Genomic DNA, 144,179 nt, shown 5'->3' on the forward strand with positions numbered 1-144,179 from the left:
ATAAGGCATAACAATTGATCAAATTTTTTAAAGTTGCAGGTTTGTCGTAAAAAATTTAAAGAAAGTATTGACCCATAAAATGGAGTCCTAACATGGTACTTTAAAAAGAAGGGGTTGATTTGGACAAAATTTAATAATTTGAATTACCTTTTTAGAGATGAAATTATATTGGGTTTTAAATTTTTTTTGGAGATAACTGTATTTCATCCTAATTTCTAATCTTCCTTAAATAAATTGGTTGAAATATTGTTTTTGTCCTTCGGGAATATTAAAAAGCACAAACATTTAAAATTTTAGAGATGAAATAACATTGTATTTTTAAAAAAAATTGAAGTTAACTGGATTTAATTCTAATTTCTAATTTCTAATCTTCCTTGTATAAATTTGGTTGAAATATTATTTTTTGAGGACAAAATTTGTCAACGAACTTGATTATAGACAATAAATGATACAATTTTCACTAAAAAAATTAACATGACTTACATATTTTGAAAATTTAACATTTAACTTGACTTATAAGTCTCGTGGTCCAAACCAATTTGGTATAGGCGAGCCAACATAGAGCCCACTAACCCACCGATCGACTGACCGACTGAGCTCGGCTGGACACTTTCACATTATAATTTTTCTTGTTTGTGAGCGGTGTGGGACAAACAAACTCATGTCTTTGTTGTTAACTGTTAAAGTAGTTTGTAATTTTGTATGGGATCTATTATCTATATTAGATGATTTAGTCCTTCCCATCATTTATAATGTTACTTGGGCTCTTTCTGAACTTAAAACGTGAGAATTTCTGAAGTGCTGCTAATTAAAAAGTGAACTCATAAAATAAGTCTTAGGATACAACTTTTAATACATTTTTGACAATTGCTTATGTGGCCTGTTTCAATTAATGTGCACAATAAATTTGGTGTCGATGGGAGGTGTGACAATGATGATATGAATTTTTTTTTTATTGGTTGAGATGGATTACATTAGGTTGCGTTAAACTAACATAAAAGAGTTAAAGGAATAATCTCTCATAATACAGTCCACTGAATCATAATACATCAATAAAATGATATCTGTAGGTGGATTAGTAAAAACCATAAAAGCCTACTGTTAATTTGTTCCATTTTTTGCTAGTCTGTCTGCACATTGATTTGCTTTTCGAAAATTGTGCTTATTCTTCATTCTTGGGGCATGTCTCATAAGTTGCCTGCAATTCGAAATGAGAGTATAATGAGCAGAGTTACTATAAGAACTACCTGACACCCACTCCATCACTACTTTAGCATCGAGATCAATTTCAACTACTTGAAAAAGAACGACGGATTTTTAAACCATCACGCAAGGCCTAGAGTTCCACTTCAACACTTGTAGGTGTACCAATTGCCCCAACAAGTACTGAAGCCAGACACCCATATTCCATTAGATCTCGAATGATGGCTCAGGTTTCCCAATGCTGATATATTCATATTTAACTTATATTAATCATCTCCAGTTTGTTCCATCTGACATTCATCCGGTGATATGAAAAAAGTTGCACTCCTTGTATTCGGGATCTCATACTTGTATTTACCTTAAAATGGTGTTTGTATTTAGACATGAAAATCAATAATTATAATACTCTATTAATTTATATATACAAATTGCAAAGGATTGCTTAAGAATTAAAAATTTACTTTAATAAGTTGATAAGGTAAAAGTGATATTTGATTTTCCATAACTTTTTCTTAACTCATATATTTTGAATTACATTTGTTGATGCCCACTTTGGCAAAAGGGCCCAATAACAAGAAGAAGTCCAATAATATAAAAAGGAGTGAAGGAAGAAGAATTAGTAAAATAAGAAAAAAACCGGAGTGAAGGAAGAAGAATTAACAAAATAAGAAAAAAAAACTATTAAGCCTGAATGGTAGGTTTAATAGTCCACAAGCCTATAAAGCAGTAAAAAAAGCCCTAAAGAAAGCAAACAGGTCCAAGAGAGCCTAGAGAATGAAGCAGTAAACCTATGGGGATCATAAGAAGTAGAAAGTGAGCAAAGATGGGCCGGAGGAGCCCAAAGAAAGAAATTAGTAAAGGGGGTTGGTGCAAAGGCCAACAAACCCCAAAAGCAAATGATATAGTAATTGGGCCGGGGAAACCCGAAAGATTTAGCAAAAGTCCATGGGAATGAAAGAATGGAATGGGTCAAGGATGCCCAAAGGAATGAAGCAGGTTGAGGATGCCCAAAGAAATAAAATGGGCCAAGGAAGCCTAGGATAATATGAAAACTAACCTAGCAGAAATCCTGGGCAACGCAAACCAAGTGAAGAAAAAATACACGGCAGGCCCAAAGGAGGCCCAGCAAGCACAGTTAAGCGATATCATGGCAGAAGCAGTGTAGTGGTGTGACAAAAGTATTAGTTGACCCACAAACCAGAAGTAAAAGAAGACCGGGCTGAATTGAAGAAGAAAAGGCCATACCCAAGCAAGACCTAACCCAAAGAAGAAATGAGATGCAAAGAATGAAGACCCAATGACTCATTCACACCATAAAGGGTTAAAAATAAGCACCAGAACACGCAACAAGACCAGACAAACCCCAGGCAATGGCAAACGCATGAACAACAGGTAAGTCATGGACTCACATGGGAATGGAGCACGCACAAGGCTTAGGTACTACCTACTTGTACCCAGTCAATACAGTCGTGGTGGACCATGGGTCAGAGGTAAGAGAGGGTATGGTCTGACGGTGGAGAGAAGGGGGAAGCCTATTTTAGGATTCCTGCTCAACCTCTTTTGGGAGAAATGTCCTACTAGGATGACATACCACCTGAAAGAGTAAAAGATGAGCTAGAATAACTAAGTGCATGTCATAGGAGTTAGTAAGAGAGAACACTCAATCCTTATCTGAATGGAATGCCACGGAAAGCAAGAAAATAAAACAAAACTCATTTTGTCTGGGAATGGAACATGGCACAGCCAACGCAGGATAGTGGTGCTGGCTGAGTAGCCAGCAAACTAGTGGGTGGCCTAGGAAGGACACCCACACCAAGCCAAAAGTAGTTAAGGGGTAAAATGGTAAATATCATCACGGTAGGTAGTATAAAAGGGCCTCAGTTGTGCACAGTAAACAAAAACGGAAAAACAAGGAAGAACATCAAGAAATATAGAAATAAGGGAGAAATAGAATGCAGAAGAAGAATAGAGAGGATAAATAGAAAAAGAAAGAAAATCAAGAGAGTAGGGAATGAAGTGAGAAAAGTAAGAGTGTAATAAGGCATGTACCAATAGGCTACTCCCTTCTCTCATTCTTAATAGCCTACTCTCTAGCACGTTAAATGATTTGAGAACAAGCTACTTAGGCCCATTCTTTCAAAGTAGACAATTTATATTGCAGGATTTTTCTGTGAGATTGCCCATATTGGAGATTGGTTCATTTCTTGGACTTAAAGCTGCTAAGGAGCCAAGTTCAGCAGACTAATCTCCTCCCCCTCTTTTATCATGATTGTTTAAGCATTAACATTATTCTTTTCATTATTGCTAACTTATTTTTGCCGTACTCATACTATTTCATTCTCATCTTGCTAAGTTGTTTAAATATTATTTTTGGTTGGCAGTATATTCTCGTTTATTATCATGTTATATTGTGTGTCTTATGCCGTAACATGTTTATGACAGCATCTCCTGCCGTGAGCACTTGACCAAGATCTCTGCAAAGGGGTCCTTGCTTGTGCAAAAGTTGGTTAAGGTGAGTTTCAATTAAGTTAGTTCCGACTCTCCTACCTCAGAACTATTGGGCCTTAGTACAGTAGGAATAGTCCAGCTCAGGATTCAAAAAACCACAACATTATAAAAGAAAATGGGGGAAATAAGATTTGAGACATAACAATTTATCAAAATTGCAATTTTGTCCAAAAAAATTCAAAGAAGTTGGGAGTGATTTGAAACAAATTTATTAGCACGAAAATAACACTGTTTTTAAAAATTTGGGAATAATTGTATTTCAGCCTTGTGACGGGCAAAAAGTAAGGATTATTTTAGGTACTAACTTGCTACTTTTGCATACACAATTAATTTTTAAGAGGTAGGATGCTCAATCAGCCTTAAATGCTCTTAACAGGATGAAAATATATAAATAGGTGTGTTAGAATTAATTCCAAGTGTAGACAAGTGACATTTGATTAGGAACAATCTTGAAATGCTTACATCGGGGTCCTCGAGTTTAGTCTGAGATAGAGGTTATAAGTAGTTTATAAGTCTCAAGAAATCCATCCCCCAATCCAGGGGCTTCTTGGCTTTATATAATCAGCTAAGATGTATAGGAATGACAATGGGTTGGGTTCGGGCTGGGTTTCTTTATGCCTGAACCAGACCCGCATGTTTATACCCGTTACCCGAACTCGGCCCGTTTAATAAACGGGTTTTTTTATTTGCACCAAGACTCTCCCCGCCGGGTCCTGTGGGCCTCGTCGGCCCCGTCCCTTAATGCTTGGCCCAGAATCACAATTCACAAACATAGAAAATCACAAACATAGCCTCATCACGACTCACAAACCCAAACTCACAAACACAAAAATCACAAACACAAATCATAAAAATCATTGAATATACATGTAATGAACCCAAAAATTAAATACAAATAATTACAACATTTTCTTGACTATTTTCTTGCCATCCAAACGGATGCCAAGGTCTAAATCATCTAACAAACCAATCCATACCCAAAATACAACAAATCCCAAAATTTTTGTAAACTCGGAAGGAAAAGTAACAAATCTAAAAAACCCACCCAAAAAAAAAACCTAACAAATTGTCAGATCGGCGATTGCTGCTGGCAGAGTGGTGTGGGATTGGCGATAGTGAGAATTTTGACTTGTCAGTGGCGAGGACTTTAGATGATTCGTCGGTGAAGAATGTTTTTTCTTGTATCTTGTTTTCTGGGCTTGGTTGGGGTTGTGGTGGTGAGAAGCGCGGAGAGTGAGTGAGGCTTGGTTGTGACTATGGTGGTTAGAGGAGAGGAGAGTGAGTGAGAGTGAGAGTGGGAGAGGAGAGAGTGGGAAAGGAGAGTGAGAGAGAGGGAGAGGAAAGTGGGCGGCTGGGCTGGATGAGATGAAATGAAATGTTAGGGTATATATATAGTAGGGTTCTTTGCTAGCCCATCCTGATTCGGCAGTAACCACTTGATCACCGCTACTTGCCACGGCTGAATCTTGAAGCTTTCCCTGTTGCTGAGAACCACCTTGCTTTGCATCTTGTGGCTCTCCCTGATGCTGAGAACCAGACAAAATTTGGGAAATAGTACAATAAGGGAAAAATTTTAGGATGAAAGCATGTGTTCAAACTTAATTTGTTAGTTGGACTCTTTTTGGAAGTCGATTTTACTAAACTCGACTTCCGGGTAACTTCAGTCCACGCCACCACATATTTCTGTCTAACGTGGATTAAAAAAAAGGAAAAAAAAAACACCCTGTAGAAGTCGAGTTCAACAAACTCGACTTTCATAAGTCGACTACAGTGAACTCGACTTCAAGGTCGCTGACATAAAATCGAGTATAGTATACTCGACTTTCACTAAAAGTCGAGTATAGCATACTCGACTTCTGGGCTATTCAACCCCACCCAAGTCACTTATGCGAGCATAGTAAAAAAAAAATTTAAATGGAAATCGAGTTTAGTATACTCGATTTCCAATTAATACTACAACCACCTTAACTGTCTCAGATTAGTACTCTGATGACTCTTAATCCCTTACTCTCACAACTCTCACTTCTCCCAGCTCTCTCCCATGCCCAAATTCTCTCCCTTTCACCACACATCACATTCTACAAATTAAAAAATGTTTTTTCTTCTTCTTCAATAAGGGAGGTAAATTATTCAAACATTTTAAATATATATATATATATATATATATATATATATATATATATTTTTGTTATACCTGGTTATTCAACCTTCTTCAATTTTTTTTTTTAATAATAAATTACTAACTTTTTCAGTTGATGATGTGCTGTTTGTAATGGTAGTTTATTATCATTATTATGATGGGCTGTTATATTATTATGATGTGCTGTTTTTTTTTTTTTTTTTGATCCCAGCAAAGAAAAGTTTCAGCTCTCTTAATAAAACATTGTAAATTATAGTGGCAGGATTCAAGAAACATGAACTTGATGGGCTGTTATATTATTATGATGTGCTGTTTTTTTTTTTTTTGATCCCAGCAAAGAAAAGTTTCAGCTCTCTTAATAAACATTGTAAATTATAGTGGCAGGATTCAAGAAACATGAACTTGATGGGCTGTTATATTATTATGATGTGCTGTTTTTTTTTTTTTTTTGATCCCAGCAAAGAAAAGTTTCAGCTCTCTTAATAAACATTGTAAATTATAGTGGTAGGATTCAAGAAACATGAACTTGATGGGCTGTTATATTATTATGATGTACTGTTTTTTTTTGTTTTTTTGTTTTGATCCCAGCAAAGAAAAGTTTCAGCTCTCTTAATAAACATTGTAAATTATAGTGGCAGGATTCAAGAAACATGAACTTCTCTTGTTAGTTTTAAGGTGTAATGTATTAATTTTTTAAGGTTAGCGATCATGTACAAATTTGTTTGAGTTTAAAAATTTGTTTATAGTTGTTTAAAATTTTTTTTAAGGTTAGCGACCATGTTATCTTTATATTTTCCTTGAGGCAATATTTGTAGTTCATATCGAATAAAGGTGTTATATTTGTCACTAACTTTCAATAAACTTATTTGACTTGTAGGCTTGTAATGAGTTCGATTGATTTATATCTATATTATGGTGGAGAGCTCTGCAATGATGTGACTTACGGAGTGACATATGAAGGGCCTGGTACAAAGTTAGAAATTATTCAGCTAAAAAAACGGCAAGAGATCAATTTGAAGAAGTTGAAAAAGAAAATTATGAAAGAGCTGAATTTGGACCGTCGGTTGCAGGACATAAAAATTACATATCGTGCTCCTCTTGTAGTGTTCAGTGACCGTATTGTCTTCACACCTATTGAAATAAAAGGAGACAAGCATGTTAAGATTATATGTGACAGGATAAACTCTACGCTCCAATTAAAAGTTGCTGAGTTGTATATAAGTGTGGAGCCTCGTATAGAAGTTGGCGGTGAAGATGTGCAACAAACAACTTTGGAGGGTGGTGGTGGCGGGGAAGAATTCCAATCATTACATGCAAATAGTCATCCGACTCTTACCCCATCCACTATAGTTGGGGGTTATACACTACCATGTCAAGAGACACCAACTTCAATGGAGGCTTGCGGATCTAGTTATCAACAAGAATATATTCAATCTCTAGGGGGGGAAGGCGAAGATGAAGATGATGTTGATCATGGTAGAGATGAGTATAAAGAGATGATTGGGAGAGATGACTTTCACAAGAATACTATAAACTATGAAAATGTTGACAATGTCTGTGATGATGTCGTGGATGATCATGATGATGATGCTATAGAGTTTTAAGATGATATAGGCGATGGTGATCATGCTACAGTCCCTACATATGAAGCTCATGGCCTGTCATTCCATGCAAACACTTGGGATAATATAGTTGATCCTTCAAGTGTTGAGATACCATTTTCATCAAGTTGGGGGTGGGGAATGAATTTTAGCAAAGGGTTGATTTTCCCTAATAAAGAGGCTGTGAAACAGGCATTAATAGTTTACTCTCTAGATAACAACAAGAATTATATAACTGAATGGTCCAACCAGAAAAGATTGTGTGTGAAATGCGCAAATGAGTCATGTGCATGGAAAGTTCGAGCATTCTTGCAACCGAAGCTTAACGGATTATGGGCTGTTAAAGTATTCGGCGGTCCTCACACTTGTCCATCAGTTGGGGTGAACAAAGATGGCAGAATGATGGATTCGAATTTTCTTGCCAAAGAACTGTATAAATATGTACTTGAAGATCACACCAGCAAAATAAAGGATCTCCAAAATCTGATGAAGGAAAGGTTTAACCACTATATATCATACTAAAAGATATGGGATGCGAAACAAAAGGCTATTGCAAACATACACGGGAATTGGAAAAAGTCGTACCAAAAGTTGCAGAAGTTGTTGTTGGCATATAAGGATAGCGATCCAGGTACACAAGTAAAGTTTCGGTCAATCAACGGGGACATACCGGGTACTATTATATTCAAGTATATGTTCTGGGCTTTTGCTCCTTCCATTGCTGGATTCGCACATTGTAGGCCAGTGATTAGTATTGATGGAACTCATCTTTATGGAAAATATAAAGGAAAGTTGTTGATTGCAATGGCTACTGATGCTAATAATGAGATTTTTCCGCTTGCCTTTGCGGTTGTGGATGATGAGACGGGGGCCAGTTGGGGATGGTTTTTAGAATGCTTGCGGACTGCAATACGGGATGTGGTACCCAATTCTGGCATTTGCATAATATCAGATCGACATAAAGGTATAATATCATCCATTGCCCAGTGGCCTAATAATTATGTTCCGGTATATCATAGATATTGCATTAGACATGTGGCTAGCAACTTCAACACCCAATTTAATGACAATTCTTAAAGTCTTTGGCCTTGAAAGCAGGATACGAGCATCAAGATCGCAAACTTGAAAAAATATTGGATTGCCTTAAGGAAGTTGAACTCAAATTCAGTAAGGATCCCAATCCCAATATAGCAAAAAAGAAGCCGTACTCCTATCTAACGAAGGAGGGTCTGGATAAGTGGACACTGTCACATGATGGTGGACACCGCTACGGGGCAATGACTACCAATATGTCTGAGTGTTTCAATGGAGTTCTAAAAGGTGCACGTGGACTACCCATATCTGCATTGGTTGACTACATTTGGTGCAAACTTGTCGCCTATTTCAATGATCGGCGCACTAAAATATTGGGTGATATTGAACATGGTCAGAAGTTCAGCAAGCATGCCATGGAGAAATATGAAGCAAATTATGAAAAAGGGACAAGACACTATGTGAGGCCATTTAACCAGCAGAATGGTGTATATCAGGTTTGCACAACACATAATCCACACAGCTTTAATAGGGGAGACCATAGTCATGAAGTAAGATTGCTGGAGAACACATGTACTTGTGGCAAATGGGAAATCTATAAGATCCCTTGTTCACATGTGATTGCAGTTTGTATCAGGGAACATGTCAATGCAATGAGGTATATTGACCCATGTTATACTTTACAACAGCGACTTGCCACCTATTCACATGAGTTTTGTGTGCCCAAGGATAAGTCATTATGGCGGGAGGTTGCTGGCCCAAAGTTGTACCTTGACCTTGAAATGTTACGAGACAAAGGTCGACCTATGTCAACAAGAATAAGAAATGAGATGGATTGGAGGGAGAGTCAACCCAAGCCGAAATGTGGAGTGTGTCATGAAGAGGGCCATAACCGCAGGAGATGTCCGAATGTGATTTGTGCATCAACAAGCAGCCATGTTCCAAACTAGGTAAGCAACGCATGCAATTTTTCTTTTTTTGGGATATACTTATTAGCAGTCAGCAGTTCTGTCCCATGTACTAGGAGTGCCAAAAGCTCTTGATAATAGAAGCTATAGAAGTGATAGAAACATTTAGCGTTGAACAATTTCTAACCTATTTTATATGTGCTTTCATAAGTCTCCAGGTATTTTCAATCTATGTATTGACAAGTATTTTTTTTTTTTTTGGGTAGGGCTTATATTGACATTTATTTCATTTTGGGTAGGGGCGTGGGTTTCACATATCTTAAACATCATTCTACGCCATTAGTTGGTGTTGGTTACACATGGCTGTTTAATGTTGTTGAGAATATTCATATTTTTAAGGTATTTAATTGGTGCTCGGTATAAATCACCGTGATGTTAGTACTAGTCTAGATTTTCTTCTATATTGGAAGATATCTAAGTACTTTTCCTACTTATCTTTTTATGATTCTGGCATGACAATTAAATAAATAGTGTCTAATATCCTCGGCTTATATTGCTTCACATGGAAAGCCATCATTGCATATGCACCTTATTTGGTGTGGTTGTGAAAGAAAAAAAAAAAAACCTACCACTTGGCTCAACTTAAGCTTTAACCATCAAGCTACTTGAAACTAAATTAATTAATAGTGGGTTTGAGCTTTCTAATAAGATGAATAAATCAAGCTTGAGTAGCTTATTACTAGGATTGTTTCTAGTCCTACTTACGGGTGTCCAGTATCTTGCAACCTTTCCCTTCCTTTATTCCCAATTATAAATGTCTATCTAAAATTTGGCAGCCTTTGCTCTATATGCTTGTAGAAATCTGATTTGTTAGAAATCACCCATCATATGAGCAATTTTCTCCTATTTCTTCTTCAATTACATTGCCATTTTTTAAAATATAATCATGACTTATAAATGCACATCTCTGGTAAATCTTTTACTATGAACCCTAAGTAATTGAAGGTTGACGCCTGGTTTGTGTTTGCACTGTTTAATAAAGAAACATGGGTACATCATAATCATGTTTGTTATAGGACAGATCAGCTTTGTGGCACCATGTGGGCTGTTATAGCCTGTTTCTTTCCATAGCTAGAAATGCACTCTAAATTAGATTGTTGGCTTTGCAAGATCAAAATATTCTTGGTTCTTTTTCATATCCTATTACCTTTGAAGCTTATGTGACTTGTCTTTATCTGATTTCTTTTCATTGATTTATAAAGGTGCGGCAATGGAGGTAAACATTTCTCACCGAAGCCGACAAGAAATTTTGACTACTGCTGATCTTGCACACCCTAGACTCTTTAACAATGCACTAAATGAGTTGAGGGTTGAAAGTTTCATTGCAATGCATAATTTACAAAAATCAAATCTTAGCATGATCAAGTGTAGATATAACATGAGTCCTAATCTTTTATCCCAAAAAAAGAAAAGAAAAAAAGCCGTGGATATATTATATAATGTTGCTTACACTGCTTTTTCTTCTTTGGTTCTAGGCGCATCACCACATCCGGTGGAAGGAGAGTCAATATTTATTAATGGAGAGTCAATATTTACTAGTCCAGAAAAATCAAGACTACAAGAGCACTGAATTAGCATGGCCAGCAAAAAAAATGGATGACCAACAAGAGCACTGTTATTAAGTGTTTTGTTTGTTTAAATTCTGGAATTAGACTGTCAGTAACCTCTGGACTGAATTTCAAATACAATATTTAATTTTTAATTTTTGATTATGAAGTTGTTCCAAAAATGGATGTTTAGGATAGAGATATTAGAGGGTCTTTGTCATCTTAAATGACTGATTATTAAGTGGCAGCAGCTTTTTAATGGAAAAAGGCACTCTTTCTTGATTTTATAGGAAACAATAGATAAATAACTTAGGCTCAGACCCTTTGTTTTTTTAAAAGCAAGCAATACTTTATTAGAAACATAAGTTTGGCTCAGACCTGTGTGATGATGAAGAAACCTATTTGTAATGCAAGAACTAAGAAGCCTGCTGCATTAGTCTGATCACTTTTAGTTGGGTGGAACTGGTTTGTTGGAAGCTTATTTTTCCCTTATTTACTTAGCTGCATGTATCCTTGTTTAGATGATTACACAGTGCCACCATGATCTTTTCGACTCAATTCAAAAGAAAACAAGTTCAGAGAATTTTAGAAAAGTAGAAACTTGTAACTGGAAAGGCACAAGAACTAATAAATCAAAAGACTAAATTACAAGGATGTGAATTTAAATTCAACATTCTTCACTAAAACAGAGTAACTACAATACCATGAAATAGACAAGAACATGCTATTTTTTGATAGGCACAGAAGGTTGCTGCTTGAACAGTAGAGTTTTACAAAAGAAGATGCCCATTTGGTCAACCAAGCCCACCCCAGTCAAGCTATCATCAACAATATAAGCCATGAAGAAGCCTATCATTGCAGTGCGGCCTGCATAAAACACAATATACAGCATAGACAGATTAGTACGATATAGCATCTTATATATATACACACACAAACTAGGTAAGAGAAAACAAATGCACTGAACAAACCACCATTGGGAATATTTGAGTTAGTGCCTATAGCTGAAAAGCTGCTAATGTAGTAAAGGTGTTAGCTTTGAGATTGAAATTAGTATTGAAGTTCATAGTTTCAATCTTCCAGGACATGGAATTGGAGAGCATCCCATCAACCTGACCAGAAAGCTTGTTCTGCTAAACATAAAGCCCCACGAGGTTCAGCATTTGTGACAAAGATGCAGGAAGTTCACCATTGAGCTCATTAGAGCTCAAATCTAAGTGGGTCAGCTCTTTTAAATTCCCAAAACTTAATGGAACCAAACTAGATAGCTTATTACCAGTAAAATTCAGCTTCACCAAACTACTCAACTGGCCTGTGAGCTGGGATTGTGCCTGTGAGCTGGGAATAATCGGTTAGAGGGCTCTCTCCCTAAGGAGATTGGCAATGCAGCTTCTTTGCAAAGGCTTGTTCTCAATAACAATCTCTTGGGAGGCACTATACCAAAGGAGATTAGAAATCTCACAAATCTTTTATCTCACACAACCACAACACTGCTCATATTATAAAATTATTTTTCATAAACTACATAATAAAAAGACTTAAAGGTAATAGGAACATGAATTTCACAGGAAATTCAGCTCCACAGGTAAAATTAGAGACACAATCTACTGTTTAAAATGGTTTGAACACATGATATTAAGCAGTGGTCCATATATATATTTTTTTAAAATGATAACATCAGTCCTCTGCACAAGATCAGTGGGGAAATCTAACATATAATTTGATGAATAAAAAATGCATATCAACAATCTCCATCAGGTGGAATCAATTATTCACTAATCTCCATTTTCCTCATTTGTTTTATTAATACATGTAAAGATAAAATTAAAACATAATCACTTGCAAAAATGCATATTAACAAGTATATCCTAGTCTTAGAAACCAAATGATGTCTAACCATCCACTTGGCCATCATTGGCTAAAGAAAGATAAACCTTAATTCCTCAACCAGATAGAGAGACAGAGAGATTGCCACTTTTTTAATAATCTTAATGGTTAAGGTAAGGAGTCATATCTTAGGGCAGCAAATGACATCCCAGGCTATTTTTTCCCCTTTCACTAGGCCATATGAACCCTTCCATAGAAAACTAGCAAGTTTCTTTCTATAGCCTTTAGTCTTCTTAGGCCGGATAAACAGATTGGACCAAAAGGCTTGGATTCTAGCATGTGATCTTTTCCAACAGGAACAAACAATCTTGGTATCTCAATTTACCAGAAATGAGATGAACACCCAAATACCTCACAGAAAATCTCTTTCAACCTGTTCAGTACTCCCCCAAAGAAAATCTCACTCTTAAAAGGATTAGCACAAAGGCCAGAAAATCTTCTAAACTCCTCAATACGTAGCTCAATAACTTTGATAGAGTTCACCTTAGTTGCACTAAGTATTAGAAGGTCATTTGGATGGAATTTAAAGTGCTCAGCCTGGACTTTAAAGTCCAGGATTGGGTGAACTCTAACCTGAAACTCTTAATATCTAACCTGAAACTCTTAATATCCAACCTCTGTTGTGCTGTTCTGCTTGTCACTTTGTTGTTCTTCTGAGTTCACAGTTTACTGGCTGCATCTGCATGTTTGTACCTGTTTCTTAGTTTAGGCAGAACAGATACATAAATGTGGAGTTACATTTCCATATTCAGTCAGAAGGGTTTAAAGAAAAAGGAATTTCTTAACACCTCTCCTCTCCTTGTCCCGCCACATATATATCTCTTAAATATTTAAATCAATGACTCATTTGTCTTCTTGTCAACCAAAATTATCTTCTATTGTCAATGACCTTCTAGATTCAGAAAATCTCCTCTCATTGGATCAGAAAAATTATGGAAGTGTTACATTTTGTCTCCTTACAAGTGACAATATTTATACATGCTAGTTTTAGTCGACACATTGCCTAATCACACTCTTCTTGGGCAGTCTATATTGCCATTCTGCACCAATGTACGACTTGAAAGTATAATACGCTTAATATATCATTGTTTAAGCTGAGCATGAGCCCAAACATCAACCCACATCTGGAGATGCAAATGCAGAAGTCAAATTGAACATGTATAAACTATCAATGGCTATTTGTTTTACCTAAACATGAAAGGGTCCATTTGAATTTCATGTGTCATTATCATAAGAAATTATGAAACAAGTAATTTTTTTTCAAATCCAAGAAATTATTCATGTACCACGATGAGAACTTCCTACTTAAATAGATTCCTTTCCAAATAATGAATTTGCTCAGTAGATTCTATAAAAACAATTGATGGAACAGTTAAACTGCTGTAGGACTATCATCTAGGCTCTCTATTCATACAAAATACTAATGCTACACTGTGTTTTATAATAAAATTTTATCTTGTAAACTGTTTAGATGGGGTGATTATATTTTTGTCCTATCCTGATGTGAATAGAGCTGTATATTGAAGCATAGGATTGGATTTGTAGGCAGTGCAACATTTTAGAGTTGTGAGTTTGATAGATTAGTCACATAGTAATGAATGGCTTCTTATTAATTTGAGAATTTCATTGATTAGTCAACCTCTCATTAGTTTAGCTTGATACTTTTAATATGTCCAGTCACATACGTGATAGATTGTTCAATATTGGGCACACGAATAAAGTATTAACATTATTTTGTTCTAATTATGATTTGATATGTAAAGACTTACTATTATTGATCAGCTTGGTACTGGTGGGGTTGGATATGTTTGGCCAATATGTGATGGAAGTCATGAAGCCAATCCCTGTAGATGACTCTGCTGAGGCAAGGTAAACTACAGATGATGATCAGAAGTTATTAACTCAAGATCATCATATGCTGATTTGGTTAACTGAATTGGAGCTATGTTCATATGCTACCAAGTTTTGTTTTATATACACTTCATTCCTTTGACTTAAACTCAATAGCTGAGCATCACCAGAAGAGCCTTTGCATCAGTCCCCACAGCTTTAATTTATCAGGCTTTGTGTATGGTGATGTAGATGGCCAGTTAATCAACTTTCTCCTTTTTGATTAAAGGGTAACATTTTATTAACAGAGCAAATGAATTTAATGAAGGGTTCCAAAACAAACTAGAAACAAGCAGCAAAAGAAAGCTACAACCAAATAATAACAATTAACTGCTAAGCCGATTTAACCATGCTGTAGGACTCCCATTAATTAGCTAGCTATCAGCTAAACAACCAAAAGAACCCCCTAAGAAAAAGGAAATTTACTCAGATCAAAGAGAGGAAAGGGGATATATCATCTATTACACAGAATTCAATTGAGGAGAGAGCACTTCACTTCCTTGCAAACCATAGCTTACCATTATGAACACAAACATCCTTTGAGCCAAAACAAGGCACAGAACAGCTGCCAAAGCTAGTTTGCAGAGAGTAATCTTAGGTATAGAAAATCTAACTGCACGGTTTTTTAGGAAAAATATGGTTATTTTATCAAAATAATTTACTATTAAAAAACCAAATTGTTCAAATAAAATCTTACAATTCGGAATTTCCTAAATAAATGGTTGATTTTTTGTAGTTTGATTTGTTTTCTTGCAAATATGATACTATTTTTAGAGTTACTATAATAAGAATAATAATTCATTCGTTCATTATATTAAGAGTTTCAGGTCATTATATTAAGAGTTTCAGGTTAGAGTTCACCCAATCCTGGACTTTGCAATGCATAATTCTAGTGAAGACCTCCACTTTGTTTGCACATACAACACCAGTCTATGAATCAGCATCAGCAAAAGAAGAAAATTAGAAGATAAACACTAAGAATTGGTACCTAGGGGTCGCTTAGAATCAGCACCTAGCAAAAAAAACTTAGGCATTAGCACCTAAGGTGTTAGGAATTAGCACCCAATGGATTGGAAAATCTCCAATCTGAAACTCATTAATCAATATTCTCTTCTCAAATACAAATAAATCAGGAGCTTTTATAGAGCTAGACCTTCTAGGAAATAAAGAGAAAGATAGTGACTAATGAAACTAATCCTAACTGAACTCAAATACTAATCCCTATCTAATATCAAATCTAATACTTATCCGAATAAAAGTCTACAAACTATCCAATTTCCTATGAGATAAATAAAAAAAATTAAATCTGAAAATATAAATTTTAAAATAATTTTGGTTTTGCTCCTGCATCACGAGGTCACGAAGTCTCAATTTATTAGCAAGGATATTGGTAATACATTTGTATATAAAGTTGCAGCAAAATATAGGCCTAAATTCTCCCATCTTTGGTGGGTTTGGGACTTTTGGGCAAGATTTATGTTGGTAGGATTAACTTCACCAAGCAACTTGCCATTATTGAAAAAGCTCTTTACTGCACTAATAACATCCTCCTCAATATAGGCCAAGACTTTTTATAAAGGAAAGAAGAAAAACCATTAGGGCCAGGGGCTTTATCATCTTTCATTGAGGAAAAAATGCTCTGGATTTCCTGTGGAGTTACAGGCTTCGTAAAATATCTATATTGGACAGGAAACAAGTCAATTTTTCCAATGTCAACATCATTAAGCTTGCTTGAAGGAGGGCCAAGAAGCTTCTTAAAGAGACTCACATCAAGCTCTTTAATAGCTTTAGTATCCTTTATCCTCACTCCATCATTCACCAAGCATCTAATGAAATTCCTTGCTGTCCTAATGCTTAAAGCTCTGTGGAAGAAGCTAGTATTTTGATCCCCATGATTGAGCCAAGAATTTCTAGATTTCTGCTTCATAAATGATTCCTCTGCATTACTTAATGAAAGATAATGATGCAAACATTCCTTCCCTCTGCTAATCAACTCAACACTAGGGGAGGAAAGAAGCTGACTTTGCACCTGCTCCAACTCCAGGGGCGTTGAAAGGTAACCAATGAAAGGTAATGATGCAAACAATCCCTCTCTTTGCTAACCAACTCAACACTAGGGAAGGAAAGAAGCTGACTTTCCACCTGCTCCAATTCTAGCATAGCTTTAACAACCCTTTGAGACAAGCAATTGCACTGATTACCATTTATCTTCTTCAAAGTAGCTTTTACTGCTTTTAGCTTATTACAAAGAATGAACATTGTTGAACCATGATACACACCATTGCAAGCTTCTCTAACCCAGTCAAGAAAATTTTCATTATCAGCCCAAAACCTAAAGAAATTGAAAGGCTTTGGACCAAAATTTGGTTTATCCTTAAAAGTAATCATGGAATAACAATGATTAGATACTCCACCTCCAAACTCTACTACCAACTGTCTAAATTGATTAAACTAAGCTAAATTAGCAAGAACTCTGCCCAACAGAAAGTTTAATAGTCTCCAAGTCTGTTCACAAAGCCCTTCTGTCCATACCATCATTTTGGGCATAAACAAAGGTACCCATTTAACTAATTGTAGCAGAGGAGATAGAGGTTCTGTTCACAGAACTCTACCCCTATAGAAGACTGCACCACTATGTGGATGCGCACCCTCACCACCCAACAAAAGTCCAAACTTTGTAAAGCAAAAAATCAATAAAAACTCAGACTTATATCCATAAGAAGTCTAGCTAAGAAGAAAAAACAAATTAGCTATAAAATCAGAACTCACAAAGGGTTAGCTGCATATAAATTTCCAAAAAAGAAAAAGGAAATTAGTTCATACTTACAATAACAATCTCAAGACTGCAGCAGCCCTTATAGGATTCCAATAATTAGGATGCACCCTCCCCGCGTTTACTTCTTTTTTGGTTGCGTTTAGTGTATTGTTTGGTCGGAACATGCTCTGTTACTTGCTCATAATGTTATATTTTAAGCTTTTACAAACAAACAAATTCATGCACAAAGAAACCCAAAAAATATATGGAATTAAAATCAAAGTAAAGCACTTGGAATACCAGGTGGGAACCTGTGCCGCATCTCCTTGGTTGGATGGCGTGAGTCGATTTCCGTGTGGGTGGAGCGTTAGCGTTTGCATCCTGTGGCTGCTCAGCTTGGTCACCTTGCCCCTGCTCAACGTCACTTTCGTGTGGATGCGTGGCTTGTGGAACATGTATCAAGGTAGAGGAGGTAGGAGGTGATTGCGTCTGACTTGGGCTGGTAGACATGAGCTCAACATGGGGTGTTTGAAGGCTAGGGGTCGGTATAACTATCTGGGGGGAGCTATAGGACGGGGCCGTGGGTGAGTTGTGGTCAACGGTGGTGGTGTGTAGGGAGGACTCAAATTCAACATGGGTAAATAGCGAGTGAGATCCAGTGTCAATGGGAGGGATGGGTGGCATGGAACAGCTGGTTGTGTCCCTAGGGGTGGACACAGGTGGAACAGGGGTCACAGTGGCCAGAGGAGGGCTAGGGGCAAGTCGATGACGTGTCATTGGAGCAGTTGAGCTCGTACTGGGCCCTAAATTTGGTATTTCAGTCTGGTTTGCTCATTCATCATTGGTTGGCACATCGATACGATCAACCTCATCCACATCCTCAAGGGCCTTCTTAATGACCTTATATTCATAAGATTCTTCATTGAACCAGTTGAGGATAGCCAGTTGGGTTGCAAGCTGTCATTAAATCATGGGCATATATTAAGTACAACACATACATAACATCAAACACAACATATAAGTGAAAAATTAATTAATGCACATTACCAAAATGTCCATCTTAGCACTAGCGCGGTCGATATACAGTCGAGTGATTCTACGATACCACACCATATATGGATGATGACGTGACATCACCTCCTCCATCCTGGGTGCATTACAAACGTACTCGTCACGATCATTCCACTTTTGAATATGGACTGCATGTTCCTCCGACTAATTTTTCTCTACCTTGCCTCTCGCATCTATTTTGTGCAAAGCATGATTGGTATTAGCATCTGTGGGTTGTTCCTGCTTTAGCCCAAACTGTCGCAGGACACGATCAGGTAGGTGGAACTCTACAAGCCAAAAACATATAAGTGGAATGGTTGACCTCCACATGTTACTTCCCTCAATGCTAAAACTAGGAGGAAGGTGGCTCAAGTCATTTTCGTATGGCTCCCACTTAACCTACAAAAGCCACCAAGTAAAGTAACCACATTCAGCTAATTTCCCATAATTTGCATAACAAGTACCACAATAGTTGGCAATGAAAAACTTTTTGAAGGGTTATGGACGTATAAATATTATACCTGGTCGGGCCGTGTTGTGGCAATTTGATTGCGATATGCGGAAAGCATGTGCGTGGGAGCATTCTTTGTACACATCGCCCCTGCCCACCTACAAGCAAGTAACATCGCATGGTCATTAGCATTAGCCGTTTACGTATAAAAATGTGGCATAATACATGGGTTTTACTAATTATGCAATAGATACTTACTGCATAGCAAGAGGAATTGGTGGTAGTGGTGGACCATAAACACCCTCGGGTTGGGGCACCATTTGTGGGGACATATGTGGGAACCTGACATATATCCACAATTGGACTAAAATCAGTGGTCCGCCAATCTGCTTTGCCTTCTTGTCGGTTGCATTACACAACTATCTATTCAACCATGATAAGGCTGCACTACCCCAACTATACTTGAGTGGATTACGAAGGTTCTGCATGAACTCTAACCACATGAGATGGACCCTATCTCTGGACTTGTCAAGAAATACCATATCCCCTAGTAGGGCTAGTATATAACAGCGAGCATACTAATGAATTTGAATCTCATTGGCATTCAGAGGCAGTGGTTGTCTGATTCTTTCAACAAGTGCGGGTATTAGAATCCTTTGACCTTTTAGCATAGTTTGAGGGCCATTTGGAATTTGAATTCCAAGCATTTCAGCACACACGTCTTCCCAAATTCTTTTAGAAGGCCCAACCATTGCCTCACCCTCGATGGGCAACCCCATGATAACTTCCACATCTTGCAATGTGATCGTCATCTCACCATGTGATAGGTGGAATGTATGGGTCTCTGGGCGCCATCGCTCTACAAATGCAGTGATCAGTGCATGGTCTAGTTGTATGGATGGGACCAAGTGCAGACCCTCTAGACCAAGCAACCTCACAATGGCAAGGACACGATCATCTACCATAGGATCTCGAAGTCTCAATTCTTCATGGCGACTTCGACAATCCAATGTGCCAGGAGGATCCTACAAATATTATAACAATAGATGAAAATCTTATGCAAATATTTAGTATTTATGGCTGATTAGTATTTATGGCTAATCTTATGCAAAAAACTCATGCAATTACCTGTCCCCCAGGGTTCCACAGTAACTCAGATCGATGTTTAACTTGTTCCGTCAATACACTACGATCAATGGGTCCAGGATCTATTGTCATGCTGCAAAAAGTTTATGTGTCATATCAGCTATAAATAATAGGGAGAAAGAAATAATTAGAAGACTTAAGGCATAACAAGAAAAGGAGATCAAAAAGTCAAGCTCAAGCATAAGATGGATAAAGAGGAGCTATGCTCTACTAGAACAATATTAATCAAGGGAAACAATACAAATGACTTGGCTTGAACTACCACATTCGTGTGCCCACCAACACAAAAATTGAAGCATTCCTCTGTAGATATTGAAAAAATTGAATAAACGGTCAACAAACAACTGAATCATTCCTTTTCCCACCATTGAATAAAAGTTAGCACATCAGAAAAAAAAATCATTCCTAACATATTTCAGTCAACCATTAATACATAAGAAACTTGTAAACTTCCTGTGTCCACCATCTCAAAAATTGAATCATTCCTAACATATTTCAGTCAAGCATTAGCAATCTACACAAATTAACTAAGATACTATTAAACTCATAGAAAAGCAATCATGATTTGGGCAGATTATATAGGTTTGAGGGAGAAAGAAATAATTAGAAGATTCAGATGCATAACAAGAACAAATAAAAACTAAACCCAAATCTCCAAATCACTAAACCTAAAAACCAAATCAAAACCCATTTCAACCAATAATTAAAGAGAAACAAATCACATGAGAGAGAGAGAGAGAGAGAGAGAGAGAGAGAGAGAGAGAGAGAGAGAGAGAGAGAGAGAGAGAGAACGAACCTGCTGGTTGATGATGGACGGAGAAAACGGCGTAGGAAGAGAGAGACACCGGAGAGAGAGAGAGAAAGAAGAACGACGTAGAAAGAGAGAGACGCCAGAGAGAGAGAGAGAGAAGAACGATGTAGAAAGAGGGCAAAATTTGGGAAGCAGTACAGTAAGGGAAAAATTTCAGAAACGCCGGAGAGAGACGCCAGTGTAGAAAGAGAGAGACACCGGAGAGAGAGAGAGAGAAGAACGGCGTAGAGAGAGAAGACTGAAGGGCTGTAAATCGATTATAGGATACTCGGATTGCAGTTGTAAAATTTTTTTTTAACTGCAATGGAAGTCGAGTACAGTATACTCGACTTTTAATGGAAGTTGAGTATCCTATACTCAATTTTATGGTTTTAGTTTTTTTAACTGGAATAGAAGTCGAGTATATTATACTCGACTTTTAATGGAAGTCGAGTATCCTATACTCGATTTTAGTGGTTTCTACCTGGCTTTTTCCTCTCTTTTTTAATCCACGTCAGAACTATTTTTAGTAGGAAGTTGAGTTTAGTAAAATCGACTTTCAAAAAGAGTCCAACTAACAAATTAAATTTGAACGCATGCTTTCGTCCTAAAATTTTTCCCTTATTGTACTGTTTCCCAAATTTTGCGCTGAGAACCACCTTGCTTCTTGTTTTCAACAAATGTGCTGCAAAGTTATGGGATGGATTTATGTATATTGTTTTATTTTTCACTTTCTTGAATTTGAAATACATAGACAACCTTTTAGTTAATGAAGGTTGATTTTTAAAGTACCAGTCGGGGACTATGCTTTATGTGTACAAATTTGTAAAGGGCCAGCCTTATATATAGGAATTCAACTAGGTATTTGTCTTCACCCGCTAGTGATTTTTCATATTGTCTTCACAGCCCGCTATTAGTAGCGGCTCCAGAAATTTTGTTCAGGGTGTTCCTTAGGAAGTATAAATTACACAATCTTTTTTTTTTTTAGCCTTTAGGTAATTAGGTTTGATTCAATATTATTAATTCTATTCCGTTCCGGCCGTAATGGCCGGAAAATACCGTGCCAGTAAACAAATCGGAACAGTAACCCACCCTATTCCACTTCGGAAAAAATTTCGGGTCATTCTGGCCTATTTTGGGTTTTTCGATAAATATTAGCCGAAATTCAAGATTTGGCTGGCATGAAGTTTGTGCTTAAAAAAAAAAAAATTGTTCTTAAAACCAAAACAAATTTGCATTGTATAAACCAAAAGGTACCTGTACCTGTACAGCTAAAAAAAACCATATTAAAAAATTTGAGACTCAAAATTTGAGAAGAGGCACTGCCATGCTAGTACTGGTAGAAGGCACAGAAGTTACGAATACGTGTAGATGAAGATGTGATAAAATTTAAAAGTATGAAGTGTGAAAATTGGAGACAGAAGACGTGTGTGGTTAAGAATAAACAAGAAAAAATAATTAAAAATGAGAAGTAAGTAATATATGTCTGGTGAGGAAAAATAATATTGTAATGAAAAATAATAAAAGATTGAAAATTGTGTTGTATTGAGCAGTATGCTTAGTCAAAAGAATCAAGCTACTACCCCGCCTGTAGTAGTTTTATTATAATTTTTTTTTTAGTTTTTAATTTTTGCTTGAATAACCCTAATATATTGTTAAGTTGCTCAAATTATGGACCAAAATTTAATTTTATTGACATAAAAAAAATTCAGGGTGGTCCCAAATTTTTTTTAAAGGTAAGTAAATGTAAAATTTTAAATTATTATATAATCTTTTTAAAAAACATTTAGTGTACTATACCTTATATGAAAATGAATTTTATATAAGACTCAAATTTATGTGAAATAATTATGTGGTACACCTTTATCAAAAAAAATTTAGCACACGATATACACAATAAATTTCAGCTTTGCTAGAACCATTTCAACTCATATATTAATATTATTGACATGTGAAAGCTCTACTTATTTTTTTGAGAATATGAATATGAAAGCTCTATTTGATTATTTCCCCTCTGTGGTTTGGAAATCGAGCGTGTAAAAGCGCGTTAGTCATGAAACTAGTCATTCCATTTCTTTGCCTAATGTATGTACATCGAAGTTGTCAAATTTGACTTTACAACCAACCTCACCTACCTCTTAAAAATTTCTAAAACAATACAATTCAATTATTCACATTCATGCTGCTTGAGCCGCCATTGATTTGATTGAGCACCGCTCTCTCTCTCTCTCTGTGAGGTTTGAGAGAAGCCAGAGAGAGACCATGAGTGAGTTGATCAATGTGAATCACCAAAGGGTCAAAACCAACGGGATATGGATACATGTAGCAGAGCAAGGGACAGGACCACTAGTTCTTCTTCTTCATGGCTTCCCTGAAACTTGGTATTCATGGCGCCACCAAATCAGCTTCTTGGCCAATAACGGTTATCATGTGGTTGCACCTGACTTAAGAGGCTATGGTGACTCTGACTCACCTCTCAATCCCGACTCATACTCTGTAATACATCTTGTGGGTGACCTCATAGGCCTACTTGACCATTTTGGTGAACAACAGGTATGATTGATATGCATGCATATAGATTTGTATATCAGTATAAGTGTTTAACTATAGAGGGATTTATCTCTGTCTTAATAATTTTGTAATTTGGGAAGGCATTTGTGGTGGGAACTGACTGGGGAGCAGTTGCTGGATGGCATTTGAGCCTATTTAGGCCTGATAGAGTGAAGGGACTAGTCACTTTAAATGTTCCATACTTTCCAAGATCTCCAAATGCTAAACCTATTGAATCTGTCAAACAAATGATTGGAGAAGGAAGTCATGTCTTTCAATTCCAGGTACTCCTACTTCCCCTTATGCCAACATTCATATGTGCTTGCCTTTTTGATTTTTTCATGTATTCGTGTACCACTACAATAGAGGGACATGTATAGGATTGTATATAATTGGAGCTTTCTGTGGGGTTATTTGAGAAGGAACCCGGAAGAGCAGAGTGGTCATTTGCAAGGTATGATTATTTGACAGTGATGAAGAAGTTCTTGCTTTTAAACAGAACAGATAATCTGGTAGCTCCTCCAGGCATGGAGATCATTGATTATCTGGAGACTCCATCATTGTTGCCATCATGGATTACTGAAGAGGACCTCCAAGTCTATGCAGACAAATTTCTGGAATCTGGTTTTACTGGTCCTTTCAACTATTACCGTGCCATGGATTTGTAAGTATAATCACTAGTCTTCAAATTTTTTTTCCCTTTAATCTAAGATTGATTTCTGAAATAAAACTTTGTTTGTTTAATTCAAAATACAAGAAAAATGATAAGGATGGAAACAAATCTCTTGGCACGTCTGCTGTGAAAGCTTCCACACACCTTATTATCTAATTTACATCTTAATTTGTTTGCATATAAGTTTCTCTATCACTAGAGCATATTCCATCTGATGAGCACAACTGATTCGTTTTAAGATGTGTTGACTGTTGACCCCCCCCCCCCCCCCAATTGCATTCCCCGGAATGTATAAGCTCTAATTCATCTTTGAAATGATTATTTCTGTCAAGATTCAACTTAAGTAGTTGATCAATCACTATCAATAAACAACAACAACTATCAATCCATATCCCCCATAAACTTCTCACATGAAACAATAGATACTTCTTGAGAGAAATATTTGTAGACTAGCATAGGACCAATATAACTTTTTCATAAATTATCATTTGAGAAATATTTGTAAATTATTGTCCAAGACAATTTCATTGGAACAACAGAAATAAAATTTTATACTTTGAAGTGGCAAGGAAGAATGGCAATGTTTGGGCTAGTATAAAGATGAGGCGTGTAAATATTTGTCTTCTTTAATAACATCATAAGAAGGTCCTCCATGATTTTTCTGAATAAGGTCCATCAGCCTAAGCCTTTGATTTACCTATATTGTTGCCCATGCCTTAGTTATGTTACCATTGAAATGATGACAGGAATTGGGAGTATCTTGCACCATGGCAAGGATCAAAAATAACTGTTCCAACGAAGTTCATTGCTGGTGACAAAGATATTGGTTTTGAAACTCTTGGCACAAAGGAATATGTGGAAGGAGATGTTTTCAAGAGCCTTGTCCCCAACCTCGAAGTTGTTATTCTAGATGGTCACCATTTTATCCATCAAGAGAAAGCTCAAGAAGTCTCACACGAAATTCTTTCCTTTCTTTCCAAAATTTCTGTGGACTAATGGATTTGTCTTTAGTTTAATTGTATTTGTAACCTGCATCTTTGATAATTATATCATGTAAGCAATCTTGATTAAAAAATTCAACTTCTTAATTCTTGTACACAGCACAAACAATTTCTGATGGCTGCCTATTAATAAGTTACATTAGCTTTATCTTGAGGCAAAAATTTAGTGTAATTGATCTTCTTCTCTCTTGGCTCCAAAAATGTAGTAAAATTCCAGAACTCTCTCTCTCTAAATAGAAAACTGAATTTTATTGATCAGAGAAAATGAATACAATCCAATGAATATGATTAACTACCACTACTCCTATGTATACATGATCTAAGCAAGCTAAACAAAATAACCAACTCCCAAAATGGAGGGAAAAGCAGTTACAACAAATCCTATCTAAATGGTACATGTGTGTCTTAGATAATCAATCCTACAACTACTTTATAACTCCCTAATCCATGTGGCATCATCTCCTCGAATGAATGGATGAATTGATCATGGTAAGGTACTGCTTCAATCAGGTCCATTAATTCTTTGCTAGCCCATCCTGATTCGACAGTAACCACTGGATCATCGCTACTTGCCACAGCTGCATCTTGAAGCTTTCCCTGTTCTGAGATCCACCTTGCTTTGCATCTTGTACCTCTCCCTGATGCTGAGAACCACCTTGCTTCTTGTTTTCAACAAATGTGCTGCAAAAATATGGAATGGGTTTATGTATATTGTTTTATTTTTCACTTTCTTGAATTTGAAATACATAGACAACCTTTAGCTAATGAAGGTTGATTTTTAAAGTACCAGTCGGGGACTATGCTTTATGTGTACAAATTTGTAAAGGGCCAGCCTCATATATAGGAATTCAACTAGGTATTTGTCTTCACCAGCTAGTGATTTTTCATACAGTTTTCTACATATTCCCGTCATAGCCCGCTATCAGTGGCGGCTTCAGGAATTTTGTTCAGAGTGTTCCTTAGGAAGCATAAATTACACAATCTTATTTCTTTTTAGCCTTTAGGTAATTAAGTTTGATTCAATATTATTAATTCCATTCCGTTCCGGCCGTAACGACTGAAAAATATCGTATCGGTAAACAAACCAGAACAGTAACCCACCCTATTCCCCTTTGGAAAAAATTTTGGGTCATTCTGGTCTATTTCGGGTGTTTTGGTAAATATCGGCCGAAATTCAAGATTCGGCCGGCATGAAGTTTGTGCTTAAAAAAAAAAATTGTTCTTAAAACCAAAACAAATTTGCATTCTGTAAACCAAAAAACCTTAAAAGGAAAAAAAAATGGAAAGAAATGAAATGAACAAAGGTACTTGTACAGCTAAAAAAAATCGTATTAAGAAATTTTAGACTCAAAACTTGAGAAGAAGCACTGCCACACTGGTACTGGTAGAAGGCACAGAAGTTACGAATACGTGTAGATGAAGATGTGATAAAATTTAAAAGTATGAAGTGTGAAAATTGAGGAGACAGAAGACGTGTGTGGTTAAGAATAAACAAGAAAAAATAATTAAAAATGAGAAGTAAGTAATATATGTTTGGCGAGGAAAAATAATACTGTAATGAAAAATAATAAAAGGTTGAAAATTGTGTTGTTTTGAGCAGTGTGCTTAGTCGAAGGAATCAAGCTACTACCCAGCTTGTGGTAATTTTATTATAATTTTTTTTTTAGTTTTTTCCTTTTTGCTTGAATAACCCTAATATATTGTTAAGTTGCTCAAATTATGGACCAAAATTTAATTTTATTGGTATAAAAAAATTCAAAATTTTTTTAAAGGTAGGTTAAGAATAAACAAGAAAAAATAATTAAAAATGAGAAGTAAGTAATATATGTTTGGCGAGGAAAAATAATACTGTAATGAAAAATAATAAAAGGTTGAAAATTGTGTTGTATTGAGCAGTATGCTTAGTCAAAAGAATCAAGCTACTACCCCGCCTGTAGTAGTTTTATTATAATTTTTTTTTTTAGTTTTTTCCTTTTTGCTTGAATAACCCTAATATATTGTTAAGTTGCTCAAATTATGGACCAAAATTTAATTTTATTGGTATAAAAAAATTCAAAATTTTTTTAAAGGTAAATAAATATAAAATTTTAAATTATTATATATAATCTTTTTAAAAACATTTAGTGTACTATACCTTACATGAAAATGAATTTTATATAAGACTCAAATTTATGTGAAATAATTATGTGGTACACCTTTATCAAAAAAAATTTAGCACACCGGATATACACAATAAATTTCAGCTTTGCTAGAACCATTTTAACTCATATATTAATGTTATTGACATGTGAAAGCTCTACTTATTTTTTTGAGAATATGAATATGAAAGCTCTATTTGATTATTTCCCCTTTGTGGTTTGAAAATCGAGCATGTAAAAGCGCGTTAGTCATGAAACTAGTCATTCCATTTCTTTGCCTAATGTACGTACGTCAAAGTTATCAAATTTGACTTTACAACCAAACTCACCAACCTCCTAAAAATTTCTAAAACAATACAATTCAATTATTCACAATCATGCTGCTTGAGCCGCCATTGATTTGATTGAGCACCGCTCTCTCTCTCTCTCTCTCTCTCTCTCTCTCTCTGTGTGAGGTTTGAGAGAAGCCAGAGAGAGACCATGAGTGAGTTGATCAATGTGAATCACCAAAGGGTCAAAACCAACGGGATATGGATACATGTAGCAGAGCAAGGGACAGGACCACTAGTTCTTCTTCTTCATGGCTTCCCTGAAACTTGGTATTCATGGCGCCACCAAATCAGCTTCTTGGCCAATAATGGTTATCATGTGATTGCACCTGACTTAAGAGGCTATGGTGACTCTGACTCACCTCTCAATCCCGACTCATACTCTGTAATACATCTTGTGGGTGACCTCATAGGCCTACTTGACCATTTTGGTGAACAACAGGTATGATTTATATGCATGCATATAGATTTGTATATCAGTCTAACTATATAGGCATGTATCTCTGTCTTAATAATTTTGTTAACTGAAAAGGTGTTTGTGGTGGGTCATGATTGGGGAGCGATTGCTGGGTGGTATCTGACCTTGTTCAGGCCAGATAGAGTTAAGGCGCTAGTTAATCTATCTGCTCCATACTTTCAAAGATCTCGAACTTCTGGAGTTGATTATTTCAGAGAACTTTTTGGTGATGGTTGCTACGTCTATCAGTTCCAGGTATATGCCTATATTTGTATATGTATGCGAATTACAAATCATCTATCCCACTCTTATATTTCAATTTATGCTTCACTAACAAGAGTATGTCATCTGTCTTTTTATATATACATGTATTCATTTTAAATTTGTGGTTTATTTATAACATGAAAAAAAAAATGTATAAGAGACTATGATTGGTGAAGTATAAAATGTAACATTTAGAGTGAGACATAAGATTTTTATTTCACTGTGTTACATAACACAGAGATGCACATACGTATATAAGGTGACGTGTTTTTATTGGCTTGGACTTGGAATAGCACATTAGCTATACTTCAGAAATACATGTTCATGTGTAATGTGTAATGTATGTACATATGTTGCATACTTGTATTGTATGCGACTATAATTAGTTGGTAAATGTCTAAATGATGTGTTTGGTTGAGTAGGAACCGGGAAGAGCAGAGAGGGCTTTTGCAAGGTATGATTATTTGACGGTGATGAAGAAGTTCTTGCTCTTAACCAAGACAGATTATCTGGTAGCTCCTCCGGAGATGGAGATCATTGATTATCTAGAGACACCATCAGTGTTGCCAAAATGGATTACTGAGGAGGAACTCCAGGTCTATGCTGACAAGTTCCAAGAGTCTGGCTTCACAGGTCCTCTCAATTATTATCGAGCCATGAACCTGTAAGTCCATACACACCTTGGGACTTCCTAATTTTAACATTCAAAAGAGATGCAATCAAGCAAATTACTTTCAATAATTCAATCTATGAGCTTGAGTTAGGATTTAGCATCTAATAAAAATATTGGATTGCAGCATAACTAAAAGGTGTAGCAATATGAAATAACAAATTCTACGCACATTTAGCAAAATGCCAAAAAAAAAAAAAAAAAAATCCAAGTACATTTCTCTGCTAAGTTAATGATTATTTTTCTAGATTGAGGTGGATTTGGAACTTAAACCTATTACTTGGCTGGAGATATGTCCTCATTGACTCCTAATGTTCATTTGGGTATAATTAAGCAGATATTATTGACCAAGTCATCTAAAACTGAATTCTAATGCTCAAAAGTCAAAACTCACAAGCCTCCTAGAAATGAATCATCTTATATTGACTGAAGTTTGGACTGGTCAATCCCACATAAACTTAAATCTCCCAAATTTTTATGAACATTGGAGGCCCATACCATTACTATGTTTAATCAGCTACTTCCAAAATGTGACAGGAATTGGGAACTTCTGGCACCATGGCAAGGATCAAAAATTACTGTCCCAACAAAGTTCATAATTGGTGACAAAGATATTGGTTTTGAATCCATTGGTACAAGGGAATATGTGACGGGAGATGTTTTTAAGAGATTTGTCCCCAACCTCGAAGTTGTAATTATAGATGGGCACCATTTTATCCAACAGGAGAAAGCTCAAGAAGTCTCGGATGAAATACTTTCCTTCCTTCGCAAATTTACCATGGATTAATGGATTTCCTGGTGTTTGAAGCAGAGTTGTGCCTTAATTTCTTCTTCAATAATTATTATACATGTAGGCAATCTTTGATTATTAGATATTCTCCATCGTTCATGTTTAATCTATACTAGAAATTAATAATTCATACTATGTAAACTTCCAAATTTTTTTTCCTAGTTATGAATAATCCTATCTATCCAAAACAATTCTATCTATAGCCTAATTTCCATGCAAAAGAAACAATCCTATCTATGCAAAAAAATAAAAACCCTTTGATAGCTTAATCTCCATTCAAACAAATCCTATCTAAAAAAAAAAAGCCTTGGTAAGCAATTTCCATGCAAGCAAATGCTTTCATCAGTACGTATTGTGCATAATGCATCTCATAGTCATCATTAGGAAAGTTCATTATCATCAACGAATAAAAGGGATGCACGATATTAATTACTACTAGAAATTAATATTTCATGACTATGAAAACTTCCCAGTTTTCAAAAGAAATTCGTACTTGTTATGAATAATAATCCTATCTAAAAAAAAAGGTATGATATGATAGCACAATTTCCATGCAAGCAATCCTATCTATTAAAAATAACATATCTTGATAGTCAATTTCCATGCAGCAATCCTATCTATCCTCCAAAAAAAAAAAAAAAAAAACTGAATTGATTGGAAATTATGTCCATGCAATCAAATGCTTTCATCAGTAATGGTTCGGGAGGTTCATTATCTTCAACGAGTAAAAGGGTCTCCCATAATATTAATTATTACTAGAAAGTAATAATGATGAGAAACAAAGATAATTTTTCACACTAATGAAAACGTCAACAAAGGAGTTTATGGATTTACAGGTGCACAAGGAGGTAGTGTTTTCTTATTGCCCTCGACGTTATAAATAGACTGTAATACTGTTCATAGTTTTGCACACTCAACATTAGAATTTAGAAGTTCAAATTCAGTCTCTCTGATTACTTGTTTTCCCCATGGCACTATATACTAATATGTTAGTATTTGCATTCACAATATTTTCACTGTTTGGTAGCCTTCTCTCTTGCCCTCCTAATGTCATGGTTGCCACTTATGGCACTCCCAATGTCACAGTTGCCACTGATGGCAGTGGTAACTTTGGTACAATCAGTGAAGCCATCTCACAGATACCAGTTAATAGAAATGATCCATATGTGGTTTTAATAAAAGCAGGAACATACAATGAAGCCATTTATATAGGACAAAATAAGTCAAATTTAGTCCTCATTGGAGAAGGTATGGACAAAACAATTATTCAATTCAACAACAGCGCAAAAACTGTTCGCTCTACTTCAGATTCGGCTACAGTGGGTAATGTCTTATTCACTTATTAATTTTCAGCTATTGTTTTTTTAGGTACATCTTTATATTTACATACAACCTTATTAATTTCTACAACAATTCTTCTACGGCTATACCATTGATCACAATTTTAGCTTTAATTTATTGAAATGGTTGATCATGAGTGGTGAACAATTACTTTCATATGGACCTACCACTCACAATCGGCTACATAAGAGTTATGGTACAAACATTTGATTGTTAGAATTTTTCATTCTGTTTAGTAAAAAGGATATTCCCCCTCCCCACTTATTGATTATTTTTACTCATGTTTCCTCGTTCAGATATTAGTGCCAATGATGTGCTGGTCAAAGGCATCAGATTTGTGAATTATGTCGGACCGATGGTGGCCAAGCTGTGGCACTTAGATTAGCCGGTGACAGAATTGCACTTTATCAATGTTCTATACAAGGATACCAAGATACATTGTTGACTGCATATGGCATTCACTTCTTCCGCGAATGTGATATCTATGGCACAGTAGATTTCAAATTTGGATTCGCGCATGTTGTCTTCCAAAACTGTAACATTTATCTGAGAAAACGCTCAAACTCAGGCAACTTACTTGTGATTACAGCCCAAGGTCGTGGAAAGGTCAATGACACAAATGGAATAGTTCTACACAATTGTACTGTTAAGGCTGACAAAGATCTTGAACCCTACCTAAACCAAACCAAAGCATTCTTAGGGAGGCCATGGTATAACTGTTCTCAAACCATTGTAATGGAAAGTTTTCTTGATAAGTTGATAGACCCTAAAGGGTGGCTTGAGAGTGATGATAAGAAAGCATTGTCCACACTAAATTACATAGAATACGCCAACCGAGGCCCAGGAGCTAATACTAAAGGAAGGGTTCAATGGCCTGGGTATCATATTGCCAAAAACTCTGAAGAAGTGAAACCCTATACTGTTGAAAACTTTATCAATGGAACCATCTGGCTACCAAGTTCGGGAATTCCTTTTGTTCCCGGTCTAATAGGATAGTGAATATTGTATATATTAAAATAAAAATCAACAATTGTCCAATAAAATAATTTACAATGTGTTGAATAAGTTATGATAATTGTTCCCTGAATATCTTAAGTTTTTTTTATTGTTTTTGTTTAATATCATTATTTTTCTTTTATTTTATACTAGCTTATAACTCGTGCTATGCATAAGTATTACTCTCTCTCTCTCTCTCTCTCTCAAGTTGGCAAAAATTTGGTTGAATTTAATTGGTTTTCATTCTAATAAATATTTATATAAAACTTAAATGACAATATGAATTAAAAAGGTGATATGTAGCTCTATGTGAATACGTATGAATTAAATTTTTTTTTAAGTAGCACTTAATGTGAATTAAAATTTATAAATTATTGAATGATACAATGATAGTAGTACATTTTATGTACTTTATTGATATCAGATAAGTTCAATAATAAAAATGATAACTAGTGCATTGAAAAAACTAATTAAAATCTTGGGTGCATAATCTAGAAAAATTTAATAGAACTTTAATGAGGTTAATTATGAGAAAATAATCTTTATTATTATTATTATACAAAACCTTTGATTTTTTATGACTTTTTTTCTAATTTTGCTACATAAACTTAATTTTGAAAGCCCATATTTTTCCATGTTAACGTTTTAATTTGATTCTTAGAGTTACAAATAGTGTTGAATGGAATTATGTTAGTTTTAAAAAATATCAAACCTAATACGAAATCAAATCTGATTAAATTGGATTGATTATGAAGAAGGACCTACATGGCTACATCTAATAACCTACATCTGATAACCGACTGATTCTATAAACAATAGTGACCTTAAAAGCCAAGCTAAACCAAAATATCATCATAATTAAGAAGAAATTACAGTAAAAGTAGGGCTTGTTATTTCCTTCATCAGCTCCATGGCCCGTTAGAGTTGTAGTTTTCAGTTTTTGAGGGTTTTAGAGAGAGAAAGAAAGAGATGGGAATGAATTATACAGTGTGTTATAGTTTTCAGTTGAATACACCAAAAAGATGAAAATGACTACAAAAATGTAAAGGGTACAGAAAAGAAGTAAATTCATCTTGTTATGTAAAAGATCAATTCTAGAGAATCCCAGTAACATATATTGTCATTGATTCATTGAAATATTGTCATCGCTCAAAATTTATTGAGGCTGCTATGTTAGATCTAAACCTCTCAGCACCCCTAAACATAGACACTATATTATCCACAAAACGAATTGACCTCAATGTTGAACATGACTTTGTTGTTTACTTAAGCATTTGGGTACGTAAGACTAAAGCCTCTCATAGATTAATCGATCCTCATTAGACTTGTCAAACATAAACAACTCTTTTATATATATAAAGCAAAAACTTCATATTGAAAAGTGTAAGGTAGACCATTTTGTAAGTGCTAGTATTATAAGTCTTGTCTTTCCACTCCCTCCTTCTCCGTTCCCTATGTCTTCTGTCTATATTATCTCAAAAAAAAAAAAAAAAAAGCGTAAGGTTATGCCATGTTACGCTTTTCATGATATTCTCTCTATTTAGGTTTTTAGTTCAATAACATTTGTATTTACATCAAAGTATTAGTTTATTAAATTAGTCAATAGAGTATATGTATAGATTAATTATCAATAGTTGTGCATTAATTATTTATATTAAATAAATTATATGATTTTTTTTATAAACTCTATATAAGAAATAATTTTTAGTTTGAATAATAATAATAGATTTAGAATATGACATTCTTCCTCATGTTTATTTTCTTTGACAACAATTGATACAAAAGACATAAAAATTAAATATTTGTAAATTCACTAAAACTAATCTTAACCTTCTAAATTTTCTAACCCCTTTCAGTGATATGTAATATATATATATGTGTATGTGTGTGTGTGTGTGTGTGTGTGTGTGTGTGTGGATCTAACATTGTAGTATTTATTCTATGTAATTAAAAAGATTACTAATAGATTAAGAGATTAAATTTTATAAGGATGGGGTGTAAAACATGAGTTTTACATCATCCAATAAGTGATTGCCACATCAATATTTTACTTAAAATTCAATATATCTTACCACACCTAATGACATCTCGATAGATTCTCAATTTGGTTGGATTTATATATGGGTATTAGAATTGATTGAGTGTGATTGTGTTTATTCTTAAATATGTGATAAGATGATGTGACATGTTGGGATTGGAGAGGTAAAACATAAGTTTTACACCACGTCCTTATAGAATTTAATTTCATAGATTAATTATGTTTATTTTGTTATAATAATTATTTTAAGCATAATGAAATTTTAATATCATTTTTCTAAAATTTATATGAGAAATAATTTATTTGAAATATGGTTTCCTTACTCCAATTTAGTTGTTTTTACAACAATTGAAACAATGTCCAACAAAAAGGAAAAATAAAATAAATTTAGGAACACACAATCTAGAATGCAAATAATAATAATAATAATTGAAGGATATTTACATTTTTTTTTTTTGTAGACGTGAAACATGCCTATCAATATTAGTCATTATATCATGTAATTTTGAATTTTTAAAAACACACACACACATACACACATATAGTATGATCAAATTACTAGGAAAATTATTGAAATGTTTTTTATATTTTATATATCAATAGTTGGGGGTGGGCATTTAAACCTTGAGTGTTTATGTAGGAAATATTATGAGGTGATAACCAGTTAAACTACAATATTTTTGGCAAAAATTATTAAAATATTAAAAAAAACTAATAATATATTGTACCGCACAACATACGATATCTCAGCTAGTATAATTAAGTTGCAAACCCTTATACTTATGGTTTGACATAGGCGTGCACATAAGCGAAGAGCAGCTCTTGTAGAACATCCATGTAATTGCAAGGATATTCTATTATTATCTAGATTGTTAAACTTTTGTACTAACATGCTTGACATTTTCTTGTCATACCTTTATTTGAATTCATGAATCATGCAGGTATACAATTGAAGGAAGAGAATGAGCGATTAAGACAAGAAGTATGAAGTCTCTCTTTTTCTTCTTCTTCTCCTTCTCTGATTGCTAATTGAAAGTTTGGCTAAGGTGGTAGATATATCTAATGATCGAAGACACATTGACACTGGGTCAGAGAATCTAATTGCTGAGGAAGGCCAGTCATCAGAGTCTGTCACTAATGTCTGCAACTCCATTGGTGCCCCTCATGACTATGACAGCTCAGATACATCCCTCAAGTTGGGGTGAGTTCAGCATGCTTATAAGCACATAGAGTCATAGACAGCTGATCAATCTTTGCACTCACAACCCAAATTAAATCGAGTTCAAGCCTGACTACCCTTCCTAAATGGAAAAATTTGATTAGTTTCCATTTTCTTTAATCCTGTTTGGGCCAAAAATTTCACCATGCATTCTTATTTGGGTTTAGATACATGTAAATGAAAGAGTCAGAATTGGGTTGTAAACGCTACTCAGTGAATATCTTTTGAGTGAAAAAACCTCGTTTAGTAGGTATTTCTGCATGCATAAGCTTCAGGATTGCAAATTTTCTTATTTTTATTTTATATCCTGCCTTGAGCTTTGTCATATAATGAGCAAATGGGCACAAGCCTTAGGCAAGGTTTACTTAGAAGAGACAGCGGTTAATTTTCTTAGAGATGTCCTCTCTTGGAGATGGTCAAGAAAATAATTGTACTGATATTTATAATATAGCTTGATGAAGCTTGCTAAATTTTGTAAATTATTTTTTTAGTTTTAAACAAACTTTCTCATACTTTTTTTTTTTGGCCCTAAAATCCAAAATGCCAAAAGATGTAACTAAAAATTTATTAAAACTTAACAATGATTTATTGGACCAATTAGGAAAACAATTTTTTATTGATAATCTATTAGGGTTATTTTCTTTGCAAAAATTGCAATTTCGTCTTAAGAATAGGAAGAAAATCAACGAACACTTTCCCTTTACGAGTTAAAATGCTACTTATAGAAATGATACAATCTTAACATTCATCATTACTGAACAATTTTTCAACTCATACACAATTTTTTTTTTTTTTTGAGAAACACTCATACACAAATTTTAACTAACCTGAGACCAGACTCATTGCCTAGCTAAATCTTTAGTCCTCACAATTTATTAAACGTGATTAATACTGGTAGCACTATACATATAGAACTGCATGTTAGTGTATAATTGTGATGGATGTTCACACCATATTTTATACATCCTCATACGTGCAATAACTTCTCACTTGGTGGATGGTATTGCTTCACATATGTGAGATTTGTTTATGTAGAGAATTATTAATTACATGGTATTTGTGTTAGGGTATAAGTGTATAACTCTTGGAATTGATATACCTATTCACAACAAATGTCTCTTTTCCAGGGAATATGTGCTTGCCTATAAATAGCCTTAGGCATTCATTTAGACAATATACTTGAAAAACAAAATATATTCTCTCTACAAACTCAAATCCTTATGTATGTGATTCTCACCCTAACAGGGCAGAATGTGAGCTTCAGCATTGAAGAATATCAATTACCTAGGTTCAAAATCACCCTAGTATCAGTGAGTTCTGATTTCTGAAATTAAAACAGCTAAGGAAATACAAATTAAAAGTAACAACAGACAGGAAATTTGTCTTCCAAGTTCCAAGTGATTAACTCTAACCGTACAAGGATGGGCAGAATGTGAGCTTACCCTTTGAATTTGACTTACAAAATGAGAGGCAGAGAAGGCAAAATAGGAAGAAATTTTTTTTTGGACCATCTCTCGTTTTATGCATGTCATCCTTGCCCAAGGGCAATGTTAATCTTCTCTATATCATTCCAATTTTATTGGATGTCCTTGAAAGGATACTCTTACCTCCCTTGTTTTCTCTTATAAAGAGAGTTTTTTGGTTGAAATATTATTTTTTGTTCTTGAAATTTGTTTTGGGTCCAATCAAACATTAGTCTTAAACAAAGTCTTCCGTCCCTTGTTTTTTCTTATAAAGAAAGGCAAAAAAGTAATAAGTTCTTCACCTCTTCTTGTTCTTCTAGAGTATCACAAATAAATTCGCAACTTTTTTCATAACACTAACATGTGGCTAGCTACTCGTCACTTTCATATAGAATCAACTTTTTCTATCATTCACAATTTGTCATGTAAAGAGTTGTGACAAAAGTCATTTATTCGTGGTATTAGATTTTTTAAAAAGTCAAATTTAAATGGTTCTAAACCAAACTTGCAGATAGTACAGTCATGTGTAAGCATATATCACTATTCTACCGAATAACAGCGAGTCCGTCAGTAGTGTCCATATAATGCATCCATTAAGCAATCAAGATGTCTCTAGCAAATTCAACATTCAATGCGAGGGAAAAAAAAATTACTGAGACTACTGTATATACCGAAACTTTTTATTAACTCATTTTCACCCTCACAGATCAAAGTAGGAAGTAAGCCTGTAACAAAGAATCTAAAAGAAACCTAGAACAAAAAGAAATTTCAGTCCTTCCTTCTAGCCATTTTTAGCAACTTTAGGACATTTTCATACACAATAAATGTTATTGAAGCTGCAGGAACATTCTTCAGGAGGTTTGGTGTAATGCCCTTGTAAAAACCTCGAACACCCTCGAACCTGCAAGCCCCAACAGAATAGATTAGCCTTATAGATGAGGAAATGTCTCAGGTTTATAATGAAAGTAAGAACGTCTAAAAACATTGTCTAAGTTTGTTCCTCACTGGGGTGAGCCAAAACCTCTCACGTTGACAACTTGAGATCAATAGCTCTTTATTCTCTTACAGCATTTGTGAGAAAATGCACAGATTTAGTATTTTGCTTATAGAAAAATCAGCTCATCTGATCTTTCAGTCGTTGGAGCAACAAATGCTCAGTGGAGGGTTTCTCTTTGGCATTGTCGAGTTTTCTTGTAAAGAATATGGACTACTAAAATTCATGTTAACAGTCCCAAATGGGGAAGGAGGGGGGGGGGGGGGGCATGGTGGTTTTAAGGAAGGAAAAATATCACCCATCTATATGGTGACTATGGGATTCCAACATGGATCCACTATAGACCAAAGAAGAAAGCAGTAATTTATTCACCAAGATTATATAACCTCAATCGCCAAGCTGTTAAGCATGACCAATCAATTACAATTTACAAAAAGAGCAATGTGTTTGTACTCCAGTTAGAGCTTTCCTTCTTTGGCTATGAAAATTAAATCTGGGCTGAATTACTTACCGTGCAGTTTCCTTCACCACATGCCAGCTATCCATGTATCTTGGAATTCCATCACTACTAGGTCGTTGCTGCAGAGGGAAACAGATATGACCAAATTCCAGCCATTAATAAGAAAGACAAATGAAACTAAAGGCTATGCAGTATTTCAAGGGGCAACTTTAATAGTTATGATGAATGGATCAGTCATCTTCCTTCAATATGTTTGATAATTACACAACATATACAGAGACAAAAAGAAATTAAAGGGTCACATTGTCACACCTGCAATCGAGCTCGTACAACCTGGAAAATCAAGTCACCCAACCATATAAGAAGCAATGATCAACTAACAAATGAAATCACCAATTCATGGTCTAACACCATCCAAGTCAAATGCCTACCTGGAATGGGTATGTCAGAAGAACGGCAGCAATTTTTGAGGATGCCCCAAGAACAGCATAATCCACTGAATTCTGGGAAAAAAAATATGTAGACTGTAAGAATTAATATACCATCAAACATTCATATCAGAGATACAAACAAACACCAGTTAATAATATCACAAAGCAAGCAATTATACTTCTGGAACTATGCATAACTTACAAAGTTTTAAAAGCAGTGCAAAAGCCTACACTTAACTCCAATGTGTCTTTCTTAACTTAAAATACTCCTTGTATACAATACTCAGAATGCCCCATGTTCCAAATGCTTTAGATAAATTATAGTGGACATTAAAACTTATTGTGCCTTATTTCTTTAAGTGGTGTAATATTACAAATAATTAATGATGAAGTAATGATATAGATTCCTGCGCAAGAGAACATACTTGTAATACTCCTATACACTTAAGATGGCACTAGCCATAGCACCAAAATCCTACCTTTTAATACTCCTATACACTTATTTTTCTTTAAAAAAAAAAAGATGGAATCTCAGTCATGGACAGGAGATCCATTCAGACAGATTTGTGACATGGGCAAGAAGATATGTCCAAGTTATCATGCATCTCACCCTGGTAGATTTTGTTAGATTATATCCACCCACATCAAGGCCAAATGACCATTGGGATGGCAAATACCAGCAGAAACAAACTAAAATCCACTAAACAATCCTGCATGTACACACCCTATCCGGTCCACTAATAGACCCACAGATTCAACATACAGATTTCTGTTAGTGACATCTCTCCATTAAATTAGGACTTGAATTTTCAAGAACATGACAGGACAGGAAATTTCCAGATTTGCCAAAAGGGAGTAAGGGACCCAATTGTCACTGCAGAAGAGTACATTGATACTTCTAGAATATGCACATTATACAGTTATGCAGACCCAAATTCCAAAGAGCATTGATTGTAGAGACTTACCAACAGTTTATCATCACTTTCAGAATCCTTATTTCTGTCTTTAGACTTGAAGTCAATAATACCCTTACGAAGTTCCTCATATGCAGTAAACTGAATAGCACCATGAGAAACCTGCTGAAGCAGCACAAACACCTCTAAGTGGGGAAAATCTAAAGCAATAAAAAGCATAAAAATTTATCGTAGCATTACTAATGCCGACAACGTGTAGTTCTTTAATATTCACATGCATCCATATTTATATACATAAGCATCATTCTAGAATAATTTTTTTATTCTCTCTGCCCTGCAGTATTAAAATTGTTAATTTCATTTCTGCTTGAGCACAATGACAACATTGAAAGAGAATAATACAAGCTAAAAAAAGCATAAGGCAATAGATAAGAGACAACAAAATACCAGAAAAAGACCAGGAATGATCCCTCTATAAAGTGCACTCCAGCCTTCCTCTCTCATTATGGTTCTTAAGGCATCTGAAAGTAGATAAAAGATATAAGCATATCAGTTGGTTTCCAAGAGAAGACCAAAATAAATAAAAAAAACTAATAAAATCAACAAAAAGAGTGCAAACTAGTTCAGCATACAATTAATATCCTTAATTGGCACTTCATTTAAAAAAGTTCTTGTCATCTAAACAAAGCGATCATGATGGAAACTTTGATACTATAAATTATACTAATAACAACTCGAATAAAATCAATCCGATAAAAAGAGGCTATCTTCCAAATTCTAAAAATCAACATCACTATGATTGATCTTTAGCTGAGTTGATTAAAGTGTATGGTGGGATTGGAATAAGTCTAAGCTTTGATATTTCTTCACAAAAAGAAAAGAAATTATATGGCACAAGAGAAAATAATTAAGTTTAATGTGATGCTACAACTTAGAGCCAAAGTTGATATGACTCACAAGGAAAAGTGATATCTGAGAGTGCAGATTATTAGCAATTTAATGTAAGATGCAGAGCAGACCATAAAGCCCAGAATATGGTTGAGTTTGATGAAGAGGTGTCTGCAGCTGCAATCTTGTTTTTACAAGCCAAATAGGATTCGTGCACAAACAAACCTGGCAAAGCCACATATTTGGAATCATCAGTAAGAAAATCAAACATAACACCTGCATCTACCTCATAAAAATGCCATAGGTAAGGAATAAGGTATTCTCTTCTCATTAAACACTTAGAAACTAAATCAACCAGGATATGGGGTGATAATGTGACAACAATTACTGAAACAAATAACAATTCAAAAGCGCCAGCGCCAACACTTCAATTTGGAGTATGGAAGGAAAGGGAGGGGGATTCAAACCAATGACCTCTGCTTCATGAGGCGTGATTTCCAGCTGATTATGCTAACCCTCATGGTTGTTACTGTGTACCCAATAAACTGTACTTACTTCTTTCATTTCTACACAGTTTACAGACGACAAATTTCATTTCTAATCTCCAATTATTAATTACATGATTTCAATATTGATATATTCCTCTATCCCGCCACACCCCAGGCTAAACAAGTGCAAAGATTTGGAAATACAAGCATTAATTGGACATGTGGGCCAAAATGGGTATCATGTGCCAGATACAAGTAAAGCAGGTAATGACAACAGGTATGTACAACACTTTTTGATGAACAGCTGTCAAAATGTGTCTAACAAAAAAGAAATTGATATCCTATGTTAGCCTTCCCAATCACATATTAGAAGTTTGCATAACTCACCAAAGCTCCAGCTTCTGCAGCAGAAGCAAGATGAAGACCAGGACTAAGCTTCCCTTCCTTGTTTTTAGAATGCCTTTGTTTTGCTCTATCATAGCTACAAATTTAATAATAAAAAAAATTGTTAATAAATTTAAAAATAAAAATTATTCAAAAAATTAAATCATAAAGTACAATTGGAAGCATCGGTACTTACAATTTTAGGGTGTGAATACAAGTTTATTAAATGTATATAAGGTGTGACAACAAGTTTTACATTTGACTGTCTACCTAATAAAACTCTACATTTTTTCAAACAGGCATTGGCTACGTAAAGAACGAGAAAAATCTAAACACTCAAATCTCAGACAACCAAAACATTGGTACTTACAAGAAGAAATATAAACCCCATGAAACAGTTGACCCAATAACTGCGGGAGTGAAGCCTGCATAAAGCCCTCTGAGACCCTGAACACAAAGCAATAACATTCCTATCAAAAAAAATAGTATACCATAGAAAGAAGCGTTTTGAGTCAAAGAAAGTACTCAAATCAAATGATAAATGACAATAACAGGATCATAATTTAAAGGGAATAGTATAAGTCATAGTTTTAATGGTGCCAAGTACCAAACCTTAGTTCTAACAGGTGAAGTGAACTAAGCAAACCCAGTAATATGTAGCTATAAATCTGTAATAATGTTTTCTAGTTTATGATTAGAAATCTGTAACATTTTTCCCACATCAACAACAAGGTACTAGCAATAAAAAGTAAGATGCATTTCCAAGATAGCTTAGGTTCTGTATGATTCTTATAAAGAACAAATGGAAAGAACAATTGTATATGTACCTAAGTATGGTCAAGCATTTTCCAAATTTAAAGGACATATAATTAACAAAATAATGATATATAAGTCACAAGTTCGAGCAATGACTATAATCCATATTAAAATAAAGTATTAAGTGCCTAAAAAAGTAACTATAAAACCAGACATAACCTCCAAGCGAGCAATAGTGAAAATAGCGTGAGCTGTGTTCTTGTAACTTGGAAGAGTCGAAACTCGTCCATCGTTAACTGCAGAAAACAAAACAAAACAAAGCCAAATTCGATTCAAACAACTTCATAACCTCAAATCAAAAAAATTAAGTAGAGGATAGTACCTTGAAACCTAGTACGGACGACGTCGAGGGGGTGCATGGCGGCGACGGTGGCGAATCCGGCAGCGGCTCCGGCGGTGGCGTTCTCGCATTGCCACTGCTCCGACTTCGATTTAGACTGCGGCTGCGGCTGCGGCTGCGGCTGCGATTGTGACATCTGTTTTTTGTTCGGACTAACAATAAGGGAAATTTGGTGATGTTTTGGGCATTTTGATGAAACAGTAGTTACAATACTAGCGTCTCTTGTGCCTTTTCACTTTTCGGTGACTTGCTGGGCCTCGGCGGTCGTTTGCCACCGTTTAGGGTCCCAAAAACTTCGGAACTAACGATTTACATTGAGGTTAAAGGGTTCGCGATCGAGTTGCTTTATGTTTCAAACTTTAAGACTTTTTTTTTTTTTTTTTTAGCCTAATCTAAACTAAATGTATACGTATGTTTTTTTTTTATATAAAATATAATTTTTACTTTATCTTAATCTAACTTAATAGGTGTGAAAGGTCATTTCGGGAGACTTGAAGTTCGGCCTTTGTCCCTCACATCTCACAAGTATAAAACTTGTGGAGTGACCACCACACCAAAAGTGAGCTATGGTAACTTATAAGACTTAAAATGGCTTACTACTTTTTTTTTTTTCCTTACACAACCAATTTTTTTTTTCTAAAAAAAAAACTCTATTTCATTAAAATATTAAAATATTTTAATTGTTTCTTTTTTTTCACACATTCATTATCCATATTTTATTATCATTGGAGTATATAAAGAAAAAAAAAATAAAATAAATAATCTCACCACAATTTCTTTCACAACTTTATAAATTTACTTATCTTTAGCAAGTGATTTTGATTTTTTGGCTTAAATGTTTAAAATTGAGTCATTTTTCTATTTTTTCTTATTTCATGCAAATGCTCTCAATTGTAAAAGCATGCTCATGTTGATCAAAGTGACTAATTTTTGTAAGCTCTTATGGATAAAAAAATCACCTAACCACATTAAAGAAAATTCACCAACTAAATTGCATCACTAAGCATATGATGGTTATGTTATGTTATTTATTGTTTATAATAGCTAGTAGAAGTGATAAGGAAGAATTGGCAAATTGGCAAATAAAAATACCTTAAGGTGTGATAAGGAAGAATTGAAATCGTAAGGAGTGTTTTTGCCATTTGGCCTTTCTTTAAAATATTCAAAATGAAAAATTAAATCCCCTATTCTTTTATTTTTTTTTATTCATTTATATATTGGAGAAAGGAAAATAGGGTTTTGAATCACATTAAACATCACATATATCAAATCTGATACCTAGAATTATGATTTTCTAGCTAAAAGCAATGTAGCTCAATTTTTTGGTGTTTTTAATGGGAGACATTTATGTTCAAATTTTCCTACCCCAACTATTAAATTATGCCGAAAAAATATTTTAAAAAATACCCCTAAATGAAATGCCAACACCAATCATAAACATTTTTATTTTTATAAAGTTCTAAATTCATCTCATTGTATTTGTTTGGATGGAAAACGTTTTTTGAAAAATATTTTATTATGATTGATTATTGATAATATTGTGGGTTAAAGGAAAATGTATTGGATTTATAGTAAGAGCCTTGTAACTTATTAACATGGGTAAAATACAAAATTGGTCTTCTAAGTTTTTTTAGATTTCATTTCAGTCATTTAACTTTGTTTTTGTTCATTTCAGTGTTCTAACTTTCAAGTTTATTCATTAAAGCTTTTTCATCAACTTTTGTTATATGTTGTGGTTAATTTCTTAATTTTTTTTTCAAAATTTTTAATTTAAAAAAATTCAATTAATAATTGAAAAATATTTTCCAGTTTTTTTTTTTCAAAAAATTTTAACAAACATTAATGAAAAAGTCTTAATTAAAAAAATCTGAAATTTAAAGAACTGAAATGAACGAAAATAAAGTTAGAGGACTGAAATGAAATCTGAAGAAAATTAGAGGGTCAGTTTTGTATTTTAGCTTATTAACATTATATGTTTTTCACCTTAAACTATCACCTTGATTCCACTTAATCTCCTAAAATTCTAAAAGACACTTAACGTAATTGCCCCCTTCCCCTAAATTTTAGAAGTGCATTACACTTAGCTCTAACACTTTTTATTTTATTTTTTTGTTGTTAAATTTGATTGATTTTAACATTAAAAGACCAATTTATCTGTCCTATTTTTGTAATATGAATAAATTGATATTTCAGTTGTAAATTTTTTCATACTTAACTCCAAAACAAATGATAGGGCGACATTGAAATGATGTTATAATTTTGGGATTCAATTGTGTATATCATAATTTAGAAGGTTAAGTGAAATCAAGGTAATAGTTTAAAGTAGAAAAATGTAAATTGTCTATTAAACCTAGGTTTATAGATTATAATAAAAAATAATTAGGCCAACATGCAAAAACTCTTCTTGGTTTTGGAGCAATTGCAAAAACACCCCTAATTTGACGGATATGAAAACCCGTAAAGTTGTAAAAGAGTTTGAGTATTTTGCTTTGGACCGAACCATTGATTTCGAAATTAGGCCCAAAACTTAGTAATAATTTGATTTCATACTAGCTCCGAAGGAGGAAAGTTTTGGCGGAAAACAATCTCCCTCTTTCTCTTCCGTGCAAGCTCTCTCTCACTCTCTCTCCTCGCTGATCCGCCTCAGCCGCAGTAGTAGCTCAATCACAAAGGCGAAGGGACCTATCGCAAGAACGAATAGATCAGCGGCGTTCAGGTAAAAATTTCTCTGGTGATATTCTTGATGGTGAATTTACTTCATATAATATTTAAGAAGATCAATGAGTCACAAGCAAGTTATCCCACATTGCATGGGAACAATGGTTTTACTTGATAATGTAACAATTCTTAAGCAAGAAATTCTCGAAACAAAAACAGGTACTAAAAGCTAGAAAAAGCTTAAAATTTTGAAACTGGCAACTTATTTCCATAAATTCAAGCAACAAACATTTCTATACTACCAGGTAGGGATAATACCCTCAAATTTACAATACCAACAAGCATCGATATTTCACACTCAATTACTAGAGTAGGCAACAAACATCTAATCTGTACGCATTCGAAATTACAACCACCAATTCATAAACAAACAAATAGGAAAAATTTATGATCTTTTATTTCTTTGCATGTTAACAAAGATAAGAAATAAAAATTATGACCTTTTATTTCTTTCCATGTTAGTTAAAGATCCAAGTTTGAGACAAAGCACTGAGGGCAGTGAGGGGTTCATTTGACAATATCTCAATAACAGATTTCAGATTTGCCTACTAAAAGCATCTCTTTCAGTCAACATAGTTCGCATTGCTTTTGTCTATGAAGCATCCATTTATAAGGAAAAGTAATGTTATCTCAAACATTATCAAATCAAAGCATATTAGAAGTTTTCAAGAGCTGATATTTCCTTTCAAGCATTCTATCAAACACTTCAAGAACATATTCATTTACTGCAATTCTTGAACATATATTCAGCAAGAGGAAGTGGCTGGGTGAGTGCTTCTGTGAAGGACCTAATGCTGAACATAAATGGATATACATCAACTTTCTTGTTGCTTGGCCCAATAAAGTTATACTCTCTCTGTCCCAATTTGTTTGTCCTATTTGAAAAGTCAAACTTTTTAAGAGAACATCATTTATTGTCTTGTCTACTTTATAAAAAAATGCACAAGTTTACAAAATTACCCTTAAATAAATTTACCAGCTTTTTTTTTTAATTTTTAAAAGAGTTATTCTTAGTGAGGCAACTAAAAAGATGCCCCAATTAGATTGATTTTTAAATATTCGTTAGTTTTCTTTTCAAATAGTTTTGAAAATAAAGTAGGGGTAATATGAACATTAGTAAATTAATAACTTTTATTCTTAGAAACAGGACAATATTTTGGAATATTCCAAAATGGAATAGAGGACAAACAAACTGGGACAGAGAAAGTAATTGCTTTCTATATTGCCTCTTCCAATGTGAAAAGATATATTTTTGTGGTCCTTAGGATGAATTTGGGAACCAAAAATACTTTGTATAAAGAGGTAGGTTAATAGTGGGATTTAGCTTAGAAATATTGCTGAAGGATACCTATCAAAAAAAAATTGCTGAAGGATAAGTAGGTGAAGTGGAAGATTTAATGATAAAAAAAAGAAAAACTATCTTAAGGTCTTCACATGCTTACACTTTGCTTTTGGAAGGATCTTTGATTAACACTTTGACATGAAGTAACCCTGAGCATGTCACTGCTTATTTTGCTTGAGTTGTTATGACTGTAAGAATTTTGAATTTTCTGCTGGGTACTTTGATGTATTTTTCTTCATTGGCTCAAAAGAAAAAGGAAATGATGACTCCGAGCGGTAAAGGGTGGGGTTGTGTGATAACCAAATAAAAAAGAAAGAAAGAAAAATTTAAGGGTCCACTTAGTAATTTTGACATTGGGGTTATTACTCGAAATTATAAATCCTTGCCATCCTAAGACTCATTACTTGTTATTGAAGCAGATAACCCTTGAGAGAAGACTACCTAATAATTTTAGAGAAAGAGGCTTGAAGGTTCTTGAGATTATTAAGGTAAGTACCTTAGAAATCTATTTTTACTATTGATCTAATGATTATTATTTTTGTTAACTTTTTTGGATTTTCAAGTGGTAGACAACCATTTAGAAGGGGGTTTAATTGCAATTTTGTAGATTTAGACACGTCTTGATTTTTTTAATGTTTCTTTGTGATTTGGGGAATGAATATTAGTAGATTTGGCTAGTTCTTCACTTCTTTGCATCAAGAATCAATATTTATTATCTTGGGAAATTTCAAGAATGATCATATATCACTGAGAAGATCTTAGAATAATAAAGTATAGTATTTTGGACACACTCTGAGTAATTAAATTAATGTCTAATTGATTTTAGGTCAAGTTTGGAGAATGCTAAAATTTTGAAAGGAGTTTTGGAGTAGGCACCACTTTGAGGTAAGTGATCTTTTCCCTTATTATCATAAAATTGTTAGAAATAAATGTTTTATTTAGAAAGCTATAATTTTTCTTCAAAATAATTTTAGCTTCTTGATTTTATGAAAATAATTGTATTTTATTCCTTACTCAAATATTATAAAAAATTTAATAAACTGACTTTTTCAAAAATTCTGCATTTTTCAAAAGCATGTGTGACATTGTGAAAAGTTGTATGAAATCTTTTATTGAGCTTTGTCATTCCAAATGTGATATTGAATATGAATTGAAAGATATTGTTTATGTTTTAGAATCTATTACACTATCTGATTGTTCTATGGACCCTGCCACGGGGGTAACATTGGCTCAACATATCACAAGCTTGATTCTGGGCTTGGTCATGGGGATTTAGTGTGACCATAATCACTAGATTATTTAGTATATGAACATAGTATCATTATGACTTTTGAATCCAAAGAAATTCTCTTCTTGTTACTTCATTGAAAACCATTGATTTTCTTGAAATGATGTTGCAAAGCTTATGAATCTTACACTGCATTAGAAAAAATGTTTACATTTTTGTATTAAGCATAATCTGGCTAGCTAGTTAGGAAATAATTAATTACTTACAAAGTTTTCTAGGTGGCTATTTTGTACCAAATGTTATGTTTGTGCAGTTATTTTTGTTATTTAGGCATCATTGTTGGATGTAAGGGTAAATTTTTCTTTTTTAATTTTATGGGGCCACGTGGCACATGGCCTTTAGCTTTAGCCTTTATTTGGATGGTAGACGGGTAGAGTTCTATTTGATTATCTTAGTTTAATTAAAACATTTACATTTGGTTTTGCAAAAACTCACTGTTTTAGAATACCAAAACATTACTTTATCTATTTTACATAACCGCTTCTACAATACATAACCATTTTCAAAATTTAGAATGCAAGGTGCCAATGACTAGTTTAGGTTGGTTTTCTACAATTGATCCAAAAATTTATGCACAGTAATGTTTAGCTCAACATGAAGTTGTGAATTTGGATTTGCCTACTTGTGATGTTTATTTGGCCTGGCATCTTAAATTATTTTGAACGAAGAATGTGTGTATTTTTAATTATGAGTAGAATGGTTGATTTTTGTAGTTTAATGCATAATGTCTATGAACTATTTTATATTGATTGTGTAATTGGTTTACACAATATACGTGATCTACATATTTTCAATTATGCAAGAAATATTACTGGCATTTTGACTGTTCCAAGCATTAGAAAATGTTGTCCAACACATTTTTTAAGGTTTCTACTAAACATAGGAAAATGAATAATTTTTTTCAGAAAATGTTTGTTTTTTTAATTTTTAAAATGAGTCGTTTCCCAACATAAAAAAGGTTTTTTATCAAGACAAATGGAAAGTGATAAATGTTCTCTATAATCTTAATGATGGAAAATAGTTAAAACAAGTCGCAAACCCGGGCTATGCACATGTAACTATATATTTGTGAGGTAGACTAAAATAATTTTATAAAATCTTAAATTGATTAAGAAACTACACAATTGCATAATTTGCTCTTGTATAATTTCAATTTGTATTACAATTTGATGAACGTGCAATGGTTTACAAAAAATTTGTTAAACAATTTCAAATACTGCAAAAAAATAACCAAAAAATTCAGATATTAAAACTTCTAAAAGACCAAAAAATATTTAAGAATCAGATGATTCACGACTTATAAATTATTGAAACAAAACAAAATATATGACTAAACAATAGAGAAAAAAAAAAAAAAGATGGATTACATTCAAAAGAATAATTTCAATAATTTCAAGCTTTTTTATCTTGCAAAAAACAGCTAAAAAGAGTTCGGTAGTTTATTTACGAAAATTACTTTTTAAAGAAATTGCAGTAGAATTTTTCTATTATCCAAAGAAGTTGAACTTTATCAATAGTTGATGATTTATATATTTATCCAAATAAAGCCATGTTTAGGATAATCTTAATAAAAGATTTATTCAAGTTTTTTTTAATTAATTAATTATTTATTTATTTTATCAACGTTTGAGTTTGAGTTTAAGTTAGACTTGTTAGAGAGACAGAGTTTCACTCCTTGTTAAGTTTGGACTAAACAAAAATAATTTTGTTTTAAAAAAATGATAATGATGAGTTTGAGTTTAAATTGGACTTATTAAAGAGATAGAGTTTCACTCCTTATTAAATTTGGACTAAACGAAAATAATTTTATTTAAAAGCATGATAAAAAATGATGTGTTTGAGTTTAAGTTAAACTTGTTAGAGAGATAAAGTTTCATTTTTTGTTAAATTTGGACTAAATAAAAATAATTTTATTTAAATATTGTGCTGATGTGAAAAATTGGCTTCAGAGGCTTTGGTTTTATATATATATATATATATATATGTATGTATGTATGTATGTATGTATGTATGTATGTATAGATGACTGCCTTTACTAATTAACTCCTCTCGGGATAAAATCCCCTTCCATTTAAATCCTTCATTTTCCTTAATTTTTTCTAGATGTGAGACTCATGACATTTAATTGATTTTGTGTGGTTTATATGGGTTTTCAAGACCATTATATAGTTGTTTTTTTTTTTAATTTTATTTTATGTGCCACGTGTCTTATATCTAGATAAAAATTGAAGGAAATTAGATAAATTAAATGGGAGGGGATCATACTGACAGGACTAACGAGTAAACTGCATGTGTTTTCATGTAAGTCCCTTACTTTATAGGGAAAGAAAAAAAAAAAAACATAAAACAATAAGAAAACTATATTAAAATAGATATAGAATTTTCCTTACATAGAGAAAGTTTACATGGGGATATTATTTGGGCATGGAGGAACAGATATGTTGGTTATCCCTTCCAACATCAATACAACACTCTTCATGGAAGGACGAAGAAATGGTTCATCTTGAATGCACCATAGTCCCACCTTAACCATATTCTCCAAGGTTCTCTTATCTACTTCTTCACCACCCACAATCTTACCTAATTCTCTAGCAACAAAGCATTTATATACCCAAGTGGAAAGAACAATTTCTTCAGGTATTGATGCATTAACATCCATGTTCCTTCTGCAACATACAATCTCCAAAAGCACCATTCCATAACTATAAACATCTGCCTTCATTGATATAGGGGTGTTCTTTTGCCACTCAGGTGCCATATACCCTCTAGTTCCTCTGACCATCGTGAAGGTCCTTGTTTGATCTGGCGTTAACAATTTTGCCAAGCCAAAGTCGGAGATTTTAGCAGTCCAAAAATCATCCATCAAAATGTTTGAGGGCTTTATATCGCAATGAATAATAGGGGCCTTACACTCCTCATGTAGATAGAGAATTCCTCTAGCAACATCCAATGCTATTCTTACTCTTTCATCCCAGTACGGACGCCTTATACCCTTAAAAAGAACATCGGCAAGGGAGCCATTGCTCATATACTCATAGACAAGAAGCCTCTTAGAGCCCTCGGCACAATAACCTAGCAATTGAACCAAATTTTTGTGGTGAGTTCTCCCTATTGCTCGCATCTCTGCTCGGAACTCCTTTTCACCTTCTTCCACCAATTTTTCTAGTCTCTTCACCGCAATAAGTTTTTTACCTTTGTACAAAGCTCCTTTGTATACTGTTCCGAAAGAACCCTTACCCAACTCATCTTTGAAGCCACGGGTTGCTCTTCTGAGCTCATCATATGAAAACAGATTTAAAGCAAGCCCTTTAGTCAGGCCCAATGTTTCATTCTCTTTCAGCCTTTTATACCTTAGAACTCGAATTTTGAACATGTAAAGGCCAGAAATTCCAAGGGCAAGACAAGAGAATGTAGCAAAAGCTAAAATTAAAGCATGGATGTGAACTATAACTTTTTTGTTGGTGAATATGTAGACAGAAGGCTTCACTGGGTTGGGAATAGTTTCATTCCAGCTTCTTATGCCCACCTTGAAGAAAGCTACGGTATTCTGGCTTTTATCCCTTCTAACATATCTCAGTGGAAGCTTTTGTCTCTGGCAATATGGATTAATGAACAGTGCTACATCACAATTGCAGTCTTCCAAGCATGACTTGCCACATTCTTCCTTCGTCGACATGGGTTCATATGTGTAAGGAATATCTTTCCACATCATATTCACTGTGGTAGTGATGTTATATGATGCTACATGATCTTTGCCAGCTCCACACCTTACTTCTAAAAAGTTTCTCTCACAGCCGAGAGATGTATGATTCTCATCAACAAAATCGGTTCCAGGAAGACAAACACAATACGGTTGGTTATCATTGAGTGTGCAAAAGCTGTTGAAGCCACAGAAACCATTCACTTTGCAAAGATCCTTGTCTTCCAATGCTGACCACTCAATTACTGATGAATTTGGTTTACCAGAATCGTCAAAGGCATGCGAGTACAACTGGAAAAATCCATTAACATCTAGAGTTGCACGATAAATGGTGTTGGTGGTGCTATTGCCTTCCAATGGTGAACTCAAAGAGAGAACATTGTTCATACTAGTGCTATTGATGATTTGTAGGAGCCCTGTATGACTGAGATAAAGGCGATACTTAAGGGTATATCCATTAGTTCCAGAAGCCCAGTAAGCTTCAGTTTCAATGTCTAAAGTGTTTATGGGGTATAGAACAAGGTTTCCATCTATTTGCATCTTCAGACGATACCGTCCAGTTGAGTGGTTGGTATCCGACAAACTAGAGAGCAATTGACAACCGGAAGATAGAATCTGCCCTCCCAAAATAGTATCAGTTGGATATCTGAAAGTCTCCCAAATGATGGAATCATTTTTGTTGTAGAGAACAAAATTGCCAGAATCAAACATGCAGGCATAAGAAGCAGACTCTAACATCGTAGCACTGATAATCTTCTCCTCTCCCTGCTCATCAGTTGTCAAAAGAAGCTTACCACCCTCTGTCAAATCCAGCGTCATTGCATTTGAGGTGACCGGAGGATCATCACGGTTTGCTGTCCACACAACTGTGTTATCGTCTATACCCACCAACCAGATTCCGACCATAAAACCATTGCCCTGCTGGTAGAATCCAAATGCAAATTGACCAGAAGGGGAAGGCCATGACCTGGGGGGAGTTGTGGGATGAAGTGAAGAGCCCAGGCTTATTCTATGCCTACATTGATTTTGTTGAGGCTGAGCTCCTCCACGTGTAAAGGGTATAGAGAGAAGAAAGAAAACAGTATATATGGAAGCCATGAGAGAAGGATAACGAAGGACCATAACAAGTTAACAATGAGCTTCCTGCATCAATAAAATTACTAGTAATTATTTGTGAAAGATATAGCAATAAATTTTTTAGTAAAACATTTTAGTTTTGAAACGTAAACATGACTTCTATGGCTCCAAGGTCCACCTTTATTTGTTATACGATCAAGATGCTCTGGTCAATTTTAAAATTATTGCGCCCACGATACCAGATTTCATTTCTTTCCTTGGACTGAAATTCCATCCGTTTTTCTTCTTCTTTACTCTCTCATAATTGCTACTTTGAAAAAAAAAATAAGGGGAGAGAATATAATTTTAACGACACATCTTGGACACTTAATTTCATAACTTGATGATTTTTTTTGTCATTGACATTTTTTGCACACTCAATTTCAAAGAAACTAGAATGCCAAGAAGAAATATATATATATATATATATATATATATATATATATATATATTAGGGCTGTCCAGAAGGATCCGGTAACCCGATCCACCCGAAAAACCGACCAGATCTAACCCGAATCCGGCCGACCCGACTGCTCCGGCGGGTCGGTGGCGGGTCGTCACCACCAGAAACCGATTTCCGGCAGGTCGGTTTCGGTTTTCCTCTCCTAAAACCCGAAAAAACCGAACCGACCGAGAGATTTCCAGATCCTGGCGAAATTTCCAGAATCCGGCGACTTTTTTCCAGAATCCGGCTAAAAACCCAGATTCTGGCGATATATTTCCTTAGATCCGGTGAGATTTTGACTGGATCTGGCGAAATCTCATCGAATCCGGTGAGATTTTCGCCGGATCTTGCGAAATCTCACCGGATCTAAGAGAAATATCGCCGGTATCTGAAAAACTTTGCCGGAATTTGGGTTTCTTCGCCGGATTTGTGTGTTTTTTCACTGATTCTCGTCGTCTTCTCAGATTTATGATTCCGACCGACCCACCCGCCACCCGTTGATGATCTGAACCGCCTGACCCAATTACTCCGGCGGGTCGGCGGCGGGTGTGTTTTTTCTCCACCCGATTCCGGCGGGTCGGTTCCGGGTTGGGCACAAACCCGACCCGGACCGACCCGTGGACAGCCTTAATATATATATATATATATATATATATATATATATATATATATATATATATATGTATGTATAATTATTAAAATAAAAGAATAAAAGAATAAAAGGAAATAGTAAATGTTGATGATGATGAATTGATGATGATGAATTGATGATGCAAATTTCATTGAAGAAATAAGTTTGTAAAATGATGAACATGGGTGTGGATTTGGGTTCGGGTGTGGATGCAGGTGTGGTGCGGCGACTCGGCAATTTTTGAAAAAGTATGGTGCAAGTGCGGCAGGATACGTTTATTAATAAAATATTAACTAAATTTTTATTTATACTTTTTACAAATTGCTAAACATATACCAATTTAAAAGTAATAGTAAATAATAATGTGGGGAAATTTTAGACTTGGCAAGATATTAGAAAACAGAAATAAAAATTTTAAATGAAATATTGTAACTTACCCTCTTAACTTGGCTTGTCAAGGGAAGAAAGGATATATATATATATATATATATATATATTTTTTTTTTCAGAAATAAATGTCTTGTTGATATGCTAACACCTTCTGCTATGAACTTCTCATCCTCCTCTCCCCACATACACACTCGCAGTATCTGTATAAATTTTTGTGCATGCATATTTATGTTCATCCACAAAGATAGTCGGACACACACCCACACGAACACATTAACATACACTAATGCAGGGAGCACAACAACATTTTTTTTAGAATTAATTATTTTTATACTTTCTTCCGGATCTCATTTTTGAATGGGGGTTTTAATGCAATATTTTTTTAATAAAAAAACACATATTTTGGCCTGAATTGGACCGGTTTGGGGCTGTTTCTGTCCATTTTGGATCGAATTGGCCCATAATGGGCCAAATCGGAAATTGGAAAAAAAAAAAAAGACTTGTGATGGATGCGCGTGCAGCCGCGTTGACAGCCGCACGCCGCGTCTGTGTGAGTTGGATGCAAGTGCGTCGCCCTTGGAGACACACATGTGCTTTCCAGGAGTTGATTAGGCAAGATGATGAATAAAATGAAAATAAATTGTTATTTTGGGTCATTTGTAACATATTATCACATTTGAGTTTAATTCACTTCTATGGTTCTAAGGTCCACCATTATTTGTTACGTGTTCAAGATGCTCTGGTCAATTTTATAATTATTGCCCACAATACCGGATATAATTTCTTTCCTCATTTTTGACTGAAATTCCACTTGTTTTTCTTGTTCTTTACTATCTCATAATATCTACTTTGAAAAATAAAAAAAAATAAGGGGAGAGAATATAATTTTAAGGAAACATCTTGGACACTTCATTTCATAACTTGATGACTTTTTTGTAATTGACATTTTCCGCACAATCAATTTCAAAGAAACTAGAATGCCAAGAAGATGAACATACATACATACATATATATATATATATATATATATATATATATATTATTAAAATAAAAGAATAAAAGGAAATAGTAAATGTTGATGATGATGAAGAAGAAAATTTCAATGAAGAAATAAGTTTGCAAAATGAACATGATGATAACATTGACTTAGATAGAGTTGATCTAGGAAGGACAGGTGTGAATTCGGGTTTGGGTGTGGATGCGGGTGTTGTGCGTCAACCTGGAAATTTTTGAAAAAGTAGGATGCGAGTGCGGCTAGATACGTTTATTAATAAATTATTAAATATATTTTTATTTATATTTTTTATATCTTGTTAAGCATATTTTTTCATATAATGATAAACATATACCAATTTAAGAGCAATAGTAGATAATAATGTGAGGAAATTTTAAACTTGGCAAGATATTAGAAAATAGAAATAAAAATGTTAAATGAAATATTGTAACTTACCCTCTTAACTTGTCTTGTCAAGAAAAAAATTATAGTTTTTTAATAAATAAATGTCTTGTTGATATGCCAATACCTTCTGCTATGAACTTCTCATCCTCCTCTCCCCCTTATATACACTCATAGTATCTGTATAAATTTTTGTGCATGCATATGTATGTTCATCCACAAAAATAGTTGGACACGTATCTACACGAACACACATTGATGCAGGGAGCACAATGAAAATTGTTTCAGAATTAGTTATTTTTATACTTTCTTCCAGATTTCATTTTTGAATTGGGGTTTTAATGCAATTTTTTTTTAAAATAAAAAAACACATTTTGGCCTGAATTGGACCGGTTTGGGGCTGTTTCCGTCCATTTTGGACCGAATTGGCCCATATTGGGCTGAATCGGAAATTGGAAAAAAAAAGACTTGTGACGGACGCGCGTGTAGTCGCGTTGACGGCCGCACGCCACGTCCATGCAAGTTGGATGCAAGTGCGTCGCCCTTGGAGGCACACATGTGCTTTCCAGGAGTTGATTAGGCAAGATGATGAATAAGATGAAAATAAATTGTTATTTTGGGTCATTTGTAACATATTATCACATTTGAGTTTAATTCACTTCTATGGTTCGAAGGTCCACCTTTATTTGTTACGTGTTCAAGAGGCTCTGGTCAATTTTATAGTTATTGCCCACAATACCGGATATAATTTCTATCCTCATTTTTGACTGAAATTCCACCCCGTTTTTCTTGTTCTTTACTCTCTCATAATATCTACTTTGAAAAAAAAAAATAAATAAGGGGAGAGAATATAATTTTATGGACACATCTTGGACACTTCATTTCATAACTTGATGACTTTTTTGTAATTGACATTTTCTGCACACTCAATTTCAAAGAAACTAGAATGCCAAGAAGATATATATATATATATATATATATATAAATATATAATTAAAATAAAATAATAAAAGGAAATAGTAAATGTTGATGATGATGAAGAAGAAAGTTTCAATGAAGAAATAAGTTTGCAAAATGATGAACATGATGATAACATTGACTTAGATAGAGTTGATCTAGGAAGCACAGTTGTGAATTCGAATTTGGGTGTGGATGTAGGTGCAATGCGTCGGCTTGGCAATTTTTGAAAAAGTAGGATGCGAGTGCGGCTAGATACGTTTATTAATAAATTATTAAATATATTTTTATTTATATTTTTTTTATATCTTGTTAAGCATATTTTTTCATATAATGATAAACATATACCAATTTAAGAGCAATAGTAGATAATAATGTGAGGAAATTTTAAACTTGGCAAGATATTAGAAAATAGAAATAAAAATGTTAAATGAAATATTTTAACTTACCCTCTTAACTTGTCTTGTCAAAAGACGAAATGATATTTTTTTTTAATAAATAAATGTCTTGTTGATATGCAAACACCTTATGCTATGAACTTCTCATCCTCCTCTCCCCTTTATATACACTCATAGTATCTGTATAAATTTTTGTGCATGCATATGTATGTTCATCCACAAAAACAGTCGGACACGCATCCACACGAACACACACTGATGCAGGGAGCACAATGAAAATTGTTTCAGAATTAATTATTTTTATACTTTCTTCTATATATCATTTTTGAATTGGGGTTTTAATGCAATCTTTTTTTTAATTAAAAAAAAAAACTTTTTTTTGCCAAAATCGGACTAGTTTGGGGCTGTTTTGGCCCATTTGGACTGAATTGGCCCATATTGGGCAGAATTGAAAATTGAAAAAAAAAAAAACACTCGTGATGGCCACGTTGACGGCCACACACTGCGTCCGTGTGAGTTGGACACAAGTGCGCGGCCCATGGAAGCACACCCGTGCTTTCCAAGAGTTGGTTACGCAAGATGATGAATATGATGAAAATAAATTGTTATTTTGGGTCATTTATAATATATTATTACATTTGATTTTAATTCACTTCTACGGTTCCAAGGTCCACCTTTATTTGTTACGTGTTCAAGATGCTCTAGTCAATTTTATAATTATTGCCCACGATACCGGATTTCATTTCTTTCCTCATTTTTGACTAAAATTCCACCCGTTTTTCTTGTTCTTTACTCTCTCATTATATCTACTTTGGAAAAAAAAAAAAAAAGGGAAGAGAATACAATTTTAAGGACACATCTTGGACATTTCATTTTATAACTTGATGACTTTTTTGTAGCTGACATCTTCTACACACTTAATTTCAAAGAAACTAGAATGCCAAGAAGATATATATATATATATATATATATATATATATATATATATATATATATATATATATATATATATATTATTAAAATAGAAGAATAAAAGGAAATAGTAAATGTTGATGATGAAGAAGAAGAAAATTACAATGAAGAAATAAGTTTTCAAAATGATGAACATGATGATAACATTGACTTAGATAGAGTTGATCTAGGAAGGACAGGTGTGAATTCGTGTTTGGGTGTGGATGCAGGTGCAGTGCGTCAACTTAGCAATTTTTGAAAAAGTAGGGTGCGAGTGCGGCTAGATACATTCTTTAATAAATTATTATATATATATATATATATATTTTATATATTCTTAAGCATAGTTTTTCATATAATGATAAACATATACCATTTTAAGAGTAATAGTAGATAATAATGTGGGGAAACTTTAAACTTGGCAAGATATTAGAAAATAGAAATAAAAATGTTAAATGAAATATTGTAACTTACCCTCTTAACTTGCCTTTTCAAGAGACGAAATGATATTTTTTTAATAAATAAATGTCTTGTTGATATGCCAACACCTTCTGCTATGAATTTCTCATCCTCTTTTCCCCCTTATATACACTCATAGTATCTGTATAAATTTTTGTGCATGCATATGTATGTTCATCCACAAAAACAGTCGGACACGCATCCACACGAACACACACAGATGCAGGGAGCACAATGAAAATTGTTTCAGAATTAGGTATTTTTATATTTTCTTTCGAATCTCATTTTTGAATTGGGGTTTTAATGCAATTTTTTTAAAATAAAAAAACATATATTTTGGCCTGAATTGGACCAGTTTGTGGCTATTTCGGTCCATTTTGGACCGAATTGGTCCATATTGGGCCAAATCGGAAATTGGAAAATAAAAAAAGGACTCGTGACGAACGCGCGTGCAGCCGCGTTGACGGCCGCACGCCATGTCTGTGCGAGTTGGATGCAAGTGCGTCGCCCTTGGAGGCACACATGTGCCTTCCAGGAGTTGATTAGGCAAGATGATGAATAAGATGAAAATAAATTGTTATTTTGGGTCATTTGTAACATATTATCACATTTGAGTTTAATTCACTTCTACGGTTCCAAGTTCCACCTTTATTTGTTACGTGTTCAAGATGCTTTGGTCAATTTTATAATTATTGCCCACAATACCGGATATAATTTCTTTCCTCATTTTTGACTGAAATTCTACCCCGTTTTTCTTGTTCTTTGCTCTCTCATAATATCTACTTTGAAAAATAAAAAAAATAAGGGGAGAGAACATAATTTTAAGGACACATCTTGGACACGTCATTTCATAACTTGATGACTTTTTTGTAATTGACATTTTCTGCACACTTAATTTCAAAGAAACTAGAATGCCAAGAAGAGAGAGAGAGAGAGAGAGAGAGAGAGAGAGAGATATATATATATATATATATATATATAATATTAAAATAAAAGAATAAAAGGAAATAGTAAATGTTGATGATGAAAAAGAAAATTTCAATGAAGAAATAAGTTTGCAAAATGAACAACATGATGATAACGTTGACTTAGATAGAGTTGATCTTGGAAGCAAAGGTGTGAATTTGGGTTTGGGTGTGGATGCAGGTGCAGTGTGTCGACTTGGCAATTTTTGAAAAAGCAGGGTGCAAGAGCAGCTAGATACGTTTTTTAATAAATTATTAAATATATTTTTATTTATATTTTTTCTATATTGCTAAGCATATTTTTTCATATAATAATAAACATATACCAATTTTTAAGAGCAATAGTAGATAATAATGTGGGGAAATTTTAAACTTGGGAAGATATTAGAAAATAGAAATAAAAATGTTAAATGAAATATTGTAACTTACCCTCTTAACTTGTCTTGTCAAGAGACGAAATGATATTTTTTTAATAAATAAATGTCTTGTTGATATGCCAACACCTTCTGCTATGAACTTCTCATCCTTCTCTCCCCCTTATATACACTCATAGTATCTGTATAAATTTTTGTTCATGCATATGTATGTTCATCCACAAAAACAGTCGAACACGCATCCACATGAACACACACTGATGGAGGGAGCATAATGAAAATTGTTTCAGAATTAATTATTTTAATACTTTCTTCCAAATATTAGTTTTGAATTGGGGTTTTAATGCAATCTTTTCTTTAATTAAAAAAAAAAACACATTTTTTTGCCCGAATCAGACTGGTTCAGGGTTGTTTTGGCCCATTTGGACCGAATTGGTCCATATTGGGCAGAATCGAAAATCGGGAAAAAAAAACACTTGTGACGGATGCGCGCAGCCACGTTGACGGCCACACACCGTGTCCGTGCAAGTAGGACACAAGTGCACGGCCCTTGGAGGCACACTCGTGCTTTCCAAGTGTTGGTTATGCAAGATGATGAATATGATGAAAATAAATTGTTATTTTGGGTCATTTGTAACATATTATCACATTTGAGTTTAATTCACTTCTACGGTTCCAAGGTCCACCTTTATTTGTTACGTGTTCAAGATGCTTTAGTCAATTTTATAATTATTGCGCACGATACCGAATTTCATTTCTTTCCTCATTTGACTGAAATTCCACCCGTTTTTCTTGTTCTTTACTCTCTCATAATATCTACTTTGAAAAAAAAAATGAGGGGAGAGAATATAATTTTATGGACACATCTTGGACACTTCATTTCATAACTTGATGACTTTTTTGTAACTGACATTTTCTGCACACTTAATTTCAAAGAAACTAGAATGCCAAGAAGATATATATATAAATATATATATTATTAAAATAAAAGAATAAAAGGAAATAGTAAATGTTGATGATGATGAAGAAGAAAATTTCATTGAAGAAATAAGTTTGCAAAACGAGGAACATGATGATAACATTGACTTAGATAGAGTTGATATAGAAAGCATGGGAGCAGATTCGGGTTTGGGTTTGGATGCGTGTAAGGTATGGCGACTCGGCAATTTTTGGAAATATAGGGTGCGGGTGTGGTGGGATACGTTTATTAATAAATTATTAAATATATATTTTTATTTATATTTTTTATATATTGCTAAACATATTTATTTTCATATAATGATAAACATATACCAATTGAAGAGCAATGGTAGATAATAATGTGGGGAAATTTTGAATTTGGCAAGATATTAGAAAATAGAAATAAATATGTTAAATGAAATACTGTAACTTACCCTCTTAACTTGTCTTTTCAAGGGAAGAAAGGATTTTTTTTTTTCAAAAATAAATGTCTTGTTGATATGCCAACACCTCCTGCTATGAACTTCTCATCTTCCTCTCCTCCTCATATAGACTCTTGGTATCTGTATAAATTTTTGTGCATGTATATGTTTGTTCATCCACAAAGATAGTTAGACATGCACCCACATGAACACACATTGACATACACTAATGCAAGGAGCACAATGAAATATTTTTCAGAATTAATTATTTTTATACTTTCTTCTAGATCTCATTTTTGAATTGGGGTTTGAATGCAATCTTTTTTTTTTTATATAATAAAAAAACACATATTTTGGCCCGAATCGGCCCATATTGGGCCGAATCAAAAAAAAAAAAAAATCATGACGGATGCGTGTGTAGCTGCATTGACAGCCGCACGCTGCATCCATCAAGTCAGACGCGAGTGCACTACCCCTGGAGGCACACCTAAAAGCTCGAATATGTGTGGAAACACAAGAGCTGTTTAGACCCCCAAATAAAAAATTACGGCTCAGTTGATTTTACTTTAACTTAACTAAATGTGGAATAGAGTAAATGCGAGGGAACAAACAATAAAACTACTCTAAGCCATATTCATCATATATCAACAATAAAATGAAAGCTAAAAGAGTAGGGAAGAAGGATGCAAACACAAGATAACCCCAAGACGTGTTATCGAATAAGAAACCGAAGAAGTCGGCGAAAAACCTCTCCTTCGCCCTCCAGGCAGTAAATCGATCCACTAGACAATTAGTTAGGATACACGAATAGTAAAAGGCCCTCCAAGCCTAATCTAACCAATGCACCTAAGCCCTCCAAGCTCCTACTCCAATAAGGCTTCTTGCATCTGCCAACGCTTGGCTTCTTCCAATGCTTCCTAGTAGCACCAAAACCTCACTTAACACTTAGATTGGGTGTGGTAAGTATTTGAGCTATCAACCTCTCAAGGATATGGATATGGAGAGGTATGAGTTTGAGGAAAATCATAAAGGATTGTGTAGAGGATTGTGAGTATAACAATTTTTAACTCTTAAGTGTGTATGCTAGGGTTTTCTCTTTGAAAATCACTCCTTACAATATGTAGGTATTGTGGGTATATATAGTGTGGGTGAAGATAAGGTGTTGCAGATAGTGCTAAAATAGCAAAACAAAATGTTTCGCGGGTATTTTGCAAGAAGGCCTTACCCGTGAATTACTCGCGAAAACCAGCTGTCATGACTTCTCGCATTCTAGTCATGTGCTCTGCACATGGCTCACTTCGCGGGAAAGTTTCTCGCGAAATCCTCTTTGTCTTTAATAGGCGCTTGAGTCTTCACACTCTCTCTTACACACAACCCATACAATGAAATCCCACATAAAATACATGGTAAACATGATTAAACATAATTACAATAAATTTGGCATGGAATTAAAGACAACACACAATAGTTGTAAATCACAACTTTACAACCCATGCTGTCCAGGAGTTGATTAGGCAAGATAATGAAAATAAATTGTTATTTTGGGTCATTTGTAACATATTATCACATTTGAGTTTAATTAATTTGAATGTGTATGTTATAAACACATACTAGTTTGATTTATTTAGTTAGCTTGTTAAATATTATTGCATAAGTGATGAATAAATTAGTCATTAGTTGGATATATTCAAAACTTATAATAAATATGCCCATTTTTTTATGAACTGAAAGGAGGGAGGCGACTATATGTGGCTTACTATATGTGGCTTACCCTTCAGGGCATGACCTAAAAGGGGTACCCCCGCTAGGGAATGTTGGATTGAGCCATAGTTACTGTGACCGGGGCACCACAGACCTCACCCTAGCACCCCAAGAGAGCCAACGGATGGACGCAATGCATGCTAGGAACCCACCCCCCACATGGTACCCGCCACGACTTGAACGAGGGACCTCATGCATGCACGCGGGATCCCACACTAACTGGGCCACTCGTCTTGGGGCAATGAATATGCCCCTTTTATATATAATTTTTATTAAGTGTTTGTGTATCTTATAATACATAATACAATATGATACACAATAAAAAAAAAAAATCAATTCACGCTTTGACAACTATGAGTGTAGGTAGAAACTATTTGGGTCCCATTTTCTTTTCCTTTTTTCTAGAGAACCAAGCAATAGAACACCCATGGTTTTTTTTTTTTCACGGTTCTTTTTTATGTTTTCCATCTACCCTATTTTCATCTCACCAAATCAATATATATATAAAAGCAGAGACCTCATGCGGAAGAGCATGAGGTCCTGCCATGTGGCGCTCTATTTGAGCTTTATTAGACCAATTATTGCATTTAACATTCCCAAATCACCTTCACTTGAAAAAAAAAGAGAGGTGCTACGTCCACAATATTTTTACAACATTTTTACAACAAATCATAGGTGGTTAGTTGTTATTGGTTCAAATTTGAACCTAACACTAAGATTACTTTTTTGCCCCAACAATAACAACCAGTAACATCCTGCCACTTAGGATTTGTTGTAAAAATGTTGTAAAAATGTTGTTGACATATCATTTCTCAAAAATAAATTCCAACATCCTTTTAGAAATTGAAAAGATGCACATTACTCATTGTTTAGCAAAATCAAATTCACCTCTTTCTCTTTCTTAACTCTTCAGTTCCCCTTTAAATTTGAAGCACACTAATATATTTATTTTTAAATCAATATATATATATATATATATATATATATATATATATATATATATATATATATATATATATATTATTTGTAGCCCTCAAAGCTTGCTGGACACTGAGGAAAATAAATCAATGTAATAATTCTTTGGACAATAACCCAAATCCCATTAGATACCTCTACCCTTTCTAGCTCCATTGATGCCAATTTGCTTAAACCATTATATCTTCTTCTTGGAGCTATGCTTTAGATCCCAAATTGAATCGTAAGGTCATTCTTCCTCTAAAAGGTGGGTATATAATCTCTAAAACAACCCTTTCTCTGTCAGTCTTTTAAATTTTTACTTTATTACTTTGATATCTTTAATTTTACTTTGTAATTTTGGTTTGGACGCAATTTCCTTTTATTTATATGTACGCAAATTGTTTGATAAAATAGCTGAGTGTTTTGCTATAGGCAACAGTTAATGCAGGAGCAGCAAACTATTTTTTATGTGCTCATATTGTAAACTATAGCAATACGCAATAAATATGGTCTGTGCTAGAAGTAACGTTGTAAATTGCTTCAAATAAACACTATTTTGGTTTTGATTTCTTTTCTATAGTTTTTATGGTTTGCTTAACTTGACAATTTTGTCACTACACCAAAACAAAATAAAAAAACAAGACAGGAGAATTCTGTAGTTATGAAATTTATCTTAAGTGATGCCCATTTTGCAACATTTTGATTGTGTATGTGTGAGTGATATTAGAATAATTCAAAACATTTAAGAATATATATATATATATATATATATATATATATATATTAATTACACGTCAATTCTTTCCATTTTTATTTTTATTAGTGTGACTGTTATTTATTCTAACAGTACTATAAGCATGAATTTTTTAGAAAGGTATATAACAAAATCTACCAATTTAAATGTTCAAATTTAAATGCACACTACGGATAAGCACTTGGCAAAGTGAAACCAAGCTTTGCACTGTTAAATTTTAATATATTTCCGTTAAGATCAACCCATCTTAAATTTTTTTATTCAGTTATTCTCTCCCTTAACTCTTCAGTTCTTTTAGAAAATAAATAAATAAAAACTATTTCACTTCCCCTTTCAATTTAAACACACACTAATGTACCTATTTCTTTTATCAATTGATGGATTTTCCTTCTATTAATGGATCAACAATTCCACTACGAGTTCATGGACAAAAACTCCTTTCTCAGTGTCTATAAATAAATCAATAAATATTCTGACTCTCACTCTTTGTTTATTTCTTTCATTTAAAAAAAAATTATTTGAGGTACCGAGTTTGTGGTTTGCAATGTTTGAGAGAAGATTGACTCGAGGAGATTGAAGCTTCAACTTTACCTATTTTGGTTGGAGACTAAAGTCACTAAACCCAAGAAGAAAAAGCCACCGGCCCCTAATTTATCATACCCTTATTAAGTATCTAAGAGGTACGAAATACTAAAACTCTACATTAGTAGCTAAGAGGTAATGGGTTTTTGATAATCAAACTAGATGGTGGTTTGTTTCTTTTCATTTGAACTATTTACTGGTCAAGATTTTTACTGAGCCACACCATTTTTATAATTTATAATTTGGCTTTTGGTGAGTGATTTAAATATGTTACATGAGGATGTGATTAAGAAAATTAGTTGAATTGGGTACTATTTAGACCCTAAGGCAAAGATAAGTTGAGTAAATAATCCGGTTTTGTTAGGCAGGTAGAAAGATCAATGAGGAAGAAGCTTAATCAATAAATCAAGGTCCTCCATGCCACATGTAGTTGGAGCACATACCCATGTATCTATATGGATTGGATCACATTCAAAACGCCAATGGAGCCAAAACTTTTGTGGGATTTGAAGTGCTAAGAGCCCAGGAATAATTATATATATTTTTTTGAATCTATAGTGTTTGATAAAATGCTTGAAGAAAATTTATAATTTTTATTTGATTGTATGATGTAGCAGCCTATATAATTGACACGAATGAAACAAATTAACTTAACTACGGGTTGGAAAGTTGTTATTATTTTTAGGTGAATAATTGTCTTTTACCTATTGAGAGGTTAAGTATTATTTGGAAGCAAAGTTTTAAAATAATCAACACAATCTACACATATTCTATGTCCTACTAAATAACAAAAACTCAATTGTTAAAAATAGGAACAAAGAAAGAAACAATGAGAACCGCAAAGGTACAAATTAAGAACTAAGTGGGCAAAAAAATTATGTGGTGTCTCAATTATTTGAAGGTTAGCTTATAATCTATATTAACTCAAAATGGTATTAAAAAAATTGTTAAATATATTATACTGATACATCTTTGTTAAAAATTTGTTAAATATGCTGAATCATGTCTAGCTCAATTATCATTGAAGTTGCTTGCTTTATTTATTTATTGGTCAAGTATCATGTATGGCTGTCCACGAGAGCCTTGACAATATCAGTGTGTGTTTGTTGCTTTGCCTAGACATAAATCACTATGCAACCTTAGCACTACTATAATTAAAATATTATTGAAGATGCTTCATAAGATCAATGCCTTAGTTAGACATTTCGTATGACAAGGGATAGGTTCAAGGAGTTTGATACGCAATTATGCATAATGTATCCTTGCAATTAATTGGTTTATGATCAACTGATGGTAGGCAACAAAATATGCCTACATACTTTGAAGTTTCTACTATAATTGTAGGTGATTTTAGTAATGAAAATATCTATTATTTATGCTATAATATATGTACAAAAATTTCCAAAACCATTTTACATAAAAGTTTACAGCATTATCCGCGCAACGCGCGGGCAACTTTCTAGTAGAGTGTAATTGGGTAACAGATATGAAAAAGTAGATTCTAAAATATTGAAATAAAATGAGAGAAAACAATAATCAAAGGTAAATGGTAGAGTGAATCAAAAAAGATGAAATGAAAGGAGAGAGGAAAAAAAGAATAAGAGAGATTCATATTCACAAAATAGAGTAATAGGGTAACATATTAGAAACAGAGTAAAAAGAGAGATTGAAAACTGAATTTACTCTTTGATTGAGAAAATGAAAGTAGTTACAAAATAATTATCACCTATTCTTTATATACACGGAAACAGGGGCTAATAGAAGCTAACAAATTTTTCTACCAAAAATAACTAAGTATTAATACATTCAATTACAATTTGACATCTCTCACTTCTTTTTGCTTCTTCTTGTTTCTCTGACATGTAGAGACATCTGTCACTTCTTCTATTTGCTTCTTCTTGTTTTTCTGACACGTGGACTCCCCTTTAGTCTTTCCTTCATTCTTCTTTAACAAATAAAGAAAAAGTAGATTCCAAAAGATTGCTACTGAGACCGAAGCGAAGGCAGCAGAGATTGGCACAATTTTTGCCTGGGAGCTAGGACTTAGAGATATCATCCTCGAAGGCGACTCTCGGGTGATTATGAATGCTCTCGGTAACCCGGGCCCTGCCCCAGTTCAAGTTTAGCATCTCATTGCAGGTGTCAAATCTTGGACACCTAAATTTAGAGCTGGGAACTCTTCGTTCACCCGCAAGGAAGGCTACGCAACTGCTCATCTCCTGGCTAGACATGCCAAGGAAATTTCTGATTGTACACTTTGGGTGGAAGATACCTGTAATTGCTTGTCAAATACTTTGTGATGTAAATGTTTTGGGTCTCAATCCAGTCTAATGAAAGATTATCAGTCTACTGAAAGCTTATCATATTTCTTATAAAAAAATTTCTATAAGATTGAAATGAAACGAGAGAAAACAAGAATAAGAGATAAGAGAAAGTAGATATAAAATCAATTTTCATGAAATGACAGGGAGAAGAAAGAACAAGGAAACATGAGAAAGCCAGTAAAAATTAGTAGACGAGAAAAAGTAGATAAAGAAGGGAGGGAAAGAAGAAGAAGGGGAGAGGGTGTTTGGAAAAGTGTCTTTTCTGTTTATATAGTTAATGAGGTGTCGGTTAAATGTCATTTTAGCTCAAAATTATTAAGTTTTAATGTGTTATGTAGGTTTGTTCATATTTAGAAAAAAAATATTTAACACTATTTTATTTTAATTTAAATCCTTAAAGTTTGAAGTAATTTTGATTTTGTCATCTAATGTTTGAAAATTTTGATCTATACTATTATATATCTTTTTTATTCAAGCCATTTTCCTCATCTCTGTTAATGGAGTGGCCATTAAGTTCCACATAAAATTGTTAGATATATTAGTTAGTCCCTTTAAATCATGTCATGTAAATTCAATTATGCTAAACCAATTCCTTGCTTAGTTCATTTTTTCTATCTCTTACTATTTCTTTATGGAGGGTGACTACCTTGAATTAAATAAATTCCTTTACAATTTCCATGCTTTTTCTTACAATCCTTGTCCATCCCATTAGAAAAACCATTTGGGTTCCTAACATTCCTCACTGTGTAAAATAGTTTGTAAGTCATCGATATGTTGTCAGAAACCAAACGCATTAGGACAAAAACGCTTTGAGACTCACTTGTCACCCAAATGAGGACCTCTTCAACTTGTTTGCTAGCACTTCGGAGATGAGATTGGCCTTATTTCTGTAGTACTTTGGGGTTTTCTCTTTTAAGGATCAGGGCAATATGTGTGTGATTAAATTTATTAGATACTTGTCTATAACTCAATGACATATATGGTATTTCTAATAAAGGCATACAAGATTCAAATATGTTGGCCCCTTCTTAATTTAAATAAATATGTTGTATGTGAATAATTTCAACACCAGTAAAAGGAATAAATAGTTATATGAAAAGATCCATACACAAACAAACGCAAGAAAAAAAAAAACGCAAGAAAATAAAGGAAAAAAACAAACAAACAAACAGATACACACAACTTTTGGTACCAAAAAAGGTATTAAAAAAAAACAACCAATAGCAAACATACAAAGTAAGCTTATACAAATATGAAAATGATTGCTGATTGCTAATTGCTTGTAGATATATCAAGAATGAGAAATAGCTGGAGATGGAGGGACCGCTATATCCACTGTCCCCTCCAACATCAAGATTACATTCTTCATGGGAGGACGCAAAGCTGGATCTTCTTGAATGCACCACAAGCCGACCTTCACCATTCTTTCTAGTGTCTTCATGTCTACATTTTCATCTTCCACAAGCTTATCCAACTGTCCAGCCACAAAGCAATTATATACCCAGTTAGAAAGAAGTATCTCATCTGTTGTTAAAACATTTACTTCTATGCTGCCTCTGCAACATACAATCTCCAAAAGCAGCACTCCAAAACTATAAATGTCAGCTTTTACTGATATCGGGGAATTTTTCTGCCATTCAGGTGCAGAGTACTCACTTGTCCCTTCAAGGCCCATTGAAATTCTTGTTTGATTTGGCACAGATAGCCTCGCCAATCCAAAATCTGAGATCTTTGCAGTCCAAGTATCATCCATGAGTATATTTTGAGGTTTTAGATTGCAATGGATGATATGGACCTCGCACTCCTGATGTAGATAGAAGACCCCCCTAGCCACTTCTAGTGTGATTCTCACTCTTTCCTTCCAAAGGGGGCGCTTCTTAGCCTTGAAGAGAAGATCTGCAAGTGAACCATTGCTAATGTATTCATAAACAAGAAGCTTCCTAGATCCCTCAATACAGAAACCAAGCAACTGAACTAAGTTTCTATGATGAGTTCGTCCAATGGCAGTCATTTCAGCTTGAAACCCCCTTTCCCCTTCTTCCACAAATTTCTCTAGTCTCTTAACAACAATAGTTTTGTTAGCTTCGGATACATACCCTTTATAAACTGATCCAAAAGAACCCTCGCCTAACACTTCCTTGAATCCGTCTGTTGCGTTCTCAAGTTCATTGTAAGAAAACGAATGCAAAGTAAAATTTTCAGCAAATTCCACGTTCACATTTTCCGGGGACAGCTCTCTGTACCTATGAACTTGATGCCTATATATGAAGAAACATGATATTGCAATTACAGAACACAGAAATGCAATGGAACCCAAAGTTAGGGAAAGAATCAAAATGATTTTTTTTTTGCTATCCTTTAGGAAAACTGGATTGTGATCATCTAAACTTCCACCATTTCTCTGAATCACCTTAAAGAAAGCTATAACTGATGAATTTTGACTTCTTCCATATCTAAGTGGAAGCTTGAATTTATTGCAAGTGCCATCCTCGTAGATATAAAAAGCAGCCCGACAATAACAGTCTCCAAGGCAAGACTTGTAACAGTTTTCCTGATTTATAAGTTGCACTGAATAAGGAAAATCACCCCAAGATATATTCGGTGAAGCAGCAATGTTGTAGTGTATCCTTGGACCTTTGCCGCAACTATCTTCACTGAAGTTGTTGTAACAGCCCAACAACTTATTTTTGGGGTTCATGAAATGAAATCCAGGATAACAGCGACATTCAGCTTTGGAGCCAGTGCCTGTGCAGTAACTATTCAAGCCACAAAAACCTCTGACATCACATTGATCATGCAAAGATGACCATTCCAAGGACACATTTGAGCTAGTATTACTATTGCCCCAAAAGTGGTGTGAATACAACTTAAAAATTCCGTCAGAATCAAGTATTGCACGATAGATAATAGTACTAGTCTCTTTCTTGCCAGGGTAAGAATTATTCGCCAAAATGACTAAGCTGGAACTGTAAGTGGTTAAGCGTAGAAAACCCCTTGGGTTAAGACTGAGCTTAACACCAGAGCCATAGAAAGTGGCCACGTACCAATAGGCATTTTCTGAACCATCTGTACTGTTTACAGGGGAGGAAACAAGGTTTCCATTGGTCCTCATCTTGAGACAATAACGTCTACTTGAGTGGTCTGATCTAGACACCAACTCGCCTCCACTGGACAAGTTTTGACCTCCTAATATGGTGTCAGTTGGGTTATCAAAACTTTGCCAAATTACATAAGAAGAGTTATTGTAGAGAACAAAATTGCCAGAATCATGCATAGAAGCTGAATCAGCAGGTTCTGGGCCTTCTTCATCTAGAAAGTTAACTATGAAATTTTCTTCACCTTGCTCTGTGCGAAGGAGCAGCATACCATCGCTTGTTAAGTTCAATGTAGCTTTTGAGGAGACAGGCGGGTCATCTGGATTTGCAGTCCAGACAATAGTGTTCTTTGGTTGAGTATGCATCCATATTCCAATAGCAAAGCCTTTGCGGCCTTGTGGGTAGAAACCAAAAGCGAAAAGGCCAGAAGGGGAGAGCCAAGAAGTACGGTTAGCAATGGGGGAAAGCCAAGAACCTAGGGGTATCACATTGGAATGGTTTTGTTGGGCTTTTACATCAACGGCAAGTAGAAACATGAATACTAAGAAGAGAACTGATATAGAACCCATGAGACAGTGGGGGAAAGAGATAAGAGAAGTGGGGTTGGTTAAGTGAATTGAAAAAGTGATTAACAGTTTTTTCTATTTCTTATAAAATGTTTTCTAAAATATAAGATAGATGATTAATGTATATATCCTAAAGCTACCCATTAACCGAATTAAAGCTCCCAAGTTTACGCAAAATGAAAGAATTTTCTAACCAACTTCGCAGCTGCCCCATGCACTAGACCAGACTTGACTTACTTTCGTCTGTGCTGTTTAGTCCCGATGCCTAACATTAGCATCAAATTTTCTGAATGAAATTATTATGATCAATCAATTAATTACCTGCCATTAGAATTCCACAAAAGGCCAAGCGAGTGGTAGGTTCATTCAGAATGAAATTACTGTAATCAATCATCAATCAATTAATTATCTGCAATTAGAATTCCACAAAAGACCAAGCTAGAACGTGGTAGGGGACTAGAATTCTACAAAAGACCAAGCTAGTACGTGGTAGGTCCCCTGCCACGTACTAGCTTGGTCTTTTGTGGAATTCTAATTGCAGGTAATTAATTTATTGATCACAGTTATTTCATTCAGAAAATTTGATGCCTTTATTTATTTATATATATAAACACGAAATTTTATTTATTTATTATTATATAAAGGCATAACGTGTGTGTTTGAACAAAATATTCAAATATTTATATATTGCAAAAAAATTACATTAGCTTTTAAGCATATTCATTAGGATTTTCTATCATTCACGAAAATTAAAAAGAAAATTAAAAGAAAAAAAGAAAAGAAAAGAAGAAAGAATGAAAGCACAATGTCTAAAAGACTTGGTAGCAATATGTTTATGTTCCTTAGTATTTGCTTGCGGAAGAACCAAGTAAAGCATTACTTAAAGCATAACAATAATCTATAAATCCTATATAACATTTGATTAAATATTTAAATAAGCATGAAGAACCATAACAAATATTAGATTAAAGAGGGTTAATATATATATATATATCTAAAAATTGAAACACAACATTGTTGTTACATTCTTGTTGAGCCATATCAGTCACCATTTTTAACATTCTCTCTCTTATTATTCTTTTTTATTCTTATTAATTTTCCAACTTATTGTTATATTATTTCTAACTTTTTTTCATCCATTTTACCTTTTCATCTCTCCACTACTATCTACCTTAATATCAATATTCCTCTATCCATTTATTTTCCTTTATCTTTTGCTTTTTTTTTTTATTCCCCTCCTCTTACTATAAATTTATAATTCTTTTTTTTTTTTCATTCTATTCATAGTTTTTTCACACACAAAAGGTTATCTCTCTCTCTCTCTCTCTCTCTCTCTCTCTCTCTCTCTCTCTCATTTTTGGTGGATTTTTTAAAAATATTTTTCTTGCATCTCTACTTTAAGTTGATGAATTTTTGTATTATTTAGAACTCTACTTTGGGTTGATGTAATTAAGTTTTGTTTTTTTAATTTGTTATCTTTTTTATTCTTTTTGGTTTCATAGATGTTATAAAGATAGTATATAAGAATATTATGTTATTTTATTGCATAACATGACTTAGATAATTTGGTATTTATTACTATTTTTTTCTTTACTTTTCTTTCTTCTCATATTATTTCCTATAAATTTCTTATTAGTCCCTCTCACATCCTCTCTTGAAAAATTGGTTATTCTCTTTCTCTTAATTTTTTATTATTTCTTACAACTCTACTTTATATTAATAAATCTATGTGATTGTTTAAAACTCTATTTTGGGTTTATACGTTTTGGTGTTGTATTTTTTAGCTCCCCACACAAGTACTCTCTCTCTCTCTCTCTCTCTCTCTCTCTCTCTACAATTAAATTTGGAGAATAAATTATACATATTTAGTATAAGTTTGATATGAGTTTTGATTATCATGATTGTAAGGACAAGAATTCGACCCCCAACCCACCAACAATGGATGATGGTCCAACAAGCCCAAAACAATGTATTTGTTAAAGAGTGGATTTTACAAGAAAAGCACTCTGCAAATCAAGTATGGACCTTAATTGATTGGATTCATGCCAAGAAGATAAGAAAACATGCTTTAATATAAATAACACTCATCGGTCAGATCCGAGGATGAAGTGTTCTTATATTCACTCAAGTTTATCTAAGTACAAAATGTTTTTCTTCTTTCTTTCTTCCTTCTTAGATTACATGCCCCATTTTTCACAGGGGCCTTTCCCTTATATACTCCTTCCATTTTTCATCCCAGCCTTCCACTTGTTGATCATATAGGTAATCTCTTGGATGCTTGTCCCATCAGAAACCCCTTGGAAGATTTTTGAATAGCTGTAAACTTAGGTCTCACTATTCAGGTGTTATCTTTACATAAATGCGGTCAGGTGGTTTGGTGTACAAAATTTAATGTGGTGGTGACAGCCTTCTCCCCAGATATTTCCTCCTTTGTTATTGGCTACTTTCCTTGATGTTTATCCTTAGAAGGACAGTTCCCTTTTGTACAGAATTTCCATAAGCTGGGCTCCATCCCCCCATACTACTTTTCGAGGAGGCTCACCTCCTCGATAACTATTGCCTACCTGTTATGATCTTCCCTCATCCTCGACTTGTCGACCCCACTGCTTACTGAATCTTTCGACCATTCTCAGGCTCCAACATGTCCTCAGGCATAGTCCACAGCCCAATACTCTTGTTCGGCCTGTTTATCCTCACAATGATAATCTCTTTTATGAGAATGAATAATTTGAATAATTTATTTAAATAAAAATTATACATACATACATACACATATGTATATATTAATTTATTTTATTTAAATGTATTATCAACCTCATGCAATTCATTTAACAATAACGACATTAAAACAAATGAATAATTGTCCTAAAGATTACATTTGTATATTCATAGCCTTTATGTTTTGAAAGAATTTCACTTAAATTTATCCGTATTGAAGTGGATTGAAATGCTACATTAATGTTGTGGGGGGTCCGAGGACAGCACCCCCACTAGACCATGCTCGGGGAACATATGAGCCTAGCAAGTAGATCATGTGCTGGGAAGCTTGGTACAACTTGAAAGAAGGGTTTGGACGAGGGCCCTTAACAACCTGAGGAAGCGCCTCAGATGTGACTATCCCAAGATAAGCAGGAGGAGCCCTACCCGGGAGGCAATCATGGCCAGTATGGAAGGAGAGAGAATGGGAAACTTGTCAAGGAAGCGCCCATCACCTTTGCATTGAATGCACTGCACCAACTAGATCAGCCGCATTAATGGTTAAATGATACCTAAATAATGTTAGGACAACCTGTAGCTCACTCAGTACTTCCTCCAAAGGTGAGGTGGGACAAGTATCTAAGGGAAACCAACCACCCTCCTTGTAGAGGGTCAGGATGAAAGGGTGGCCACTATAAAAGGGGGAGAGATCCCAGTGAACAAGGAACAAAACCTAGAAATCAAAGAGAAATCACTCAAACTTGTAATTCCTAAAGTGTAACAAGCTCCCTTAACTGACCGAGTAAATACCAATGCATATTTTTATTTCTTTTTTACTTGTTCCCATTTGGACATTTTCTCTAACTTCAGCCCATTGGATTAAGGAGCCTGTGCGTTGGTCCATTACACCCATCTCTACAAATTAATCGTAGTGGGCTTGCATTTGGGCCTTGGTGTTTGTTTTTTCCCCACACAAATGTGATTCAACAAAAGCGTAGTAACAATAAATGTTATGCTTAAGATTTTAGATATTACAAGTTTGAGATTTATATTTTTTTAATAAATTTGGATTTAGATTAAGTGTTTTCAACCCAAATGTCTTTTCCCATTATGTAAGTGCACAAAAATAGATCGAAGTGGACCAAAATGAACTAAAGTGATTTGAATGGACTAAATTGGACCAAATGGACAGAATAGGACCAAATAAGAACAGAGTGGACTGAATAGGACTGAATGGTCCAAATAAGAACAAATGGACCGAATAGGACTGAAGTGGATTGAATAAGACCAAATGGACCGAAATGGATAGAATGGACGAAATAGAACCAAAGTGGAAAAAATGGACCGAATGGGACCAATATGAACTGAATGATCTGAATAGGACTAAAGTGGATCAAAGTGGACAAAATGACCGAATAGGACCAAATTGGATTGAAGATGACATAATGGGCCGAACAAAACCAATGTGAACCGAATAAAACTTTTGAATATTTATCATTTTTATTGCATTTTTAAGGTTCATATTTCTAATTTTTAATGTCTATTTTAGTATTTTATTTTATTTTTTAACTCAAAACTAAAGAGTTGAGCCCAAATATAATAAAATTTCATACTTTTAAACCCAAAAATTAAGAAAAAAAAAATGATTTTTGAGCTAAACTTGAAAAGAAAACCTACAAAATGAATCAATTTAAGGCCCAATTAGACTAAAGTGGATTGAAAGGGGACCGAAGTTTTCCGAGTGGAGTGAATTGGACCAAAGTAGACCTAATTGGACCGAATAGAAATTGTTTAATTTTTAGGGAGAAAAAATTTATCTTCAAAAAATTTTAGAGAAAAAATTATGCATTATATTATAATACAAAATAATTACTTATTCCCACGCTTTGCGTGGTTTTGCGACTAGTTTATATATAATAGTGGATGAGAACAATTCAAAAGGTTAACCATTTTTTCAAATGTTTAAAAAGTTTACTTACAAAAGAACTTTTGCTCACTTCATGACATATCCGGTTGGTTATTCTCACAACTTATTCAAACTAAATAATAAATAAATAAATCATACCATCCATATTTCATTACAATTCAACCATCCTAAAATCCATCAAGATTTTCCCAAAATGCGTAAATATTTATATGTTTATTGTTACCCTCCGTCTTCCTAGTTAGAAGCTTGGTACTCTATCTAGCATTTGCGGATTCCTTTGCGTGAGATAATACAATCAACTAGCATGGAACATTAAATTGTTTTATAACACAATACTTTGAAAGAAGACCCATGGCCTATTGGTCCCTCTGTTGTTATATACATGGATAGGTTGTAATAATGATGTTTGAGTTTGGAGAATATTATTTCATAAAGTGAAAATTTAAGTTCTGGAATTTTCTAAGTGAATTCAAAATACAGTATTTTCGATCAGTCGAAACTTTGGCTCGATCGATTGAAAATGGTAAGAAAATAATCCTGGAGTTTCTGGATGTCTTGATTGCTGTTCGATTCCTATTCGATCGATCGAAAAGAGCACTCGATCGATTGAAAGTAATTTTTGACCAATTGAAAATCGTGAAAATGGATTTTCTATAGAATTTTCTGGTGACTGTTCAGAAAGGTTGAAGAGGTTTCAAGCCTTGTTAACGGTTTTATAAAACATTTTAACTCTTCATACGTGTCTTTTAATGAAATATAACCCTATGAGTATAAATGGAGGCTTATATGTTCACTTGAAAAAATAGTAAGTTAGAGAAAAAAAAGAAAAAGAAATCCTGTGGTCATTCTCCAGATTGCTATTTGTAGAACCCAACATCTTGGTTGTATCATGGAGACAAATTTGTGATAACCCTTTAGCAACAATAGTGTGGGGGGCAAATATTATCTAAGGAAAACAATATAGTGCCTCCAAGTTATTTATTTTATATTTGTCTTTTATGTTAACCTTGTTCTTCCATTATTATTTTGTGTAATATTCCCAACACCCTCAAGTTTTAAAATAAATTGTATTAATCATTTTACTAACTGCCATTAGTAGTGTTATTTACGTGTCTAACGGATAATGACTTGACATTTTTTTTAATGATGTGACATTTTTTAATTAAAAAATTACAATAGTTAGTTTCCATGTTAGATCAAATCAAAAGCAAACTAACCTGGTTTAAATCAAATCTAAAATCACAACCCAGGTCCAAATAATTAAAATCACATTCGTTTGTGATTTTGGATTCACAAACGCAAGACGGCGCAAAAGAGATTGGAATAGAAATCTTTTGGATAGAAGTCATGCTGCATAAACCATATTTATAATTATTTATTCACATGTTTTGATTCAAACTTTCAGGTCTTAGGATGTCACTCAACCCTATGAGTACAAAGGTCAGATCTCCAAACCTATTGATGATAGCTCAAAGCTAAAAGTTGCAATAGTTGGATTTGGAAACTTCGGACAGTTCCTTGCAAGGACCATTGTATACGCCAAGGACACAGTTTTGTTGTGCGTTTGTGAATCCAAAATCACAAACGTATGTGATTTTTTTTGGAACTGGATTGTGATTTTAGATTTGATTAAAATCTGTCAATTTGCTTTAGATTTGATCTGACATGGAAACTAATTTGTAATTTTTTAATTAAAAAAATGCCACATTATTAAAAAAATGTCAAATCATATATTGTCCCGTTAGTCAACTAAGTAACACCAGTAAGCAATTAGTAAAAGGACTACTATAACTCATTTTTAAAACTTGAGAGAATAATTGTGCTCACTCGAAACTTGAAGGATTAGTTGCACACCTAAAGTAAATTTAAGAGACCAATATTATAATTTTGCCATTCTTAAAATAGTCCGTGAGAAATGAATTCATCTTTAAAAACCAGTTTCACAATAGGTGTTAAAGAGTCAAAAGGACAACTGAACATAACTTGCTTTAGATGCATTTTTTGCAATTAAGTGAAAGAAAATAAGGAAGGCAGTTATAACAAAGAATACCTGAACTACGAAGGAACCTAAAACTAATCTCTATAACATGCCAATAGTAATTCAAGTGAGATATATTAGCATCAGCCGCGTCCCTTGATGTTGACAATCCATACAATATTAAAGTCTCGCACTTCTTGTTCTCACTACAAAAAACGCGGGCTTTAGCTGTGTTTTTTTCAGCAGCGTTTTTTCATCATTAACCCCAGCAAGTCTGAACCAAAGATCAGTTTTTGAAATTGCCAAGCATTATTTTACCAGTACAGTAGCATTGATAAAAAATGTTTAATGTTGTTGCCTTGAAAAATTAGCTGGTTATGAGGCTGTTTATGTGATACATCTAAACACATCTTCCATGTTTAATAAAAATAACAGGTATTTGTTGTCAGTTACCATGTGACAAGCAATCTATTTGATACTAAACAATGTATGCAGTGCATCTCAACAATTGAATGCGCGAGTTAACGACGATCCAATTGCCCAATTTCCACTGACTGTCCTAGTAAGTAGTAACCCCCTGCCCCAGTACATGTTTAGAGAACCATCATCTAAATCAATTTAAAAGTTGACATCCTTGATCCTTCTCATTTCTATTCGGTTTTCTCTACCTCAATTCCAACATATTTTCATGCTTGAAAACCCTAATATGCCAGAAGAAAAAGAAGGTTAGAAGAGTAGCTTCACACTGTTTTAATTTAGCCATATGTATTGGAACCGAATCAGCTCTCCTTCCATCTACATATCGTAGGAACAGCATCAACCCAAGCTCTCATCACTCTTGTTTGGCCTTTTCTTTTTTTCTTTATCTTTTTTCTTCTTTTTCTTGGTGAAAAGGAACCTTGATTAATAGAAATTAAGAAATGTTTACCTTTTTTGTATTATGCTTGATTTGGCTAATTAGAAAGTTGGTTACTTACTGAGTTTTCAAGTTCACCCCCTTTTGCCTCCTTATCAGATTATGAGGAATAACAAATTTTGGGACTTTCATTGAGGTTGTGCACGTAAGAAACGCTTATAATTTTTCTTTTGGAATAAGATCAATCTTAACTAGCTATTATGTGTGTGTGTTTCTCAAAAAAAAAAAAAAAAACTAGCTATTATGTTGTTTAGTATTTTACGCAACTCAGGTTTTAGATTTTTGTTTTTGTCAATACTTTAAATATATTTTGGCAATTAAATTATTGAGGCTGCTGTTAGATTTTACTAGATAATATCCAGCACTGTTAGATTTTACTAGGTAATATCCAGCGCCAATACGTGGATATTTTATAAGTTCATTTGGAAATAATTTTTATATTTTTTTGAAGACCCATATATACTATTCATTTTGTTGTATATAGTATTTATGATGTTTTTCCACATTATTGTGGAATATTTTATGGTCCGTTAGGATTAAGAGGGAGGAAGAGAGGGAGAGTAGAGTAGAGTAGTAGAGTATAATTGGCCCAAAATTAGCATATTTTTAGCCAAATTTATTCTACTCTCCTCCACTCCTCCTTTCTCTCCCTTCAATCCAAACAGGCCCTTAAAGTTCCATTTTCTTCATATTACTATAGGAGATTATACCATATTATAAATTTAATATTTAAAATAATATTTAGAAAAAAAGTGAAATTTATGTCTAAAACTAAACACTTCACCTATTGAAATGAAAGAAAATAATTTGTATAACATGATTAAGAAAACTTGATCAAACAAGAAAAATTAGCTATATAAACTTCCATTTATTAAGATTTAATTTTCTCTAAATGGGGCCTTCATCTCCTTTAAAAAAAAAAAGCAAAAACTAAAACAAAGAGAATGCTAAAATTTAAGAAAGTCTAAACTAAACTTATGAGAACTGGTCTTGTATTACTAAATAAATTTTACATGTCCTTTAAATAGAGAAGCAGAGCACACTAATTAATTTACAATCGCATATCAAAACTGTAATAACAAATTAAATAATTTGAATCTAATTTTAACAAACTGCAACAACTGTAATATTAGACCTCACAAAAACAAACTGCAACAACATTAGGGTATTTAGTAATATTTATATGACTAGTACTAAATACCCTAATGTTGTTGTCTTTACTAATTAATCTCTCTAGGAATAGGATCCCTTACATTTGAATTAAAAAAAATCCTTCGTGTCCCTTTAATTTTTACTAGATAATTGGTATTTTATGTTTTGTATGTGTTTTTTAATACTGTTGTATTTTTTGTATGCCACGTGTCTTATATCTAGATAAATATTAAAGAAAATCGGAGAATGCATATGGGAGAAGATAGTACTTATAGAGTTATCAAATAAATTACATATGTTGTCATGCGAGTCCCTCACATGAATGGGAAAGTGAAGAAATATATACATAAAACAATAAGAAAACTTCATTAAAATAGATATAGAATTTTCCTCACATAAAGAAAGTTTACATGGGGATATTAGTTGGGCATGGAGGACTAGATATGTCGGTTATCCCTTCCAACATCAATACAACACTCTTCTTGGAAGGACGAAGAAATGGTTCATCTTGAATGCACCATAGTCCCACCTTGACCATATTCTCCAAGGTTCTCTTATATACTTCTTCACCACCCACAATCTTATCTAATTCTCTAGCAACAAAGCACTTATATACCCAAGTAGAAAGAACAATTTCTTCAAGTATTGAGGCATTAACATCCATGTTCCTTCTGCAATATACAATCTCCAAAAGTACTATTCCATAACTATAAACATTTGTCTTCACTGATATAGGTGTGTTCTTTTGCCACTCAGGTGCCAAATACCCTCTAGTTCCTCTGACCATCGTGAAGGTCCTTGTTTGATCTGGCATTAACAATTTTGCCAAGCCAAAGTCAGAAATTTTAGCCGTCCAAAAATCATCCATCAAAATGTTTGAGGGTTTTATATCACAATGAATAATAGGGGCCTTACACTCCTCATGTAGATAGAGAATCCCTCTTGCAACATCTAATGCTATTCTTACTCTTTCATCCCAGTTTGGATGCCTTACACCCTTAAAAAGAACATCGACAAGGGAGCCATTGCTCATATATTCATAGACAAGAAGCCTCTTTGAGCCCTCAGCACAATAACCTAGCAATTGAACCAAATTTTTGTGGTGGGTTCTTCCTATTGCTTGCATCTCTGCACGAAACTCCCTTTCACCTTCTTCCACCAATTTCTCTAATCTCTTCACTGCAACAAGTTTTTTAGCTTTGTATAAAGCCCCTTTGTATACTGTTCCGAAAGAACCTGTACCCAACTCTTCTTTGAAGCCATTTGTTGTTCTTCTGAGCTCATCATATGAAAACAAATTTAATGTAAGCCCCTTTGTCAGGCCCAGTATTTCACTCTCTTTCAGTCTTTTATACCTTAGAACTCGAATTTTGAACATGTAAACTCCAGAAATTCCGAGGCCAAGAAAGGAGAACGCAATAAAAGCTAAGATTAAAACAAGAATTTGCACTATAACCTTTTTGCTTTTGAACTCGATGACAGGAGGCTTCACTGGGATGGTTTCATTCCAGCTTCTTTTGCCCACCTTGAAGAAAGCCAAGGTACCCGTGCTTGTATCCCTTCTAACATATCTCATTGGAAGCTTGTGTCTCTGGCAACACGGATTAGTGAACAGTGCTGCCTCACAATTGCAGTCTTCCAAGCAAGATTGGAGACATTCTTCCTTCGTTGAAATGGGTTCTTTTGTGAATGGAATATCGTTCCACATCATATTCTGTGTGGTGGTGATGTTATCTTTGCCGCCTCTGCACCTGCCTACTTTTGCAAAGTTTCTCACACAGCCGAGAGATTCATGATTTGCGTCAACAAAATCGGTTCCAGGAAGACAAGCACAGTACGGTTTGTCGTCATTGAGTGTGCAAAAGCTGTTGAAGCCACAGAAACCATTCACTTTGCAAAGATCCCTGTCCTCGAATGCTGGCCACTCCATATTACTGATTGGTTTAGTTTGCTAGCTGTCTCGTCAAGGGCTTGTGAATACAACCTGAATACTCCAACAACATCGAGAGTTGCACGATAAATGGTGTTGCTGTTATTGCTTTCTAATGAACTAAAATTTTGAACACTTTCCATACTAGTGCTATTGATGATTTGTAGAATCCCTGCATCATTGAGATCAAGGCTAAACTTAGAGTCATATTCCTTGCCATATCCACCAGTGCCAGATTCCCAGTAAGCTTCACTTGCATCATCTACACTGTTTGCGAGTTCTAGAACAAGGTTTCCATCATACCGCACAGTGGCGACTCCAGGAATTTTGTTTAGGGTGTTCCTATTCCACTTTGAAAAAATTTTGGGTCATTTCGGTCTATTTCGGGTGTTTCGGGACATTTCGGTAAATATTGGCCGCAATTCAAAATTTGGCAAGCATGAAGTTTGTACTTAAAAAAAAATTCTTAAAACCAAAACAAATTTGCATTCTGCACACCGAAAAACCTCAAAAGAAGAAAAAAAGGAAAAAAAAAAAGAAAAAAAATTAATGAACAAAGGTACTGGTACAATAAACTATAAGTTCATTTGAAATATTAATCAAATTATTAATTATTGTTGTTTAGTTGTTTCATAAATTTGTTTGTCTTTTATAAACTATAATTTGTTGTATTGTTGTTTCATTAATTATTAAATTATTAAATTATAAAATTATTAATTTTTGTTTAGCTTAACGTAATTTAATTTGTTTGTCTTTTATAATGTATTAGTTAATTAAATTATTAATTATTGGTGTTTAGTTATTTCATTCATTTTTTTTACTAACTATTAGGAGTCTAGCACACACTCCACTGTGCGTAAACACACACTTTATGTGCGCACACACCCCTACCTCTGCATGCTTTTTAGTTCAAAATTTGTTTAATATAAAAATTTTGAGGGTATTCCTAATATTGCTTGAGGGTGTTCCTTTTTTTTTTTTTAAGGGTAAACAAATAAAAAAATTAAATTATTATATAAAAAAAAAAAAATTCAAGCCAGGGTGTTCCTAGGAACACCCTGGCTACTGAGTGGCGTCGCCACTGATACCGCATCCTCAGACGATACCTTCCAGGTGAGTGGTTGGTATCCGATACACTGGAGAACAATTGACCACCGGGGGGCAGCATCTGCCCCTTCAAAATAGTATCAGTTGGACATCTGAAAGTGTCCCAAATGATGGAATTATTTTTGTTGTAGAGAGCAAAATTGCCAGAATCTAACATGCAGGCAAAAAAAGCAGTCTCTGACGTTGTACTGATAGGCTTCTCCTTTACTTGCTCATCAGTTTTCAAAAGAAGCTTACCACTCTTTGTTAATTTCAATGTCGCCTTTGAGGTGACCGGAGGATCATCACGGTTTGCTGTCCACACAACTGTGATATTATTGTCTATACCCACCGACCAGATTCCAACCATAAAATCATTGCCTTGCGAATAGAATCCAAATGCAAATTGACTAGAAGGGGAAGGCCATGACGAGGGGATAATTGTGGGATGAAGTGAAGAGCCCAGTCTTATAGGATGACTGCATTGCTTTTGTTGAGTTTGAGCTCCCCCACATGTAAAGGATATAGAGAGCAGAAAGAAAACAGCATATGTTGAAGTTGAAGCCATGAGAGGAGAATAACAAAGGACCATGACAACAAGCTTCCTACATCCACTAAGGATTGTAAGTTATGGCAGCTAGCTGGCAATTGCTAGCGCTTTTGTGTTTATCATACACACAATTATGAACAATGTTAACATAATTATTTGGAGGGCAGTTTACCTTTTAATCCTATCTTATATCTTTTTATTAGATGTAAAATAAATTTATTATTAGATTGCATATTTTTATTATATTCTTTATATTGAATTTTTAAAGATTTTGTTGTCTTAAATTATATATTTATTAGAGATATATTAGCACATTAGCATAAGTTCAAACCTAATTTTACTTTGTATCCAAGTCAAGTCTCTTACTTATACTAGAAGTTTATTAGTCTAGGGTTTAGTCTACTATATATAAACATGTTATGGTTCATTGTAACACATGATTTGTACTACACTCTAATATATTATTAATGTAGTCCTTTAAGATTTCTTTCGTGGATGTAGGCCGTTAGGTTGAACCGCATAACTTTTGTGTGTTATTGTGTTCTACACTTTATATTTTCGCTTTTGCATCTATACTAACATATTCAACATGATGTATCAATGCCAATATTTAACAATATTAAAATATATTTATGGATCAAATAATAATTAACATTTAATTTGAATAAAATTTAATATAAATATTACTTAAATATTACTGTAAGAATATAAAAAAACATGCAATTTATATATATATATATATATATATATATATATATATATATATATATAACGGGTAGAAACTTTATCTTTATTTGTAAGAATATGGCAATTACGTATTTGTGTGTCACTTATGCGGAGGTTGGCAATACCGACTTCAAATCTAACTCTGAGAATATAAATATATATATAAAACCTCATCGGTGGCCCGCGGCCTGAGGGTGGTGAACGACCTCTTCTTCTACTTCTTTTTTTCTTCCATCATTCACCTTTTTTTTGTTGGCTCTTTTACTCGATTTGCCTTCTCCATCCAATACCTACACCTTTTGAGTCTTTAATTTGCTCTTTGTTTCCCGACGTCTCCCAATAAAAATTTGTCAGATTCACTTGCTTCTCAACAATCCATGTGATTTGTTTTTCTGGAATTTTGTTCAAAAAAAAAAAACCTTTTTTCTAATATTCTAAAAATACCAAAATAGCTTTGTTTTGGATATTTTTAAAGGAGGACGATAAAGGAAGGTAACAGAAGTCCTTGAATGAACAATTTTGAAACTTAACAAGCATAAAATTATAAGTCTGAAATTAATTATGGTCAAACTTAGAGAATGTGTTTTGCATCTTTTTTTTTTTCCTACTTTTAATGCTCTAAATCTTATTAATTGTTCCGTTTTAATTTTTTTTAATATAATTCTGTAATTAAATGTGTAGGATTTAAACTTAGATGGATACATTGAAAACACTAGGAAATGTCAATGTTAATTTCTAAAGTTTTAATGAATTAACTCCAATGATCCAATTGTTGAATCAACTTAGACCTATAATAATATTAATAATTCTTAATAGAAAGAAAATGGGTGTATCATGTGAATCTATTTTTTATATGACTTCCTTTTCTTCTTCTTCTTTTTTTCTTTTTCTCTCTCTTCTTTTTCTCTCTCTATAGCTTCACTGATTCTAAATGATTTTGATAATTTTTCATTCTTTATGAATCTAGACTCTGGATCAATAGCAAGAGTGAGTGAGTGAGAGAGAGGTGAAGGTGAAAGAGAAGAAAAAAAGAAATTTAGTGGCTATAATAATTTGGTACTTATTTCTCTCACTTTTTTTTTCTTTTCATAATATTTTTTTAAATGATCCTAATTATATTTAGGTTGGATGGTTTTGATCATTTTAACATTCTTGGTCAATTAATAGTTGCTCTTTGACAAATTGTGGTTGATATCAATTATGGGGAAATTGAGTTTTGGAAAAACTTTATTTTATTTGGATATGAATACTTAATTCCTAATTTTAAAAAATGAATAACTTATTTTTCTATGTTAGATTAAAATTAAAAATAAATAATAATAAAAAAGGATTTTTTTCTTGCATATAACAGGGGATTTAAAGGTCACCGACATTTCTTGGTCCGAGTTTGGATTTCTGCCATGCCTATGTTTTTATCTCTTTTTCATATAATTTCCTTTGATTATTGCCAACTCAACAACAATCTCACTTTCTTATTATTTTTTTCTCATTTTTTACAATTTTCTTGATATATTCCCATTTGAAGTTTGGATTTCCCTCCTTACATTACAGTGTCAAATAGGTTGATGATTTAATTAAAGTTCATGCCTTTATATTTGTAGTTGTAATATAAAAACCCGCTATAGTGATGAGCGCTCCCCTCTTAATCTTTCTAATTCTTCCTATCGACCTCTATGCCGGAACCATTTCTCTAAACCAAACATAAGTTTTTTTTTTTTTTTTTGACATTGTAGATTTTTACTTGTAAGAGTTTTTTTTTTTTCTAATTATTTTTAGAAAATTACGAAATTTGCACATCCCCCATATTAACTTTTCTTCTTTTAATTTTTTATGTACTTTGATTTCTTTTGCAAGGCTCTGAGAAACTTCTTGAAAAATGCAACTATCACAAAAAGAAAAAGAAACAAGAGGGCTAAAATACAAAATTCATCGTCTAAGTTTCAGTAGAGTTTATTTCAGTCCTATAATGTTATCTTCATTAATTTTAGTCTTATAAGTTTTGACTTTATTCAATTAAAACATCTTCATCAACTTATGTTAAATGTTGTGATTAATTATCCAAATTTTATTTTATTTTCTTCAAATTTTTTAATTAAAAAAATTAAATAAATGTTAATGATAGAAAAATATTTTCTAGATTTTAAAGAAAAAAAAAATTAACAAAAGTTGACGAAGAGGCCTTAATTTAATAAACTTAAAATTTAAAAGGCTGAAATAAATGAAAGCAAAATTAAATGTACTACAAAAAAAAGGTTCTATAGCCGCGTTTTTAAAATGTGGCTATAGCTCGAAAAAACGTGGCTATAGGACCATTTGGTCTATAGCCGCGTTTTTTTAGGCCACGTTTTTAACCATGGCCTAAGATGCGTAACTAATTAGATGATGCGTACATATGTCTGAAATGAATTTTGTTGAAATTTAGATGATGCGTTTTATATTTTAGCCAAAAAAAAAAAATCAAAACGAAACAACAAAAAAGTGGTAAAACTAATTACACAATGTGGCTATCTGTAGAGAGAGATGGAAAAAACGATGAAAGTGTTATAAAAAAGGGATCCACATTCCACGTGTTTAGAGTATTTACATTAGTTTATTTGAAAATGATAGTCTTGTTATATCTTGTGAAAATGATAAATACTTTAGCAAAATCTAATTTTTCAGAACTGATTCATAATCTTGTGTAAATAATTTTTAAACTATATTAGTTATATTTTGGGCTTTATACTATTTTATATAAGTCAGTGCGAACGCTTAAGAGCTGAAGGTCGAAATAAATCAATAATAAAAGAGGGGGACGTATAAGTGTATATTGTATAACGTCCAAAAAGAGCCACAGTTTGTTAAAAATATATATATTTTTTTAGATGATAAAATATATTTTTATTTAAACGGGCATTTTGTTTTTTTTTTTTTTTTTTTTTGAGAAACTTTTGCTAAATATTCAAACATTAGAGATTCTGTAAAATCAGAAAATAAGTAATAATAATAATAAAGTTTAAACATTAGACATTGACGCGGACACGATAGCACTGGCAACATTATTGTAACAAGAATAGATAAAAATCAAAGAAGGCTAAAGTTTTGGGGTTCTCTTAGTTTTTTATTTTTTATTTTTTAAATTGGAAGTGTTTTACTTTTATTCAAACGAAAAATGAATAAAAAATGCTAAATTTTAGGGAACAAGAAGATGAGCGTGAAGGGAAAATAAAATCCTAAATTTTAGGAGTTTTCTTTTTTTGAATTCAAAATAAAATTTGTTATTTGACATTTATGACCTTATTTCAAAGAGAATTTACCCTTCATTAATGAGGGAATTTTTGAACTATATAAAAGTCCAGTTGAAAGAAGGGAATCATCTTCTATAATACTATTTAAGGGGCTTCTCCTGTTTGGACCGGACTTTTTTTGTTCTAAAATACTATTACATCCCTATATTTAAGTAGAGATAAAACTAAAGGACAATTCGGTAAAAATACAATCCTAACTTCCACTAAAACATTACCTAAAAAATAGGGTTACTTTCTTATTAATTTTCAAATTTATTTATTCACTTATAAATTAGATTCTCAAAATAAAAATTATATATATAATATAAAACATAGATTTTTTTTTTTGCTACTACCACTAAAAAAAAAAACAACATCGCAAGCGCGATAGGGTCACCTTCTTACTGATTTTTAAATTTATTTATTCATTTATAAATTAAATTCTCAAAATAAAAGTTATATATATAATAAAAAACATACATTTTTTTTTTTATCTACTGGCTATATATAGTATAGATACAGGCAAATTGCAACAAACTCCTATATGGGCTCGGAGACAAGACCTCTCAAAAGTGAGTTTTGACAAGGACATAAAGGCAACAATAGAAGAAAGAAGAAACAAACAACTTTGTGAATAATGGTATAAAGAATAGGTAAAAATTAAGAGTAATTTTTGTGCTACACCAAAAGACACAACTTTGACCACAATTTGCCCATATGGTAAGTTGTGATTGGTGGAGGGGTGTCCCCATATAGACCCACCATCACCCTTCCACCAACCACAACTTGCCACGTGAGCAAGTTGTGACCAAAATTGTGCCTTTTAGTGTGGCATCAGAATTTTTCAAAAATTAAAGAGATTTGTGTTATGATATGGTTGGTAAAACATGACATGGGACAAGACACGTGGAACATGGCGTTTGTTTCATCTTTTGACTAAAAACTCCCCCCCCCCCTTCCCACCTTTTTTTTTTTTTTTTTAATTTACAAATTCTCAATACTTTTTTCTTACACCACTTTATATTTTACCAATTATCTATACTACTATTTAAGTGACTTTCTTCTAAACCCTTATGTGGCGTTTGGTACGGGGAATCCACATTACTCCTGGCATCTAGATTCCCAGGAATGTAGCTATTCCTATGTTTGGTTTCATTAGGAGATTCCCAAGAATGTGAGATGATAATGTTTGGTGTATTCTCAGGAATCTTAAATGAATTATTTGTTTTTCCCATTTTGTCCTTAGATTTGAATGTGAAGTACCAAGCCCATTAAAAAAAAATCTTCCTTTAAATAAATAATGAAAAAATATATATAAACTATTAATTAGTCCTTTAAAAAAATATCTTACTCTAAATAGATAGATAAAAAACATTATATAAACTATCAATTAGCAACACATTCATTAAAACTGTGATTTAACATTTCAAAATGACAAGAATAATACAAAAATAACTATTAACAGAGTTATTTATCCTGTTTATGTTGTTTTGGCGGGAAAAGATAAAGACAAGAGAGAAGATATTGATAATTTGTTTTATAATTTATCTTAATTGCTTAAATGATAAGGAAAAAGGGTTAAAATTGTCAATTTATAAAAAATACAATTTCTTTTAAGTTTGGGAATCTGGATTCCCACCTGTTTTAAAGGGAATCCACATTCCTACTAAGAGGGGTTTAAGGATTCCCTTAGCATCTGATTCCCTAGCGTAATTTGCAACCAAACATGAGAATCTTTAAACATTCCTGGGAATCCTAAAACATTACCCCATACCAAACGCCACCTTAGATTTAAGTAGAGACAAAATTAAAGGACAATCCGGTAAAAAAAAACTCTAACTCCCACTAAAATATTACCTAAAAACTAGGGTCACTTTTCTGTTGATTTTCAAATTGTTTTATCCACTGTATAAATTAGATTCTCAAAATAAAAATTATATATATAAAAAATAAAAACACAGTTTTTTTACTACAAAATAAATGTGTAATACTTGTTCATTTTTTGAAGTTAGCCTTGACACACCTGACTGTATTAATAATTCTAAATGCGTAATATTAATGAGAAAACGTGTAAATTCCAAATTAGAATGAATGAAAAATTATGACACTAGCCTCACCACACACGCGAAACGATGTGAAGAGGCTAGTAACCTATTATGTATTTGATTTTTTTATTATTTTAAATTTTAGTTATTTTATAAGAAAAATAAATCAATACATAATAAGTTTTAGGCTGTGTTTGGAAATATGTAAAATATTTTTTGAGTGTAAAATATTTTCAGTTGGTTGTTTGTGTTCTAGAAAATTTGCCAGAAAAGTATTTTCAGTATTTGGTATTGCATGTAAAAACCTATTTTCCAAACCCAACCACCACCGCCACCACCATAATCCCAGCCACCACCAACCACTACAAACCCAGCCACCAGCAACCACCATCAATCACCACATAGCCAATTAATGTGAAAAATCATAATCAAAATCAAAACCCATTAATCTCAAAATCAATACCTATTAATCTCAAAATCAATATCAAAACCCATCTACCAAAACCCACAAGCCACCACCCATTGAAACCCACAAACCACCCTAGCCCCCAATCCACCACCCCCAATTGGCCACCATCAACACTTAAACTCACCCCCAACCCACCCATTGAAACCCATGAATCACCACAACCACCGATCCTCCAAAACCCAAGAACAAATGTTATTTTTTTACAATTAAAAAAAAAAACCATTTAGTGCAGCGACAGCATGGGTAGGGGACAGGTTGAGGCTACGTGATCATGCTCACCCTCATCTTCATGATCGTCGACGTGAGCGTGAGACTGAGAGTGAGTGGATGAGCTTGGATCGAAGTTGAACGAAATTGGGGGAGGAAGAGAGATGAGTCGGGTGAGTGAAAGAGAGAGGACAAAGGTGGAGTACATGAAAAACTACCTTCATTGGTAGAGAGCATGTAGGCACGATGGCGGGGCCGTGGGTCAGGGACTAGATCTGGGCTTCACCAGCGGTAGCTCTCTCCGTCCTTTGGCTTAGGCTTGGCGTTAGTGATGAGAGTGAGTGAGGTGATGAATTTTGAGAGGAGTGGAAATGGTTTGAAGGAAATATTATTGTGTAAAATAATGTATTTTATGGGTGGGTGGGGTATTTTATGGTCAAACTAATGTATTTTCAATTTGACTTTAATTTCTTGAGTTGCCAAACACCATCAATGGTGTAAAACATTTTCCAATTTACAATTACACCCAAAACAAACACAACCTCAGTTGCTAGAATATAGAGTGGTACAAAGGATTTATATCCCATTTCTTGCTCTTACCCTCTTTATAATATCTACCTTTTCCTTTCCTAAATTCTCTTCTGTGATGGATTAGGACAACATTTTTTATGTATTTGTTTTTAGTTCTTTTTCTATCTTAATTTTACAGCAACTCCTTGGATGATTTAAAAGAACAAATTAATAAATTTATTAATCTGTAACTCATGCAATGTACAAAATTTTGTTACAAAATATATAGTTTCTCTTTTTTTTTGTGTCTAAATATGAAATTTAATAATTATGATAAGTAATATTAAGTATGCATTATTATTGTGGGGAGTAAAGGGACATGAGCAAGTATTTGAGCCTTGGGCTTCATTGACGGGTTTCAGACCGTTTTTTACTAAAGGCCTTTAAGATTGTAAGTCGGCCCATGGGGCGAAGGTCTGAGGATTCGTCCAAGGACTAATCTCCCATCGGAAAGACCCGCGATGACCCTGTGATTCGCCAAGAAGATTATAGGCAGTGTTCTGGCCGAACTGTTGGTTAAGAGGGGGATCTAAATACCTTCTAGACGCCACGGAGTGAAAGAAATATCTTAGAAAAAGGTTGCTACCTCCACATTAAAGACCCTGCACCTATCTCCCTAGCTGCATTAATGAGGAAATGACCCCTGAATAGTAGAAGTCAGCCTTTTTGCTATCATTTGAAGACTTCCAGAGGGTGGTGGATGGAACAGGTGTCTAATAGGGTAATTTGCGTTACACGTGGATAAAGAGGGAAGAAGAAGAAGTATTTAAGGAGGGAAGAGAGTAAAGAAAAGAGGGGGGTGACTAGACATAGACTAAGAACTGTAACCTTCAAAAGAAAAAGAGAAATAATATATATAAATCGTCCTCGGCTTACGTCCGAGGAGGTTCATTTGCCCTATTTGTCCATTGTTTGCAAATACTGTAACATTCTAGCATGTTCATCAAGCTTCGAACACCACTAAACTAGATTGCGAACCCACACTCTACAAATTTCATTGTTTAAGGCTCACTGGGCCTGAGCCCATGTGTGTTTTTGGGTCCAGGCGCAATTGTGCACTTACAATTGGCGCCGTCTGTGGGAAATCTAGTGTTGAAGGAACTCGAACACCATGGCAGGCTTAGGCTCATACCATGCAGAATCTCAGGGATCACAACCTGAGGATCCTTTCGAACGTCTTGAACGCCGAGAGGATCGAGAGGGTAGCGTTCACACTGAATATCCTAGAGCAAGTCACACTCACGGTGAAGGCAGGGCCACCCACGAAGATGATGCCAAGGCCATGCAGAAGGAGATTGATCACCTTAAGGAGAAGCTGCGTCGCGTCAGGCAGAGGCGTGCTTCACCCTCATCTAATACCTCTTCGGGGGAAGCCCGGGGAAGTAGTTACAGTTCGAGGTCATGGTCGCCCCCCAGTAAAACATCCTCTTGCAAAGAGGATGACCCACCAGGTCGTAGGAACAGGAAGCTCCCCTCTAGGGGCTTAGGGAATGATGCCATGAGCCGGGCGTTGTACCAACTCTCCAAATCGCCATTCTCACTCAAGATTGAGAATGGGAGGCTCCCCAGGAGGTTCACCCAGTCCACCTTCACCATTTATAACGGCCAGACTGACCCGGTGGAACATGTGAGCCACTTTAACCAGAGAATGGTGGTGCATTCTCATAATGAGACCCTGATGTGCAAAGTCTTCCCTTCTAGATTAGGATCTGTTGCTATGAGGTGGTTCAACGGTCTTAAATCAGGGTCTGTAGGTTCGTTCAAGGAACTGACCAGAGCATTCGCGTCACGGTTTATTACATGCAGCAGAGTTCCTCGACCGTTGGACTCACTATTGTCCATGGCTATGAAGGAGGGCGAGATGTTGAAAGCATACTCCGACAGGTATTGGGAGATGTTTAACGAGATAGATGGTGATTTTGATGAGGTGGCGATCAATACCTTTAAAGTAGGCCTTCCAACTGATCATGACTTTAGGAAGTCCTTGACTAAAAAGCCCGTACGGAGTGTACGTCGCCTCATGGACCGTATTGAGGAATACAAAAGGGTCGAGGAAGACCAACAGCAGGGAAAGGGTAAGGCGAAGGTTATCCCGCAGGAGAGAAGGGATTTCAGGTCGGACAGATATCACAACAACAAGCCGAGAAGAAATTACTCCGGGCAGTCTGGCTCGGCAACACCTCAGACTGTTAATACTGTATTTCGAGAACCGGTGCACCAGCTACTGGAGAAGGTCCGTAAGGAACCCTATTTCAGGTGGCCCAGTAAGATGGCGGGGGATCTTGCCAAGAGGAATCAGAATCTCTTTTGTCAGTACCATCAAGACGTGGGTCATACTACTGAGAACTGTCGGACCCTCTAGAACCACTTGGAGCAGCTTGTCAGCGAAGGAAAATTAAAGCAGCACCTGTACCAACCTAACGAACAGGGCAGTCAGTCTAGTTCGAATAATTAGAGAAATAATTCATCTTGGCCGCCCTTGGGAACGATCAACGTTATCTTTGCTGCGCCTGGCAGGACCGGCTCATGTCCTACCAGGGTGATGGCAGTTTCGCACTCCCAAGCCGAGGAGGCGGGCGCCAAGCTGAAGAGATTGAAGCTGAATGCGCCCGTCTTGGGATTTTCAGAGGAGGATAAGGTTGGGACCATCCAACCCCATGACGACGCCCTAGTGGTCACTCTGAGGATAGGGAATTACGATGTAAAAAGGGTGATGATTGATCAAGGCAGCGGCACAGATATCATGTATCCTGACTTGTTTCAAGGGCTGAAGTTGAAATTGAAGGACCTCACCCCTTACGACTCGCCGTTAATAAGTTTTGAAGGGAAGGCCGTTATATCAAAGGGACAGATTCGATTGCCTGTACAATCTGGCTCGGAGACGGTTGAGGTGGATTTTATTGTAGTCGATGCATATTCCCCATACACAGCCATCCTTGCCCCGCCCTGGCTGCACGCGCTGGGGGCTGTCTCCTCCACCTTGCATGTTAAGGTTAAGTTCCCTTCGGGGGACTGCATTGAAGAGATTCTCGGCAGCCAATTGGTGGCCAAGCAATGCATATCAGCCGCAATGCTGCATCAGACCGAAGCACAGTCCTCAACCTCGGCTATGAAAGACTTATAGCAATTAACGACTCTGGATGCGCTCGAGGTGGTGACAGCAGAGGAGGTCATATACGAAGACCTGGAGAAGTTCCTGATATCGGATGATCCTGAAAATTTCTTCCAGGTTGGAGTACGTTTACCACACCAAGAGAAGGTGGAATTGGTGGAGTTTCTAAAGAACAACATCGATGTTTTTGCCTGGGATCCCTACGAGGCTCCGGGGGTTGACCCAAGCTTCATTTGTCATCATTTGAACGTCAATCCTGCTATTCCTCCTAGAAGGCAGTCCCCTCGGCATTCCTCCAAGCAGCACTCCGAAGCAATTAAAGAAGAGGTGCTCAGGCTCAAGAGGGCTGGGGCTATTAAGGAAGTTTTCTACCCGGAGTAGTTAGCGCACACGGTTGTGGTCAAGAAGAAAAATGGAAAATGGCGGGTATGTGTGGACTTCACAAATTTAAACAAAGCCTGCCCAAAAGACTCGTTCCTGATGCCGCGCATCGACCAGCTATTGGACACCACGGTCGGACATCCTCGGATGAGTTTTTTGGATGCCTTCTAGGGTTATCACCAAATTCCACTGGCGGCAGAGGATCAGGAGAAAACTGCCTTTATTACTCTAACAGGGAATTATCACTATAAAGTGATGCCGTTCAGATTGAAGAATGCTGGGGCTACTTACCAAAGGATGATGACCAGAATGTTTGAATTGCAGTTTGGAAAGACCATTGAGATATACGTGGATGACATGGTAGTGAAGAGTAAGACGATATCTGCGCACATGAAAGATTTGGACGACACTTTTCAGGTACTTAGAAAGTACAAGTTGCGTCTTAATGCCTCAAAGTGTTCTTTTGGTGTGGGTTCTGGGAAGTTCTTGGGCTATATGGTTACTCATAGAGGGATAGAGGTAAATCCGGCACAGGTCAGAGTTATTCAAACCTTATAGCCACCTCGGAATCCAAAGGAAGTTCAAAAATTAACCGGAATGATCGCTGCTCTCAGCAGGTTCATCTTGCGGTCAGCTGACCGATACAGGCCTTTCTTCCAACTGCTGAATAAGTGGAGGGGGTTCCAATGGTCCGAGGAGTGCGTTGTAGCCTTCCAACAACTTAAGGAATATCTTTCCCGGCCACCCATTATGTCTCGGCCTGAAGTAAATGAGGTCCTATTTGCGTATCTGGCAGTGGCCGTCCATGCAGTCAGCCTGGGCCTCATAAGGGACGACGGTGGGGTGCAAAGACCGGTCTACTACGTCAGCAAAACTCTGAGTAACGCCGAGGTGCATTACCTACTTTTGGAGAAAGCACTTTTAGCCGTAGTTCATGCCACGTGGAGGCTTCCTCATTATTTCCAGTCCCACACCGTTGTAGTTTTGACCCAACTGTCTCTCAAGTCAGTGTTGCGTAGTGCCGACTACTCTGGAAGAGTGGCTAAATGGGAAACTATTTTGGGAGCCTTTGATATCAAATACATGCCACGTACCTCGGTGAAGGGCCAGGTTCTTGCAGATTTGGTGGCAGAGTTTGCTAAACCATTGTTGGAAGAAACTTTGAAGGAATCACACATGGATGAGAAATCAGCTCGCATGATTATGAACGAAAGACCTTTGACTTGGAACGTATCCGTTGATGGGGCAGCTAACCAGAGAGGGTCTGGCATCAGACTCGTCCTGGTATCCCCCGAGGGGATTGTCTTCGAAAAATCCCTAAGGTTGGCGTTCTCGGCTACTAATAATGAGGCCGAGTACGAAGCAGTCTTGGTCGGCATGAACATGGTACATAGGATGGGCGGAAAGGAAGTTCACATGCTCTCGGATTCTCAATTAGTGATCGGCCAAGTAACAGGGACCATGGAGGCTAGAGACCCAAGAATGCAAGAATACCTAACCCAGGTCAAACGTTTACAATCTAAATTTGATTCCTTTATCCTGTCTCACATTTCTAGAAGTGGAAATACACATGCAGACTCTTTGGCTACCTTAGCGACATCCTCGGCTCAAGGTTTGCCTAGGATTATCCTTGTCAAAGTTTTGCTAGAGCCAGCTCTTACCACTGTTGGTGCAGCTCGGATCCATTTAATAAGGCCTGGACCTAGTTGGATCGACCCTGTGATATCTTTTCTGAAAAACAACGTTCTCCCGGAGGACAAGTCTGAAGCAGACAAGATCCGTCGAAAGGCACCGCGTTTCTGGTTGTCCGAAGATCAGAAATTGTACAAACGATCCTTCTCAGGACCATATTTGATATGCGTGCACCCCGAATCAACGGAGGCGCTTTTGGAAGAACTGCATGAGGGAATATGTGGGAGCCATACTGGGGGAAGGTCCCTAGCTCATAGGGCCCTGACTCAAGGATATTGGTGGCCCAATATGCAGAGCGAAGCTTAGGATTATGCAAGGAAGTGTGACCAATGCCAGAGGTTCGCTCCTAACATTCATCAGCCTAAAGGAGTCCTTAATCCTCTCTCCAGTCCTTGGCCTTTCGGTCAATGGGGATTGGACATAGTAGGGCCATTTTCGAGGGCCATAGGAAACAAAAGGTGGCTGCTTGTGGGGACCGACTACTTCACTAAATGGGTAAAGGCTGAGCCTTTAGCAAATATTAGGGACGTCGATTCTAAGAAGTTTATCTGGAAGAACATCACCACTAGATTTGGGGTACCACACACACTGATTTCGGACAATGACGTCCAATTTGATAGTAGAGCTTTTAGGAAATATTGTGGTAACATGGGCATCATAAATAGATACTCCACTCCAGCTTATCCTTAGGGAAACGGCCAAGTCGAGACCGTTAACAAGGTCATAGTTAGTGGACTCAAGAAAATGCTGGACGATGCGAAGGGCAGATAGGTAGAAGAACTACCACATGTTCTATGGACGTATCGAACTACACCGCGCAGATCCACAGGAGAAACGCCATTCTCTATGACTTATGGGGCCAAGGCAGTGATACCTTTAGAATCTGGTTTCCCCACACTAAGGACGAGTTCATTTAGTCCAAAAAACAACAACGGCCTCCTGGGGAAAGGCCTCGATTTAGTTGAGGAACGGCGAGAGGCAGCTATGGTCCAAATGGCTTATTATCAGCAGAAGCTTAAACGAGGGTATGATGCCCATGTGAAGCTAAGGCCACTCGCGCCTGGGGATCTGGTGCTGAGAAAAGTTGTGGGTGCTGCAAGAAACCCAACTTGGGGTAAACTAGGACCGAACTGGGAAGGACCATATCGGATTATTTCTGTAGCAGGCATAGGGTCATATCGGCTAGCTGATCTAGATGAAAAAGTTGTACAACGCCCGTAAAATGTAAACAACCTCCGAAGGTATTATTATTAATGTAAGATACTCTTGTCGTTCGTGGTCTAAATTATGAATGTATACGGGCTTATAAATTACAACTCTCAAAATATCAAACAGAAACTTGGTAATGGACGGTCCTCGGACCACATACCTTGTGGAAATTGATATCTTCCAAAATATCAAACAGAAACTTGGTAATGGATGGTCCTCGGACCACATACCTTGTGGAAATTGATATGTTCCAAAATATCAAACAGAAACTTGGTAATGGACGGTCCTCGGACCACATACCTTGTGGAAATTGATATGTTCCAAATTATCAAACAGGAAACTTGGTAATGGACGGTCCTCGGACCACATACCTACCTTGTGGAAATTGATATGTTCCAAAATATCAAACAGAAACTTGGTAATAGACGGTCCTCGGACCACATTCCTTGTGGAAATTGATATGTTCCAAAATATCAAACAGAAACTTGGTAATGAACGGTCCTCGGACCACATACCTTGTAGAAATTGATATGTTCTAAAATATCAAACAGAAACTTGGTAATGGATGGTCCTTGGACCACATACCTTGTGGAAATTGATATGTTCTAAAATATCAAACAGAAACTTGGTAATGGACAGTACTCGGACCACATACCTTGTGGAAATTGATATGTTCCTAAATATCAAATAGAAACTTGGTAATGGACGGTCTTTGGACCACATACTTTGTGAAAATTTATATGTTCCTAAATATCAAACAGAAACTTTGTAATGCATGGTCCTCAGACCACATACCTTGTGAAAATTGATATGTTCCTAAATATCAAACAGAAACTTGGTAATGGATGGTCCTCAGACCACATACCTTGTGAAAATTGATATGTTCCTAAATATCAAACAGAAACTTGGTAAAGGATGGTTCTCGGACCACATACCTTGTGGAGATTGATATATGCCTAAGTATCAAACAAAAACTTGGTTATGTCTGGTCTTCGGACCACCTACCTTGTGAAAATTGATATCTTATTATTTGATAAGCGGAATCATGGTTAAATAGAACTTTAAGTTATACATTTCTAAGTATCAAAAAGAGAGCTGGGAATGTAGGGTCCTCAGACCCCACACTTTACTAAAATTAACGTTTCAGGTTACAAATTCTAAGTATCACATTGCTTTGCAAAGTGAGGCACTACTTATCATTTAAACCCAGTTTGTTTTTGTCAGGTTCTTGAACACTTTACTTTACAAATGGTAGCAAAAAGTTAAGTTAGCTTGTTAGGCGTTCATTATTGTGTTATGCTAGCTACACTCCTAAGATGTAAATTGTGAGGTACAAGGCAAGTATTTGTACTGCTGTTTAAAGTTGTAATTGATCAGCCACTGAAAGTGGAGTTAGTTGTTCCATTCATTCTTTCGCTGTATGCTAAGGAGAACTCTAATGGTAAACATAAAGATAAAATAAATAGAAGACAGATGAAGATCAAACGAAACTGACTTTCATTAATGCTTTTGATATACATTACATGGAAAATCTCAATTACAAAGAAAAAGGAAGCCCTAGGTTCGGCCCTAAGCTTTTGGAGGCGTATCTAGTTGCGAAGTGCTGGTAGCCTCAGTCTTTTTTAACTCCAACTCAAAGGAAGACAGGACTTGTTTCCCTTTGTCTGCAGTAGTGGACGGAGGAACTATGGGCTCAGCACTCTGGCTTAGGACCTTCTCAGCGCCTCCATCCACTTCCTTCTCTTTATGGGAACCTATAGGTTCCGTAGGATCCGAAATGGGCTCTGGGATCACAAAAGGGAGAGCAGAAGGGGCTGTCTCAAGGGCAAGTACGACAGCAGGAGCCTCTTCTATCTCCTGTATGTCAAGGGGAAGCCAAACGTTCTCGGGCTTCCTCAGCTCGGAAGCCGAAGGAACCCCTGCTACGTTTAGGGCTTCGCCCCAAACCTGCTGACAGTATTCTCGGCACAAGGCCGCGAACGCCTCTGTCAGCTGGTCTTCTGTCGCCGTCACCCCTTCCTAATATCCAGCCTTCTTCGCGGCCTCCAGCGAATCCCTGAAGGTGCGAGCTTCCTCCCTCATCTTCGCAAGCTCCTTCTCCAAGTCAGAGCGTTCTTTCTGAGTTTTGGAGAGCTCCTCATCCTTTTGATGAAGAAGCTTGCGTTGCCCCTCCACTTGAGTTCTCATGGTTCTCAGGTTGGCCTCGGCGTCGTCTCTTTCTCTTTTTAGATTGGCCAGCTGAGAGGAGAGTTTCTCGTTTTCTGCGAGAGCCTGACCCAGGGATTTCTCAGTCTCCATCCGGACCTCTTGCTCCGTTCTAGCCTTCTTCCGAGAGTCCTCCACGAACTTCTCGGCAGTAAAGACTCCTTGAATGGCCTGTGACAAAGTATCAGAGGGTTAGACATAGGAAGACATTCACTAATAATCAGATATCAAGAAAAATGAAATGTACATGAGGAGTGAAACTTACCAGGGCTAATTCCCTTTTCAAAGAAAGGAACAGCTGGGGCTGGCTCATTTTTTCCAAGGCTTCCATATCCTTGGGCAGTAGAAGGGGACGTTCCAACGCATCGGCCAAGTGGTGGGCGTGGCCTTGTTGGAGTGCCCTAATGCTGGACTGGCAAGAGATTGGTGCTCCGTCCAGTCTTAACTCGGGAGACCAGGTAGCCGGTGCTTGGTGCACTTCGGCTAAGTCCTTAATCTCTCCGCTTTCAACTGAACGAGCACGTCTCAAAAAAACCAAATATATATATATATATATATTTAGAATCTTAGATAAGGATTTTGATTACATACAAACTTAGCATAACTATTTTATCTAAGAATATCTATTTTACTATGATAGTTTCTTAAAACTTATGTGTTAAAGACTCACTAAAAATTTCTAAAAATGATAATTAATATCATTTTCCAACAATTAGCACTTAAGTTTTGTTAAGACATTATCACAATATTTGAATTTTCGCAATGAATGATACCATATGCAATTGAAACATTTTATCAAATACCTGCAATCAATCACAATGAAGATTTTTATTTATAGTTCCTTTTTTATCAACTACATTTCATGCGTCTAGTTATGGTGTTTAGCTTATTTAGTTTTTAATAAACACCATTTTAAGCAAGAAAATAATTTTTTTAATAAAAATAACAAGATAATAGAAGGCTTATGTGTCATTGAATTATATAAAGTTATAATTTTAGAAGATTAAAACCTAATAAATCAATATTCTCTAGATAACAAATAGAACAACCTATATTACCATCCCAACCTTTCCTAGCATGACTATCACATAAAACTTAAAATACATGAAGAAAATTTTTTCGATGTTAAAATTTAGAGGGAGCATTTCAGACATTGAACAATAGGAATCATAACATATAAAAGATTCTGTTAGGGTTTAACTAAGAAAGTAACAATAGGGGGTATTCACTTGTTTTCAAAATATAAGGAAGAAATTACTTGGTTTTAAATTTTAGGGAAGAAATTGTGAACTAAACTAAACATAAAGGCAGAAAGTGGTTCCTTTCAGTGAAATTTTGTCGATGCATAAAAAGAAAACAAAACAAAACAAAAAGACCAGCTTAAGAAAATTGTACATGAAATAGTGATTTTAGCTTACAAAAATTGATTAAACCAAAAAAGTTTAGAGACATAACAAAATGTTATAATATTTTCAGAATAACTTTATTTTTAGTTGTGGTGGTCTCGGTTATAAAGTTTATTATTTTATGTTGACCTATAATAAACTTACACTTTAGTAGTTGTGAAAAATATTGTGATAACAACAAAGTCACAACATTTTCACAATACTTTTATTTTCAATTGTGGTGGGTCCCATTCTAATAATTTATTATTTTATTTTATTTTGAAATATAAAAAAATTACACCTCAACAGTTATGAAAATATTGTAACAATAACAAAATATTACATTTTCACAGTACCTATATTTTAAGTTGTGGTAGGTCCTAGTATAATATTTTATTATTTTATTTTGATTTATAAGCAACTGATAACTCAACCATTGTGAAAATATTGTGACAATGACAAAACCACCATCCACTTTCTTCCTTCATCCTCAAAAAATGCAAATAAATAATAAAAATTGAAAATCACAACAACAATGCTGATGTATATTTGCACAAGTACTATAGCTAAAATGCATATTGCACAATAAATGCATAAGTTGATGTGGTTGTCTTTTGGGGTTGATCAGCAAAATTGGCTCTTATACCATTTTGTATGAGCTAATACAAATGCTCTAAGAAACTTAAACTGTTCACAAATTTCTTACACCTAATTGTGAAAATACTATAAGAACAACAAAATGTCATATTTTCACAATACCTTTTTTAAATATTGCGACCACCAAATGTCATAATATTTTCACAAGGGTTTTATTTTTAGTTGTGATTGATCTGATATGATTGTTTATTATTTTATTTTGACCTATAAAACACGAACACCTTGGCAATTATAAAAATAAACTGACTTGATGGCAGAAATCTAAGTGGGCAAGTTTACACTGTTGCAGAGAGGAAACAGAACATGGGGCAAACTGCAAAGTAGATCGGCAAGGAGGGGTTTTTCTTTTGGCCAGTCTGTGTTTAACGAATGGAAACAGTGGATGCTTTTTTTTGTCTAACGTTTGGTTTGAGTCTTTTATTTTTTTTATTTATGGTGAAATGCTTTCAAATGGTGTTGTTGAAGTAAAAGTTAAAATTTTAAGATTATTGAAACGATAGAACGTGCGGCTCTTTTAACTTAAAGTTATATACATGTCAGTTTTTAAAGCGGTCTTTTTTCCTAATGTGGCAGCACCACCTTAATTGCAGGAAAAAACTTCTATTTTTATATATAGTATTAGATATTGTGACAATCTCTATTATATAGTACTAGCCTCATCACACGCACTTCGCGCATGAGATGAGGCTTTCTTTTTCTTTTCTTTTTTAGTGGTAATAGTAAAAAAATGATAATTGTGACACTCTATGACCAATATATATTTTTATGTCATTACAAAGTTCACAATTGAAAAGGAATAATACTCACCTGCTAATGCATAATACTCATCACATTCCCTAGGTTTTTTTGTGATTGGCAAATATAGTAATCCCAAATTATAATAAATGTTCTAAATTTACCCTTACCCAAAAAATAGAAGTCTCTGAGCAAATGTAGTATATATAATTTTTATTGTGAGAATCTAATTTATAAGTGAATAAATAAATTCGAAAATTAATAAGAAAGTGACCATATTTTTTAGGCAATGTTTTAGTAGAAGTTAGGGTCATATTTTTACTGGATTGTCTTTTAGTTTTGTCTCTACTTAAACATAGAAATGTAAGGATATTTTAAAATAAAAAAAAAATTCGGTTCAAATTAACTGGGAAAGCTCCTTAAATAGTAGTGTAAATAACACTCCTCAACCAAAGCACTGTATCACATTATCACTGCGCGTAAATGTTTAAAAAAGAAAAACGTAAACAAGCTCAGAGAAAACTGGTATGAATGGAAATACTAATTTGTAGCACAACTACACATAAAGATTTTTAGAAGAGAAAAGGGCCAACTGTCGTGAAACTGTGAGTTTTTTTCTCACCAAATTGATTCGGCCGAAAAGACTATCGACATGCCGTAGTACATCAAGTTTTGTTTTGGTCTATCATTGAAAGGGAGAATCTTGCTTTTTCACAACATGACGCAACGTTTGGCCTCTCACAAAAAAGACAAATACCTGACCAAACTAAAGCACTATAGAAAGTGCCATTGAAACTTTTTATATAGTTGGTAGAAGTAGATTTGTATAAGTTGTTGTGAGGATTTATGAAGTAAAGGGAATTTCTAGTAGATCACTTCGAGGGGATCTAGACCTCCATTGACAGAGCATAAGAAGAAAGAGCAAGAATTAGAGAGAGAGAGAGAGAGAGAGAGAGCCTTCAGTTAAGCAGTGCACACTTACACGCACACCCCTGCACCCACACATGCATTCCCCTGCACCAATACACACACACTTGTACCACATATACACATACACAGTGGATGCCTAACATTTGTTTGAACCAAATATGATTGCATGAACGAAGACTCATGAATAAATACAGCCACGTACTTGAGGTATACGGCCAGTTGAAAACCAGTCGAAACATGAAAGTATATATATATATATATATATATATATAGAGGCATAATGTGTGTTTGATCTTTAGTCAAGGGAATACCACAAATGTGTTGGTGCTCTTGAACAGCGTGGGGTTAATCTTGCCTTGGAGTTTGTCATTTTTGCGGAACCTCCTACTGATGTTATGTTTTTGCTTAATTTAGATGTTTCTTGAGTGATGTTTGATCGCTCTGTGCTTTCTGTTTCTATTGTTGATTAGCTTTTGTATTCTTCTTCTAATTACCCCCCCAAAAAAAAGTGTGTTCGATCAAAATGTTCATAATTTTTTTTTATTGTACCACTATTTTCTATCATTCACTAAAATTAAAAAAACAAAAGCAAAATGTCTAAAGACTTAGCAATATGCTTATGTTCCTTGGTACTATTTGCATTTGCAAAAGAACTAAGTAAAGCATTACTTAGAGCATCACCATAATCTATAAACCCTATATAAGAATTGAGTTAAATATATGTAAATAAGCATGAAGAACCATAAAATATTGGATCAAAGAGGATTAATATATTTATATAATAGTGGATGTGAACAATATTAAAGTTTAAAAAGTTTATTTACAAAAGAAATTTTGTACAATTCACGATATATCTCGTTAAAAATTATCACAATTTATTTAAACTACATAAAAAATAAATAAATCATACTATCCATATTTTATTACAATTCAACTATCCTAAAATCCATCAAGATTTTTCCAAAATGCATAATAGTTATATGTTTATATCAAGGAATGGGAGCTTTGGGAGGAGCTTCCTAGTTAGAAACGCTCGGTACTCTTTCTTTCTAGTTTGCGGATTCCTTTGCATCAGATAACACAATCAATTAGCATGAAACATTGTTTCTCAAAAAAAAAAAAAAATTAGCATGAAACATTAAGTTAATCTACACAATCCTTTTAAAGAAGACCCATGAATAGGAATTTGAAAGGTTTAATTACACCTTGCCCCATGTTTCAAAGTTGTATATAATTTTTTTTCCAATGTTTCATTTTAGTCCTTAACATTTTATATATGTACCAAAAAGGTCCCCATCAACTAGTGGATGGATAAGTCTTATGTGGCAAAGGAAAGTATTAAACTAATGCACTAATACTGACATGGAACCCAAGTGGCATTTATATAAAACTTTCATGTGAGAAGCCCAAATTGAGGTTTTCATATATGAAATCCATAGCCCAATGGCAAATCAAAGAAGATGGGTGGAGAAGAGGGAGATCAACCCAGCTCACATGGGCCGGATTGAATTAGGTGTGTTGGTGGGTTGGGCTTACATCAACTATTTAATTTTTTTTCAATAAATTAATTAATTTTTTTTCAATAAATTAATTAATTTTTTTTCAATAAATTATTAACGGTTCGATATTTAGTTTTTTTTTTTTTATAAGTAATAAAGATTTATATTCAAAAAACACTGCCTTATGCAAAAAAACATAAGGCAGAGAGAAAATTACAAAGAGAAAAGAAACACAAGAGAGGAAAAGAGAAAGAAAAGAAACTAATTACAAAGAAGAGAGCTAAGGAACATGGGGAGAGAATCACTAGAGGTGAGTCCCCAAGTTCTAGACCAGTCAAACAGAGAGCCACTGAAAGAAGCTAATAATTGGTCATCTGAACTTTCCATGTCCTCAAACATCCTCCTATTTCGCTCCCTCCAAAGACTCCACATTAAGCACAATGGAGCTAGATTCCAAATGCTAGATGAATGCTTTCCAAGCCAATTCCACCAGCCAAAAAGCATATCCGCAACTGATCTTGGTAAGACCTAAGAAATCCCAAACAATCTAAAGACCAAACTCCACAACCGATAAGCCTTACCACAATGAAGTAGCAAATGATCTACTGTCTCCCCATTACAACAGTACATAATGCACCAATCAACAAAAACCATCCCTCTACACCTCAAATTGTCACCTGTAAGGGTCTTATCCCATACAGCAGTCCACACAAAGAAGGAGACACGCGAGGAACCTTAACCTTCTAGACTCCTTTCCAAGGAAAAATTATGGGTAAGGGACTTCGTAACTTATTATAGAACGATCGGACATCAAAAACCCCATTTTTAATCAACTTCCATCGCAAACGATCTTCATTCTCATTGGGAGGTAAATTTGAAGCCAAAGTACGAAGAAATTCCTCCACTCCACCCATTTCCCAATCATTTGGTCTCCGAATAAACCGAACACCCCAGCTTCTCCGTTCCTCTATCCCCAACCGATCAAGAGAAGAGGCCACCGATGCCTCTTTATTGGAGGCAATCTCATACACACTCGGAAAAATCAAATGAAATGGAGAATCCCCACACCATTGATCAGTCCAAAGCTTAACTCTATCTCCCGTCCCTACCTTAAACCGAATATTTTTGCTAAAATCCTCCCAACACATACGTATACTTCTCCACGAACCGCATCCATGAACCCCTCTATCTAGCTTGGAGGTCCATCCCCCCCATTCTACCCCAAACTTTAGAGCTACAACCCTTCTCCAAAGCCTTGTCTCCTCAATCCCAAAACCGCTATAACCACTTCCCTAGTAGGGCTTTATTAAAAGTAGTTAATTTCCTTACTCCTAACCCACCATTTTCCAAAGGTGCACACACCTTGTTCCATCCCACCAAATGTGTCTTGGAATCCCCCACAAAAAATCCCCTTGCAACCTCTCAATTTTTATTAGCTATGTGCGTAGGGATGGTAAAAAGAGATAGAAAATAAGTAAGAAGACTTGCTAATGTACTTTTAAGCAAATTCAGTCTTCCACCTTTTGACATATACATCTTTTTCCATCCGGCCAACTTACACTCAATTCTCTCCAAGATAGGATTCCAAATGGTAGGAGACTTGTGAGACACCCCTAATGGCATACCAAGATAGGTCATTGGCAAAGACCCAATCCGGTAGCCCAAGATTTCTGCCAAGACATGGACATTAGGAACCTCTCCAATGGGAACCATCTCACTCTTTAACGCATTAACCTTCAAACCTGTCACTGCCTGGAAACAAAGAAGAAGCATCCGGACATGTAGAATCTGTTCCTCAACTGCATCGCAGAACATAATCGTGTCATCCGCAAACAAGAGATGCGAGACGCATACCCCTCCACCACGTCTACCATTAGCCCTGAAACCTCGGATCAAACCAGCCAGTTCAACTCTTTTCATCATCCTACTAAAGACCTCCATCAGTACCAGAAACAGCATGGGAGATAGCGGGTCCCCTTGTCTCAATCCCCTCGAACTCCCAAAAAAATCAGCTGGAGACCCATTAAACAAAACAGAAAATTGGACTATAGATATGCAAGTATGGATCCACCTACACCACCTCTCCCCGAATCCCATTCTCTTCAACAAATCTAGAAGAGCCTCCCAATTCACATGATCGTAGGCTTTCTCAATATCTAATTTTCAAATAACCCCTGGAATCTTACTCTTCACCCTACTATCAACACACTCATTAGCAATAAGAACTGAATCAAGTATCTGTCTACCACCCACAAAGCTGTTCTGAGACTCAGATATCAGTTGATCCAAAACCTCTTTCAGGCGGTTAGCCAACACCTTAGCCAAAATCTTATAAACACTCCCCACCAAACTAATAGGTCTAAAGTCTCAAATATTGGAAGCATCATTCTTCTTCGGGATTAAGGCAATGAAAGTTGCATTAAGAGATTTTTCAAACTTATTGTGTTGATAAAACTCTTCAAACACAGCTAAGACATCTCTTTCCACAACTCCCCAACAGTGGTGGTAGAAGGCCATAGAGAAACCATCAGGGCTTGGAGCTTTATCTCCTTCCAACTCTTTGACAACTCTAAGAACCTCCTCCTTTTCAAACCTCCGTTCAAGCCAGTCCCTCTCCAACCCCTCTATCTGATCAAATTCCAAGCCTTCCACAAAAGGCCTCCACTCCTCTGTCTCCTTGTACAAGTTTTTGTAAAACTGTACAGTTTGGTTTGCCATCTCAGATTCATCCTCATAAATAACCCCATTCACCTCCAACATACTAATATGATTATACCTTCTTCGAGAATTGGCCATCTTGTGGAAGAATTTGGTATTGTTATCTCCTTCCTTAATGCAAAGCATCCTCGATTTCTGCCTCCACGAAACTTCTTCCAAAGAGAGAAGGTTCTGTATTTGAGATCTTAACACAACCCTCTCACCTATCTCCACTTCAAAAAGGCCATTCACCCCTTCCTTAGCATCCAATAATTTCAAAGCCTCCAACAGTTCTTTTTTTTTACGGACTACATTTCCAAACTCATTACAATTCCACTGAATAATATCTTCTTTCAAAGCCTTCAGCTTCTTGGCAAGTACAAAACTAGGAGTACCTGAGAAGGAGTATCAATTCCACCAAGAATGAACTTTATCTTTAAACCCATCTATCTTTAACCACATGTTCTCGAACCTGAAAGGACTTTTCCCCCTTAAAATTCCTCCTGCCTCCACTAGAATGGGGAAATGGTCTGAAATAGGACTAGGTAAAACCCGCTGGATCACATCTGGATAATGATCCTCCCAGTCATAAGAAACCAAAGCCCTGTCTATCCTAGACATTGAGGGCAGATCCGAACTACTAGACCATGTGTAACTCCCTCCTTCCAACGGCAAATCTATCAAACTAAGCTCCTCAATGAACTCAGAAAAATTCTCCATAGCCGGGGTAAGGCGGGATCCCCCCAACCGTTCACTTGGGAAGCGAACAATGTTGAAATCCCCTATATAACACCATGATACTTCCCAAAGTTGCTGAATACCGATCAGCTCATCCCACATCTGCCCCCTCACGTTATTATCATTCGGGCCATAAACCCCAGAACATGCCCAAATAAAACCATCCCCCATACCCTTCCACCGGACTGATACGGAAAATTGACCCACCATTACCTCTAACTTTTCTAAAGCCCTCCTATCCCACATCATCAAAACTCCACCAGCTGTCTGATCTGCATCCAAAGCTACCCAATCTACATAGGGACAACTCCACAAGCTGCAAATCAACTGTCTATCCATGTCCGCAAGCTTAGTTTCATGAAGGCAAACTACATCACAATTCCACTCCCGTAATAAATTTCTAACTACCAACTGTTTTCGAGGATCATTCAAACCTCGAACATTCTAAGACACCATTTTCAACTTCATCGAAACTGAAAACTCCCTCCTACAACCTCAGAAATGCGGTTAGAGAAAACTATCTCCCATCATAATTAACCGAGGAAATCAAATTCCTCAGCTCCCTCTTCCCTTTATCCTTAGGGACCGCTTTTCAGTTGGCAACCTCAATCTCCATTTCAAGCTTTTATAAAAGCAAAATACACATCTTCTCATGTCGACCTAACGAAAGCCCCATCATCTTACTGAAACCGGGGATTCTGTGTTTCACCCACTTAGATACATTTAATGTCTTATCAAACCCCATCATCTCAGTATTACCATTCAATTCAGCCGGCACAACCAACTCTAGAGGATTAATAGTCAACAAGGGGGAGAAACTATCCACACAACCCAAACCCTCATCTACACTAATTATTTCTACCTCAGTCAATGCCCACACCGACTGGTCAACCTGATGGGGGGTGTCTATCCCCTGCTTATCACTAGCACAATCAACCCGACCACCTTCATCTCCACCCTGAACACCCACCTCCTCATTCCCAACTCTCGAAGGACTTGAAGTGTAATTGGAAACCACAAAACCTGTTAAAGCCCCATCACCCCCTGTTTTTGCCTTACCTAGTGTGACCGAAGGTTCATCGACGCAAGACCCATAAAAAATAAGACGCTCAGCCTCCACTAAGGACATCGCAAGGCAACCCAGATTCTCGGTTAGAGGAAGAGACCTCGTATCCATCCTCGTGGTGTGGATTAAAGCTGTATCGTCCCTATCCAGTGTCGTCGAAGAGTCCGTGTTGCGAAACCCATCGGAAAAGGTACACTGGGTCTTCACTGGTGACTCTGCGGGATGATCCATCACCACGGTTTGACCGCCGGCCTTCTCCAGCGGCACCGGTGACTCCTCGGTGTGAAGACCACCAGCACTCGTGGTGTCGATCTCCCTCGTAAGCTCATCACGGTGATCCAACAGCCCAACTCTAGCAACCGAAGCTTCGTGAGGTCTCACTGATGCTTGTGCTTCGTGGTTTGAGAGGCTTGGGTCACTTGGGTCACTTAATAAAGAGTTTTCACTCATATCCAAACTGAATGGACCAATGGGCTTTGGATTAGAGAGAACTTAAGGGCTCACTTGAGTGTTGCAATATTGTTTTCAGCCCATTGCCACCTTATTATGGACCCGTGACCCATTAGAGGGATCCTTCACTATCTCCGTCTGATTCCTTGTGGCCCAAGTGGAATTCTCCAATTCCCTTTTATCAGACTTCCATGCACCACGCCTAAATTGGTCAAATCCCAGCACAGGATATTTTTGACCCCGTGACCCACGAGAGGGACCCACCACCTGCTCCCTCTAATTTTTTGTGACCCAATTAGAATTCCTCAGTCCACCTTGATAAGGATGCCAGGCAACACTCCTTTTTCCTTCCCCATTCACTTCAACGGTCAAGCCTCCTTCTTTCCAATAAGGATTCCTCAGTTCACGCTCATTTCCATAAACAGCTTCATTCAACTTTGATTTGAATTTCAATGGAAAGCTCCTTCTATATCCTACCGGATTTGTCTCTCCCAATTCAAATTCCACATTAGTGCTCCAAGAACCCATATCTCTTCCTCCTAAAGTCATCGGACTGGTATGTTCACCGGCAACTGATGTCCATGCACCGCTTCGGCAAAAGATTTAAGAGGAAGAACCCCTGAGTTATCCTTGTGAAGCTGAGCTACAAATTTCAAATGACCAGAACCTCCATTCACATAGTTTTCAAGTTCCAACATCTTCCTTAATTCTAACCCAAACACCTTCCAACCATTCTTTGTCCGACCTTCTGGAAAAATAATGGACCTCCTAGACCCACCAACTTTAAATTCAGACAATAGAAGGAACAAGCCAAAAGAGTTAGAGCACTGTTGGATGGTGTAGGCTACATCACCTTCCCTGAACGTATAAAAATACTTCGGACTAACCCCTACGACAATCTGCTCTAAACTCCTCATCAGCCATTGTGTCGCGTTCTTGCCCATGAAGATCGACTTCATGAAGTACTTACTCCGCTCAAAAATCCTTAACGAGAAATACCGTCCCCCTTCCTCTACCACCAGTTGAAAAAGTTTGGATTCAATAAAAAAACTGCGAGAACCACCCATAATAGTTGCTAAAAACTTACCTGACCAGAAAAAACTCTACTGGATAATCCTAGAGAACAGTTATGGCATTCAGGAAGTCTTGCACAAGCTCCCTCTTCTCACCCCAATCAACAATGTCATCCCAATAAACAAGTGGTTCTCTAATGGGAGCTTGACTCCATTGTTTAGAATGAAAATTACAAATGACCTTGTTATACCCGAATAACAGAAGGCTAGAAGCAAAACTCATCCATAGCCACCCAAGTTGTCAAAGAATATAGATATTAATCAAACAAACAAGAAATTAAGACTTGTGGTCAATATCTAATTACACGTTCAAATGAACTCGAGAATAATCTCACGATTTTGAAAACATGATTCTGGCAGCTTCAATTATGGATCTATTCTAGCCCCTCGGCGATTATTGCAATACAATTCAATCACATACAATCTTCAATTCAATCAAATATGATCTTTAGAGTTTTACTAGTTTAGGATGTGTCCAATGTTAAGCGACCACACCCACACCCCTATCTAAGAATATTAGTATTGAGAGTGTAAAAACTCAGTTACTATTTTAGCAATCCACCAGCTCAAATTGAGTCTTGTCTAGGTGTGAGTTGCTAAAAAATTTTGGCAACCATGAACAGTAAGCTTGTATTTATACAACTTACTGTTCATGGGGTTGTAAGCAAAAATATATATTTCAATCTCTCTCTTCCTCTCGCACTCTCTTTCTTTTAATAATTAATTTTTTACATTATTTGATGGTGTAGTTTATATCATTTTAATAAGTTATATGTAAAAATAGAAACTGAGATGTTGAGTGAGTTGTAAAATTGGATAAATAAAATAGATAAAATAAATTTTGAGGATGTAGGGAATATATATATATATATATACATTCCCGTACTTAACCAAATAGTCAAGTAAAGTTTGCGAGAGACAAATTAAAATATGGCACAACCAAGACCTTCCTCCAGTGACTAAAAGACTCTAATCTAAACACATAATTATTAACTTGGCAGAAAAGGCTGGCAGCACCCATACTTAGAGCATTCACATCCATGCAGACCCATGAACCCACCACACCGCTAACCCGCCGCCACCGCCACTACACAGATCCAACCTAGCTGCTGCTACACGGGTTGTCACAGTTGAGAAAACCCAATTCATCTTAATCGTTCTTCTGAGAGAGGGAAGAAAACCCACAGGTCAGAGAGAGAAAGAGGGAAGGGGGCATGAGAGAGGGAAAATCAGAGGGAAGAGACAAAGCGAGAGTCAAAGAAAGAGGGAGGGGGGAGAATAAGAAACCAAATAAGAGTTGCTACAGCGGACTTATTAATAAAGAGTTCACTGTAGTTGAGTGCTAACTTTTTTTAGATATAGAACCATAGATGTAGCATGTTTTTTTTGTGGTTTAGGGTGCTAAAAAGCATTTTAGGGGATTTACAACCCCAAATGTGAATGCTCTTAACTCACATAAGATTTAGACCAAAAACATGTAACTTCAAGAGGCAGTAATGAACAATAGTTCATTAGAAGATAAACTGGCAACGAGACAGCCCATATACACAAAAACACACCCATTCCAATCCCCTTCAAACTTTTAGGCATCCTTTTATTCAGTTATGTCAAGTGGCAAGGTTATTTCTGGCAGCCGAAACAAGCCACTGGATATAGATGCAAGGTACAATTGTTACAATAGTCCAGGAAATGAATCCTCAAAAACCAGTTTCACAATAGGTGTTAAGAATCTTAAAAAATAAAAATAATAAAAAAACCAAAAAGGAAGCAAGGTACAGACAACTGAACAAAACTTGCTTGGACGCATTTTTTGCAAGTGAGACAAAATAAGGAAAGCAGTTATTACAAAAAATGACTGCACTATGAAGAAACCTAAAACTAATCTCTATAACTTGCCAGTAGTAATTCAAGTGAGATACATCAAAATCAGAAGCACTTGATGTTGACATTCCATATCATAAAGCCTCCCACTTCTTGTTTTTGATTCTCATTACCGCAGCAAGTCTAAACAAAAATAAAAACCAAGGATCAGGTATTGAAAGTGCCAAGTATTACAGTAGTTCAGTAACATTGAATTAATAATAAATGTTGTTTAACATTGTTGCTTTGAAACATTAGCTGGTTATGAGGCTACTTATGTGATACATCTAAACACATCTTCCAGGTTTAATAAAAATGACAAGTATTTGCTGCTGGATGACATGTGTCAAGCAATCTATTTCCATACCAAACAGAGAATACAGACCATAACGTGTTTTGAGAACCGTCACCTAAATCATTTTAAAGGTTGACATTCTTCTTATCAGCGACTGTCCTAGTAACCCCCTGCCCATAATTTCTCTATGGCTTTCTCTACCTCAATTCCAACATTTTCATGCTTAAAAACCTGAATATTCCAGAATTTTAAGGTTCTCTAAAAAAAATGCTGGAAGAGTTGCTTCACACTGTTTTTGGCCATGGATATGGAAAACAAAGTTTGCTTTGGATAGGAAGAGAAGATGATCACTGCCAATCAAGATTCACTTACATTCCTATCTATCCTCCAACGCCATGAACAATATCACTGAACATTGCACCTCAGTAATGCATACTCATCCTTGATTAGACAGCTTTACTCAATCACCACCAAACATCCATAACAAAACTACTGCCAACTTGCAATAACAAAGTTACCTGCAGCTCCCAATACAGAATTTTTTTCCGTTAAATGTTAAAACTCATTGACACAACTTTTACTTTCATTATCAGATCTAACTTCTAAGCTGTCAGCACAAATAACACAGTCCTCTTGATTTATGATATTCAAATGCTTATATTCCACTTGAGAGAGTAAGTGAGAAGGTTTTACAAATTTTTTACTTAAAGATCTTTCCATATCCTTTCCTGAGATAATTCCAATTTTTTCCAAGTTCATGATTTTCTGAATTTTCCTCATCACATTTGTAGCACCAAGCTTCAATACAGAAACACATAAGCATATAAATTATAAAGCAGAAGCAACCTTTTCACTAGAGTACCATTAACATGTGGAGTTTGGATATATCTACAAAATAGGATAGTGTGATCATAAAATTGAAGATGAACTGTTTACAAAAATTGAATCACAAATGCAGAACAGAAAGCGGAACTCAATATCAACCAACCTATGATCCATTTATTAATCAGCTTACTACCAATAAATCATCTGTTAGGTTCTCATTGCGGGAGATCTTGGAACGTGCCCTCATGTGAATGCACCTACAAATAGGTTACTATTCACCGACTACTAACAAGGGCAGAGAGTGGATTCTAGATTATATCGGTTGTCATGTATTCATTCCCTCTATTGGCTCCAAGCGCTATACAAACCCACCCACTAAGCTACACATCTCTCTTCTAGCCAATTAGACACCTAGGCACCTTGCTACAGTCTATAATCTCTAAGAACTCTTCCAAATTAGCAAGTAATTAATTTATCTTAGCAGCATTGAAATTTAAACATTAAGGCTACATATCAAGCATAAGCTAACACCTACCTTTTTTATGAAACCAATACAATCACTGACTGAATCACATTTCACATACCAACATACAAACACTCAGAAATTCACAAACATGGCCATACTACATTACAACATTACCTCATTTCATCGAAACTTTGGCGCCAACCTCCTTCATCTTAGCAATAATCGACTCGGCCTCCTCCTTAGTCACGCCTTTCTTCAAAAGCGTAGGCGACTTCTCCACCAAATCCTTAGCTTCCTTCAACCCCAAAATCAGTAAAAGTCCTCACTTCCTTGATTACCTTGATCTTTGCCGCCGCATTGAACCCTTCCAGCTTCACATCGAATACAGTCTTCACCGCTTTCTCCTCCACCTTCTTCGCCGCACCATTGCCCTTCCCCTTCAGTCCTCCAGGGACCATCCCTGGCATCATCACCATCATCGTCGGCAACTCAGTGATCCCCAATTTATCGCGAAGAACTTAACGAGGTCCGAGACCTCGAGGAGAGTGAGACCCGAGAGCTCATCGACGATTGCCGAGACTTGCTCTGATGGAGCTGGTGGCTTCGATTCCTGAGCAGAAGAGGATTTTATAGATGGGAGCTTGGATTGGATTAGGGCTAAGAGGTTAGGATTAGGGTTTTGAATTGTGTGGAAATTGGGGCAAGCGTTTTGGATAAGGGATCTGTGAATGTGTGAAAAGAATCGTAAATACCTCATTTTTGTGGGGGCGTTTAGGTAATTATGGGTAAGTGTTTATATGAGCATTGTTGGAGTCGATGAGGTTGATAGTGATAAAGCTTTCATGGCTTTTGAAGTTGAAGCTGAGAACTGAGAAGAAATGACTGACATCGACACGGTGGCCATATCCATATCATAAACCCTACGGTGGTGAAGGAGATTTTGTTGCCATTTTTACTTTTGTGCCCCTGAGGTTTTACAGGCTATTTGGGCCTGGAACGTTGTTGAGGCCCAGTTAGATCGATTTGCATGAGAATCAGCTTAGCCCATTAGCCATTGGCCCACAATTTTGCCTTTCTCTCTATATGCATTTTGTTACATTTATTTTGGAAAAAGATGGGGTAAAAAGTTCACTTAAAAAAAATTAATATGTTTACATATTTTGAAATTTTAACTATTAAAGTTCATATTCTTTACGCTCTTAACACCTATGTCAAATTTCGTATCAATCGAATTTTATTTACTATTTTATTCATAATCCTATTTTTTATATATAATTTTATACCACAAAACTTGAAATTTAAACATTTAATTTATGAAATATCTAATGATCTTTGATTTTTTGAAAATTTTTCCAGCATAGGGGATATAAGAAAAATTGTAATCCAATAGTGGAATTGTCAAAATTCACATTCAATAAAAAATAAAAAAATTAAAAAATTATTGAGTAGAGGTAATTTTAGGTTAAAACCAAGTTTGTTGTAAAATTTTATCTATTTACAAGTGTGCAATTAAAAATAATCACAATTATATGGTTTAAAATATACATGGTATTAGCTTACATTATTTTTAAACCATACATTTCTAAAATATGTAATGGTTTATCATTATATATACTAATATGTAGCCTTGTGCATATGCATGCATACAATTAAAAGTAATCACAATTATATAGTTCAAATTATAGCTTTTTTTTTTAAGAAGAGATTCAAATTATACATGGTATTAGCTTACACTTTTTTAAAACCATGCATTTCTAAAACATGTAATGGTTTCTCATCATATATATATATAGGAGGGGTGAGGCCGAGTATGGAATGGAAACTGTGGGCCCAGCCCAAGGAAGAAAAAAGGCTCACATGCATATCAACCCTGCCCCGACCTATGGATTAGAACCCGAGGAAGAAAGATGAAGAGGTCGACTTCCCGAGGAATCTGAGGAACGAGCTTTCCTCGAGAATAACCAAGCAAGCTGATAGCACTAGAAAACAAGAAACTAAGGAATGTGGAAGAGACATGCGAGCATAGAAGAACTATGCATAGAATGGAAGAGAGAATGATAAATTTATAGTAAAAGGATGAAAATAAGAAAAACCAAAATGAAGGAAGATAAATGGATATAGGAATAGTAACACTAAGATAGAGAGCAGTGTGGAAATGAAAAGTGATTGTATTTTTAAATATTATCTCTCTATAAAAATCAAAATAATCACTTTTTAAAATAATGAAGTTTTTAATTAACTCTATCTCTCTAAAAAAAAGTGATTATTCACTCTCTCTCTCTATTATTTATTATTTCTTGCAACTTTAATTTTTTTTTTTTTTTTTTTGAGAGAATCTTGCAACTTTACTTTAGGTTGATGAATAGTGGCGACTCCACCTCAAAGCTAGGTTAGTCCTATGACCACCGTAATTTGCAAAAAAAAGTATATATATCTGCCACCAAAAAAAAAATTATATACTAAACTAACCTATTATGACCACCCTAATAAAAATATTTGACACCTTGGCTTAAAAATCACAAGAATTTGAGTTCAATAAAAATAAGAGTATTGCTACATATACAACAATTTTACAACAAATCTTATGTAATAAGCAGTTATTGATTCTAATTTGAGCCCAACACAGACATCACTTTTAAACCTTCTAATAATAGCTTGATGTATAAAGTTTGTTGTGAAAATGTTGTGGACATAGTATCACTCCAAAAATAATTTTGGCCCCCAAACATAATCCTTAATCCTTAACCCCTTAAACCAAAAAAAAAAAAAAGGTTAATAACAACAATAAAAATTTTCCAAACTAACAAAAAAAAAACCAAATAAAAACAAGACTAAACCAAACAACAAGTGAACAAATTATTCAACAAAAAACCTATTAAAAAAAAATTCATAATCATTCAAATTTGTAACTCATTTAATACATTATATAAAAATAATCTATAATTTCATTTTTTTTTCTTAAAAAAAATTCCAAGAAAAATTAATGTGGTCGTAAATTCTTCTTAATGACCACCCTAAAAAAATTTCCAAGATGAATCATTATATATATTTTTTTATAACACTATTTTGAGTTAATATGATTTGGTAGTGTGTGTTTTGAGTTCTCCATCACAAGCTCTCTCTCTCTCTCTCTCTCTCTCTCTCTCTCTCTGTCTCTCTCAATTTTTTTTTTTTGCCATAAAACTTAGTTATTTTGAATGTTAGAATTTGAATTTATATCAGAATACAATCTTGCTATGTATTTGAATGTCTCTACTAACTATTTGAGTAATATCAGGTTTAATTTGTGATAAGTTTTGATTATCATGATAATCTCCTTTAAAAGAATGAGAAAATTGAATAATATATTTGAAACTTAAAAAGAGTTTAGTTGTAAAACAAAAACATATATATATATATATATATATATATATATATATATATATATATATATATATATATATATATATATATATAATGTACCATAATAGGTGAGATTAAATGCGTTGGGATAATCTACTTTATATAATTTTTTTTTTTGTCTGTTTGCTAAACATCTTCACATGCAATTTTATTGTTTTGAAACAATTTGGTCCCCACTTGGAGGAATTGTTTGCTGTGTGGGGTATTTAGATGTCAGCACTTTATTTTTCTGTTGGGCTAATGGTGTGTGTGTGGGGTTATTTAACGCTGTCTTTGTCGGCTAATATACTTATGTTGTGTGCTGAATTTTTTCATTTTAAACTTTCAGAGGGAACATGATTGGTCAGAATTTTACATTAGTTCTTCACTACAATGGAGTATTGCACCACTCGGTTAAGAAGAGGAAGTATATAGGTGGCAAGGTGAAAGTTTATGATAATATGGATTCGGATTGCTTTTCAGTACCAGAGGTTAAGAATTATTGTGCGGAGTTAGGGGTATTGGATTATGTCCAGTTTTATTATCTTATGCCTAGGTTGGATCTTGACAATGGCCTAAGATATTTGTCTACTGATGGTGATACTCATGAATTATTTAAGTGTCTTGACCTTATTGATCCTAAAATGACATTTATGTAAAAAATGCAACAGCGATGTTAGTGTTGTTGATGCTGCAAATTTGGTTGGTTGTGGTGTTGGTGTGGAGGGTGTGGGTGTTGATGACATTGATGGTGATTGTGATGATAATGATGTTGATGAAGTTGATGTTAAGGATGGAGATGAGGCTCTTGTTGATGATGAGTGTGAGGAGGGTGGTAATGTAGCCGATGAAGAGAATTGTGTTAGGGGCAAGAATGGGAATGGTGCCGTGGGAGTTGTGGATTATGAATGGTATGACTCTGACTATGATGACCCAACCAACGAACAATTATATGAAATTACTGTGAATGACTACACAATTCAGCCCACCATAACCCATAACAATCAGCCCTCACAAGAACTCACAAATGCCATCCATCCATTATCACACCCACCTATTTTTGCAAACCAATCACTATCCCACCTAGATCTAGTTCCAACTCTTTTTACTTGGCCGTTGGACGAAATTCCAAGTGGATCCGACTATGCATCCTCAGACCAGTTGGATTCTCCCGACAATTCTGATGGTGAGCAAAAGAAAAAATTACCTGAATTCAGAAGTGAATACTTAAAGGATCCTGAGTTTGTGTTGGGGATGTGATTTAGGGACAATAAACAGTTCAAAGAGTTTGCACGAGCTTACAAATTGAAGCATGGATATGGCATCAAGTTGTCAAAGAATGAGAAGGCTAGGGTGAGGTATAAATGTGTTAAAGGTTGTCCTTGGAAAGTTTCTGCAGGTATTGATAAGGAGGCAAACTTCCAGATTAGTGCGTTGTATGATACTCATACATGCATTAGATTTTTCCATAGTAAGCAAGTTTTTGCACATTGGGTGGCAGAAAAGTATGTTGATCAATTTCGGACTAATATTGAATTTAAAGCTAAAGATTTGGTAGCTGCAGTGGGGCGGGATGTTACTGTGCAACTTGCCTTGTCGAAGGCATATAGAGCTAGAGACATTGCTAGAGGCATGGTAAGAGGGGACTTTTATGAGCAATACACCAAGGTTAGACGCTATTGTGCGGAGTTGAGAAGATCTAACTCAAGTACCATAGCTAAAGTCACAGTTGCTGTCCCTTATCATAATTTCAAGAGGGTCTATGTGTGCTTAGTTGCATGTAAAGAGGGATTTGTTAGTCATTGTAGACCATTGATAAGCTTAGATGCTTGTCATTTGAAGGGTGTAGTTGCTGGCCAACTTCTAGCAGTTGTGGGTATAGATGGAAATGATGGTATGTACCCAATTGCTTATGCGGTTACTGAGGCAGAAAATAAGGAGACTTGGACATGGTTTTTGGAGAATTTAATAGGTGATATAAGGCTTGTGAGTAACCATGGATGGTGCTTTATTTCAGACCAACAAAAAGGTTTACTTCCTGCTTTAGCTACTGTGGTCCAGACGCATACAAGAGATTCTGTGTGAGGCATTTGTTTGCTAACTTCAAGAAGAACCATCAAGCAAAGGAGTTAAAGGACTTGATGTGGGGGGCAGTTAAGGCATCAACAAGAGCAACATTTGAAAGTTATATGAAGCAAATAGAAATAGTGAGTAAGGAAGCTTGTGATGATTTAAGAGGTAAGTCTCCGATGCAATGGGCTAGGCACGCTTTTCCCTATTATCCAAAGTGTGATATGTTATTAAATAACCTTTGTGAGACTTTTAATTCGAAGATTGTGGAAGCGAGAGAAAAGCCATTGGTCAATATGCATGGAACCATTAGAAGATATCTCATGGTTAGGATCCGTAAGAATAGGGATTCAATGGCTAAGTATGAAGGCCCTATTTGTCACAAGATCCAGCAAAAATTGGAGAAATGTAAAGAGGCTAGCATTGATTGCACATCTATTTGGTCAGGTGGGGCGAGGTGGGAGGTGAATAGTGGTGGCAAGCAATTTGTGGTTAATGTGGAGAAACGTTCATGTGCTTACAACTGCTGGGATTTGACTAGGATCCCTTGTAAGCATGCAGTGCACGTAATAGGTTTCAGGAAAGAACGGGCTGAGGATTATGTGCATGACTTCTATAAGAAGGATACATATATTGCTTTATATTCACATCTCATTGAGCCATGCAATGGTCCTGATTTGTGGCCGGAAGTAGATGGAGATAGAATACTTCCTCCAATCCATAAAATCCAACCAGGGAGGCCTAAGATTGATAGAAGAAGAAGGGATAAAGATGAAGTTCATAACCCTTACAAGATGAAGAGGAATCAAACAAGTTTAAGATGTGCACATTGTCATCAATTGGATCGTAACAGAAGGACCTGTAGGAGCAATCAAAGACCACCAAGAGTAGCAACTGCCAAGGGCAAAGACAAGGTGGCAACAGACAATGGCAAGGGCAAGGCAACAAGTAGCAGCAGAAAAAAGGTATTTGAATTCATTTAAATTATTTCCTTAATGCGGCAAATTATGCACATTTCTAATGTTTTTCACATGCAGGCCGCCAGCACTGAGGAGCACTTCATGGGATTTAGAGTGCAAGTCGACAGTGCATTCAGTAGCCAACAAAGCAATGTATGTGTGACATATGTATACATATATAGCTAGGCAGCTAACAAAGTAACTTCTTTTGTTTATTTCAATGACTTTGTTTATTTCAATGACTTTGATATGTTTGGTAGCAACTCTAGATATGTTTGAATTTTGAAATATAGCCAAAGATGGTCCTTCTAATTAGGCAAGATATGAATGAATAAAAAATATATATCACTGAATGTTAGATGTATATCAATAAAAAATGTAACACCTAACCGAAGCTTGATGTTTATAAATTTTAATAAAATACCAATATGGCAACTAAATATATATATGTTTATTACTTTTATATATTTTTGCTGTCAACTTCTAATGTCTGTATACTTTTCACATCCAAGCTGTCAACATTGAGGGAAACTCGAAGAGATCTAGAGCAAGAGTTGCTGGTAGTCAACAAAACTACAGAAATTTTAATAGTCAACAAATCAGCAGAATTTAGTTAATTCTAGGAACAGTACTTCAGAACTTAGGCATGTAGTTTGTTATGTAATTGGCCAAACATTGTCACACGGCTATTATTTTGTTTTTGAAGCAAGTAGACTAATATTGAAATTATTTTGTGAAGTTAAAGTGAAAAGGCAAGGCAGTGGTGGATTTGTTTAAATTTTTCTTATACATAGTTAAGGCTTGGTTTCCTTCAGCTCATGGTGGAATTGACCAGTTTGATTGATTTCTTGTGTTGTGTGGAAGGTTTGTTCCATTTATGCATTTACAAGACACCATCCATCTATTTGAATGGTCTGTGAAAATCCTTATTTGGTTCATGATCGTGCATTTATGCATTTACAGGACACCATCTAGCTAATTACAGAATTCATATCTATGAATGAATTGATGAAGCAAAATCACAAAGAGAAGGTTACCAACGACAGTCCCATGGTTTATGTAATTGTTGAGGGCTGGCTGAGGCCAATTATGAATCAATGTGGTATATGTAATTTCATCTAAAGATACTCCTCCTCCATTGGACATTTGATTGCACACTTCATCAATCTTCTTTTCTTTGCAAAACACATTTGTCAAGGCATTATATGTGATATCATATCATCTAAAAGCTTAGTTGCTTCTACCCATCAATCATGACCATGTTACATGAAGAATAGAAAGTGCAAATGTAAAAGAAGAATATTGAGTACAGATATATCCTAAAATCAGGCACAACAATGTATCATCATAAAATTAAGCATACACAACAACATACATTCTAAGCAAAATCAACCAAATCCACGAACCGTAGTTAACTTATAATAAAGAACAAATCCACAAACGAAGTCAATAATTATCCAAACATCAATAAAAATCATACAAAACTTAAACAAAAAAAGAAGTCCTTGGACTGAATTGATTGAATCTCATCTCCCTCAGAACTCAGAACCTAAGCTTGGTGAAGAGCCACCTATTCTTCCCAGTCTTGAAACGTTCCTCGAGCCTCTTCTTGGTCTCTTTTGCGGCAGTGACTTTCTTGTCCTTGGACTAAAGCAAATCCACAGCGACCACGTCTTTCAAATCCACATCCAAGGTGACAAATAGCACCACAGTGAATGGACCTTACCATGAGATAGTTGGAATGAAACCCTTATACAAAGCCATATCCCCCTCTATCCTCACAGTCTTCATGGCACACCCATCACCGATTCAGAACTCCATCACCGATTCAGTCGAGGCAGAGCAGCGAGGTGGTGGTGGTTTACACGGCGAACAAGGGCGGCGAGGTTTAGAGCAGGGGCAGCGAGGTTCACATGGCGAGCTCTCCCTCTCTCTCTCTCTCTCTCTCTCTCAAATTAGGGATTTGCAGTTTTGAATCCCCTTTTTTTTTTTATTCAGTGAAGGAGAACGACGACGTAGTTCCCCTTAATGTTTTCTTTTCTTTTCTTTTTTTTCTAGATTTTTCTTTTAATTTCAAATATTAAAAAAAAAAAAAACCAAATGCAAAATGGCGTCGTTTTGGCAACAGTAACGGCAGCAGTAACAGATTTGTAACGGAGCCTTGAATTGACAAAAATTGAAACTTAGAAGACTGAATTGACAAAACTGAAAGTTAGAGAACTGAAAGTTAGAGGACTGAAATGAAAAAACGTGAAAGTTAGAGGATCAGTTTTGCATTTTTGCCTAATTTATAAAATATAGACCACCTCAAAAAAGAATAATATCAATCAAACACACTAAAAATATTAAAATGATATATTTATAAAGATGGATAGATGAAAAATAATTTTAGAAATTGTTTAATTTATAGGAAGAACAAACTAACTTCCGCAAAATTTAAAAAACAATTTATACATTGTACCACAATTACAAAATACTTATTTATTTCCACGTATCGTGTGGATTTGCAACTAGTTCTTATAAAGAACAAACTAATAAGTAACTCATAGCAGACCAAACCTGGTTCGTGGGCAGAGGGAATAGAATGTTAAAAATCAAGCACCGCTCTCTCTCATTTTCTAGAATATTCTCTTGCATTCCGGATTTCTCTATGAGATGCCCCTCTTTAATTTTCTAGAGACTTCTATGTAGAAGTGAAACTCAGCCATAAATTTTTTGTAACAGTCTAGAAGGGGCTAGAAATTAAAATAAAAAATAATAAACCAAGACCTAAAACTACTAGAACTCTAGTGGCAGAAAGTAGATGAAGCTAGAAGCTTCAATGTCGGTTACTTAACCGACCTCATGCTTGTATAAATAAGAACCTTTCGTTCCCACTTGTGATATGAGGTGTTTGAGAGACTTGTGAAGTGAGTGTGTGTCATAAAGCACCAAGTTATGTGTGGGGAATAAGGTGAAGTGTGTGAGGTGAAGAGAAGCAGGTGAAGTGAAGAAAGCAAAGTCAAGAGTGGTATCCTGTGTCAATTAGTGTCTAAAGACGTCAGGTGTGTGCTAGTGTATTTAAGGATACTGTGTGTGAATGTAAAAGTGACATGTGTGCATTGAAAGAAAGATGTTGTGGGTGCACTAGTGTTAGCGAGTCAAAGTATCAGTTCTTGTAAAGTGTTGTAATTCAAAGAGTCAAGTTTTAAATAAAAGCTCTTTGTTCAGTTTTTTGTTCAACAATTTAGTATCAGAGCTTTCGCTAACTCAACAATCTAGTATCAAAGCGAGACGGTCAGGGACTGTGTTTGTGGTGTCTAAGACAGTATTTTTGGAGGTGTTCATTTTTCTCATACACAGTCTGGGACTGTGAAGCTCGTAGTATGAGATCAAGCTTATTTGGTAGTGCGGGAGATTTCACCAAGTTGTGATGGCAGACCTCCATGTTGTTGGTAGCATTAGAAGGCTTAATGACCAGAATTACAACACATGGTCGACTTGTATGGAATCATACTTGCAGGGGCAAGATTTGTGGGAGATCGTGGCCAGTGGCGAAACCACACCTTCTGAGAATGCCGAAGTGTTGAGGAAGTGGAAGATTAAAGTTGGGAAAGCTTTTTTTGCAATCAATACAAGCATCGAGGAAGAGATGCTAGAGCACATCAGGCATCTAGACACACCAAAGGAAGTGTGGGACACTTTTTTGACACTATTTGCAAAGAAGAATGATGTAAGGCTACAATTGCTTGAGAATGAGCTAATGTCAGTGGCACAACAAGATATGATGATCACGCAATACTTCACCAAGGTAATGTCTCTCTGTCGCGAAATCCCTGAATTAGATCCTGCATCAAATATTTTTTATTCAAGAATGAGAAGGATAGTCATTCATGGGTTGAGACCTGAATATAGAAGTTTTGTAGCCGCCATTCAAGGTTAGCCTGTCCAACCATCATTAGTAGAATTGAAAAATTTGCTAACTAACCAAGAAGCATTGGTTAAGCAAATGGCTGGGGTCTCACTAAAGAGTGAAGAGGAGGCACTCTTTAGCAGTCAATATAAAGATTGACCTAAGAGAAGATTTAGTGCATGTTCTAAGAATAGAAATAATGAAGATATAGAAGATAAAGAGAGCTCTCAAGATGGAGGAGCTCGAGGAAGTTGCGACAATAATGAATGACAATCCACTAGTCCCAAAAGTCGTAATTTCAAGTGTGGAAAAATGGGCCACTTTGCTTAAGACTGTCAATTCAAGTGGAGAACAGCTCAAGGAAATACAGCGACGTCCAGTAACCTAGAAGATGATAGCGAAGAAGGATGGGCTATTGAATCGTGTCTAGCTATGATAGATTAATTTGGGAAAGATCAATTTACGGTAACTGATGAGTTACAATCTTTTGAAGATGAAGGTGAGCCAGAGCAGAAACCCAATCCCAAGTATGCAAATGCAATAGTTACAGAAGATGACAACATATAAGAGCCATCAACATATGAAGAAGCATCTCAAAGAGAAGAATGGAGAAAAGCAATGAAAGAAGAAATTTAGGCATTAAAGCAAAATCAAACTTGGGACCTTGTGCGAAAGCCGAAGGACGTGAAACCGATTTCTTGTAAATGGGTGTATAAAGTCAAGAACTGCGTAGATGGATTGGTAGAAAGATACAAGGCTTGCCTGGTAGCTCGAGGATTCTCTCAACAATATGGGCTAGACTATGACGAAACGTTTAGCCTAGTGGCAAAAATCACCACCGTACATGTCTTGATAGCACTTGTAGCAAGTAAATCTTGGAAGCTATGGGAAATGGATGTAAAGAATGTTTTCCTGTATGGAGAATTGGATCGGGAAATTTACATGGAGCAGCTAAAGGGATTCGAGAGCAAAGTCCAACTAGATTATATCTGTAAGTTACAAAGAGCACTTTACGGGTTAAAACAAGCACCAAGGGCATGGTACGGTAAGATTGTAGAATTCCTAATTCAAAGTGGTTATTCAGTAGCTCCAGCAGATTCAAGTTTATCTGTTAAATTACAAGGAAGCAAATTAGCAGGTGTGCTTGTATATGTTGATGATTTGATCATCACTGGAGATGACGAAGATGAAATTCGGCGAACGAGAGAAAGTTTAGCAGTCCGCTTCCAAATGAAAGAGCTTGGAGAGCTTAAGCACTTTCTTAAACTTGAAGTTGATTGAAGTAAGGATGGCTTATTCTTGTGTCAACACAAGTACGCAAAGGACTTGCTTCAAAAGTTCAGGTTGCTCAATTTCAAACCAATCTCTACGCTTGTGGAGGCCAATGCTAAGCTCGGTGCACAAGAAGGCAAAGAACTAGAAGACCCAACCATGTATCGACAATTGGTAGGTAGTTTAATCTACCTAACATTAACGCGACCAGATATTTCATATGCAGTTGGAGTGGCGAGTCGATACATGCAAAATACAAGGAAGCCTTACTTGGAAGCAGTTTGCCACATATTAAGATATGTAAAAGAGATGAATGACTATGATCTCCTATACAAGAAAGGTGAAACTTGCAAGCTTGTTGTTTATTGTGATGCTAACTAGGGGTGGCAAAATGTACTCGACCCGCGGGTACCCGGCCCGGCCAGGTCCAACCCTAATGGGTCGGGTTTTACCCGGCCCATTAAACATTAGGGTCAGGTCTGGGTTTTTATTAAAAACCCGAAGCGGGTTCGGGTTTGGTCCAAGTATTAGGCATACCCGGCCTGAACCCGACCTGTATATATATTGATATATAATTTTTTTTTTAAAACCCTAAGATCCTAGTATAAATATCTTATTTTCTCTCAAACCCTAGTCTCACTTCTCTATCTGCCTTTCCCTCACTCTTCACACTCACACAGCTGCACTCTCACCCTTAATCTCAGCCGCCGAGTCAGCCTAACTCCTCCTCGCCGTCGATGCCACATATTGCTCCTCCCCCTTTCACGCCCTGACTTGGTTATTTTCCTTTATCCTTTATCTTTTTACTTTTTTTTTTTGGTTCCATTTCTCTCATTTTGCAAAAATATTTAGGATTTTGTATTGTGACTTGTGTAGTTGTGTTTGTGGTTGAATATCGGAAAAATAATTTCTTATTTGCTAAAATTACTCGGTTTTCCTATCATGTTTGTGTTTTTCTTATTATGAAATGTGATATTATTTAGGGTTTTAATTTATTAATTTATTATTTCATCTTGAAAATTATTTAGGATTTTTTTGTATTGTGGTTTTTATTCTGAAAGGGAAATCTGAAATGATGTTGTATTTGTGTGATATAAATATTATTAGGGTTTTAAAGTTTGGTATCAAAAGTGGAATTTATGGGTAAAAGCATGAACTTGATTTTCTTGATATTAAATCCCATAAAATGACATGTTTCTTTTGAGTTTGCCAGTAGCCGTGAGAAAATAATCTAATATTATGGCAGTGATGTATTAACATAAAAAGCGTATGTAGGAAAATTGCAATCTGTTTCTTTGAAATCATATGATGAGGTGTGAAGATGCAACAATGATGGAATTTTTGTGATGGTAGAGTCTAGAGCAACTATATTAAAATTTTGAATGATGTATGTAAATATAATCAGTGGCGACTCCAATAAATTTTTTTAGGGTGTTCCTCAACAAACATAAATTACACAATCTAATAAAAAGAAAATTTTATATATTGACAACGACAACAATCAAAAAACACGCAAATACATAAAATTTACAATTGCCTTCTACGAGTTTTCATATTTTGAAATCGTTGCATGATAGTCTCATTATCAATGCTACAAGCTATATCTTTTTCAATATACACAACCAAGCAATCATTTATCCACTGATCTCCCATTTGATTGCGCAATTCATTCTTTATATATTTCATTGATAAAAAACTTATTTCTACTGTTGCAGTAGCTACTGGAAAGGTCAAAGCTAACTTCACAAGCAAACAGACTAATGGATATGTCTCATGCTTACTTGTGCTCACTAACTTTTTAGCAAGTTCCCTAACTCCTTAAAGCTCTAAAAAGAAGTCATTGTTGCGCATATCAAAAATGTAGTTCTGAAGTTGAGAGTCAAGTGCTAAAATATTTGTCCCAAGAAAATTAGAGGGATAGAACTTAGCTAGACGTATCAACTTTTCCTTATCGAAAGCCACAAATGAATTACTTGGATTCAAGCAAGCCATACAAAGTAGCAAATCATTATTCGCCTTAGAAAAATGGTTGTTAAACTCTTGAAGTTGCATATCTATGACTGTGTAGAATAACTTAACACGATAATGATGTAAATTTGTATTTTGTTGAGTGTTGCGTCGCAGCCTCCTACTAACTACAATTATTTCATCCATGTTCAAGATAGAAATATCATGTGTGGTACAAAATGAAGACACTTCAGTCAATAAAGATTTCCATTCATCATCTCTTATCACTTGCAATCGTTGCTTAGACACTTTAACAAGATCCATAACATTTACTATATCCTTTTTTTTTTTTTTTGCAATGCTATTGACAACTCATTTGTGATCCCTAAAATGTTTTTCATCAAGTGTAGAGCAAAGAAAAATTCAAAAGATAGAATTGACCTCATAATAGATCGAGCTTCAACTTTTTGGTCGAAGAGGCCATCTTCTTCAATAATCTCAAGTACATCAAAAACAGCAGAGAACATCAAAATCAAGTTGAGAATAGTCCCATAATTTGATCCCCAACGTGTGTCACCAGGGCGTTTAAGATTTGTCTCTTGATTCAAACCTTGCCCACTTCTACGTACATCATTCTCTAAATCTTCTTTAATTTTGGCAAATTGTGCATCTCGAAGAGCATCTCGTCTCTTACAAGAGCCTCTAACAAAAATTACTAAATTACTAACCACATAAAAAAATTCAGCAATGCTAATGTAATTTTTAGCAATGGCAACAAGTGTCAATTGAAGTTGATGAGCAAAACAATGGACATAAAATGCTGACTTATTCTCTTTCATAATTAAAGTTTTGAGACCATTGATATCACCTTGCATATTACTAGCCCCGTCATAACCTTGCCCACGTAGGTTCGATAAACTCAAATTATGTTCACAAAGTAAACATTTAATAGCATATTTGAGCGACAAAGCGGTGGCACTCGCTACATGTACAACACCAAGGAACCGCTCTATAATAATTCCTTTTTTGTTCACATAACGAAGAACGAGGGTCATTTGTTCTTTCACTGAGATATCACGTGACTCATCAACTAATATTGAAAAGAACCCATTGTCAAGATCCTTGATGATGACTTCGGATGTTTCATGTGAAATTGCATTCACAATGTCTTTTTGAATATCAAAGTGGGTAAGCTTGCAACACTTCATTGATAGATTCATTGTGATCCCCCAAAAATTGTAGAAGCTCAAGGAAATTTCCTTTATCACTTGAACCTTGAGATTCATCGTGACCATGAAAGTTAATCCCTGGCATACAAGGAATCTTTTGCAATCAACTATTGCATTTAATTGAACCCGATATTCAAATTTATCTTGATTTGATTGCTTAACCAAAATACTTTGAATGTGTTGCTTTTCCTTCAGTAGATCTTCACTCTTCTTGATAGCTTGGTTATGAGCACTATTAACTCCTCCAACATGGGAATCTAACTTCACAAGCTGATTCCAAAGTTTGAATCCCTTCGTTACAAAAGTCTCACCTCCTCCTTGCTTACCAACATCTTGCCCAAATAAGTAGCAATAAAAAAAAATGCCGCATCCTTGTCTATACTATATTCCAACCATTTTCTAATTTACATACCAATCGGATCTAAATCGACGGGGCTTTCCAGAAAAATTTGATACAGGGAAATCATGAACAAGTTTACGAGGGCCTTTTCTTAAATAATGTCTTCTTATTTCATCATGATTATTAGGATAATAAGATGATATCTTTTGTCGTAGCCCAGGATCTGAAGGAAGATTTTTTTAAGTTAAAGTCAACACGAATTTGCTTAGAAGATGAAGATGAATCTTGCACAGGAGATGAATCTTGCATAGGAGATAAATCTTGGGTACGTGATTTTCTTATCAAATATTTGTCCATAATTCTAGCAAAAGAATAAACAATAAACTATAAGTTCATTCGAAATATTAATAAAATTATTAATTATTGTTGTTTAGTTGTTTTATTAATTTGTTTGTCTTTTATAAACTATAATTTGTTATATTGTTGTTTCATTAATTATAAAATTATTAATTATTTTTTAGCTTAACATAATTTAATTTTTTTGTCTTTTATAATGTATTGGTTAATTATACTGTTTTAATTATTGTTGTTTAGCCTAACAATAAAATATATTGCTTTAATTTATTTGTCATTAATTACATTGCTTTAATTTGTTATATTGTTTACACTAAAAGAGCCACTAATGTGCACATTACACATCCCATGTGCAGCACAATAACTAAAGCACTAAAGCAGTGTAATATTATGTGTAGCCCGGCCCCCCATGTGCCCATCTACCCCCACCCCACTTAACACACAAGCACACCTCATGCCTAATGCCTGATGCCCCTGTCAATCAGAAAATTTCACAATGACAGATTATACTAAAAGACAATTAATATCTCACCAACACCAACACACTACACACACCAACACCAACGGATAAGATAAACTGATAAAACCAAATTCAAAAAGTCAAAGACAGACAAAATATTAATAAAGTTAAAGACTTAAAGTTCGGCTAATGAGCCAATCACAATTCACAGAAAGACTCACAGTTTAAGAATCAAAAGAGTAAAGAGAGAGAGTTAAGTCTTATTAAAGAATAAAGAGAGAGAGAGAGAGTTTCATTTATTTCATAATTTTCATTTCATTCAAATAGAGAGAGAGAGAGAGAGAGAGAGAGAGAGAGAGAGAGTCAGAGAGAAAAATAGAGAGAAGTACCTTGAGGGAGGGAGCACCGGAGCAGCCGAGCAGGGAGGCCTAAAGGCTGAGGCCGCAGTGACGAGGCGGCGCCACGATGAGCGATCTACCGATCTGAGATCTCCGTCCTCTGATAGTCTGATGAGGGTTAGCGACAAGCGACCGGTGACGACGACGCGGAGGGGTGAGCGAGCGACAACAACGATCTGGACTAGGCCGATCACCGACGAGTGAGTTGTAACCGATCTGATCTCCGACGAGCGAGCTGTGACCGATCCGATCTCCGACTGTTGGCTTGAGGTTCAAGCGGCGTTGCTCTGAGGGACTGAGTTTAGGTTTGCTTTAGGCCTTTAGTGGTTTCTTTTTTTGATAATGCCTTTAGTGATTTTTGATTTAGACCTTTAGGGACTGAGGCGTTGCTCTTTTCTTTTTTTTTTGGAGAATCCGTGGGTTTGCTATCTCTGTAATTTGTTGGGCTTGCCATGGGCTTGGCTGATGGCTCTGTTACAAATTTTTTTTTTTTTTTTTTTCAGATTTTAGTTCAATTTTTTTTTGGGCTTTTTTTTTTGCCTTGAAAGTAGAACATATAATTTTTTTTTAATTTGAGGGTGTTCCTTATTCTGTGATTTGAGGGTGTTCCTAATTTCAGGTTTTTTTTTTTTTTTTTTTTCCCAGGTCAGGGTGTTCCTAGGAACACCCTAAGTTGCACATGGAGTCGCCATTGAATATAATTATACTGTTTTTTAATTGATTAGATTGCCATTGAGAATAAATCTTGTTTGACAAATTTTTATGTCTAGTGCAATGTTTCATAATATTTTTGGCCGTATTTGTCAATAATCTATGACTATTAAGTGTTTCTTACAGGCAAAGCTTGCATAAAAACGATATTGCTAAGTAATTGTCTTCAGGAACTAATGGAGTTGCATCAGGTAGATTTTGTTTGTCCTAAGCTTCTTGCTTCATAACTGAGCCATCTCTATTACATAGACATTATGCGTGCCTTTTATGTTTAGTTTCTTATCTATTTTTGGTGAGAAATTGGAAATTGAACCATCTCTATTACATGATATAATGCAAGCGAACTATACTAATGTTTTCATTATTCTTTCATGTTGATTAATATAAACAGAATTTTTTCCTGAAATAATTTCTTTTTAGTCAGGAGAAGAAGTATATACATGAGCTAGAAGTGTGTTGAACCACGTTTTTAGTTCCCATAGGCATTGATTTGAAACTGAAGTTGATTATATCTTCTTAAATTTTAACAATTTTAGGGAAGTGAGGAAGAAGTCACTGACACTGAACAAGCTGAAAAACTGGTTCTCTTAGCTATTGTATAATTTGTATTTATAAAATGAAATCAAAATTGGATTTTTATATTTGCTAGTTATAATTTGATGAAGTTTATTATATTTTTTAATTCATTGTTGTTATAGGTTCTTCAACTATGTCAAGAGATTGTACACTGGGGAGCCTAATGAGTAATGAAGAAGATGGGAGTTGTGTCACAGCTGTGGAGGATTAGACTTGTTGTATTAATTTAGTAGATTTTTAATTTCTTAGACTTGTTGGATTAACTTGTTGGTTTGTAAATTATCCTAAACTTGTGGGATTTATTTTGTAACCTCTTAATTTCTTGGACTTGTTGGACTTGTGATACTTATTTCTTGGACTTGTTGGATTTATTTTATTTTTATGTTTAGCAGGTGATTTTAGCTATGATATATTGATTTATAATTAAATGGTTATCTTAGCTAGGTGATTTATTGATTTATAATCTTAGCTATGATTTATTGATTTATAGATTTATAATTAACAGGTGATTTATTGATATATGATTAATAGCCTATGATTTGGACTAATTTGGCATTTGGGTCACGTTATATGGGCTTGAATCTAGACAAAAATGAATTTGGGCTTCAATTCAATTTTTATTTTTTATTTTTTATTTTGGTTGGGTCACAATTTGGGCTGTGGATTGGGCCCAAATTTGGTTGGGCTAAACGGGGCCCGCGGGGCGGGTCTGGGCATGAGACAATCGATAGTGTCCCTATCAACCACTGAAGTAGGGTATAGAGCAGCAGCAGTGACAGCTCAAGAAAGTATGTGGTTCATACAGCTTATGAGAAGTTTACATCAAACAATTGATTATGTAGTGCCATTACACTCTGTTAATCAATCAGCAATACACTTGGGTGAGAATCCAGAGTTCCATGCGAGGACCAAGGATGTGGAAGTACACTAGCGCTTTGTGAGAGAAAATGTACTAAAAGGAGATTTAGAAATGTGTCAGACTAAGACAGAAGACCAAGTTGCAGACATATTCACTAAAGGACTTAATGCAACAAAGTTTGTAGACTTTAGAAAGAAACTTAGTATGACGGCCATGGAGAAATTGAGAGAGAGTTATGATGTGGGATAAAAACACTCAAACCACCCAACCCGTCCATGGACGGTCATCACCTCGGCAGCCGTCCAGAAGTTATCCTCAGGACGAGGGTCACGAACAAGGACGTCCAAAGGGTGATAGCGAAGTTACATCTCTCGTCCGTGGGGTGCGCACAGCCTACCCTGAGAGGACTCGTCCACGTGAAGATCCATGGACTAGGATTTTACACTTGGAATCAGCAGGTGCACTCGACGAAGGAAATTCAGGACGAAGGTACCATACTTGGGAGAATCTCAGAATAAAATGTGGCAATCCCTTATCCCACGCATAACGGTCATGTATCCGTTGTGAAATAGAAATGTAACTCCTGGACGGTTATGGTAGTTACATTTAAGCCTAGAATCCAGGAGAGGTTCCCATTTCAATAATCGTCTATGAAGGCACTATATAAAGACTGATTCAGACAAGGCAAAGGTATGTTCAGTTTTACTAAAAGAAAGTTGGAACTCAGATTACTTAGAGGGAAAACTAACTTTACCATCGGAGGATTTTTGGCCGGCAGCCCCGGTCGCCTTTGATACGCTTTTCTTTCTTTTTCGGGCCGTAGAAAGAACCGGTAGTCCTTTCAAATCCGAAGCATCCAGCCCTGCCGATTTTCTTGGCATCATCGATGGCGCCGTACGTGGGAAAACTAGAAGTAAACTTGTTATTCTATCCCGGAACAAAGGTTGAATGGTTCGAACAAGATCAAGGGCTACCCGGCCCGGCCACCAGGAGAGTAGGGATGCTTCCGGCAATCCCCTTCGTGATCGCAGATCAGCACCTGTAATGCAACCGCCCTCTATGCAGCACATACAATCCATGGCGGCTGCTATGGCAGAACTGACACGTCAGAACCAGGAGTTGAATAAGGAGATCAATCTCAGGAGGCGTCAAGGACATATGGAGGGAAGGGCCCCAAGTCAGGAAGGAGGAGAGGAAAATGTAGAGTCCGAAGATCAAACAAGGGGTACCGCTTCAAGAAGGGTGCCACACTTGGAAAAAGAAATGGACCAGATGAGAAAAGCCATGGAGGAAATGAGGGAAAATATGAGGCGAGCAAACCCAGTAGATGATATGGTCCACCGAACGGACTCCCCTTTCACAATTGCCATCAACAATCACCCTCTACCCCCGAAGTTCAGAATGCCTTCTCTAGACTCGTACGATGGAAATCGCGACCCTTGCGATCACATTGCAACTTTCAAGACGACCATGCACCTACAGGGGATCCCAGACGAGATCATGTGCAGAGCTTTCCCCACCACACTCAAGGGACCAACGCGAGTGTGGTTCAGCAAGATTCCCCCAAACTCAGTGGGATCATTTGAAGAACTGTGACTGTTTGTCAACAACTTCATCGGAGGACGGCGTCACAAGCGTTCCTCCTCTAGCTGGCGACCATAGAGCAAGGGGACAATGAGAGTTTGCGGTCTTTTATCACCCGGTTTAACAGAGAAGCCTTAACGGTGGACGAGATGGATGACAAGTTATTGCTGGCCGCTTTCCACAATGGGGTCAATTCTGACTTGTTCATTCATAAGCTCTACGAGCAGGAACCACAGACTATGGCTGAGCTTGTCCATTCAGCCCAGAATTTTATGAATGCTGAAGACGCCATCATAGCCAAGAAGAGAAAAAGGGCAGAGCGCTCGGAAGGGGGGCACCATCGCTACCCAGACCAGGGACCTCGTCCGAAGAAAGTTCGGGTAGACGAGAGAAAAGATAAGGATGGTAAGAAGGCCAGTTCCTCCACGAGGAATCAGCAATATACGCCCTTGACTATGCCGTTAGAGCAGGTTCTTATGCAGATTAAGGATGATCCGTCCTTGAAGTGGCCGGACAAATTGAAGGGGGACCCCAACAAGCGTAATAGGAGCAAGTACTGCCGTTTTCACAGGGACCATGGACATGATACGGACGAGTGCTTTGACTTGAAGCAAGCGGATAGAGAAAATCTTATTAGACGGGGAAATTAAGGAACTTCCTTGGACGAGACCGAAGAGAGATGAGAAAATGAAGGCCAAGGTGGAAGAATCATCACGCCCCCCACTAGGAGAAATAAGGGTAATTATAGGGGGAAGCTCGACGGCGCGTCGTCAGGTCCAAGAAAGACATGCCTGAAGGTGGTGCGGAACATCCACAGGTCTGGACGACCTCAGGACGAGGGAAGTGGACCAGGAGGCATTACTTTCACGGACGAGGAGGCGAGACGAATTCACCACCCGCGCGATGACGCGATAGTCATCACCCTACTCATCTCCGACTACACGACCCGGGGAGGGTGCGATAGACAATGGCGCTCTCGAGACGTTCTTTACTACCCCGCATTCCAACAAATGAGACTAGGACGAGATCAGCTTCGACCGGTGAACTCGCCGTTGGTAGGATTCGGAGGAATGAAGGTGCGGCCCAGGCACCATCACGTTGCCAGTGGTCGTCGGAACATATCCGCAGCAGATAGCCAAGGAGGTGAATTTCCTTGTTGTTGATTGTGCGTCGTCATACAATGCGATTATTGGAAGGCCAACTTTGAACAGCTGGAAAGCGGTAACCTCTACCTACCACCTGTCCATCAAATTCCCGACCGAGCACGGAGTAGGCCAGGTACAAGGAGACCAGTTGGCTGCCAGGGAATGCTACTTAGCTATGCTGGCCATGGACGAGCACATGCAGGCGATGAGTATAGACGGAAGGAAGGTAGTGGCTGAGCCCACTGAAGCATTGGAAGACGTCCCTTTGGACGGTAACCAGCCCAAGAAGACTACCAGAGTTGGGGCGAGCATGGAAGAGGGGGCAAAGCACGCTTTGATTCGGTTTCTGAAGAAAAACCTCGATGTCTTTGCATGGAGTCATGAGGACATGCCTGGCATCGATCCGAGCGTCATTACCCATAGCTTGAACGTGTGCCCCTATTCGAAACCAGTGCGTCAGAAGAGAAGAGTTTTTGCTCCTGAGCGAGACAATGCCATTAAGGAAGAGGTGCAGAAGTTGGTCGCCGCGAAGTTTATCCGAGAAGTTCATTACCCAGACTGGTTGGCGAACGTAGTCATGGTCAAGAAAGCCAATGGCAAGTGGCGGATGTGCGTAGACTTCACTGATCTAAACAAAGCTTGCCCCAAGGATAGCTACCCATTGCCGCGCATTGACCAGTTAGTGGACTCGACAGGCGGGTCAGAATACTTAGCTTTATGGACGCTTTCTCGGGGTATAACCAGGATTCGATGAATGAAGCGGATCGGAGAAGACCTCATTCGTCACGAGCCAAGGGTTGTATTGCTACAAGGTTATGCCTTTCGGTTTGAAGAACGCGGGGGCGACCTACCAAAGGCTGGTCAACCATATGTTCGGGTCCTCAATCGGACGAAATGTGGAAGTTTATGTGGACGACATGCTGTGAAGAGCCGGGACGAGGATAAACATCTTGACGACCTTCAAGAAACTTTTGATACATTGCGACGGTACCACATGAAACTAAATCCGAGCAAATGTGCTTTCGGGGTTTCATCGGGTAAATTCTTGGGGTTTATGGTGTCGCATAGAGGTGTGAGGCGAATCCGGATAAAATCCGGGCGATGCGAACATGGAGCCACCGAAAAATATCAAGGAAGTCCGAGTCTCTTGCGGACGAGTCGCCGCCCTCAACGGAGTTCGTATCGAAAGCTATGACAAATGCTTACCATTCTTTAAAATCCTTAGGGAAGGCTTTCGAATGGACGGACGAGTGTCGGAAGGCCTTCCAAGACTTGAAAGACATATCGATGACCGCACCACTTGTTGAGTCCGTCTGTACCTGGGGAAGAGTTGTAATTGTACTTGGCAGTGTCCCCACACGCAGTAAGCTCAGCGTTAGTCAGAGAAGAGGGGAGAATCCAGAAGCCGGTCTATTACACAAGCCACGCGATGAGAGGGGCAGAAGGACGATACCCGATGATGGAGAAACTAGCCTTCGCACTAATCACGGCTTCCAGGAAGCTAAGACATTACTTTCAGGCGCACGTCATCAACGTCCTGACAGACCATCCCATAAAAAAGGCGATGAGCAAGTTGGAAGCTGCTGGACGGCTGGTACAGTGGGCCGTTGAGCTTAGCGAGTTTAATGTCAGGTACCTCCCGAGGAACGCGATAAAAGCGCAGGCGTTGGTAGATTTCATTGCAGAATTCACCCCTAGTCAGGACGACCTGAACAAGGACGAAGGAAATGAAATGTGGGTGGTTAATGTGGACGGATCGTCCACACTGTATGCAGGAGGGATTGGAATTGTACTGAAGTCCCCTGAGGGCGACAAGTTGGAGTATGCGGTCCGACTGCAATATCCAACTACCAACAACGAGGCTAAGTACGAAGCTCTACTCAAGGGGTTGGAATTGGCCAAGTCCTTAGGGGCGGACTCGTTAACAATCAGAGGAGACTCTCAATTGGTCATTAACCAAGTAAATGGGATGTGTGATGTCAAAGAGGATCGAATGAAGAAGTACCTCAACAAAGTGAAGCGCCTGGCCCGGAAATTTACAGCCATAAGTTTTATTCAACTTCCCAGGGAGGAGAATGCTGAAGCAGACGCCTTGGCAAAAGCCGCCTCGGCAGGGGTCATAGACGAGTTCCGCGACATCCAGTACATGCCGAGCATAGACATCCCTGACATACAGCAGATAGGAGGAGGAGAAAATTGGATGAATCCGATAATAATCTACCTCAAAGATGGGAGACTTCCAGAAGACAAGGATGAAGCGAGAAAGTTAAGGGTCAGGTCGGCTAAGTATGTCCTCATAAATGAGGTGTTGTACAAGCGAGGCTTTTCCCAACCCTACTTAAGATGCCTGGCTCCTGACGAGTCAAACTACGTTCTGAGGGAAGTTCATGAAGGATCGTGTGGAAATCACTCAGGGGCAAGGTCCCTTGTCCATAAGATCGTCCGTGCCGGCTACTATTGGCCAACAATGCAGGCAGACGCTAAAGCCTATGTCAAGGTATGTGACAAATGCCAGCGTTATAGCAATGTGCCCAGGCAACCGTCAGAGTATCAGACCCCAATGACAGCCCCATGGCCCTTCGCACAGTGGGGACTGGATATCCTGGGTCCTTTTCCCATAAGGGTCCGACAAATGAAGTTTTTGGTGGTAGGGATAGATTACTTTACCAAGTGGGTAGAAGCCGAGCCTCTTGCAGCAATCACTTAGCAGAACGTGAAGAATTTTGTATGGAAGAATATCCTATGCAGGTTCGGAGTACCCAGGGTATTAGTATCTGACAACGGACGTCAATTTGACAACGCACCCTTCAGGGACTTCTGCAATCATTTTGGCATCAAGAATCACTATTCTTCACCCTCCCATCCGCAGGCAAATGGGCAAGCAGAAGTAGCAAACCGATCCCTGCTGAAAATCATCAAGACTCGGCTTGAAGGGGCAAAAGGGATATGGCCAGACGAGCTACCAGGTGTTCTTTGGGCTTATAGGACGACCGCACGAACTCCAACAGGAGAGACCCCGTTCAAACTAGCCTATGGGAGTGAAGCTGTCATACCAGCGGAGGTCCACATGGCGAGTCACCGAGTGATGGAGTACCAGGAGAAAGACAACGGGGAACAACTTCGCCTCGACCTCGATCTTGTCGATGAGGTAAGAATGGATGCAGAACAACGGACGGAAAGGTACAAAAATCTCATGGCCAGACAGCATGACGCCATGGTGAAACCCAGACGGTTCGGTGTGGGGGACCTTGTCCTTAAAAGGGTCTCCTTGGCGACCAGGAACCCAGCTCATGGAAAACTGGGACCCAATTGGGAAGGACCTTACAGGGTGATCAACTGCAAAAGGCAAGGGTCCTACTACCTGGAGGCCCTAGACGGGCGGAAGTTAGAGCATCCTTGGAACGTGGAACATCTGCGAAGGTACTATCAGTAATGAGCGGGGACAAGGGAAGTCAGTGGCAAAATTACAGTTGTGATTTGCGTGTTTGCTTATGCTTACTTGTGCTTTTACTACTATTATGGTGTGTTATGAATAAAAGTGCACTAGTTCTTAAACTTTTGCACTACTTACAGACTAGCTTATGAAAGACGATGCTATGTACTTGATATCTTAATAAGGCACTAGCTTGTAAGCGTGTGCCAAGTTTGCGAACAATGTTCATGTAATGATATGGTTTGGATTTCTTATGTACTTGAATTCCAGTTTCCTTGATAATATCCACGGACGAGACAAAAGCCTTGGACAAATAAAATCTCGGGACGAAGGCAAACTCGTCTAAGATTTCCTTTAAATGAGGATAAAACAAAGAAAAAAAATGCTAAGGCATGCTCGTCCAAGATTCCTTTAAAAAAAAAAAAGGATAAAGCAAGAGAAAGAAGCCAAGGACTACTCGTCCAAAGCTTTCCTTCAAAAAAAAAGGGCAAGAGAAAGAAACCAAGGACTTCTCGTCCAAAGCTTTCCTTAAAAAAAAAAAAGGATAAAGCAAGAGAAAGAAACCAAGGACTTCTCGTCCAAAGCTTTCCTTAAAAAAAAAAGGATAAAGCAAGAAAAAGAAGCCAAAAAGGCCGCTCAGGAGCTCGTCCAGAGCTTTCCTTCAAAAAAAATAAAGCAAAAGGAAGGCCAAGGCCCACTCGTCTAAGGAAGAAAAGTAAGCCTTAAGATATAACATTTCATAGACGAGCACTCGTCAAGACGAGAAAGCATAAACATTATAAACTGCTTTCAAGAAGGCGAAATAATTGCCTAAAGGACAGGCTAAAGTAATGCAGTCATCATCAGTCCTAAGTGGGTCGTCCATAAAAAGATCGTAGACGGTCATTCAACACTTAGAGTATAGTTTAAAGGACAATGACATAAATGATAAACAAACAAAGAAGATATTCTTTAACTTGAAAAGGGTAGACGGCCACCGTCCAAAAACCCTTATAAAATAAACAGTAAAAAAACATTGTTCATAAGCTCGTCTAGAACACTCTAGACGAGGGAATTGTACTTAAATAACATTTCAAGTTCTCAAATACATTTTGAATAAAAAAGAAAAAGAGAAAAGAAGAAAGCTAAACAACAAATAACAACTTCTTCAAGAGGAAGGGGCGTCAACATTGGGGTCGTCCTGAGCCGGTTTGGTGGAAGCGTCGTCCTCGATGTTTACATCGTCTGAGCCTGTGTGGACGAGGGAACTTGTAGCAGCAGCAAGGTTGAGTTTAATGGTGCTAAAGTCAACTTCAGGAAAGTTGTCCATAGCATCCATTCTAAAGTCCTCAAACCCTGCTGCGTAGTTTGTATCCATCAGGTCAGTGAACTCTTTGGACGCTTTGAATTCTTCCACTGCCTCGTCTTTAGCCTTCTTCAAAAGTAGATTCAGCTCGTCGTTCTCCTTTTGAAGAAGTTCAAGACGCTCGTCTTTCCTGGCAATGTCAGATTTCAGCTCCCCACCGAAAGCCTTGAACTCCTCGGCCTCGTCCTTGGCCTTGTTCGCCACGTACGCACGTCTGCGGTCGTTTTTGACCTCTTCTATTCTTTTCTCCGGGAGAACCCTCGTCCTGTCCATCTACCTGCGGACGCAGCTATGAACTTGGACATTGCCTACATAGAAGAATAGGAAATTTAGATGATAGAAGTAATATTGGGAAAACATGGACAAATCAGGACGAGGCAAAGATGGTTACCTTGAAGAGATCGTGGACGCCAGAGTGTTCGAACTCTTTCAAGGACATGTCGTAGCACGTAGCTACGTCCTCGCCCTTCACAGCCTCTTGGAATCGTTCCCAAGCCAGGTCCTCGTTCTCCAATAAATTAGTAGAAGTCCTTCGAGGAGGCTGGGACGAGTCAGGAGCAGGAGACTTGGACGGAGTGGCACTGAGAGGTGTGGACGAATCTACGTCAATGACCAGGACGGGTGGCTGAGGAGGAAGTTCAGTCCTAACGGTTTCAGTCCTGGACGGCCCAGACTTAGCTTTCTTGCCCCGACGACTTGGCAAGCTAGCCAAGTCCACATGCTTGGACAGGCTTTTCCTTTTTTCTCCAGAGGCAGGACGAGGCTCAGGTCTAGCTACCTCGTCGACAACTTCCTTCCCCTTGTTTCCCTTCATGGTTGCCATTCCTAAAAAAAAAAAAATAATAATAATAATAATAATAAATAAATATACAAGTAATCATAAACAAAAATGAAAAGTGCATATCTTAAGAGGAGCACTCACGTCTACGGGTAGTTAACTCGTGTGCTAAAGCTTCGACGGAGGGTTCAGGGCCGAGTCCCCACTTGTGTAGACGCTTAAGGGTCACTAACGAGTGGAAGTCTCGTTCAGAATGTAGATGGGCCCTGTGGACGCGGTCACGATGGAACTTGCTCAAAGAGGGTCGTCCAACGGCTGGAAAGGGAAAAAAGAAATTAAGGTCAGACCATCGTCCAAACAGAAAGTATAATATAAAAGAAGCAAAAAAAGAAGAAGAACGTGACATACCTTCTGGACGAAGGTTCCCTATGTCTCCGGTATAAGGAGCAAATGAGTCTCTACCAATCTCAACGGGATGCCGCAGGAAACCGAGAGACGAGAAACTCCGTCTTCCGGGTTTCTGCTCGGACGAGGGCAAAGACTTAATCGAGTCTACGAGTCATTGCCCCGGCGTGAGCCGATGGAAGCCTCGAGATTGACTTATCTCAGAGGGTTTATAGCAGTACAAGAACTCGTCCACGATAATAGGACGGTCCCCGTCAAACACCTCCATCCATAAGACTTGCATGGAGACAACTAGTCTCCATGCATTGGGGTTAAGCTGACACACTCCCAAGCCCAGCCTAGTTAGTAATTCCCTAGCAAAGGCATTTAAAGGAAGTCTAAGCCCCCTAACAAATAGGCTTCATAAACACCTATTCCAAAACGAGGCTGGCAACACCACTCACCTCGGACAGCTAGCCTAGGGTTTAGATCATCAGGAATCTGAAACCAAGTCCTAAGGGAATCTAACCTTCTCTCGTCCGTCCTCGAAGGAACCTCTAGAGCACAACTATATACGGTTTCTTGTTCGTCTAAAGGGGAGGACGGCGGGGAGCTCGTCGAGGTGTCAGCCCCGAGAGGGCATCCTCGTCCTAACTCTCTTGAAGAGTTTCTACGGGGGATTCCGGGAACACCGGATGTATATTCCTCAGTTGTGTGACCACTACTACTACTGACGTTACTAGAGGTGTCATAACTAGAGTCGTCATGATACTCGTCTATGGCCCTGACCACACTGTCGCTAGACGAGCAGGAGGCCATTGAAAACGTCCTAACACTTAACAAGGAAAACTAAAGTGAGTATAGAAAGATTACCTGGCTCTAGACAAGGGACACTAAGGACGCTGAGGATATTCTTAGACGAATCAATGGACGAGAGTGTCAAAGCGGAAAATTTGAAAAAGTGAGAGGGGCATGAGGGAGAAACCACTATTTATAAGCAGAAAAGTCTCGGTAACCGCGACGACGGACCTAATCATAAGGTGACACGTGGCGCATGCCTCGGAGGAGTAAACCGGTTGACTAACCTCCTATGGATGTGTGACACGTGGTGCGTTTTAAAATCTATTGATACATCGTATAACTCCTGGACGAGGGGCAACTGATGTGGGATAAAAACACTCAAACCACCCAACCCGTCCATGGACGGTCATCACCTCGGCAGCCGTCCAGAAGTTATCCTCAGGACGAGGGTCACGAACAAGGACGTCCAGAGGGTGATAGCGAAGTTACATCTCTCGTCCGTGGGGTGCGCACAGCCTACCCTGAGAGGACTCGTCCACGTGAAGATCCATGGACTAGGATTTTACACTTGGAATCAGCAGGTGCACTCGACGAAGGAAATTCATGACGAAGGTACCATACTTGGGAGAATCTCAGAATAAAATGTGGCAATCCCTTATCCCACGCATAACGGTCATGTATCCGTTGTGAAATAGAAATGTAACTCCTGGACGGTTATGGTAGTTACATTTAAGCCTAGAATCCAGGAGAGGTTCCCATTTCAATAACCGTCTATGAAGGCACTATATAAAGACTGATTCAGACAAGGCAAAGGTATGTTCAGTTTTACTAAAAGAAAGTTGGAACTCAGATTACTTAGAGGGAAAACTAACTTTACCATCGGAGGATTTTTGGCCGGCAGCCCCGGTCGCCTTTGATACGCTTTTCTTTCTTTTTCAGGCCGTAGAAAGAACCAGTAGTCCTTTCAAATCCGAAGCATCCAGCCTACTGATTTTCTTGGCATCATCAAGTTAGTCTTGAGGGGGAGTGTTAAAAATCCAGCACCACCTCTCTCTCATTCTCTAGAAAATTCTCTTGCATTTCGGATTTCTCTATGAGATGCCCCTCTTTAATTCTCTAGAGACTTCTATGTAGAAGTGAAACTCAGCCATAATTTTTTTGTAACAGTCTAAAAGGGGCTAGAAATTAAAATAAAAAATAATAAACTAAGACCTAGAACTACTAGAACTCTAGTGGCAGAAAGTAAATGGAGCTAGAAGCTTCAATGTCGGTTACTTAACCGACCTCATGCTTGTATAAATAAGATGTTGGAGCATTTTAATATTGATTAATTAAAATGAATAAATATTACAACATAAATATAAAGATGTAGGAGTGAATATGGAAGATGAGGAGTTAGTGAAAATGTTTAATCCTACATTAAAAATGAGAGAGACTATTTTATTCTTTTTAATTGTGATGATTAATGGGCTAATATGAATTGATTTAGATATTGGGCTAGATACGTGCGCAAGGGATAGATGAAGGGTGGAGGTGTCAAAAATGGAAATGAATCAGCCTCTTGAATTCTCCTACTTGACAACTCATTCATAATAATTACCATATCCGTTGGTGAGTAAATGACCCGAATTAATACTCCATTTTTATTATGGAAAACGAAGAGCCATTGGCCCACTTAATGGACTATCCGTTTAGACCTTCTCATTCTTTAGAAACTCCTTATCTCACCATTAATTGTGTAACTCCAGCCCATCAGATTAATATTCAGCAATTAATCTTGTAACACCCACCACCCACTACATTTTGAGGGATGTAGTGATGATTTTATATCAAGGAAGTCAATACCGTACCGGAGGTTGTATCGGTTTGGCCAGCGGTATGATATATTTCGAATACCGGTCAATACCGATGTATCGTTTCGAGTTTACCGCTATTTTATACACACACACACACACACACACACACACACACACACAAAATCTCTAGAACCATATTTATAAACATATAATATTTCACTAATATTATAACAAATATAAAAGTTTATCATAAAACATCACCTCAATTCAGAACAAATTATTCATAATTTTAGACTTTAGCATCAATTAAAAGAAAAAAAAAAACACAATATAAAAAATAGAAAGCTTAATTGTTCATTGCATACTAAAAAAATAAATAATACTAATAAGTTAATGTAAATAAGTTACCATTATGCCCTTACAAAAATTCAAAAATTACAAAACTAAAAAAAAAAAAAAAAAAGCTTTTTTCTGTACCGCCCGGTATTTAAATCGGTACAAAACATTA

At 36.1% G+C, this 144,179-nt stretch overlaps 8 protein-coding genes and 3 pseudogenes across 9 annotated transcripts; 3 read left to right on the forward strand and 8 right to left on the reverse strand.

Moving 5' to 3' along the window:
* Positions 1 to 19,610: 19,610 nt before the first annotated feature.
* On the reverse strand, positions 19,611 to 20,409 carry LOC142625272 (serine/threonine-protein phosphatase 7 long form homolog). Its single transcript, XM_075798957.1, has 2 exons — positions 20,161 to 20,409; positions 19,611 to 20,057 (listed from the first exon to the last, which is right to left on the reverse strand). Exons 1-2 carry the CDS (start codon positions 20,248 to 20,250, stop codon positions 19,611 to 19,613), a joined length of 537 nt encoding a protein of 178 aa, XP_075655072.1. The 5' UTR covers positions 20,251 to 20,409.
* Positions 20,410 to 23,138: 2,729 nt separating this feature from the next.
* On the forward strand, positions 23,139 to 25,293 carry LOC142623300 (epoxide hydrolase 1-like). Its single transcript, XM_075796695.1, has 4 exons — positions 23,139 to 23,521; positions 23,620 to 23,802; positions 23,941 to 24,182; positions 24,938 to 25,293. Exons 1-4 carry the CDS (start codon positions 23,231 to 23,233, stop codon positions 25,185 to 25,187), a joined length of 966 nt encoding a protein of 321 aa, XP_075652810.1. The 5' UTR covers positions 23,139 to 23,230; the 3' UTR covers positions 25,188 to 25,293.
* A 2,409-nt stretch (positions 25,294 to 27,702) lies between these two features.
* Positions 27,703 to 30,037, forward strand: LOC142623357 (epoxide hydrolase 2-like). Its single transcript, XM_075796753.1, has 4 exons — positions 27,703 to 28,101; positions 28,192 to 28,371; positions 28,803 to 29,044; positions 29,588 to 30,037. The coding sequence occupies exons 1-4, from the start codon at positions 27,811 to 27,813 to the stop codon at positions 29,835 to 29,837; spliced, it is 963 nt and encodes a 320-aa protein (XP_075652868.1). The 5' UTR covers positions 27,703 to 27,810; the 3' UTR covers positions 29,838 to 30,037.
* An 855-nt stretch (positions 30,038 to 30,892) lies between these two features.
* LOC142625273 (pectinesterase 2-like) lies at positions 30,893 to 32,177 on the forward strand. The gene is made up of 2 exons (XM_075798958.1): positions 30,893 to 31,088; positions 31,606 to 32,177. Exons 1-2 carry the CDS (start codon positions 30,893 to 30,895, stop codon positions 32,175 to 32,177), a joined length of 768 nt encoding a protein of 255 aa, XP_075655073.1.
* A 4,747-nt stretch (positions 32,178 to 36,924) lies between these two features.
* LOC142626594 (U6 spliceosomal RNA) lies at positions 36,925 to 37,033 on the reverse strand (annotated as a pseudogene).
* Positions 37,034 to 37,558: 525 nt separating this feature from the next.
* LOC142623900 (folate transporter 1, chloroplastic) lies at positions 37,559 to 42,968 on the reverse strand. 2 transcript variants are annotated; one of them, XM_075797382.1, is made up of 11 exons: positions 42,595 to 42,968; positions 42,432 to 42,508; positions 41,827 to 41,903; positions 41,460 to 41,553; positions 40,716 to 40,809; positions 40,144 to 40,217; positions 39,748 to 39,861; positions 38,783 to 38,854; positions 38,664 to 38,684; positions 38,403 to 38,470; positions 37,559 to 37,798 (listed from the first exon to the last, which is right to left on the reverse strand). In XM_075797382.1, the coding sequence occupies exons 1-11, from the start codon at positions 42,746 to 42,748 to the stop codon at positions 37,666 to 37,668; spliced, it is 978 nt and encodes a 325-aa protein (XP_075653497.1). In that variant the 5' UTR covers positions 42,749 to 42,968; the 3' UTR covers positions 37,559 to 37,665. The 2 variants fall into 2 exon arrangements, with proteins under 2 accessions (XP_075653497.1, XP_075653498.1); XM_075797383.1 differs by having other exon boundaries at positions 39,748 to 39,858; positions 42,595 to 42,967.
* A 7,393-nt stretch (positions 42,969 to 50,361) lies between these two features.
* LOC142623468 (G-type lectin S-receptor-like serine/threonine-protein kinase LECRK4) lies at positions 50,362 to 52,782 on the reverse strand. Its single transcript, XM_075796893.1, has one exon. It carries the CDS (start codon positions 52,780 to 52,782, stop codon positions 50,362 to 50,364), a length of 2,421 nt encoding a protein of 806 aa, XP_075653008.1.
* Positions 52,783 to 68,793: 16,011 nt separating this feature from the next.
* LOC142623560 (G-type lectin S-receptor-like serine/threonine-protein kinase LECRK1) lies at positions 68,794 to 71,166 on the reverse strand. The gene has a single exon (XM_075796993.1). It carries the CDS (start codon positions 71,164 to 71,166, stop codon positions 68,794 to 68,796), a length of 2,373 nt encoding a protein of 790 aa, XP_075653108.1.
* A 9,073-nt stretch (positions 71,167 to 80,239) lies between these two features.
* On the reverse strand, positions 80,240 to 83,417 carry LOC142623472 (G-type lectin S-receptor-like serine/threonine-protein kinase LECRK2; annotated as a pseudogene).
* A 23,437-nt stretch (positions 83,418 to 106,854) lies between these two features.
* On the reverse strand, positions 106,855 to 108,261 carry LOC142625274 (uncharacterized). The gene is made up of 2 exons (XM_075798959.1): positions 107,667 to 108,261; positions 106,855 to 107,579 (listed from the first exon to the last, which is right to left on the reverse strand). The coding sequence occupies exons 1-2, from the start codon at positions 108,259 to 108,261 to the stop codon at positions 106,855 to 106,857; spliced, it is 1,320 nt and encodes a 439-aa protein (XP_075655074.1).
* Positions 108,262 to 112,545: 4,284 nt separating this feature from the next.
* Positions 112,546 to 114,880, reverse strand: LOC142623998 (uncharacterized; annotated as a pseudogene).
* Between the last annotated feature and the right edge of the window lie 29,299 nt (positions 114,881 to 144,179).

This window comes from Castanea sativa, chromosome 2, assembly GCF_040712315.1.
Source record: "Castanea sativa cultivar Marrone di Chiusa Pesio chromosome 2, ASM4071231v1".
NCBI lineage: Eukaryota > Viridiplantae > Streptophyta > Magnoliopsida > Fagales > Fagaceae > Castanea > Castanea sativa.

Excerpts from the sequence above, each read along its gene's own strand:
- LOC142623300 (XM_075796695.1), top strand. The coding sequence starts at position 23,231 with ATGAGTGAGTTGATCAATGTGAATCACCAAAGGGTCAAAACCAACGGG. Across the intron at positions 23,522-23,619 it reads ACCATTTTGGTGAACAACAG|GCATTTGTGGTGGGAACTGA; the intron begins GTATGATTGATA and ends TAATTTGGGAAG. Across the intron at positions 23,803-23,940 it reads GTCATGTCTTTCAATTCCAG|GAACCCGGAAGAGCAGAGTG; the intron begins GTACTCCTACTT and ends TTATTTGAGAAG.
- LOC142625273 (XM_075798958.1), top strand. The coding sequence starts at position 30,893 with ATGGTTGCCACTTATGGCACTCCCAATGTCACAGTTGCCACTGATGGC. Across the intron at positions 31,089-31,605 it reads TTTAGTCCTCATTGGAGAAG|GATACCAAGATACATTGTTG; the intron begins GTATGGACAAAA and ends GTTCTATACAAG.
- LOC142625274 (XM_075798959.1), bottom strand. The coding sequence starts at position 108,261 with ATGGATAGACAGTTGATTTGCAGCTTGTGGAGTTGTCCCTATGTAGAT. Across the intron at positions 107,580-107,666 it reads AGGAATTTTAAGGGGGAAAA|GTACTCCTAGTTTTGTACTT; the intron begins GTCCTTTCAGGT and ends ACTCCTTCTCAG.
- LOC142623900 (XM_075797382.1), bottom strand. The coding sequence starts at position 42,748 with ATGTCACAATCGCAGCCGCAGCCGCAGCCGCAGCCGCAGTCTAAATCG. Across the intron at positions 41,554-41,826 it reads TGGGGTTTATATTTCTTCTT|CTATGATAGAGCAAAACAAA; the intron begins GTAAGTACCAAT and ends TTAAATTTGTAG. Across the intron at positions 38,685-38,782 it reads TTCTGACATACCCATTCCAG|GTTGTACGAGCTCGATTGCA; the intron begins GTAGGCATTTGA and ends TTGATTTTCCAG.
- LOC142625272 (XM_075798957.1), bottom strand. The coding sequence starts at position 20,250 with ATGACAATAGATCCTGGACCCATTGATCGTAGTGTATTGACGGAACAA. Across the intron at positions 20,058-20,160 it reads TGTGGAACCCTGGGGGACAG|GATCCTCCTGGCACATTGGA; the intron begins GTAATTGCATGA and ends TAATATTTGTAG.
- LOC142623468 (XM_075796893.1), bottom strand. The coding sequence starts at position 52,782 with ATGGTCCTTCGTTATCCTTCTCTCATGGCTTCCATATATACTGTTTTC.
- LOC142623357 (XM_075796753.1), top strand. The coding sequence starts at position 27,811 with ATGAGTGAGTTGATCAATGTGAATCACCAAAGGGTCAAAACCAACGGG. Across the intron at positions 28,372-28,802 it reads GCTACGTCTATCAGTTCCAG|GAACCGGGAAGAGCAGAGAG; the intron begins GTATATGCCTAT and ends TTGGTTGAGTAG. Across the intron at positions 29,045-29,587 it reads TATTATCGAGCCATGAACCT|GAATTGGGAACTTCTGGCAC; the intron begins GTAAGTCCATAC and ends AAAATGTGACAG.
- LOC142623560 (XM_075796993.1), bottom strand. The coding sequence starts at position 71,166 with ATGGGTTCTATATCAGTTCTCTTCTTAGTATTCATGTTTCTACTTGCC.